General features: G+C 38.9%; 9 protein-coding genes across 10 annotated transcripts; 4 read left to right on the top strand and 5 right to left on the bottom strand.

The window, feature by feature from the left end:
* Positions 1-1,951: 1,951 nt before the first annotated feature.
* Positions 1,952-6,153, bottom strand: LOC306709095 (interferon-induced protein 44-like). The gene is made up of 8 exons (XM_079177125.1): positions 6,147-6,153; positions 4,806-4,850; positions 4,538-4,571; positions 4,256-4,454; positions 3,308-3,457; positions 2,970-3,141; positions 2,757-2,857; positions 1,952-2,642 (listed from the first exon to the last, which is right to left on the bottom strand). Exons 2-8 carry the CDS (start codon positions 4,846-4,848, stop codon positions 2,481-2,483), a joined length of 861 nt encoding a protein of 286 aa, XP_079033251.1. The 5' UTR covers positions 4,849-4,850; positions 6,147-6,153; the 3' UTR covers positions 1,952-2,480.
* A 7,344-nt stretch (positions 6,154-13,497) lies between these two features.
* Positions 13,498-17,700, bottom strand: LOC306709663 (interferon-induced protein 44-like). Its single transcript, XM_079177900.1, has 8 exons — positions 17,694-17,700; positions 16,353-16,397; positions 16,085-16,118; positions 15,803-16,001; positions 14,856-15,005; positions 14,518-14,689; positions 14,305-14,405; positions 13,498-14,190 (listed from the first exon to the last, which is right to left on the bottom strand). The coding sequence occupies exons 2-8, from the start codon at positions 16,393-16,395 to the stop codon at positions 14,029-14,031; spliced, it is 861 nt and encodes a 286-aa protein (XP_079034026.1). The 5' UTR covers positions 16,396-16,397; positions 17,694-17,700; the 3' UTR covers positions 13,498-14,028.
* A 7,235-nt stretch (positions 17,701-24,935) lies between these two features.
* On the bottom strand, positions 24,936-29,137 carry LOC306709092 (interferon-induced protein 44-like). The gene is made up of 8 exons (XM_079177122.1): positions 29,132-29,137; positions 27,791-27,835; positions 27,523-27,556; positions 27,241-27,439; positions 26,294-26,443; positions 25,956-26,127; positions 25,743-25,843; positions 24,936-25,628 (listed from the first exon to the last, which is right to left on the bottom strand). Exons 2-8 carry the CDS (start codon positions 27,831-27,833, stop codon positions 25,467-25,469), a joined length of 861 nt encoding a protein of 286 aa, XP_079033248.1. The 5' UTR covers positions 27,834-27,835; positions 29,132-29,137; the 3' UTR covers positions 24,936-25,466.
* Positions 29,138-37,213: 8,076 nt separating this feature from the next.
* LOC306709583 (interferon-induced protein 44-like) lies at positions 37,214-41,808 on the bottom strand. Its single transcript, XM_079177779.1, has 9 exons — positions 41,800-41,808; positions 40,381-40,404; positions 40,070-40,114; positions 39,802-39,835; positions 39,520-39,718; positions 38,573-38,776; positions 38,235-38,406; positions 38,022-38,122; positions 37,214-37,907 (listed from the first exon to the last, which is right to left on the bottom strand). The coding sequence occupies exons 3-9, from the start codon at positions 40,110-40,112 to the stop codon at positions 37,746-37,748; spliced, it is 915 nt and encodes a 304-aa protein (XP_079033905.1). The 5' UTR covers positions 40,113-40,114; positions 40,381-40,404; positions 41,800-41,808; the 3' UTR covers positions 37,214-37,745.
* Positions 41,809-49,957: 8,149 nt separating this feature from the next.
* Positions 49,958-55,132, bottom strand: LOC306709374 (LITAF domain-containing protein-like). Its single transcript, XM_079177476.1, has 5 exons — positions 55,031-55,132; positions 53,305-53,395; positions 52,941-52,982; positions 51,174-51,318; positions 49,958-51,069 (listed from the first exon to the last, which is right to left on the bottom strand). The coding sequence occupies exons 2-5, from the start codon at positions 53,378-53,380 to the stop codon at positions 50,964-50,966; spliced, it is 369 nt and encodes a 122-aa protein (XP_079033602.1). The 5' UTR covers positions 53,381-53,395; positions 55,031-55,132; the 3' UTR covers positions 49,958-50,963.
* Positions 55,133-60,913: 5,781 nt separating this feature from the next.
* Positions 60,914-63,079, top strand: LOC306709318 (myeloid-associated differentiation marker). 2 transcript variants are annotated; one of them, XM_079177399.1, is made up of 3 exons: positions 60,914-60,930; positions 61,032-61,318; positions 62,118-63,079. In XM_079177399.1, the coding sequence occupies exons 2-3, from the start codon at positions 61,067-61,069 to the stop codon at positions 62,706-62,708; spliced, it is 843 nt and encodes a 280-aa protein (XP_079033525.1). In that variant the 5' UTR covers positions 60,914-60,930; positions 61,032-61,066; the 3' UTR covers positions 62,709-63,079. The 2 variants fall into 2 exon arrangements, with proteins under 2 accessions (XP_079033525.1, XP_079033524.1); XM_079177398.1 differs by having other exon boundaries at positions 60,915-61,318.
* A 1,156-nt stretch (positions 63,080-64,235) lies between these two features.
* LOC306709317 (myeloid-associated differentiation marker-like) lies at positions 64,236-67,075 on the top strand. The gene has a single exon (XM_079177397.1). It carries the CDS (start codon positions 64,392-64,394, stop codon positions 65,244-65,246), a length of 855 nt encoding a protein of 284 aa, XP_079033523.1. The 5' UTR covers positions 64,236-64,391; the 3' UTR covers positions 65,247-67,075.
* An 11,379-nt stretch (positions 67,076-78,454) lies between these two features.
* LOC306709641 (somatostatin receptor type 5-like) lies at positions 78,455-80,461 on the top strand (the record flags this gene model as incomplete). The annotated part of the gene is made up of 3 exons (XM_079177873.1): positions 78,455-79,117; positions 79,233-79,637; positions 80,357-80,461. 3 exons carry the CDS (start codon positions 78,455-78,457, stop codon positions 80,405-80,407), a joined length of 1,119 nt encoding a protein of 372 aa, XP_079033999.1. The 3' UTR covers positions 80,408-80,461.
* An 8,311-nt stretch (positions 80,462-88,772) lies between these two features.
* LOC306709423 (Na(+)/H(+) exchange regulatory cofactor NHE-RF2) lies at positions 88,773-116,911 on the top strand. Its single transcript, XM_079177554.1, has 6 exons — positions 88,773-89,033; positions 90,175-90,474; positions 107,786-108,016; positions 114,432-114,585; positions 115,203-115,321; positions 115,438-116,911. The coding sequence occupies exons 1-6, from the start codon at positions 88,827-88,829 to the stop codon at positions 115,600-115,602; spliced, it is 1,176 nt and encodes a 391-aa protein (XP_079033680.1). The 5' UTR covers positions 88,773-88,826; the 3' UTR covers positions 115,603-116,911.
* The last annotated feature ends 1,205 nt before the right edge of the window (positions 116,912-118,116 follow it).

Raw genomic sequence — 118,116 nt, 5'->3', positions numbered from 1 at the left:
GTAACAGGCTTCCCTCCCACAATCAGCATAGTTTCATTTTCATATGACTTTGTGGCAGGAAGACAGCAGTGCTCTACATCTTCACAGAATACATTGCATTATTATAACCGTTCTAGACTAGACACACTGTACAAGACGGGCAGTGATGGTCACATGACTTTACCAGAGCATCAGTGTATGATAGCAACAAAATGAGAATCAACAAATAACGTAACTACTGTACATGTACAGTAGTTGTTGAACCACTTCATTCCATTGAAATGTAATACGCTAACTTAAGGGACTTTAGTGCTTGGCACATGAAGCAGTTATCGGGGTTTTTATCAGCTTTTACTTGGAGACTAGAGTTGTTTACAGATAGCCTGCATTGCAAACTGGGCATGCAACAAAAAGTCAGGATATCAGGTTTATAAGCCAGAGTTGCAGGACAATATATTATTAATAAAAAAGAACATAATCCTTCAGCTTTTCTAAAACAATTTGGAGATAAAAAGGTGAAAAGAAATTAGTCACTTCGTGGAACCTTTAAGTTTCTGAATCTGAGGTGGTGTACTGTCATTTTAAATTCAGATTGGTTTTAAGAAATGTCGTCTTTATTAATAAGTTTGACTAAGTATTCACACAATTGGAATTAAAATGTTGTCTAAAGTACAGTTTACAGGCAGTAAATATTATTGTTAATGAGTTATCAATCACTCAATTTATTGTTCATGCATTTAGTATTTATTTGTTTGTTTGTTTGTTTATTCGTTGAATTATTCATTAATTGTTTTATTTTTCACAGACTGACTGAATAAATGTGAAATGGCCTCCTCGTTTACCCAAACGATGCTCTTATTTTGAAGTCACCTCTTACACGCTCTTGCTGTAATGCCTAGCATACAAGGTTACCGCAAAACAACATGTGGCTGGTTTGACCTCATTTTTGAAGTGGAGGCTGGCTTTAAAGAACTGGTGATGGTGAACCGTAATCACTCTGCAGTTGAGAAATCAAGCTTTTTATACAGTATTCTAAGTTCCCTTTTATGACTTTGACAAATTATGTGATTATATAACTTAACCACAGTTTCCTATCGACAAATTCAAGCAGTTAATAATCATGACTTGACGTTCACAAACTAGTAAATGGCAAAGACATGGTTACTATATAAGCTAAGAGCGAAGTTGTTGATGCTTTTATGGTGTTATCTACATTGATGCGTATTGTGTTCTGCCACGCAGCTTTAAATGTTTTAGCATCCTTTCAGTTTCCTTTAGATCATGTGATTTGAAAGCTGACTCTCATGCCAGTCAGTTGTAGGCGTGTGGGAGGTTGTTTGTGTTACACATTGAATTCCAGCCTCTCAGGAACCAAGTTACATGGATGTTAAATTTTGAAAAGCTGATAGAAAGTTCCTCCAGAAGGCCCGGACCCCACACAAAGGTTTCAGCCATCTTGGTCACCAATGGGTCCAACAGTAAGCTATGGAGATGAAAGGTGGCAAAATCACATTAACCCACGTGCTGCAGTACCATGGAAGAATATCGCCTCCCTAATCTCTGTGACATTTAGATATTTTCTCCATCACCTGACAGCCCCACCCAGTGACTGAGCTTGATAAACAACCTGAGTATCCTGCAGGTAGACAAAGGCCAAAGGCAGCTGTGGTCTTCATGCCCATCAAACACTGCCTCAACCTGGTAGCAAGACCATAACCTGGTAGCACCAGGTTTTCTTAGAGACAAGTGAAGATGTTGCTTCCATGTGAATGAACAGTGAATCACAGACGTGCTCTGCCCGGTTGTCTGGATTAACAAACAGACACAAATTCAGAGATGAAAATGGTATAAGAAATTAAAACATTTAGTTGATAGTATTGACGTTGTGAAATAAAACAACAGTCTTTAGAGAAAAATGAAAAGAAATGCTTGAAATCAAATCTGGTGAAATATAATAAAAGAAAAAAACCTGCAATAAACTATTTTATTGGAATAAAAAGCAAGAGGAAAAAACATTTCACAACAGCAAAGTGCACATACAAAATTGCTTCACATTGACATGTTGATATAACATTATTGTGTTTTTCTCATATTATTATTTATTACACAATGTATTTCATGTAATGTTGCACTACACACAAGCATACTTATTTTATCCCACAAAGTAAAATAGGAGAAACATTTTCAAAATGTTTAACTAAATCAACTAAGACGCATGTAATGAAGCCTACAATATGTGCATAACATGCTTGAAAATTAAAATAAAAATCACAAAAATCATCCTGCACATAACTGTTATTATTATTATTGTTTTAAAGAAGCCATTTCTTTCACGTGAGTTGTTAGTAAGTTAAGTGAACGTCACCCACTCTCTTTTCCCAAACCTAACTTTCTGTAAAGAAGGAAGTTTATTTTGAAAGTAAACTATGCACGCAACAAGTGGAAACTGACACGTAGAGCTTTGTTTGATCATACAAGGTTTGCCTCAGCAGTGTGTAGGTCTACAGGTTGTTGAGAAAGTCTTCTCCGAAGCAAATCATCTGTTTCAGTGCGCTCAGGATCAGCACATTGATATCATCATTTGTGTTGGTTTCTGAGTGGTAGTTCTTCACAAGAAAGATGCAGTTCGATGAAATGCCGAGCAACATGCTGAATTGGTCGACCTAAGTAACAGGATTTCAGTTGATTAGTGAATGGCAAAAAAAATGAGATTCTCGTGCTCAAATTCTGAAAGTTGAGCTCTGACAACAAACACAAAATCACCAATAAAAACCTACCTGTTCCTTCAAGTACTTGATCCTGTATGTTTCGTTTATATCATTTTCCGCCTCAGGACACGCTTCATCAACTTTGGTGAGAATAGCCAGTTGGGGAATTCCTGTAAAGACAGAAACATAATCCGTATTTGCTTTGCTGGTATTTTGATTCATAAAACCAGATCTGGTTCCATTAGTGAACACAGTCATGACCGTTGTGATGTCTGCTCTTACCCATTTCAGCGGCTGCTTTTCTGACTTTTCTCAACTTCTTCACAACTTCTTTACTTATTAAAGATACTGAGCCAGCAGGAATGACACAGACCAGGACGTGAACTCTGTCTTCCAGAGTGGGAGATGATTTGTAGTCCCTATCAGTCTCCTGAAGCTGGGCTACAGGATTGAACTAGAAAAACGATTTAAAAAAAGATGATCGACTGTTAACTATTCAACAAAACAGTTAAACAATAGCATTTGGCACAATGTAATGCAAAAAAAAGTGTCAAATGCAAAACTGTATGAAAAAAGAAAGGTAGATAACTTAAATAATGTCAGAGTTCAAAGAGTTGTACCTTATAACCATCTGACACATGTCCCCTCATGGCCAGTTTCACCTCTTCCACATCAACTCCTGTCTTAGTATTTTGCTCAGAGCCCATGATGTCATTGAAAATGACAGAGTAAAAGCTATCAGGGTCTTTGCGGATTTTATAAGCCGTGTACTGTAAAGCAGAAGGTGGAATTATTTGCATCACTTTAGCAAATCCCTGATAAACTTGCAATTAAAAATGTCAAACAGACATCGTTTCTCCCAAGAAAACAACAGGTGAGGCATTCAATTAAAGCTATAAATCTAAGCTTGTCTGCACGGTAACAAAAAAAAGCACACAATCAAAAATTCAGAATCAAACTCTTGTTGCTGTATCTCTGCTGTCCTCTCTATTGCACTGCTGATTAGGCTACGTTAAGCACCATCTAAACTGTCAGAGATTCACAAGGCTGGGCTCAGAGTTTTTAGTTCTCTATTTCAATCTTTTATTTTAACGTCAATTCATTTGTACTTCTAGATTTACACAAATATCAAACACATTTCAAATTAAATTTGCGTCGTTTTAACTGAGATCATCATTTGTTACAGCTGTTGGTGATGGTGACATAAACAACACGAGCTCCAAACTCTTTTCCTAAGAGTCAGTGCTTGATGCATTACCTACAGTGTCATAATGACACGTTAATGTAGAAAGGCAATTGATTACATTGGCCTACAATACATCATAGATGTCCAATTAAACTGTTCGGTTACTAAATTTGAATCCCTCCAACCAATCACAATTCTGATTTGTTTGAGTGACCATGGTAGAAAGCTAAATATTGGATAGTGTACGGAAATTATCAGTGGAAATGCACAAATGTGATCAGTTATCTTTAATGCTTTCATAGCCATTTCAGTTATAAGGCTGTGATTGTTTCTGAAACATTTAAACAGTTCTTTAAAGTCACCACAATTAAGTTATTCATACCTTTTGGGTAAAGCTGCTTCCAGAGTTTGCATCTGTCGAAGCTCGACAAGTAACTCTGCCTTTTAAAACAGTTTCAACAGAGTTGATGAAACTGGACTTGCCAGACCCGACCGGTCCATGAAGCAGAATTCGGAGATGTTTGACATCTTTGTTTTGAGGTTGGTAAGATTTCACAAAATCGAGATCTCTCGGGTAGTTCCTTTAAATCAAAGAAAAGGAACATTTGAACAGTATACTTTATTATATTTAATATTAAATGTACAACATGTGACTCATACTCACTCCGTCACATTCCTCCATGACTTACTAAAATATGCTAAAGAGAAAGTTACATATGTTAACATAAAGCTGTAACACTTCAGCAACATCATGCATTCCTTTTGGTAAATGTTAGCGTTATACATTTCAATCACTTTTGCAATATGTTTGACTGTGTGCAGGGTTTTATTCACAACTTGGGATCTTATCCTCTCCTTCACACTCGTGAAATAAATGTGTGATGTAATCTTCTGAGTTTAAACAATGTTCTGAAATATTTTAAGTATCTTACGCTCAGGAGGATCAGGAGGCATGTCTGACGATCCTACCCCCATGGCTACAAAAAGATATAAGGTGTAAACAAGAAACATTATTATACAATTTATTACCAAAAACAAACCAAACGTTGACAGAATATTTGAGGCTTCATATTTCAGAATATTCAAATGTAAGTTATCACCGGTAAAACAGACTCAAGTATTTATTCTTTTTGAATATGTGTAATTAAATTTATCCAATTGAATTCACTGGAAACACAAAAGTTAGAGTATAGAGAAAGTGAAAGTACAAAGCTAAACTGTCAAGAAATTATTATTTTTTTACATTTTACTGGATCCAAAGAAGTATCTGGACAGAAAGAAAAATGTAATTGTACTTCTGCATGAATTTAGTGATACAGTTCATACAGTAAGTCATGCCACTATAAGAGCATTGGGATAAACATCCATCACGGTACTGTAGTTTAAGATGACGTTTATCAAAATTTATAACATTTTTTTTTAAATCGTCCATCGTACACAAGAACAGAGGAAAACTTCTATCCCTGCTTCATTCTATTCAAGTCGACGTCCACTGTTTTTCCCGCTGCCATACGAAGACCAGCGTGCCGCTTAACCCGCCGACAGAGCGCATTACGGTCCCCTGTCATCGGCTGGATAAAACTCCACCGATCGCTACGCAGTGATCTCAAGTAAGAGGCTATTGCCTGTGCAGAGATAGGTCACAGTGTGTTATTGTAACCTTGTTTGTTTGTTTAAGTTTATCTTTACTGGTACCGTGTTATTGTGAATTTTTCCCATTTAGTGCTTTAAAAGATATTTGTTGTGCTTGCTGCTGTAATATTGTTGTTCCACACTGCTGAGCTTTTTCTTATACACACGTAGTGTGTTAAGCGCGGCCTCCATTGTGTGTCTCATTCCCCCTTTTAAATAAGCGCCACCACACCCCCGTTGTGAAGTCTTAATGTTGCACACTACAAACACATTTTTTTCTCATCCAGGTTTTTAACAGTTTTTTTATTATTCACAAAGTATAAAGTAGTTTAAATATGTGGTTAACATTGCAAATTGAAGCAAAACTACTTGGTTAAGTTCAGTAAATAAATCACGGTTTGGGTTAAATTAAGTACGTTTGTTATGTAACTTAATGACGTAAGTATTAAACAACGTTTAATTTCTCCAAGGCTTACTAAAATATGCTAAAGAGAAAGTTACATAAGTTAACATAAAGTTGTATCGTAACACTTCAGCAACATCATGCCTTCCTTTTGGTAAATGTTAGCGTTATACATTTCAATCACTTTTGCAATATTTGGAACATTTACAAAGTGAAATAATGACAATTCAAGACTTACCTCCCCCGTTGCTGTAAAGGGAGACATTAACATGTAAATGTGTATGAATTTAAATATAATGTTCTGAAGAAGGAATGTTGCAAATGCCTAAATTGAAATGTTAACTTCAATTAAAGACTCTTAGTGGAAAAGATGCAAATGACATAGAACATGTTATGCACTAGTGCTAGCAGTTGCCAACAGCAAGAATATGATAACAGGAGACAACCATCAAGACAGTGGTCACAAATCTAACAAAAAAAAAAGATATAGTTATAGTAATATAGTTCAAGTATGTGAACGTTATGTCAACACGTACCAAATTGAAATGACAGTCAAGACAATTTTCACTTTCAAGTTTTGTGATTAATTACGTAAAGAGGTAAAAGTGAAGGCTTAACGCTGCAGTACATAAAGCATGTCTTTCATAAAAGTGTGTTTCTGTTTAAAATTCATAAAGAGACAAACATTTTATGAAACCATATGAATACAATCAGTTACACATTACCCGTTGTTACATAATAGAAAGTCCTTACCTTTATATCTGCAGAGTGCCACTTCAACTAATGTTGACAGCAAGAACGGTTCTTATTATATAAGTTATCAACTTACTTTCACTATCAGGATGAAGCCAATCATGTGACTGAAAAGAATAAAAAAAATGCACCATGGAAAGTACCAATGAAGGAAGTAGGTATATTTACTGATGTAGAGTACACTTTTGTTGTAATTGTTCTTAAGTATTTACATGTATTGCTACTTTATACTATAAAGTATGCAGTATAATGTAACCAGACAGTTTAAACTTACTGTAGTGGCCATTTGTCGTATAAATCAAAATAAAACAAACAATAATCAAACGCCACTGATGCACCGTGGTCGGTATTTTACGCAGGCAGAAGAGAGTAGATTGTCCATGCAGGATTCCGATTTTCTTATTTATTTAGTAAAGCAAACAAAACAAGCAAACAAACAAAAATAATAAAGAAAACTCCTGTCGTACCGTCTCTCCTGTACTGGTAAAAACTATAGGCCCACCCCGGTGCATGCTGGTCCGATCTGTCTACTCATATATATAGCCACAGGTGCCCACAGTAATTACCAAAACAACAACAAATTATAGAACTACACAAATTACTATTAAAGAGAAAAAGCAATCTTAATATATCAGATAACTAGAATAATTAAACTATACTACTTATTAATGAAATAACAAAATACTAATATAAAATAAATAGCTCCAACACTTACATTTGACAGTAGAAGGATAGTATGTGCATGCTATTAGGTGGCACAACCTTGCAGTGGTTGACACTGTTATTTTCTAACCCGGTCTTATTTGTGTTTTTGTGTTGAGGATGAATAGAGAGTGAAAAATAGATGCCATGCCTGAACCAAACCATTGTAACATGATTTTTGGTGATCACTGCCTGCTGGCAGTGGGGGCACACAGTTTGTCTCCTGGGACTTCATGTAGTGCCGGTGTTACTACCAAGTTAGTCACTGAGGATGAGAAATGCACAGCACAGTATCCTGCAGGTATACTATTGCACTAAACATATTTTTTTTTCTTCAGCTGGCAGTTTTACTTTCGTCTCTCATTCTCAAATGCCTGTTCATCTGCTTTTCAGTGACTACTAACCAACTGACATAGCTGCATGCCTAAAATATTATGATCAGAATAAAAGGAAGGGTGTGGAGCAACAAATGCTATAATAGGCTCCCTCCCACAGTCAGAATAGTTTCATTTTCACTTGAACGTAGAAAACATTGTGATAATACAGACTAGGACAGATATTAAATATATGATACTGCACCATAACATCATGTTGCCACAGCTATTTGAAATATCGATGATCAACAGTAAGCTATGGAGATGAAAGGTGGCAAAATCACTTAAAGCTACGTGCTGCAGTACCATGTAAGAATATCGCCTCCCTACTCTGTGACGATGTTGCATATTTTCTCCATCAGCTGACAGCCCCACCCAGTGACTGAGCTTGATAAACAACCTGAGTATCCTGCAGGTAGACAAAGGCCAAAGGCAGATGTGGTCTTCATGCCCATCAAACACTGCCTCGCTTGTGGTAGCACCAGGTTGTGGTCTTGTTCTTATTGTAGCTGCTGGTGGTTGTTGTGTTTGGGTGGTCTATGCTCAATGTTGGACCAAGGTCATCAAATATTACATCAAGTTTGTTGAGGTCTTATTTAGTTTTGAAGATATTGACCAATGAATATATAAATTACTTTTTCATACCGTATTTTTTTCAGCAATCAAAGTTGTTTTATGCTCTTTTGTGACGCTCTCAGGTGTTTACATTGTTTGGAAAAAGGGGCTTTTACATTACACTGACACTTAAACTGTTTAACCTGTTACAAGTCAGTGTGACACTAATGCACTAAACATCTTTTTTTTCTTCAGCTGGCAGTTTTACTTTCGTCTCTCATTCTCAAATGCCTGTTCATCTGCTTTTCAGTGACTACTAACCAACTGACATAGCTGCATGCCTAAAATATTATGATCAGAATCAAAGGAAGGGTGTGGAGCAACAAATGCTATAATAGGCTCCCTCCCACAGTCAGAATAGTTTCATTTTCACTTGAACGTAGAAAACATTGTGATAATACAGACTAGGACAGATATTAAATATATGATACTGCACCATAACATCATGTTGCCACAGCTATTTGAAATATCGATGATCAACAGTAAGCTATGGAGATGAAAGGTGGCAAAATCACTTAAAGCTATGTGCTGCAGTACCATGTAAGAATATCGCCTCCCTACTCTGTGACGATGTTGCATATTTTCTCCATCAGCTGACAGCCCCACCCAGTGACTGAGCTTGATAAACAACCTGAGTATCCTGCAGGTAGACAAAGGCCAAAGGCAGATGTGGTCTTCATGCCCATCAAACACTGCCTCGCTTGTGGCAGCACCAGGTTGTGGTCTTGTTCTTATTGTAGCTGCTGGTGGTTGTTGTGTTTGGGTGGTCTATGCTCAATGTTGGACCAAGGTCATCAAATATTACATCAAGTTTGTTGAGGTCTTATTTAGTTTTGAAGATATTGACCAATGAATATATAAATTACTTTTTCATACCGTATTTTTTTCAGCAATCAAAGTTGTTTTATGCTCTTTTGTGACGCTCTCAGGTGTTTACATTGTTTGGAAAAGGGGCTTTTACATTACACTGACACTTAAACTGTTTAACCTGTTACAAGTCAGTGTGACACTAATGCACTAAACATCTTTTTTTTCTTCAGCTGGCAGTTTTACTTTCGTCTCTCATTCTCAAATGCCTGTTCATCTGCTTTTCAGTGACTACTAACCAACTGACATCCTTCAGTGTCGTCATGGAAGCATAGCTGCATGCCTAAAATATTATGATCAGAATCAAAGGAAGGGTGTGGAGCAACAAATGCTATAATAGGCTCCCTCCCACAGTCAGAATAGTTTCATTTTCACTTGTACGTAGAAAGATTTGTGATAATACAGACTAGAACAGATATTAAATATATGATACTGCACCATAACATTATGTTGCCACAGCTATTTGAACTATCGATGAATAAATGGAAATGGTTCTGATTCTGATCAGATATAGCATAGCATGTTAGTGCTGTTGTTTATCATTTATATTTATATAAAATGCAGTGGCTGGATTTAAGAAGTAGTTTTCGTGACGTCACGTCACCAATCGTTGTGTTGACTGTCGTTTTGATCCCTCGCATTCTGCATTTTGGCCATCGCCACCTTGTTGTTTTGCAACCAATGAGTGGAAGTGACCATATTTCGACTGCAGAGAAGTGACAAGGAATACGGCTCTGGTATCAGTAGCGACCTGTCAATCTATTCTGCCTATTTTACTGTAACTGGGACCATAATTTACTAAATGAGCATCATTCTGTATTGAAGAAGACTTGAAACTAGTGCTGTAAACTAAAAACGTATGTTTACAATGTTTAAAATGTTTACTGAGGTAATATATCAGGTGAGAAGTAAGGTCATTTACAAAAAAGAGGTTTTAACAATCGTTAATTGAAGAAAAGCCATTAAACACAGAGGCAACATAAATTAAACAAACCACTCACCCCCATGGTATGCTCCTCCATTTTTACATCAAAGCTGACAAGTAGAGTGCACACATTGATGTAATATATCCATCAAATAAATTATTTCAACACAAATGAAGAATCTTTTACATTTCTCAAATGTATTTTTGCAAGTTTGACTGTGTGCAGGGTTTTATTCACAACTTGTGATCTACTTATCCTCTCCTTCACACTCGTGAAATGAATGTGTGATTCTGAAATATTTTGAGTATCTTACGCTGCTCTTTTGTCGATCTTCCACCCATGGCTACAAAAAGATATAAGGCAACATGTAAACAAGAAACATTAATAAACAATAATTTTTTTCCAAAAACAAACCAAATGTCGACAGAATATTTGAGGATTCATATTTCAGAATATTAATTAGTAAAAACAGACTCAGGTGCTGCACGAGCGAAGTATTTATTATTCTTGAATATGTGTAATTAAATGTATCCAATTGAATTCACAGAAAACACAAAAGTTAGCGTATAGAGAAAGTGAAAGTACAAAGCTAAACTGTCAACAAATTATTATTTTTTTACCTTTCACTGGATCCAAAGAAGTATCTGGACAGAAAGAAAAATTAAATTGTACGTCTGCATGAATTTAATGAAACATTTCATACAGTAAGTCATGCCATTATAAGAGCATTGGGATAAACATCCATCACAGTACTGTAGTTTAAGATGACGTTTATAAAAATTAATAATATAAAAAAAAGAAAATCTTACATCCGCTGTTATGCCCTTGAGAAGAAGTACTGCAGTCAACCCACCGTCTAGCTTGAAAAACACTGTCAAGCCAACACACAATGTTTTGTGGTACGTGTTATACACGAGGCGTTACTGCAAGAGCGTGCGCTGATTCAAAACCAACTCAGAGTGTCACTCAGATAATATCAGGACATCCTGATGCAGAGTTCCAAAATTGAAACCCTTTAAAATCTGATATATGAGCTGTCTTCCCTGTAAACTCTGATTTGGACTAAAAGGAAATTGCCTATTGTCACAAACTATTTTCACTTCAGATTAATAGCAAAAGACCTTATAGTCTCACTATTACAGTGTCAGAATATTCTAGTGTGGCCAATTGTCACTAACTAAGTTCACTTCAGAACATAGCAGACCACTTCAGAGTGTCACTCTGAGATTATCAGGACATTTTGGTATAGAATTTCAAAAAGGAAAGCCCTTTAAAATCCCTTATATGAGCTATTTTACCTCTAAATACACTGACTTAGTACACTTAATCTGACACAGGGACACACTCAAACTGAAATCTCCACATATTTTAGCGTGTTCAACTTTTTTTGTATTATAGCTATTAAAATGTTTAAACTGAATTTTTAGCAAAAGGATTTCGATCACAGCCTTACTGAAATGACTTCTGAAAGAGCCGCCAAGCAACAGGCTTCCCTCCCACAATCAGCATAGTTTCATTTTCACTTATATGAATTAGTGGCAGGAAGGACAGCAGTGCTCTACATCTTCACAGAATACATTGCATTATTATAACCGTTCTAGACTAGACACACTGTACAAGACGGGCAGTGATGGTCACATGACTTTACCAGAGCATCAGTGTATGATAGCAACAAAATGAGGATCAACAAATAACGTAACTATTGTACATGTGCAGTAGTTGTTGAACCACTTCATTCCATTGAAATGGAATACGGTACCTTCAGGGACTTTAGTGCTTGGCACATGAAGCAGTTATCGGGGTTTTTACCAGCTTTTACTTGGAGACTAGAGTTGTTTACAGATAGCCTGCATTGCAAACTGGGCATGCAAAAAAAAGTCAGGATATCGGGTTTATAAGCCAGAGTTGCAGGACAATATATTACTAATAAAAGAGAACATAATCCTTCAGCTTTTCTAAAACAATTTGGAGATAAAAAGGTGAAAAGAAATTAGTCACTAAATTCAGATTGATTTTAAGAAATGTAGTCTTTATTAATAAGTTTGACTAAGTATTCACACAATTGGAATTAAAATGTTGTCTAAAGTACAGTTTGCAGGCAGTAAATATTATTGTTAATGAGTTATCAATCACTCAATTTATTGTTCATGCATTTAGTATTTATTTGTTTGTTTGTTTGTTTATTCGTTGAATTATTCATTAATTGTTTTATTATTCACAGACTGACTGAATAAATGTGAAATGGCCTCCTCGTTTACCCAAACGATGCTCTTATTTTGAAGTCACCTCTTACACGCTCTTGCTGTAATGCCTAGCATACATGGTTACCGCAAAACAACGTGTGGCCGGTTTGACCTCATTTTTGAAGTGGAGGCTGGCTTTAAAGAACTGGTGATGGTGAACGTAATCACTCTGCAGTTGAGAAATCAATCTTTTTATATAGTATTCTAATTTCCTTTTTATCACTTATATAACTTAACCACAGTCTCCTATCGACAAATTCAAGCAATTAATAATCATGAATTGACGTTCACAAACTAGTAAATTGCAAAGACATGGTTACTATATAGAGCGAAGTTGTTGATGCCTTTTTGGTGTTATCTACATTGATGCGTATTGTGTTCTGCCACGCATCTTTAAATGTTTTCCTTTCAGTGTCCTTTAGATCATGTGATTTGAAAGCTGACTCTCACGCCAGTCAGTTGTAGGCGTGTGGGAGGTTGTTTGTGTTACACATTGAATTCCAGCCTCTCAGGAACCAAGTTACATGGATGTTCAATTTTGAAAAGCTGATAGAAAGATTCTCCAGAAGGCCCGGACCCCACACAAAGGTTTCAGCCATCTTGGTCACCAATGGGTCCAACAGTAAGCTATGGAGATGAAAGGTGGCAAAATCACATTAACCTACGTGCTGCAGTACCATGGCAGAATATCGCCTCCCTACTCTCTGTGACATTTAGATATTTTCTCCATCACCTGACAGCCCCACCCAGTGACTGAGCTTGATAAACAACCTGAGTATCCTGCAGGAAAGGCCAAAGGCAGATGTGATCTTCATGCCCATCAAACACTGTCACAACCTGGTAGCAAGACCACAACCTGGTAGCACCAGGTTTTCTTAGAGACAAGTGAAGATGTTGCTTCCATGTGAATGAACAGTGAATCACAGACGTGCTCTGCCCGGTTGTCTGGATTAACAAACAGACAAAAATTCAGTGATGAAAATGGTATAAGAAATTAAAACATTTACTTGATAGTATTGACGTTGTGAAATAAAACAACAGTCTTTAGAGAAAAATGAAAAAAAATGATTGAAATCAAATCTGGTGAAATATAATAAAAGAAAAAAACCTGCAATAAACTATTTTATTGGAATAAAAAGCAAGAGGAAAAAACATTTCACAACAGCAAAGTGCACATACAAAATTGCTTCACATTGACATGTTGATATAACATTATTGTGTTTTTTTCATATTATTATTTATTACACAATGTATTTCATGTAATGTTGCACTACACACAAGCATACTTATTTTATCCCACAAAGTAAAATAGGAGAAACATTTTCAAAATGTTTAACTAAATCAACTAAGACGCATGTAATGAAGCCTACAATATGTGCATAACATGCTTGAAAATTAAAATTAAAATCACAAAAAGCATCCTGCACATAACTGTTATTATTATTATTGTTTTAAAGAAGCCATTTTTTTCACGTGAGTTGTTAGTAAGTTAAGTGAACGTCACCCACTCTCTTTTCCCAAACCTAACTTTCTGTCAAGAAGGAAGTTTATTTTGAAAGTAAACTATGCACGCAACAAGTGGAAACTGACACGTAGAGCTTTGTTTGATTATACAAGGTTTGCCTCAGCAGTGTGTAGGTCTACAGGTTGTTGAGAAAGTCTTCTCCGAAGGTAATCATCTGTCTCAGTGCGCGCAGGATCAGCACATTGATATCATCATTTGTGTTGGTTTCTGAGTGGTAGTTCTTCACAAGAAAGATGCAGTTCGGTGGAATGCCGAGCAACATGCTGAATTTGTCGACCTAAGTAACAGGATTTCAGTTGATTAGTGAATGGCAAAAAAAATGAGATTCTCGTGCTCAAATTCTGAAAGTTGAGCTCTGACAACAAACACAAAATCACCAATAAAAACCTACCTGTTCCTTCAAGTACTTGATCCTGTATGTTTCGTTTATATCATTTTCCGCCTCAGGACACGCTTCATCAACTTTGGTGAGAATAGCCAGTTGGGGAATTCCTGTAAAGACAGAAACATAATCCGGATTTGCTTTGCTGGTATTTTGATTCATAAAACCAGATCTGGTTCCATTAGTGAACACAGTCATGACCGTTGTGATGTCTGCTCTTACCCATTTCAGCGGCTGCTCGTCTGACTTCTCTCAACTTCTCCACAACTTTATCACTTATTAAAGATACTGAGCCAGCAGGAATGACACAGACCAGGACGTGAACTCTGTCTTCCAGAGTGGGAGATGATTTGTAGTCCTTATCAGTCTCCTGAAGCTGGGCTACAGGATTGAACTAGAAAAACGATTTAAAAAAAGATGATCTACTGTTAACTATTCAATAAAACAGTTAAACAATAGCATTTGGCATAATATAATGCAAAAAAAAGTGTCAAATGCAAAACCGTATGAAAAAAGAAAAGTAGATAACTTAAATAATGTCAGAGTTCAAAGAGTTGTACCTTATAACCATCTGACACATGTCCCCTCATGGCCAGTTTCACGTCTTCCACAACAACTCCTGCCTCAGTATTTTGCTCAAAGCCCATGATGTCATTGAAAATGACAGAGTAAAAGCTATCAGGGTCTTTGTGGATTTTATAAGCCGTGTACTGTAAAGCAGAAGGTGGAATTATTTGCATCACTTTAGCAAATCCCTGATAAACTTGCAATTAAAGAAAACAACAGGTGAGGCATTCAATTAAAGCTATAAATCTAAGCTTGTCTGCACGGTAACAAAAAAAAGCACACAATCAAAAATTCAGAATCAAACTCTTGTTGCTGTATCTCTGCTGTCCTCTCTATTGCACTGCTGATTAGGCTACGTTAAGCACCATCTAAACTGTCAGAGGTTCACAAGGCTGGGCTCAGAGTTTTAAAATGTTTTGGTGAAAAAAAGTTTTTTAGTCCTCTATTTCAATCTTTTATTTTAACGTCAATTCATTTGTACTTCTAGATTTACACAAATATCAAACACATTTCAAATTAAATTTGCGTCGTTTTAACTGAGATCATCATTTGTTACAGCTGTTGGTGATGGTGACATAAACAACACGAGCTCCAAACTCTTTTGCTAAGAGTCAGTGCTTGATGCATTACCTACAGTGTCATAATGACACGTTAATGTAGAAAGGCAATTGAACACATTGGCCTACAATACATCATAGATGTCCAATTAAACTGTTCGGTTACTAAATTTGAATCCCTCCAACCAATCACAATCCTGATTTGTTTGAGTGACCATGGTATAAAGCTAAATATTGGATAGAGTAAGGAAATTATCAGTGGAAATGCACAAATGTGATCAGTTATCTTTAATGCTTTCATAGCCATTTCAGTTATAAGGCTGTGATTGTTTTTGAAACATTTAAACAGTTTTTTAAAGTCACCACAATTAAGTTATTCATACCTTTTGGGTAAAGCTGCTTCCAGAGTTTGCATCCGTCAAAGCTCGACCAGTAACTCTGCCTTTTAAAACAGTTTCAACAGAGTTGATGAAACTGGACTTGCCAGACCCGACCGGTCCATGAAGCAGAATTCGGAGATGTTTGACATCTTTGTTTCGAGGTTGGTAAGATTTCACAAACTCGAGATCTCTCTGGTAGTTCCTTGAAATCAAAGAAAAGGAACATTTGAACAGTATACTTTATTATATTTAATATTAAATTTACAACATGTGACTCATACTCACTCCGTCACATTCCTCCATGACTTACTAAAATATGCTAAAGAGAAAGTTACATATGTTAACATAAAGCTGTAACACTTCAGCAACATCATGCATTCCTTTTGGTAAATGTTAGCGTTATACATTTCAATCACTTTTGCAATATGTTTGACTGTGTGCAGGGTTTTATTCACAACTTGGGATCTTATCCTCTCCTTCACACTCGTGAAATAAATGTGTGATGTAATCTTCTGAGTTTAAACAATGTTCTGAAATATTTTAAGTATCTTACGCTCAGGAGGCTCAGGAACCTTTTCTGACGAAAATAGCCACATGGCTACAAAGAGATATAAGGTGTAAACAAGAAACATTATTAGACAATTAATTACCAAAAACAAACCAAACGTTGACAGAATATTTGAGGCTTCATATTTCAGAATATTCAATTGTAAGTTATCACCGGTAAAACAGACTCAAGTATTTATTCTTTTTGAATATGTGTAATTAAATTTATCCAATTGAATTCACTGGAAACACAAAAGTTAGAGTATAGAGAAAGTGAAAGTACAAAGCTAAACTGTCAAGAAATTATTATTTTTTTACATTTTACTGGATCCAAAGAAGTATCTGGACAGAAAGAAAAATGTAATTGTACTTCTGCATGAATTTAGTGATACAGTTCATACAGTAAGTCATGCCACTATAAGAGCATTGGGAGAAACATCCATCACCGTATTCTAGTTTAAGATGACGTTTATCAAAATTGATAACATTTTTTTTTAAATCGTACATCGTACACAAGAACAGAGGAAAACTTCTATCCCTGCTTCATTCTATTCAAGTCGACGTCCACTGTTTTTCCCGCTGCCATACGAAGACCAGCGTGCCGCTTAACCCGCCGACAGAGCGCATTACGGTCCCCTGTCATCGGCTGGATAAAACTCCACCGATCGCTACGCAGTGATCTCAAGTAAGAGGCTATTGCCTGTGCAGAGATAGGTCACAGTGTGTTATTGTAACCTTGTTTGTTTGTTTAAGTTTATCTTTACTGGTACCGTTTTATTGTGAATTTTTCCCATTTCGTGCTTTGAAAGATATTTGTTGTGCTTTCTGCTGTAATATTGTTGTTCCACACTGCTGAGCTTTTTCTTATACACACGTAGTGTGTTAAGCGCGGCCTCCATTGTGTGTCTCATTCCCCCTTTTAAATAAGCGCCACCACACCCCCGTTGTGAAGTCTTAATGTTGCACACTACAAACACATTTTTTTCTCATCCAGGTTTTTAACAGTTTTTTTATTATTCACAAAGTATAAAGTAGTTTAAATATGTGGTTAACATTGCAAATTCAAACAAAACTACTTGGTTAAGTTCAGTAAATAAATCACGGTTTGGGTTAAATTAAGTACGTTTGTTATGTAACTTAATGACGTAAGTATTAAACAACGTTTAATTCCTCCATGGCTTACTAAAATATGCTAAAGAGAAAGTTACATAAGTTAACATAAAGCTGTATCGTAACACTTCAGCAACATCATGCATTCCTTTTGGTAAATGTTAGCGTTATACATTTCAATCACTTTTGCAATATTTGGAACATTTACAAAGTGAAATAATGACAATTCAAGACGTACCTCCCCCGTTGCTGTAAAGGGAGACATTAACATGTAAATGTGTATGAATTTAAATATAATGTTCTGAAGAAGGAATGTTGCAAATGCCTAAATTGAAATGTTAACTTCAATTAAAGACTCTTAGTGGTAAAGATGCAAATGACATAGAATATGTTATGCATCAGTGCTAGCAGTTGCTAACAGCAAGAATATGACAATTTTCACTTTCAAGTTCTGTGATTAATTACATAAAGAGGTAAAAGTGAAGGCTTAACGCTGCAGTACATAAAGCATGTCTTTCATAAAAGTGTGTTTCTGTTTAAAATTCATAAAGAGACAAACATTTTATGAAACCATATGAATACAATCAGTTACACATTACCCGTTGTTACATGATATAAAGTCCTTACCTTTATATCTGCAGAGTGCCACTTCAACTAATGTTGACAGCAAGAACGGTTCTTATTATATAAGTTATCAACTTACTTTCACTATCAGGATGAAGCCAATCATGTGACTGAAAAGAATTTAAAAAATGCATCATGGAAAGTACCAATGAAGGAAGTAGGTATATTTACTGATGTAGAGTACACTTTTGTTGTAACTGTTCTTAAGTATTTACATGTATTGCTACTTTATACTATAAAGTATGCAGTATAATGTAACCAGACAGTTTAAACTTACTGTAGTGGCCATTTGTCGTATAAATCAAAATAAAACAAACAATAATCAAACGCCACTGATGCACCGTGGTCGGTATTTTACGCAGGCAGAAGAGAGTAGATTGTCCATGCAGGATTCCGATTTTCTTATTTATTTAGTAAAGCAAACAAAACAAGCAAACAAACAAAAATAATAAAGAAAACTCCTGTCGTACCGTCTCTCCTGTACTGGTAAAAACTATAGGCCCACCCCGGTGCATGCTGGTCCGATCTGTCTACTCATATATATAGCCACAGGTGCCCACAGTAATTACCAAAACAACAACAAATTATAGAACTAAACAAATTACTATTAAAGAGAAAAAGCAATCTTAATATATCAGATAACTAGAATAATTAAACTATACTACTTATTAATGAAATAACAAAATACTAATATAAAATAAATAGCTCCAACACTTACATTTGACAGTAGAAGGATAGTATGTGCATGCTATTAGGTGGCACAACCTTGCAGTGGTTGACACTGTTATTTTCTAACCCGGTCTTATTTGTGTTTTTGTGTTGAAGATGAATAGAGAGTGAAAAATAGATGCCATGCCTGAACCAAACCATTGTAACATGATTTTTGGTGATCACTGCCTGCTGGCAGTGGGGGCACACCGTTTGTCTCCTGGGACTTCATGTAGTGCCGGTGTTACTACCAAGTTAGTTACTGAGGATGCACAGCACAGTATCCTGCAGGTATACTATTGCACTAAACATATTTTTTTTTCTTCAGCTGGCAGTTTTACTTTCGTCTCTCATTCTCAAATGCCTGTTCATCTGCTTTTCAGTGACTACTAACCAACTGACATAGCTGCATGCCTAAAATATTATGATCAGAATAAAAGGAAGGGTGTGGAGCAACAAATGCTATAATAGGCTCCCTCCCACAGTCAGAATAGTTTCATTTTCACTTGAACGTAGAAAACATTGTGATAATACAGACTAGGACAGATATTAAATATATGATACTGCACCATAACATCATGTTGCCACAGCTATTTGAAATATCGATGATCAACAGTAAGCTATGGAGATGAAAGGTGGCAAAATCACTTAAAGCTACGTGCTGCAGTACCATGTAAGAATATCGCCTCCCTACTCTGTGACGATGTTGCATATTTTCTCCATCAGCTGACAGCCCCACCCAGTGACTGAGCTTGATAAACAACCTGAGTATCCTGCAGGTAGACAAAGGCCAAAGGCAGATGTGGTCTTCATGCCCATCAAACACTGCCTCGCTTGTGGTAGCACCAGGTTGTGGTCTTGTTCTTATTGTAGCTGCTGGTGGTTGTTGTGTTTGGGTGGTCTATGCTCAATGTTGGACCAAGGTCATCAAATATTACATCAAGTTTGTTGAGGTCTTATTTAGTTTTGAAGATATTGACCAATGAATATATAAATTACTTTTTCATACCGTATTTTTTTCAGCAATCAAAGTTGTTTTATGCTCTTTTGTGACGCTCTCAGGTGTTTACATTGTTTGGAAAAAGGGGCTTTTACATTACACTGACACTTAAACTGTTTAACCTGTTACAAGTCAGTGTGACACTAATGCACTAAACATCTTTTTTTTCTTCAGCTGGCAGTTTTACTTTCGTCTCTCATTCTCAAATGCCTGTTCATCTGCTTTTCAGTGGTCACTAACCAACTGACATCCTTCAGCGTCGTCATGGAAGCATAGCTGCATGCCTAAAATATTATGATCAGAATCAAAGGAAGGGTGTGGAGCAACAAATGCTATAATAGGCTCCCTCCCACAGTCAGAATAGTTTCATTTTCACTTGAACGTAGAAAACATTGTGATAATACAGACTAGGACAGATATTAAATATATGATACTGCACCATAACATCATGTTGCCACAGCTATTTGAAATATCGATGATCAACAGTAAGCTATGGAGATGAAAGGTGGCAAAATCACTTAAAGCTATGTGCTGCAGTACCATGTAAGAATATCGCCTCCCTACTCTGTGACGATGTTGCATATTTTCTCCATCAGCTGACAGCCCCACCCAGTGACTGAGCTTGATAAACAACCTGAGTATCCTGCAGGTAGACAAAGGCCAAAGGCAGATGTGGTCTTCATGCCCATCAAACACTGCCTCGCTTGTGGCCGCACCAGGTTGTGGTCTTGTTCTTATTGTAGCTGCTGGTGGTTGTTGTGTTTGGGTGGTCTATGCTCAATGTTGGACCAAGGTCATCAAATATTACATCAAGTTTGTTGAGGTCTTATTTAGTTTTGAAGATATTGACCAATGAATATATAAATTACTTTTTCATACCGTATTTTTTTCAGCAATCAAAGTTGTTTTATGCTCTTTTGTGACGCTCTCAGGTGTTTACATTGTTTGGAAAAAGGGGCTTTTACATTACACTGACACTTAAACTGTTTAACCTGTTACAAGTCAGTGTGACACTAATGCACTAAACATCTTTTTTTTCTTCAGCTGGCAGTTTTACTTTCGTCTCTCATTCTCAAATGCCTGTTCATCTGCTTTTCAGTGACTACTAACCAACTGACATCCTTCAGTGTCGTCATGGAAGCATAGCTGCATGCCTAAAATATTATGATCAGAATCAAAGGAAGGGTGTGGAGCAACAAATGCTATAATAGGCTCCCTCCCACAGTCAGAATAGTTTCATTTTCACTTGTACGTAGAAAGATTTGTGATAATACAGACTAGAACAGATATTAAATATATGATACTGCACCATAACATTATGTTGCCACAGCTATTTGAACTATCGATGAATAAATGGAAATGGTTCTGATTCTGATCAGATATAGCATAGCATGTTAGTGCTGTTGTTTATCATTTATATTTATATAAAATGCAGTGGCTGGATTTAAGAAGTAGTTTTCGTGACGTCACGTCACCAATCGTTGTGTTGACTGTCGTTTTGATCCCTCGCATTCTGCATTTTGGCCATCGCCACCTTGTTGTTTTGCAACCAATGAGTGGAAGTGACCATATTTCGACTGCAGAGAAGTGACAAGGAATACGGCTCTGGTATCAGTAGCGACCTGTCAATCTATTCTGCCTATTTTACTGTAACTGGGACCATAATTTACTAAATGAGCATCATTCTGTATTGAAGAAGACTTGAAACTAGTGCTGTAAACTAAAAACGTATGTTTACAATGTTTAAAATGTTTACTGAGGTAATATATCAGGTGAGAAGTAAGGTCATTTACAAAAAAGAGGTTTTAACAATCGTTAATTGAAGAAAAGCCATTAAACACAGAGGCAACATAAATTAAACAAACCACTCACCCCCATGGTATGCTCCTCCATTTTTACATCAAAGCTGACAAGTAGAGTGCACACATTGATGTAATATATCCATCAAATAAATTATTTCAACACAAATGAAGAATCTTTTACATTTCTCAAATGTATTTTTGCAAGTTTGACTGTGTGCAGGGTTTTATTCACAACTTGTGATCTACTTATCCTCTCCTTCACACTCGTGAAATGAATGTGTGATTCTGAAATATTTTGAGTATCTTACGCTGCTCTTTTGTCGATCTTCCACCCATGGCTACAAAAAGATATAAGGCAACATGTAAACAAGAAACATTAATAAACAATAACTTTTTCCAAAAACAAACCAAATGTCGACAGAATATTTGAGGATTCATATTTCAGAATATTAATTAGTAAAAACAGACTCAGGTGCTGCACGAGCGAAGTATTTATTATTCTTGAATATGTGTAATTAAATGTATCCAATTGAATTCACAGAAAACACAAAAGTTAGCGTATAGAGAAAGTGAAAGTACAAAGCTAAACTGTCAACAAATTATTATTTTTTTACCTTTCACTGGATCCAAAGAAGTATCTGGACAGAAAGAAAAATTAAATTGTACGTCTGCATGAATTTAATGAAACATTTCATACAGTAAGTCATGCCATTATAAGAGCATTGGGATAAACATCCATCACAGTACTGTAGTTTAAGATGACGTTTATAAAAATTAATAATATAAAAAAAAGAAAATCTTACATCCGCTGTTATGCCCTTGAGAAGAAGTACTGCAGTCAACCCACCGTCTAGCTTGAAAAACACTGTCAAGCCAACACACAATGTCTTGTGGTACGTGTTATACACGAGGCGTTACTGCAAGAGCGTGCGCTGATTCAAAACCAACTCAGAGTGTCACTCAGATAATATCAGGACATCCTGATGCAGAGTTCCAAAATTGAAACCCTTTAAAATCTGATATATGAGCTGTCTTCCCTGTAAACTCTGATTTGGACTAAAAGGAAATTGCCTATTGTCACAAACTATTTTCACTTCAGATTAATAGCAAAAGACCTTATAGTCTCACTATTACAGTGTCAGAATATTCTAGTGTGGCCAATTGTCACTAACTAAGTTCACTTCAGAACATAGCAGACCACTTCAGAGTGTCACTCTGAGATTATCAGGACATTTTGGTATAGAATTTCAAAAAGGAAAGCCCTTTAAAATCCCTTATATGAGCTATTTTACCTCTAAATACACTGACATAGTACACTTAATCTGACACAGGGACACACTCAAACTGAAATCTCCACATATTTTAGCGTGTTCAACTTTTTTTGTATTATAGCTATTAAAATGTTTAAACTGAATTTTTAGCAAAAGGATTTCGATCACAGCCTTACTGAAATGACTTCTGAAAGAGCCGCCAAGCAACAGGCTTCCCTCCCACAATCAGCATAGTTTCATTTTCACTTATATGAATTAGTGGCAGGAAGGACAGCAGTGCTCTACATCTTCACAGAATACATTGCATTATTATAACCGTTCTAGACTAGACACACTGTACAAGACGGGCAGTGATGGTCACATGACTTTACCAGAGCATCAGTGTATGATAGCAACAAAATGAGGATCAACAAATAACGTAACTATTGTACATGTGCAGTAGTTGTTGAACCACTTCATTCCATTGAAATGGAATACGGTACCTTCAGGGACTTTAGTGCTTGGCACATGAAGCAGTTATCGGGGTTTTTACCAGCTTTTACTTGGAGACTAGAGTTGTTTACAGATAGCCTGCATTGCAAACTGGGCATGCAAAAAAAAGTCAGGATATCGGGTTTATAAGCCAGAGTTGCAGGACAATATATTACTAATAAAAGAGAACATAATCCTTCAGCTTTTCTAAAACAATTTGGAGATAAAAAGGTGAAAAGAAATTAGTCACTAAATTCAGATTGATTTTAAGAAATGTAGTCTTTATTAATAAGTTTGACTAAGTATTCACACAATTGGAATTAAAATGTTGTCTAAAGTACAGTTTGCAGGCAGTAAATATTATTGTTAATGAGTTATCAATCACTCAATTTATTGTTCATGCATTTAGTATTTATTTGTTTGTTTGTTTGTTTATTCGTTGAATTATTCATTAATTGTTTTATTATTCACAGACTGACTGAATAAATGTGAAATGGCCTCCTCGTTTACCCAAACGATGCTCTTATTTTGAAGTCACCTCTTACACGCTCTTGCTGTAATGCCTAGCATACATGGTTACCGCAAAACAACGTGTGGCCGGTTTGACCTCATTTTTGAAGTGGAGGCTGGCTTTAAAGAACTGGTGATGGTGAACGTAATCACTCTGCAGTTGAGAAATCAATCTTTTTATATAGTATTCTAATTTCCTTTTTATCACTTATATAACTTAACCACAGTCTCCTATCGACAAATTCAAGCAATTAATAATCATGAATTGACGTTCACAAACTAGTAAATTGCAAAGACATGGTTACTATATAGAGCGAAGTTGTTGATGCCTTTTTGGTGTTATCTACATTGATGCGTATTGTGTTCTGCCACGCATCTTTAAATGTTTTCCTTTCAGTGTCCTTTAGATCATGTGATTTGAAAGCTGACTCTCACGCCAGTCAGTTGTAGGCGTGTGGGAGGTTGTTTGTGTTACACATTGAATTCCAGCCTCTCAGGAACCAAGTTACATGGATGTTCAATTTTGAAAAGCTGATAGAAAGATTCTCCAGAAGGCCCGGACCCCACACAAAGGTTTCAGCCATCTTGGTCACCAATGGGTCCAACAGTAAGCTATGGAGATGAAAGGTGGCAAAATCACATTAACCTACGTGCTGCAGTACCATGGCAGAATATCGCCTCCCTACTCTCTGTGACATTTAGATATTTTCTCCATCACCTGACAGCCCCACCCAGTGACTGAGCTTGATAAACAACCTGAGTATCCTGCAGGAAAGGCCAAAGGCAGATGTGATCTTCATGCCCATCAAACACTGCCTCAACCTGGTAGCAAGACCATAACCTGGTAGCACCAGGTTTTCTTAGAGACAAGTGAAGATGTTGCTTCCATGTGAATGAACAGTGAATCACAGACGTGCTCTGCCCGGTTGTCTGGATTAACAAACAGACAAAAATTCAGTGATGAAAATGGTATAAGAAATTAAAACATTTACTTGATAGTATTGACGTTGTGAAATAAAACAACAGTCTTTAGAGAAAAATGAAAAAAAATGATTGAAATCAAATCTGGTGAAATATAATAAAAGAAAAAAACCTGCAATAAACTATTTTATTGGAATAAAAAGCAAGAGGAAAAAACATTTCACAACAGCAAAGTGCACATACAAAATTGCTTCACATTGACATGTTGATATAACATTATTGTGTTTTTTTCATATTATTATTTATTACACAATGTATTTCATGTAATGTTGCACTACACACAAGCATACTTATTTTATCCCACAAAGTAAAATAGGAGAAACATTTTCAAAATGTTTAACTAAATCAACTAAGACGCATGTAATGAAGCCTACAATATGTGCATAACATGCTTGAAAATTAAAATTAAAATCACAAAAAGCATCCTGCACATAACTGTTATTATTATTATTGTTTTAAAGAAGCCATTTTTTTCACGTGAGTTGTTAGTAAGTTAAGTGAACGTCACCCACTCTCTTTTCCCAAACCTAACTTTCTGTAAAGAAGGAAGTTTATTTTGAAAGTAAACTATGCACGCAACAAGTGGAAACTGACACGTAGAGCTTTGTTTGATTATACAAGGTTTGCCTCAGCAGTGTGTAGGTCTACAGGTTGTTGAGAAAGTCTTCTCCGAAGGTAATCATCTGTCTCAGTGCGCGCAGGATCAGCACATTGATATCATCATTTGTGTTGGTTTCTGAGTGGTAGTTCTTCACAAGAAAGATGCAGTTCGGTGGAATGCCGAGCAACATGCTGAATTTGTCGACCTAAGTAACAGGATTTCAGTTGATTAGTGAATGGCAAAAAAAATGAGATTCTCGTGCTCAAATTCTGAAAGTTGAGCTCTGACAACAAACACAAAATCACCAATAAAAACCTACCTGTTCCTTCAAGTACTTGATCCTGTATGTTTCGTTTATATCATTTTCCGCCTCAGGACACGCTTCATCAACTTTGGTGAGAATAGCCAGTTGGGGAATTCCTGTAAAGACAGAAACATAATCCGGATTTGCTTTGCTGGTATTTTGATTCATAAAACCAGATCTGGTTCCATTAGTGAACACAGTCATGACCGTTGTGATGTCTGCTCTTACCCATTTCAGCGGCTGCTCGTCTGACTTCTCTCAACTTCTCCACAACTTTATCACTTATTAAAGATACTGAGCCAGCAGGAATGACACAGACCAGGACGTGAACTCTGTCTTCCAGAGTGGGAGATGATTTGTAGTCCTTATCAGTCTCCTGAAGCTGGGCTACAGGATTGAACTAGAAAAACGATTTAAAAAAAGATGATCTACTGTTAACTATTCAACAAAACAGTTAAACAATAGCATTTGGCATAATATAATGCAAAAAAAAGTGTCAAATGCAAAACCGTATGAAAAAAGAAAAGTAGATAACTTAAATAATGTCAGAGTTCAAAGAGTTGTACCTTATAACCATCTGACACATGTCCCCTCATGGCCAGTTTCACGTCTTCCACAACAACTCCTGCCTCAGTATTTTGCTCAAAGCCCATGATGTCATTGAAAATGACAGAGTAAAAGCTATCAGGGTCTTTGTGGATTTCATAAGCCGTGTACTGTAAAGCAGAAGGTGGAATTATTTGCATCACTTTAGCAAATCCCTGATAAACTTGCAATTAAAGAAAACAACAGGTGAGGCATTCAATTAAAGCTATAAATCTAAGCTTGTCTGCACGGTAACAAAAAAAAGCACACAATCAAAAATTCAGAATCAAACTCTTGTTGCTGTATCTTTGCTGTCCTCTCTATTGCACTGCTGATTAGGCTACGTTAAGCACCATCTAAACTGTCAGAGGTTCACAAGGCTGGGCTCAGAGTTTTAAAATGTTTTGGTGAAAAAAAGTTTTTTAGTCCTCTATTTCAATCTTTTATTTTAACGTCAATTCATTTGTACTTCTAGATTTACACAAATATCAAACACATTTCAAATTAAATTTGCGTCGTTTTAACTGAGATCATCATTTGTTACAGCTGTTGGTGATGGTGACATAAACAACACGAGCTCCAAACTCTTTTGCTAAGAGTCAGTGCTTGATGCATTACCTACAGTGTCATAATGACACGTTAATGTAGAAAGGCAATTGAACACATTGGCCTACAATATATCATAGATGTACAATTAAACTGTTCGGTTACTAAATTTGAATCCCTCCAACCAATCACAATCCTGATTTGTTTGAGTGACCATGGTATAAAGCTAAATATTGGATAGAGTAAGGAAATTATCAGTGGAAATGCACAAATGTGATCAGTTATCTTTAATGCTTTCATAGCCATTTCAGTTATAAGGCTGTGATTGTTTTTGAAACATTTAAACAGTTTTTTAAAGTCACCACAATTAAGTTATTCATACCTTTTGGGTAAAGCTGCTTCCAGAGTTTGCATCCGTCAAAGCTCGACCAGTAACTCTGCCTTTTAAAACAGTTTCAACAGAGTTGATGAAACTGGACTTGCCAGACCCGACCGGTCCATGAAGCAGAATTCGGAGATGTTTGACATCTTTGTTTTGAGGTTGGTAAGATTTCACAAAATCGAGATCTCTCGGGTAGTTCCTTTAAATCAAAGAAAAGGAACATTTGAACAGTATACTTTATTATATTTAATATTAAATGTACAACATGTGACTCATACTCACTCCGTCACATTCCTCCATGGCTTACTAAAATATGCTGAAGAGAAAGTTACATATGTTAACATAAAGCTGTAACACTTCAGCAACATCATGCATTCCTTTTGGTAAATGTTAGCGTTATACATTTCAATCAGTTTTGCAATATGTTTGACTGTGTGCAGGGTTTTATTCACAACTTGGGATCTTATCCTCTCCTTCACACTCGTGAAATAAATGTGTGATGTAATCTTCTGAGTTTAAACAATGTTCTGAAATATTTTAAGTATCTTACGCTCAGGAGGCTCAAGAACCTTTTTTGACGAAAATGGCCACATGGCTACAAAGAGATATAAGGTGTAAACAAGAAACATTATTAGACAATTAATTACCAAAAACAAACCAAACGTTGACAGAATATTTGAGGCTTCATATTTCAGAATATTCAATTGTAAGTTATCACCGGTAAAACAGACTCAAGTATTTATTCTTTTTGAATATGTGTAATTAAATTTATCCAATTGAATTCACTGGAAACACAAAAGTTAGAGTATAGAGAAAGTGAAAGTACAAAGCTAAACTGTCAAGAAATTATTATTTTTTTACATTTTACTGGATCCAAAGAAGTATCTGGACAGAAAGAAAAATGTAATTGTACTTCTGCATGAATTTAGTGATACAGTTCATACAGTAAGTCATGCCACTATAAGAGCATTGGGAGAAACATCCATCACCGTATTCTAGTTTAAGATGACGTTTATCAAAATTGATAACATTTTTTTTTAAATCGTACATCGTACACAAGAACAGAGGAAAACTTCTATCCCTGCTTCATTCTATTCAAGTCGACGTCCAATGTTTTTCCCGCTGCCATACGAAGACCAGCGTGCCGCTTAACCCGCCGACAGAGCGCATTACGGTCCCCTGTCATCGGCTGGATAAAACTCCACCGATCGCTACGCAGTGATCTCAAGTAAGAGGCTATTGCCTGTGCAGAGATAGGTCACAGTGTGTTATTGTAACCTTGTTTGTTTGTTTAAGTTTATCTTTACTGGTACCGTTTTATTGTGAATTTTTCCCATTTCGTGCTTTGAAAGATATTTGTTGTGCTTTCTGCTGTAATATTGTTGTTCCACACTGCTGAGCTTTTTCTTATACACACGTAGTGTGTTAAGCGCGGCCTCCATTGTGTGTCTCATTCCCCCTTTTAAATAAGCGCCACCACACCCCCGTTGTGAAGTCTTAATGTTGCACACTACAAACACATTTTTTTCTCATCCAGGTTTTTAACAGTTTTTTTATTATTCACAAAGTATAAAGTAGTTTAAATATGTGGTTAACATTGCAAATTCAAACAAAACTACTTGGTTAAGTTCAGTAAATAAATCACGGTTTGGGTTAAATTAAGTACGTTTGTTATGTAACTTAATGACGTAAGTATTAAACAACGTTTAATTCCTCCATGGCTTACTAAAATATGCTAAAGAGAAAGTTACATAAGTTAACATAAAGCTGTATCGTAACACTTCAGCAACATCATGCATTCCTTTTGGTAAATGTTAGCGTTATACATTTCAATCACTTTTGCAATATTTGGAACATTTACAAAGTGAAATAATGACAATTCAAGACTTACCTCCCCCGTTGCTGTAAAGGGAGACATTAACATGTAAATGTGTATGAATTTAAATATAATGTTCTGAAGAAGGAATGTTGCAAATGCCTAAATTGAAATGTTAACTTCAATTAAAGACTCTTAGTGGTAAAGATGCAAATGACATAGAATATGTTATGCATCAGTGCTAGCAGTTGCTAACAGCAAGAATATGACAATTTTCACTTTCAAGTTCTGTGATTAATTACATAAAGAGGTAAAAGTGAAGGCTTAACGCTGCAGTACATAAAGCATGTCTTTCATAAAAGTGTGTTTCTGTTTAAAATTCATAAAGAGACAAACATTTTATGAAACCATATGAATACAATCAGTTACACATTACCCGTTGTTACATGATATAAAGTCCTTACCTTTATATCTGCAGAGTGCCACTTCAACTAATGTTGACAGCAAGAACGGTTCTTATTATATAAGTTATCAACTTACTTTCACTATCAGGATGAAGCCAATCATGTGACTGAAAAGAATTTAAAAAATGCATCATGGAAAGTACCAATGAAGGAAGTAGGTATATTTACTGATGTAGAGTACACTTTTGTTGTAACTGTTCTTAAGTATTTACATGTATTGCTACTTTATACTATAAAGTATGCAGTATAATGTAACCAGACAGTTTAAACTTACTGTAGTGGCCATTTGTCGTATAAATCAAAATAAAACAAACAATAATCAAACGCCACTGATGCACCGTGGTCGGTATTTTACGCAGGCAGAAGAGAGTAGATTGTCCATGCAGGATTCCGATTTTCTTATTTATTTAGTAAAGCAAACAAAACAAGCAAACAAACAAAAATAATAAAGAAAACTCCTGTCGTACCGTCTCTCCTGTACTGGTAAAAACTATAGGCCCACCCCGGTGCATGCTGGTCCGATCTGTCTACTCATATATATAGCCACAGGTGCCCACAGTAATTACCAAAACAACAACAAATTATAGAACTAAACAAATTACTATTAAAGAGAAAAAGCAATCTTAATATATCAGATAACTAGAATAATTAAACTATACTACTTATTAATGAAATAACAAAATACTAATACAAAATAAATAGCTCCAACACTTACATTTGACAGTAGAAGGATAGTATGTGCATGCTATTAGGTGGCACAACCTTGCAGTGGTTGACACTGTTATTTTCTAACCCGGTCTTATTTGTGTTTTTGTGTTGAAGATGAATAGAGAGTGAAAAATAGATGCCATGCCTGAACCAAACCATTGTAACATGATTTTTGGTGATCACTGCCTGCTGGCAGTGGGGGCACACCGTTTGTCTCCTGGGACTTCATGTAGTGCCGGTGTTACTACCAAGTTAGTTACTGAGGATGCACAGCACAGTATCCTGCAGGTATACTATTGCACTAAACATATTTTTTTTTCTTCAGCTGGCAGTTTTACTTTCGTCTCTCATTCTCAAATGCCTGTTCATCTGCTTTTCAGTGACTACTAACCAACTGACATAGCTGCATGCCTAAAATATTATGATCAGAATAAAAGGAAGGGTGTGGAGCAACAAATGCTATAATAGGCTCCCTCCCACAGTCAGAATAGTTTCATTTTCACTTGAACGTAGAAAACATTGTGATAATACAGACTAGGACAGATATTAAATATATGATACTGCACCATAACATCATGTTGCCACAGCTATTTGAAATATCGATGATCAACAGTAAGCTATGGAGATGAAAGGTGGCAAAATCACTTAAAGCTACGTGCTGCAGTACCATGTAAGAATATCGCCTCCCTACTCTGTGACGATGTTGCATATTTTCTCCATCAGCTGACAGCCCCACCCAGTGACTGAGCTTGATAAACAACCTGAGTATCCTGCAGGTAGACAAAGGCCAAAGGCAGATGTGGTCTTCATGCCCATCAAACACTGCCTCGCTTGTGGTAGCACCAGGTTGTGGTCTTGTTCTTATTGTAGCTGCTGGTGGTTGTTGTGTTTGGGTGGTCTATGCTCAATGTTGGACCAAGGTCATCAAATATTACATCAAGTTTGTTGAGGTCTTATTTAGTTTTGAAGATATTGACCAATGAATATATAAATTACTTTTTCATACCGTATTTTTTTCAGCAATCAAAGTTGTTTTATGCTCTTTTGTGACGCTCTCAGGTGTTTACATTGTTTGGAAAAAGGGGCTTTTACATTACACTGACACTTAAACTGTTTAACCTGTTACAAGTCAGTGTGACACTAATGCACTAAACATCTTTTTTTTCTTCAGCTGGCAGTTTTACTTTCGTCTCTCATTCTCAAATGCCTGTTCATCTGCTTTTCAGTGATTACTAACCAACTGACATCCTTCAGCGTCGTCATGGAAGCATAGCTGCATGCCTAAAATATTATGATCAGAATCAAAGGAAGGGTGTGGAGCAACAAATGCTATAATAGGCTCCCTCCCACAGTCAGAATAGTTTCATTTTCACTTGAACGTAGAAAACATTGTGATAATACAGACTAGGACAGATATTAAATATATGATACTGCACCATAACATCATGTTGCCACAGCTATTTGAAATATCGATGATCAACAGTAAGCTATGGAGATGAAAGGTGGCAAAATCACTTAAAGCTATGTGCTGCAGTACCATGTAAGAATATCGCCTCCCTACTCTGTGACGATGTTGCATATTTTCTCCATCAGCTGACAGCCCCACCCAGTGACTGAGCTTGATAAACAACCTGAGTATCCTGCAGGTAGACAAAGGCCAAAGGCAGATGTGGTCTTCATGCCCATCAAACACTGCCTCGCTTGTGGTAGCACCAGGTTGTGGTCTTGTTCTTATTGTAGCTGCTGGTGGTTGTTGTGTTTGGGTGGTCTATGCTCAATGTTGGACCAAGGTCATCAAATATTACATCAAGTTTGTTGAGGTCTTATTTAGTTTTGAAGATATTGACCAATGAATATATAAATTACTTTTTCATACCGTATTTTTTTCAGCAATCAAAGTTGTTTTATGCTCTTTTGTGACGCTCTCAGGTGTTTACATTGTTTGGAAAAAGGGGCTTTTACATTACACTGACACTTAAACTGTTTAACCTGTTACAAGTCAGTGTGACACTAATGCACTAAACATCTTTTTTTTCTTCAGCTGGCAGTTTTACTTTCGTCTCTCATTCTCAAATGCCTGTTCATCTGCTTTTCAGTGATTACTAACCAACTGACATCCTTCAGCGTCGTCATGGAAGCATAGCTGCATGCCTAAAATATTATGATCAGAATCAAAGGAAGGGTGTGGAGCAACAAATGCTATAATAGGCTCCCTCCCACAGTCAGAATAGTTTCATTTTCACTTGAACGTAGAAAACATTGTGATAATACAGACTAGGACAGATATTAAATATATGATACTGCACCATAACATCATGTTGCCACAGCTATTTGAAATATCGATGATCAACAGTAAGCTATGGAGATGAAAGGTGGCAAAATCACTTAAAGCTATGTGCTGCAGTACCATGTAAGAATATCGCCTCCCTACTCTGTGACGATGTTGCATATTTTCTCCATCAGCTGACAGCCCCACCCAGTGACTGAGCTTGATAAACAACCTGAGTATCCTGCAGGTAGACAAAGGCCAAAGGCAGATGTGGTCTTCATGCCCATCAAACACTGCCTCGCTTGTGGCAGCACCAGGTTGTGGTCTTGTTCTTATTGTAGCTGCTGGTGGTTGTTGTGTTTGGGTGGTCTATGCTCAATGTTGGACCAAGGTCATCAAATATTACATCAAGTTTGTTGAGGTCTTATTTAGTTTTGAAGATATTGACCAATGAATATATAAATTACTTTTTCATACCGTATTTTTTTCAGCAATCAAAGTTGTTTTATGCTCTTTTGTGACGCTCTCAGGTGTTTACATTGTTTGGAAAAAGGGGCTTTTACATTACACTGACACTTAAACTGTTTAACCTGTTACAAGTCAGTGTGACACTAATGCACTAAACATCTTTTTTTTCTTCAGCTGGCAGTTTTACTTTCGTCTCTCATTCTCAAATGCCTGTTCATCTGCTTTTCAGTGACTACTAACCAACTGACATCCTTCAGTGTCGTCATGGAAGCATAGCTGCATGCCTAAAATATTATGATCAGAATCAAAGGAAGGGTGTGGAGCAACAAATGCTATAATAGGCTCCCTCCCACAGTCAGAATAGTTTCATTTTCACTTGTACGTAGAAAGATTTGTGATAATACAGACTAGAACAGATATTAAATATATGATACTGCACCATAACATTATGTTGCCACAGCTATTTGAACTATCGATGAATAAATGGAAATGGTTCTGATTCTGATCAGATATAGCATAGCATGTTAGTGCTGTTGTTTATCATTTATATTTATATAAAATGCAGTGGCTGGATTTAAGAAGTAGTTTTCGTGACGTCACGTCACCAATCGTTGTGTTGACTGTCGTTTTGATCCCTCGCATTCTGCATTTTGGCCATCGCCACCTTGTTGTTTTGCAACCAATGAGTGGAAGTGACCATATTTCGACTGCAGAGAAGTGACAAGGAATACGGCTCTGGTATCAGTAGCGACCTGTCAATCTATTCTGCCTATTTTACTGTAACTGGGACCATAATTTACTAAATGAGCATCATTCTGTATTGAAGAAGACTTGAAACTAGTGCTGTAAACTAAAAACGTATGTTTACAATGTTTAAAATGTTTACTGAGGTAATATATCAGGTGAGAAGTAAGGTCATTTACAAAAAAGAGGTTTTAACAATCGTTAATTGAAGAAAAGCCATTAAACACAGAGGCAACATAAATTAAACAAACCACTCACCCCCATGGTATGCTCCTCCATTTTTACATCAAAGCTGACAAGTAGAGTGCACACATTGATGTAATATATCCATCAAATAAATTATTTCAACACAAATGAAGAATCTTTTACATTTCTCAAATGTATTTTTGCAAGTTTGACTGTGTGCAGGGTTTTATTCACAACTTGTGATCTACTTATCCTCTCCTTCACACTCGTGAAATGAATGTGTGATTCTGAAATATTTTGAGTATCTTACGCTGCTCTTTTGTCGATCTTCCACCCATGGCTACAAAAAGATATAAGGCAACATGTAAACAAGAAACATTAATAAACAATAACTTTTTCCAAAAACAAACCAAATGTCGACAGAATATTTGAGGATTCATATTTCAGAATATTAATTAGTAAAAACAGACTCAGGTGCTGCACGAGCGAAGTATTTATTATTCTTGAATATGTGTAATTAAATGTATCCAATTGAATTCACAGAAAACACAAAAGTTAGCGTATAGAGAAAGTGAAAGTACAAAGCTAAACTGTCAACAAATTATTATTTTTTTACCTTTCACTGGATCCAAAGAAGTATCTGGACAGAAAGAAAAATTAAATTGTACGTCTGCATGAATTTAATGAAACATTTCATACAGTAAGTCATGCCATTATAAGAGCATTGGGATAAACATCCATCACAGTACTGTAGTTTAAGATGACGTTTATAAAAATTAATAATATAAAAAAAAGAAAATCTTACATCCGCTGTTATGCCCTTGAGAAGAAGTACTGCAGTCAACCCACCGTCTAGCTTGAAAAACACTGTCAAGCCAACACACAATGTTTTGTGGTACGTGTTATACACGAGGCGTTACTGCAAGAGCGTGCGCTGATTCAAAACCAACTCAGAGTGTCACTCAGATAATATCAGGACATCCTGATGCAGAGTTCCAAAATTGAAACCCTTTAAAATCTGATATATGAGCTGTCTTCCCTGTAAACTCTGATTTGGACTAAAAGGAAATTGCCTATTGTCACAAACTATTTTCACTTCAGATTAATAGCAAAAGACCTTATAGTCTCACTATTACAGTGTCAGAATATTCTAGTGTGGCCAATTGTCACTAACTAAGTTCACTTCAGAACATAGCAGACCACTTCAGAGTGTCACTCTGAGATTATCAGGACATTTTGGTATAGAATTTCAAAAAGGAAAGCCCTTTAAAATCCCTTATATGAGCTATTTTACCTCTAAATACACTGACTTAGTACACTTAATCTGACACAGGGACACACTCAAACTGAAATCTCCACATATTTTAGCGTGTTCAACTTTTTTTGTATTATAGCTATTAAAATGTTTAAACTGAATTTTTAGCAAAAGGATTTCGATCACAGCCTTACTGAAATGACTTCTGAAAGAGCCGCCAAGCAACAGGCTTCCCTCCCACAATCAGCATAGTTTCATTTTCACTTATATGAATTAGTGGCAGGAAGGACAGCAGTGCTCTACATCTTCACAGAATACATTGCATTATTATAACCGTTCTAGACTAGACACACTGTACAAGACGGGCAGTGATGGTCACATGACTTTACCAGAGCATCAGTGTATGATAGCAACAAAATGAGGATCAACAAATAACGTAACTATTGTACATGTGCAGTAGTTGTTGAACCACTTCATTCCATTGAAATGGAATACGGTACCTTCAGGGACTTTAGTGCTTGGCACATGAAGCAGTTATCGGGGTTTTTACCAGCTTTTACTTGGAGACTAGAGTTGTTTACAGATAGCCTGCATTGCAAACTGGGCATGCAAAAAAAAGTCAGGATATCGGGTTTATAAGCCAGAGTTGCAGGACAATATATTACTAATAAAAGAGAACATAATCCTTCAGCTTTTCTAAAACAATTTGGAGATAAAAAGGTGAAAAGAAATTAGTCACTAAATTCAGATTGATTTTAAGAAATGTAGTCTTTATTAATAAGTTTGACTAAGTATTCACACAATTGGAATTAAAATGTTGTCTAAAGTACAGTTTGCAGGCAGTAAATATTATTGTTAATGAGTTATCAATCACTCAATTTATTGTTCATGCATTTAGTATTTATTTGTTTGTTTGTTTGTTTATTCGTTGAATTATTCATTAATTGTTTTATTATTCACAGACTGACTGAATAAATGTGAAATGGCCTCCTCGTTTACCCAAACGATGCTCTTATTTTGAAGTCACCTCTTACACGCTCTTGCTGTAATGCCTAGCATACATGGTTACCGCAAAACAACGTGTGGCCGGTTTGACCTCATTTTTGAAGTGGAGGCTGGCTTTAAAGAACTGGTGATGGTGAACGTAATCACTCTGCAGTTGAGAAATCAATCTTTTTATATAGTATTCTAATTTCCTTTTTATCACTTATATAACTTAACCACAGTCTCCTATCGACAAATTCAAGCAATTAATAATCATGAATTGACGTTCACAAACTAGTAAATTGCAAAGACATGGTTACTATATAGAGCGAAGTTGTTGATGCCTTTTTGGTGTTATCTACATTGATGCGTATTGTGTTCTGCCACGCATCTTTAAATGTTTTCCTTTCAGTGTCCTTTAGATCATGTGATTTGAAAGCTGACTCTCATGCCAGTCAGTTGTAGGCGTGTGGGAGGTTGTTTGTGTTACACATTGAATTCCAGCCTCTCAGGAACCAAGTTACATGGATGTTCAATTTTGAAAAGCTGATAGAAAGATTCTCCAGAAGGCCCGGACCCCACACAAAGGTTTCAGCCATCTTGGTCACCAATGGGTCCAACAGTAAGCTATGGAGATGAAAGGTGGCAAAATCACATTAACCTACGTGCTGCAGTACCATGGCAGAATATCGCCTCCCTACTCTCTGTGACATTTAGATATTTTCTCCATCACCTGACAGCCCCACCCAGTGACTGAGCTTGATAAACAACCTGAGTATCCTGCAGGAAAGGCCAAAGGCAGATGTGATCTTCATGCCCATCAAACACTGTCACAACCTGGTAGCAAGACCACAACCTGGTAGCACCAGGTTTTCTTAGAGACAAGTGAAGATGTTGCTTCCATGTGAATGAACAGTGAATCACAGACGTGCTCTGCCCGGTTGTCTGGATTAACAAACAGACAAAAATTCAGTGATGAAAATGGTATAAGAAATTAAAACATTTACTTGATAGTATTGACGTTGTGAAATAAAACAACAGTCTTTAGAGAAAAATGAAAAAAAATGATTGAAATCAAATCTGGTGAAACTATTTTATTGGAATAAAAAGCAAGAGGAAAAAACATTTCACAACAGCAAAGTGCACATACAAAATTGCTTCACATTGACATGTTGATATAACATCATTGTGTTTTTTTCATATTATTATTTATTACACAATGTATTTCATGTAATGTTGCACTACACACAAGCATACTTATTTTATCCCACAAAGTAAAATAGGAGAAACATTTTCAAAATGTTTAACTAAATCAACTAAGACGCATGTAATGAAGCCTACAATATGTGCATAACATGCTTGAAAATTAAAATTAAAATCACAAAAAGCATCCTGCACATAACTGTTATTATTATTATTGTTTTAAAGAAGCCATTTTTTTCACGTGAGTTGTTAGTAAGTTAAGTGAACGTCACCCACTCTCTTTTCCCAAACCTAACTTTCTGTAAAGAAGGAAGTTTATTTTGAAAGTAAACTATGCACGCAACAAGTGGAAACTGACACGTAGAGCTTTGTTTGATTATACAAGGTTTGCCTCAGCAGTGTGTAGGTCTACAGGTTGTTGAGAAAGTCTTCTCCGAAGGTAATCATCTGTCTCAGTGCGCGCAGGATCAGCACATTGATATCATCATTTGTGTTGGTTTCTGAGTGGTAGTTCTTCACAAGAAAGATGCAGTTCGGTGGAATGCCGAGCAACATGCTGAATTTGTCGACCTAAGTAACAGGATTTCAGTTGATTAGTGAATGGCAAAAAAAATGAGATTCTCGTGCTCAAATTCTGAAAGTTGAGCTCTGACAACAAACACAAAATCACCAATAAAAACCTACCTGTTCCTTCAAGGACTTGATCCTGTATGTTTCGTTTATATCATTTTCCGCCTCAGGACACGCTTCATCAACTTTGGTGAGAATAGCCAGTTGGGGAATTCCTGTAAAGACAGAAACATAATCCGGATTTGCTTTGCTGGTATTTTGATTCATAAAACCAGATCTGGTTCCATTAGTGAACACAGTCATGACCGTTGTGATGTCTGCTCTTACCCATTTCAGCGGCTGCTCGTCTGACTTCTCTCAACTTCTTCACAACTTTATCACTTATTAAAGATACTGAGCCAGCAGGAATGACACAGACCAGGACGTGAACTCTGTCTTCCAGAGTGGGAGATGATTTGTAGTCCTTATCAGTCTCCTGAAGCTGGGCTACAGGATTGAACTAGAAAAACGATTTAAAAAAAGATGATCTACTGTTAACTATTCAATAAAACAGTTAAACAATAGCATTTGGCATAATATAATGCAAAAAAAAGTGTCAAATGCAAAACCGTATGAAAAAAGAAAAGTAGATAACTTAAATAATGTCAGAGTTCAAAGAGTTGTACCTTATAACCATCTGACACATGTCCCCTCATGGCCAGTTTCACGTCTTCCACATCAACTCCTGCCTCAGCATTTTGCTCAAAGCCCATGATGTCATTGAAAATGACAGAGTAAAAGCTATCAGGGTCTTTGTGGATTTTATAAGCCGTGTACTGTAAAGCAGAAGGTGGAATTATTTGCATCACTTTAGCAAATCCCTGATAAACCTGCAATTAAAGAAAACAACAGGTGAGGCATTCAATTAAAGCTATAAATCTAAGCTTGTCTGCACGGTAACAAAAAAAAGCACACAATCAAAAATTCAGAATCAAACTCTTGTTGCTGTATCTCTGCTGTCCTCTCTATTGCACTGCTGATTAGGCTACGTAAAGCACCATCTAAACTGTCAGAGGTTCACAAGGCTGGGCTCAGAGTTTTAAAATGTTTTGGTGAAAAAAAGTTTTTTAGTCCTCTATTTCAATCTTTTATTTTAACGTCAATTCATTTGTACTTCTAGATTTACACAAATATCAAACACATTTCAAATTAAATTTGCGTCGTTTTAACTGAGATCATCATTTGTTACAGCTGTTGGTGATGGTGACATAAACAACACGAGCTCCAAACTCTTTTGCTAAGAGTCAGTGCTTGATGCATTACCTACAGTGTCATAATGACACGTTAATGTAGAAAGGCAATTGAACACATTGGCCTACAATATATCATAGATGTACAATTAAACTGTTCGGTTACTAAATTTGAATCCCTCCAACCAATCACAATCCTGATTTGTTTGAGTGACCATGGTATAAAGCTAAATATTGGATAGAGTAAGGAAATTATCAGTGGAAATGCACAAATGTGATCAGTTATCTTTAATGCTTTCATAGCCATTTCAGTTATAAGGCTGTGATTGTTTTTGAAACATTTAAACAGTTTTTTAAAGTCACCACAATTAAGTTATTCATACCTTTTGGGTAAAGCTGCTTCCAGAGTTTGCATCCGTCAAAGCTCGACCAGTAACTCTGCCTATTAAAACAGTTTCAACAGAGTTGATGAAACTGGACTTGCCAGACCCGACCGGTCCATGAAGCAGAATTCGGAGATGTTTGACATCTTTGTTTTGAGGTTGGTAAGATTTCACAAACTCGAGATCTCTCTGGTAGTTCCTTGAAATCAAAGAAAAGGAACATTTGAACAGTATACTTTATTATATTTAATATTAAATGTACAACATGTGACTCATACTCACTCTGACACATTCCTCCATGGCTTACTAAAATATGCTAAAGAGAAAGTTACATATGTTAACATAAAGCTGTAACACTTCAGCAACATCATGCATTCCTTTTGGTAAATGTTAGCGTTATACATTTCAATCACTTTTGCAATATGTTTGACTGTGTGCAGGGTTTTATTCACAACTTGGGATCTTATCCTCTCCTTCACACTCGTGAAATAAATGTGTGATGTAATCTTCTGAGTTTAAACAATGTTCTGAAATATTTTAAGTATCTTACGCTCAGGAGGCTCAGGATCCTTTTTTGACAAAAATGGCCACATGGCTACAAAGAGATATAAGGTGTAAATAAGAAACATTATTAGACAATTAATTACCAAAAACAAACCAAACGTTGACAGAATATTTGAGGCTTCATATTTCAGAATATTCAATTGTAAGTTATCACCGGTAAAACAGACTCAAGTATTTATTCTTTTTGAATATGTGTAATTAAATTTATCCAATTGAATTCACTGGAAACACAAAAGTTAGAGTATAGAGAAAGTGAAAGTACAAAGCTAAACTGTCAAGAAATTATTATTTTTTTACATTTTACTGGATCCAAAGAAGTATCTGGACAGAAAGAAAAATGTAATTGTACTTCTGCATGAATTTAGTGATACAGTTCATACAGTAAGTCATGCCACTATAAGAGCATTGGGAGAAACATCCATCACCGTATTCTAGTTTAAGATGACGTTTATCAAAATTGATAACATTTTTTTTTTAATCGTACATCGTACACAAGAACAGAGGAAAACTTCTATCCCTGCTTCATTCTATTCAAGTCGACGTCCAATGTTTTTCCCGCTGCCATACGAAGACCAGCGTGCCGCTTAACCCGCCGACAGAGCGCATTACGGTCCCCTGTCATCGGCTGGATAAAACTCCACCGATCGCTACGCAGTGATCTCAAGTAAGAGGCTATTGCCTGTGCAGAGATAGGTCACAGTGTGTTATTGTAACCTTGTTTGTTTGTTTAAGTTTATCTTTACTGGTACCGTGTTATTGTGAATTTTTCCCATTTCGTGCTTTAAAAGATATTTGTTGTGCTTGCTGCTGTAATATTGTTGTTCCACACTGCTGAGCTTTTTCTTATACACACGTAGTGTGTTCAGCGCGGCCTCCATTGTGTGTCTCATTCCCCCTTTTAAATAAGCGCCACCACACCCCCGTTGTGAAGTCTTAATGTTGCACACTACAAACACATTTTTTTCTCATCCAGGTTTTTAACAGTTTTTTTATTATTCACAAAGTATAAAGTAGTTTAAATATGTGGTTAACATTGCAAATTCAAACAAAACTACTTGGTTAAGTTCAGTAAATAAATCACGGTTTGGGTTAAATTAAGTACGTTTGTTATGTAACTTAATGACGTAAGTATTAAACAACGTTTAATTCCTCCATGGCTTACTAAAATATGCTAAAGAGAAAGTTACATAAGTTAACATAAAGCTGTATCGTAACACTTCAGCAACATCATGCATTCCTTTTGGTAAATGTTAGCGTTATACATTTCAATCACTTTTGCAATATTTGGAACATTTACAAAGTGAAATAATGACAATTCAAGACGTACCTCCCCCGTTGCTGTAAAGGGAGACATTAACATGTAAATGTGTATGAATTTAAATATAATGTTCTGAAGAAGGAATGTTGCAAATGCCTAAATTGAAATGTTAACTTCAATTAAAGACTCTTAGTGGTAGAGATGCAAATGACATAGAATATGTTATGCATCAGTGCTAGCAGTTGCAAACAGCAAGAATATGACAATTTTCACTTTCAAGTTCTGTGATTAATTACGTAAAGAGGTAAAAGTGAAGGCTTAACGCTGCAGTACATAAAGCATGTCTTTCATAAAAGTGTGTTTCTGTTTAAAATTCATAAAGAGACAAACATTTTATGAAACCATATGAATACAATCAGTTACACATTACCCGTTGTTACATGATATAAAGTCCTTACCTTTATATCTGCAGAGTGCCACTTCAACTAATGTTGACAGCAAGAACGGTTCTTATTATATAAGTTATCAACTTACTTTCACTATCAGGATGAAGCCAATCATGTGACTGAAAAGAATTTAAAAAATGCATCATGGAAAGTACCAATGAAGGAAGTATGTACATTTACTGATGTAGAGTACACTTTTGTTGTAACTGTTCTTAAGTATTTACATGTATTGCTACTTTATACTATAAAGTATGCAGTATAATGTAACCAGACAGTTTAAACTTACTGTAGTGGCCATTTGTCGTATAAATCAAAATAAAACAAACAATAATCAAACGCCACTGATGCACCGTGGTCGGTATTTTACGCAGGCAGAAGAGAGTAGATTGTCCATGCAGGATTCCGATTTTCTTATTTATTTAGTAAAGCAAACAAAACAAGCAAACAAACAAAAATAATAAAGAAAACTCCTGTCGTACCGTCTCTCCTGTACTGGTAAAAACTATAGGCCCACCCCGGTGCATGCTGGTCCGATCTGTCTACTCATATATATAGCCACAGGTGCCCACAGTAATTACCAAAACAACAACAAATTATAGAACTAAACAAATTACTATTAAAGAGAAAAAGCAATCTTAATATATCAGATAACTAGAATAATTAAACTATACTACTTATTAATGAAATAACAAAATACTAATACAAAATAAATAGCTCCAACACTTACATTTGACAGTAGAAGGATAGTATGTGCATGCTATTAGGGGGCACAACCTTGCAGTGGTTGACACTGTTATTTTCTAACCCGGTCTTATTTGTGTTTTTGTGTTGAAGATGAATAGAGAGTGAAAAATAGATGCCATGCCTGAACCAAACCATTGTAACATGATTTTGGTGATCACTGCCTGCTGGCAGTGGGGGCACACCGTTTGTCTCCTGGGACTTCATGTAGTGCCGGTGTTACTACCAAGTTAGTCACTGAGGATGCACAGCACAGTATCCTGCAGGTATACTATTGCACTAAACATATTTTTTTTTCTTCAGCTGGCAGTTTTACTTTCGTCTCTCATTCTCAAATGCCTGTTCATCTGCTTTTCAGTGACTACTAACCAACTGACATAGCTGCATGCCTAAAATATTATGATCAGAATAAAAGGAAGGGTGTGGAGCAACAAATGCTATAATAGGCTCCCTCCCACAGTCAGAATAGTTTCATTTTCACTTGAACGTAGAAAACATTGTGATAATACAGACTAGGACAGATATTAAATATATGATACTGCACCATAACATCATGTTGCCACAGCTATTTGAAATATCGATGATCAACAGTAAGCTATGGAGATGAAAGGTGGCAAAATCACTTAAAGCTACGTGCTGCAGTACCATGTAAGAATATCGCCTCCCTACTCTCTGTGACGATGTTGCATATTTTCTCCATCACCTGACAGCCCCACCCAGTGACTGAGCTTGATAAACAACCTGAGTATCCTGCAGGTAGACAAAGGCCAAAGGCAGATGTGGTCTTCATGCCCATCAAACACTGCCTCGCTTGTGGTAGCACCAGGTTGTGGTCTTGTTCTTATTGTAGCTGCTGGTGGTTGTTGTGTTTGGGTGGTCTATGCTCAATGTTGGACCAAGGTCATCAAATATTACATCAAGTTTGTTGAGGTCTTATTTAGTTTTGAAGATATTGACCAATGAATATATAAATTACTTTTTCATACCGTATTTTTTTCAGCAATCAAAGTTGTTTTATGCTCTTTTGTGACGCTCTCAGGTGTTTACATTGTTTGGAAAAAGGGGCTTTTACATTACACTGACACTTAAACTGTTTAACCTGTTACAAGTCAGTGTGACACTAATGCACTAAACATCTTTTTTTTCTTCAGCTGGCAGTTTTACTTTCGTCTCTCATTCTCAAATGCCTGTTCATCTGCTTTTCAGTGACTACTAACCAACTGACATCCTTCAGCGTCGTCATGGAAGCATAGCTGCATGCCTAAAATATTATGATCAGAATCAAAGGAAGGGTGTGGAGCAACAAATGCTATAATAGGCTCCCTCCCACAGTCAGGATAGTTTCATTTTCACGTGTACATAGAAAACTTTGTGATAATACAGACGAGGACAGATACTAAATATATGATACTGCACCATAACATTATGTTGCCACAGCTATTTGAACTATCGATGAATAAATGGAAATGGTTCTGATTCTGATCAGATATAGCATAGCATGTTAGTGCTGTTGTTTATCATTTATATTTATATAAAATGCAGTGGCTGGATTTAAGAAGTAGTTTTCGTGACGTCACGTCACCAATCGTTGTGTTGACTGTCGTTTTGATCCCTCGCATTCTGCATTTTGGCCATCGCCACCTTGTTGTTTTGCAACCAATGAGTGGAAGTGACCATATTTCGACTGCAGAGAAGTGACAAGGAATACGGCTCTGGTATCAGTAGCGACCTGTCAATCTATTCTGCCTATTTTACTGTAAATGGGACCATAATTTACTAAATGAGCATCATTCTGTATTGAAGAAGACTTGAAACTAGCGCTGTAAACTAAAAACGTATGTTTACAATGTTTAAAATGTTTACTGAGGTAATATATCAGGTGAGAAGTAAGGTCATTTACAAAAAAGAGGTTTTAACAATCGTTAATTGAAGAAAAGCCATTAAACACAGAGGCAACATAAATTAAACAAACCACTCACCCCCATGGTATGCTCCTCCATTTTTACATCAAAGCTGACAAGTAGAGTGCACACATTGATGTAATATATCCATCAAATAAATTATTTCAACACAAATAAAGAATCTTTTACATTTCTCAAATGTATTTTTGCAAGTTTGACTGTGTGCAGGGTTTTATTCACAACTTGTGATCTACTTATCCTCTCCTTCACAATCGTGAAATGAATGTGTGATTCTGAAATATTTTGAGTATCTTATGCTGCTCTTTTGTCGATCTTCTACCCATGGCTACAAAAAGATATAAGGCAACATGTAAACAAGAAACATTAATAAACAATAACTTTTTCCAAAAACAAACCAAATGTCGACAGAATATTTGAGGATTCATATTTCAGAATATTAATTAGTAAAAACAGACTCAGGTGCTGCACGAGCGAAGTATTTATTCTTTTTGAATATGTGTAATTAAATGTATCCAATTGAATTCACAGAAAACACAAAAGTTAGCGTATAGAGAAAGTGAAAGTACAAAGCTAAACTGTCAAGAAATTATTATTTTTTTACCTTTCACTGGATCCAAAGAAGTATCTGGACAGAAAGAAAAATTAAATTGTACGTCTGCATGAATTTAATGAAACATTTCATACAGTAAGTCATGCCACTATAAGAGCATTGGGATAAACATCCATCACAGTACTGTAGTTTAAGATGACGTTTATCAAAATTAATAATATTAAAAAAATAAAATCTTACATCCGCTGTTATGCCCTTGAGAAGAAGTACTGCAGTCAACCCACCGTCTAGCTTGAAAAACACTGTCAAGCCAACACACGATGTTTTGTGGTACGTGTTATACACGAGGCGTTACTGCAAGAGCGTGCGCTGATTCAAAACCAACTCAGAGTGTCACTCAGATAATATCAGGACATCCTGATGCAGAGTTCCAAAATTGAAACCCTTTAAAATCTGATATATGAGCTGTCTTCCCTGTAAACTCTGATTTGGACTAAAAGGAAATTGCCTATTGTCACAAACTATTTTCACTTCAGAACATAGCAGACCACTTCAGAGTGTCACTCTGAGAATATCAGGACATTTTGGTATAGAATTTCAAAAAGGAAAGCCCTTTAAAATCTCTTATATGAGCTATTTTACCTCTAAATACACTGACTTAGTACACTTAATCTGACACAGGGACACACTCAAACTGAAATCTCCACATATTTTAGCGTGTTCAACTTTTTTAGTATTATAGCTATTAAAAAGTTTAAACTGAATTTTTAGCAAAAGGATTTCGATCACAGCCTTACTGAAATGACTTCTGAAAGAGCCGCCAAGCAACAGGCTTCCCTCCCACAATCAGCATAGTTTCATTTTCACTTATATGACTTAGTGGCAGGAAGACAGCAGTGCTCTACATCTTCACAGAATACATTGCATTATTATAACTGTTTTAGACTAGACACACTGTACAAGACGGGCAATGATGGTCACATGACTTTACCAGAGCATCAGTGTATGATAGCAACAAAATAAGGATCAACAAATAACGTAACTATTGTACATGTGCAGTAGTTGTTGAACCACTTCATTCCATTGAAATGGAATACGGTACCTTAAGGGACTTTAGTGCTTGGCACATGAAGCAGTTATCGGGGTTTTTACCAGCTTTTACTTGGAGACTAGAGTTGTTTACAGATAGCCTGCATTGCAAACTGGGCATGCAACAAAAAGTCAGGATATCAGGTTTATAAGCCAGAGTTGCAGGACAATATATTACTAATAAAAGAGAACATAATCCTTCAGCTTTTCTAAAACAATTTGGAGATAAAAAGGTGAAAAGAAATTAGTCACTAAATTCAGATTGATTTTAAGAAATGTAGTCTTTATTAATAAGTTTGACTAAGTATTCACACAATTGGAATTAAAATGTTCTCTGAAGTACAGTTTGCAGGCAGTAAATATTATTGTTAATGAGTTATCAATCACTCAATTTATTGTTCATGCATTTAGTATTTATTTGTTTGTTTGTTTGTTTATTCGTTGAATTATTCATTAATTGTTTTATTATTCACAGACTGACTGAATAAATGTGAAATGGCCTCCTTGTTTACCCAAACGATGCTCTTATTTTGAAGTCACCTCTTACACGCTCTTGCTGTAATGCCTAGCATACATGGTTACCGCAAAACAACGTGTGGCCGGTTTGACCTCATTTTTGAAGTGGAGGCTGGCTTTAAAGAACTGGTGATGGTGAACCGTAATCACTCTGCAGTTGAGAAATCAAGCTTTTTATACGGTATTCTAAGTTCCTTTTTATCACTTATATAACGTAACCACAATTTCCTATCGACAAATTCAAGCAGTTAATAATCATGAATTGACGTTCACAAACTAGTAAATTTCAAACACATGGTTACTAAATAACCAAAGAGCGAAGTTGTTGACGCCTTTTTGGTGTTATCTACATTGTTCCGTATTGTGTTCTGCCATGCAGCTTTAAATGTTTTCCTTTCAGTGACCTTTAGATCATGTGATTTGAAAGCTGACTCTCACGCCAGTCAGTTGTAGGCGTGTGGGAGGTTGTTGTGTTAGACATTGAATTCCAGCCTCTCAGGAACCAAGTTACATGGATGTTAAATTTTGAAAAGCTGATAGAAAGTTCCTCCAGAAGGCCCGGACCCCACACAAAGGTTTCAGCCATCTTGGTCACCAATGGGTCCAACAGTAAGCTATGGAGATGAAAGGTGGCAAAATCACATTAAGCTACGCGCTGCAGTACCATGGAAGAATGTCGCCTCCCTACTCTCTGTGACAATGCTGCATATTTTCTCCATCACCTGACAGCCCCACCCAGTAACTGAGCTTGATAAACAACCTGAGTATCCTGCAGGTAGACAAAGGCCAAAGGCAGATGTGGTCTTCATGCCCATCAAACACTGCCTCGCTTGTGGTAGCACCAGGTTGTGGTCTTGCTCTTATTGTAGCTGCTGGTGGTTGTTGTGTTTGGGTGGTCTATGCTCAATGTTGGACCAAGGTCATCAAATATTAGATCAAATGTCTTATTAATTTTGAAGATATTGACCAATGAATATATAAATTACTTTTTCATACCATATTTTTTTCTATAATCACAGTTGTTTTATGCTCTTTTGTGACGCTCTCAGGTGTTTACATTGTTTGGAAAAGGGGCTTTTACATTACACTGACACTTAAACTGTTTAACCTGTTACAAGTCAGTGTGACACTAATGCACTAAACATCTTTTTTTTTCTTCAGCTGGCAGTTTTACTTTCGTCTCTCATTCTCAAATGCCTGTTCATCTGCTTTTCAGTGATTACTAACCAACTGACATCCTTCAGCGTCGTCATGGAAGCATAGCTGCATGCCTAAAATATTATGATCAGAATAAAAGGAAGGGTGTGGAGCAACAAATGCTATAATAGGCTCCCTCCCACAGTCAGGATAGTTTCATTTTCAACTGTACGTAGAAAACTTTGTGATAATACAGACTAGGACAGATATTAAATGTATGATACTGCACCATAACATTAGTGTTGCCACAGCTCTCTGTAATATATATCCTGCATCCTATATGTCCTGCATATGACGACAACACTGACAGGGATTATTCTCCTGGCTGGTGACTACATATACTTAAAGTATAGTTTGTACTTAATTAGAAGTACAGAAAATACTTTAGGCTAAATTTTGTGTGATAGTTCTGATCTGAATGATTCCACTGTACGCTCCTTACACACAGTGTAGTAATAAAAACTTGCATACGAGGAAGTTAGTGGCACTGCGTAATTTAGCAATTATTATAATTCTGATGCATTAAAGCATAGCATGTTAGTGCTGTTGTTTATCATTTTACATTACACTGAAACTTAAACTGTTTAACCTGTTACAAGTCAGTGTGACACTATTGCACTAAACATCTTTTTTTTTCTTCAGCTGGCAGTTTTTCTTTCTTCTCTCATTCTCAAATACCTGTTCATCTGCTTTTCAGTGACTACTAACCAACTGACATCCTTCAGCGTCGTCATGGAAGCATAGCTGCATGCCTAAAATATTATGATCAGAATCAAAGGAAGGGTGTGGAGCAACAAATGCTATAATAGGCTCCCTCCCACAGTCAGGATAGTTTCATTTCCACTTGTACGTAGAAAACATTGTGATAATAAAGACTTGGACAGATATTAAATATATGATACTGCACCATAACATTATGTTGCCACAGCTATTTGAACTATTGATGAATAAATGTAAATGGTTCTGATTCTGATCAGATATAGCATAGCATGTTAGTGCTGTTGTTTATCATTTATATGTCACGTCACCAATCGTTGTGTTGACTGTCGTTTTGATGCCTCGCATTTGGCATTTTGGCCATCGCCATCTTGGTTTTTTGCAACCAATGAGTGGAAGTGACCATATTTCGACTGCAGAGAAGCGACAAGGAATACGGCTCTGGTAGCAGTAGCGACCGGTCAATCTATTCTGCCTATTTTACTGTAACTGGGACCATCATTTACTAAATGAACATCATTCTGTATTGAAGAAGACTTGAAACTAGCGATTTAAACCAAAAACTTGTGTTTATAATGTTTACAATGTTAACTGAGGTAATATATCAGGTGAGAAATAAGGTCATTTACTCAGAGACTTCTTTTTGCAAAAAGAGAAGTCGCCGCCTGCTGGTCAGTAGAGAGAATGCAAGTTTAAGGCACTTCCACAATGGCTCCACTTTTCCGCACTGTAGGTTGCCACCTGATAGGATGTGAGCTTAAATAATGGTGCAGTGATGTTCCACATAAAAAGTGTTTAATTTACTAAAATAATACGGATCACATATCTGGAAAGATAAGTTCAAGTTTCTGTTTAGTTTAGTCGTTAGCCGACTTAATGCTTTTCTGCTCTGATCTCTCTTTCCCTGTTTTTTGTCCCTCTCTTATTTTCTAACCCGGTCTTATTTGTGTTTTGGGAGGATGAAGAGAGAGTGAGAAAGAGATGCCATGCCTGAACCAAACCATTGTTAACAGGTATGATTTTTGAAGTAAGAACTAGTTTACCCACAAAATTTGGATTTAACTTATATATATCACATGCAAATAGTGTCTCGTTGCTCCTGTGGAATTTGCACATATTTGAATTAGGTAATACATTTGCAAAAAAATGGCACCCTTTCTATGCAAATGTTCCTAATTGCAAAAACAGTGCAATCCCCAAAGATCAGTCTAAATAGGTACATGCAGTTACAGTGAATGTATGGTAAATTATATGTATTTTGGGGAATAGTGGCAGGATGCAAGGACAATTGTGTCATGAAATATAATGAATAAAGCTATACCCTACATGTCATATATGAAAATACACGAGAAAAAACATGAATTAAATGTAAGGTTATTAGACTTAGCCTATACAAACAAATAAAAAAATGGTTTATTCTCTCTCTCTTTTCCCAAATCCTGCGCTTACAGTTTTCCCTCCCCCTCTTAATTGCCTTTGAGAGGTTTGGGTGGAAGTGGCCCTCTGGGCAGACCTCTGGTGCAGGCTGCCTCTCACCTCTCACAACCGACACATTGGCTTCAAGCACATTTATACTTTGCCACTTGGATAACTGCAATCAGATGCAAAAACAAGTTGTACAGACATTCATGGCTTCCAGAAGAATGGCTTTTGTGATCGGGACTTTCCTCTATCACCACAATCTTAGCAACTGATAGATAAGCCTTCAGTTTATGTTGAGTTTAGGACCACACACCTGCAAAACAAAGACATTTCATCAGACTCAACTGCACTTTGTGTTTAATGACAGGTAGCAACTGTTAGCATGTTAACATCCATAACTCAAACGTGAACATATTATTACGAAGCATTAGTATGTTTGCATTTTCGAGCATGTTAGCATGCTAATGTGAGCATTCAGCACCACTGTGTACAGCCTCACAGAGCAGCTAGCGTGGCTTTAATCTCTCAGTCGTATGTATCCTCTTGGTAGAAAGTACCAAACAGTGAATTAAACAAATGCCTTTTAACGAAAACTATTGAGTGATAACCTCTCCATTGTATAACGCCATGTCTGTCCAAAATGCCATCACTTCATTTCATCAGATATTTGTATGAAATCATCATACTTGGCAAATTAGTAGTGGTTTATGAGGTCACAGTGACCTTTGACCAACAAATAGAATTAGTGTGCTGCAGTAAAACCGGTGACCAACTGCACAAAATGGGCGACTAACGACTACAGCAGACAGCTGAAAAAAAGTTTTTTGTATATAACACAGTATGATGCATATATCATTAGCATTCAAATCATAGGGTGACAGAGTCACAACATGACAGACAAGATGTCAGTATAGGATGAAAGCCTTTTGGATTATAACTTTGATCTGTATAAAAAAGAACGTTGTAGAGGAAGAGAGACTGCAGATAAGCGTTGTGATATTCTCCCCCATTCACAGTCAATTTTAAAGTCGCTTGTACACGTAGATGACTTTTTGGCAGGAAGGACAGCGATGCTCCACATCTTGACAGGCCTCAACGCAGAACGGGATACAACAGCAGAGAAAACACCTGTTGGTGAAAACCAAGAGAATTTTGTAATTCCAGTTAATACCAGTTTGTGAAAAATGATTTTTTTGTACTTTTTACGAGATAGAAACTAGACAAGTTTTTACCCAAAGATGGCGAGGCCACCACAGACGGCCCAGGTCATCAGGCCGGCAGTGTGCTCTGTGTTGGTGATCACTGCCTGCTGGCAGTGGGGGCACACAGTTTGTCCTGGGACTTCATGTAGTGCCGGAGTTACAACCAAGTGAGTCACTGAGGATGAGAAATGCACAGCACATAAAATTCAGGTTTTATCTTCATATTCTTTAGTCTCCATATTCACTTGTACAAGCTAACTGGAAGTTAGTAGTTCCCCTTTTTTAGGTAATAACTAATGATTTATTTTCGTAATGCATTATGTAATAATAACCGTTGTGGCCAGCAAGTCAGACATTTCTGTTGTTATTTTAGACTTTTCAGTCTTAGATGTCATCACCAGATTTGAGGATGAAATGTACTGACTGCACTGACTCAGCAAGACCAGCAGAGGCTGCCAATAGCACAGCAACTGTAACTTGATAATGACTTTCTGTTTTGTTTCTGTTTGTTTCCAACTCCCCTTTCCTGTAATTTAAGTCATTGATGGAAAGACAGTAATATAAAAAGTACTTTAAAATGTATTTCAATGTAGATGTGAGAATTGCAACACATCCTTCACGTGAGAAGCCTAAACTTCATATGAGTTGCTCCTTACTCATCTTTTACAAGCAACACTCAAAATGTGAACGTGCATCAACAGAAGAAACAATGAACAATAGCTGTTTATTATGCACAGAGGCTATAAATGGGCTATTCTTTAGATCACTTTGGAGGGAAACTGCAGACTGTGTCCACTGCCTTTGTGGTTTTGTGTTTTCTCACTTCACAAACAGGAACGAAAACACTATCTGCTCTCAGATGTGTGTTCACAGTTGTGTTTACTGTGTGTGCAGGCTGTGAACATAATATTCATGAACATCTTCTGACAAATGGTGCATCTCAATTGTGTTTCACCATAGACTGTCTATAAGAAGTGTCCACAGTCATCTGGAAGTCACCCATTGGTTTGTGGACTGGTGTATTGAGGCTTTAAGTTTTACATTTTGGCCGCCGCCATCTTGGCATTTTGCAACCAAAGCGTGACCAAAAAGGTTATAATTAACTCTAATGCACTGACAACGTGTGAAAGGGTTAAAGTTGTAAGATGAAAACACACACAACTACCAGACTGGACAACAAGGTAGCCCCACCCTAAAGCATAGCCTGCTTTATCATCTAATTTACTCTAAATAGGAGCATCAGTTACTAAATGGACATCATGCTGTATTGAAGAAGACTTGACATTAGTGATTGAGACCATAAACTCATGTTTACAATGTTTACTGAGGTAATAATTCAAGTCAGAAGTGGAGTCAGGATAGGTAGGCACTTCTTTTTGCAACCAGAGGAGTTGCCCTCTGTTGAAAAGTTGAAGGCATTTCCACATTTGCTTCACTTTTCAGACCTGCAGTCTGATGTCTCCTACAGAATAAGGTTCCCATACATCTAAACTGCACTTTAAAATATACATTTGAGGGAAACAATTTTAAACATAAACCAACAATACATCAGAAAAAAACGCTAGAAAACTATGTTCACTGGCTCCATGGTTTGGCTTAAAATGACTACAAAAAACAAAAGTACTTTGTTAGCTTCAAAACTACTACTTGCTTATGTTTAGGTTCGCATGGGACACAAACAGCAATGTTCTGTGTGAAAGTGCAGCAATTCATCCACCACCCCGAACTTATCCCTATGCAAAAGCCCGTGGACTCATTTGAAACTTATTTGTGAAACATCAAAAGCAACAGTCTCACCTGTTGTGACAGGTGCACCCTGGGCCGGAGCATAAGCAACACCTGGTAGATAAATCACAGTTTACCAAAGCAGGAAAGGATGGTTGAGAACAGATATTTCCATAGATCATCTGTGGCTTTGCATAAAATACATGTAAGTGCGTATGTATGTATACGTTTGTTTTTTTTTGTCATACAGCCAAAGCTTAAAAACAAAGGTCCATTTGTTTTAAAGAAAAAGATGTGAAATAGTGTTGTTAGTCCGTAGATGGGTACAATTAACCAGGGGTAACAGTATCAGCTTTTGACTGGGTCAGGCACAGACCTCCCTGATAAACACCAGGTGGAGGCGCTCCAGGCGAGAGGCCCGGCTGAGGGTACATACCTGGCTGTGGCATTGCACCCCCATAGTTCATAGGTGGCCCAGGGTACGGTGGAGCTGATTCATGTGATTTTTCCATCTTCGGAAATCTCTACTGCATATGAGAAATTTAAAACTTAGTTATGAATGTAAGACATCGTATTCTATTGCTGCCACAAAAAATACAAACATGTGAACACTTTTCATTACATAGTGACATCGTGATAGCTGTGTGGGAAAGCTATCACGCAAAAGAGGGTTTAGAAGCAAACAGTAACACCTCACACACATTTGCAGTTATAAATATATCCTCAAAATGTTTTTAAGAAAGATTGAACTGGTTGATTGAGGTTAGATCAGATGTATTTATTTAACTCATGAACCGCAGCAAGAGGAAGTGACTTGACTTCTCTGTACTAACTGACATTTCAAGAGGATCTAGACTCTCTCACCATACATTTCACATCCTCTTTATAAGCCACACTGCCGTGAACATCCGCAACTGCAAATCCATTATTCAACCATCTCCTGAGACAAATATGTGGCTATTTAGCTGCTACAATAAATGCTTCAGTATGTTCACCAGCTGTTTGGTGCTGGGCGGGTTGTGTACCATGTTTCTTTTTTCTTTTCTTTTTTCACAAAAAGGACGCTATGAGAGCTGTGAGAGTAAACGATGACCTGTAACTCACAAAAACACTCCATAGCTTTCCAGATTCAAGTGAAAATAAGACTTAGTAAAAGTCTCTAAGTATTGTTTGCAGTATCTAAAGTAAAAAACATGTCCATGTGAGTGTTATATTATATTATATAAGTGGTACTTAGGCATAAATGAGTAAGCAGCATTTTACTGTTGTAGTTGGTCAAGATAGCTAATTTGATCTAATCTTTGATCTAATGTTAGTCGGAGTTTCATCTATAACAGTGCATCATATTTGATAAGATAACCAGATATTTTGTATATAATCCGTCAATACATTTAAATATCTGCCTCTGAAATGCAGAGAGGGCATAAAATGGAAATTCTCAAGTACATTACAAGTATTTCAAAATTACACTTAAGCACAGTACTTGAGCAAATTTACATTATTACTTTCCCCCACTGGGGAAAACTAAGTGTATTAAAGTATAAATATAAAAACATGTCAAACTGTAGTATTGCTGCAGTATGTCTTGGTGTGTGGCAAGCAGATGGAAGTCATTTGCTAAGTGGGGGAGGCGTGGGGCAGCAGAGCTTGCGTTTAAAAGCTTTTTGCACCAATAATGTTGTTTTGTGCTTGTCCAGATCCATTAGAGCCTTTTTCAGTGAAGGAAACCAACATGCATTATTGCTTTATTTTGAGAACAGAAAAAGGCTGCGACGTATGCGGATCAGTCCCACCAAGCCCAACCAGTCCCTGCAAGACTTCCTGGTTCTCATCATAAATCCATCATAAATCAATTAGAGCAACATGAGCCACGCACATTAATTCACCACAGCATTGTACTTGTGCCTCGCCCTGTTTTGTTTGGTCAGTGTGTCTGAATAAGCTTTACATGACAAATGTATTCACTACCTTCATGGTCTTTGCATCTGCTTTTTTTTTTTACAGTGGTTGAATAATAATATCAGCTAAATGCACATTCATACACACAGCCGATCACTTTTACACCATCGCAGCAGCAGCAGATAGTTACATAACTACATAAGTTTAAAATAAGATTTACCTACCTGTTACTTTACATCAAAATAAAAGAGAAAGTTACCCACCCTCTCTCTGTTGGAGCCTGGTACTGAGCGAGGTAGGAAGAATCACGGTGACGCCCAGGGAGATGGAAGAAGGATAGAGGAAAGTATTTCCTGTTATTCCTAGTGGAGGAACTATAGCCCCAGCTTCATGCCCCCTCCCTCTTTCCCCTCCCTTTAACTCCATGTGACTGGGAAGGTCCAAAGAGAATTAACAGAATAAATATGGGAAGTGTTTGCTATACTGTTCAAATAATGACCAGTACGGCAATAAGAGTTATGAATACAGAGCTCAGTGAAAAGAGGGGCAGAGAGACGGGTTGTTTGCTGAGAACAAAGCATTCTTTGTTGGCCGAACATAATGCGTCATATCATTAATCTATCAATGTTTCAGTGAGCAATCCTCGAATAATTTAAGAACACATACATTCAGTACATTAGTAATACTAAACACTGTGACTGAGCCTATTTAAGGTCAAGAGACTAAGACAGTATTTTTTTTAGATGAACAGAAAGAAATGTCTCTTTGTTTGTTTGTTTGTTTGTAAGACACAGACTATCAACCAAACTATTGCTGCCTACACCGATCATCATGTATCTTCCTGTCAACAAGCCCTCTAGCGTTCTGTGTTTGCTGCAATCTCAGTCTGACTCACTTAATGAGAAACATGTGTGTGAAAAAGAATTCGAAACCGACCCCCATTCTTCCCACAAAAAAAACTTTCCACTACTTTTTTTCCTTTTACAATCCTGTAAAACACCATGTATACAATCTATCTGCCTTGTTTTTTTGTTCATGATAGCGTAGGAAATGTCCTACATCTTAGCAATTAATCAACATTGGATCGTGGAAAAGATGACAAGAGCTCATCAGCAGTGTCTTAGCCGCATACATGCATGTGTGTTCCATCAGTTAGGGTGACCACCCCAACAGCTTCTTTCAGGTGGCACATCAGGCTGCTGCAACGCTCAATGAGGCTGATGCCTTCTCGAGGTGCAAAGCTGGGTGAAGATGGGTGATTATTCATGCCACTGCGCAAGAAGGTGAAAAGACACACATGACAGACCTGCTGTCTATCACCACTCTCCAGATACTTCTGCAACAGACGCTGGGGAGATAAATATTTATGTTGGATGCAGCACAGTATTTGCAAATGCAAGCAGTGAGAGTGTTTCCCTTCTTTACACCACATTCGACCCAACTGATGCAACAAGTTTGCCAGAACATGACACATTACATCATGTGGATGCTTCAGAGGATAGTGGTGTTTCCACACTGAAAGCATCTCTGGGATGGAGTACTCTAGTGTTGATGATACCGTGCCTCTCTCTCAGGACATGTCTTGTGAATCAGTCTTGCCTCCCTCCACGGAGGTGTTGCAGGAACAAGCAAGAATGTGAAATCGTAGGAAGAATAATACAATCAACATCACGAAAGGTCATGAGATCAATTACTTACCCCAGTAACCAGAATGCTGAGGACAAACTAATTGTCAAGTATGTAAGTGAGAGTCAGACACCCGGCAGCACCTGTCCCTTTTCCTTAGATTTTGCACTGGATCAGACTTGTTCACAGGATCACTGCCAGCTTCACACAACAACAACAGGGATTTCAGAGAAGACCTGTTGCTCACACTGTTCCTTGGAATTGCCAGTCAGTCATGACAACTACCCAGATTTTCGACATGAAATGAACAAAGTTTTAGAAAGCAACGTGTGGATAATGGACATTGTCTAAGCTACAAAGATTTTAGCCAACAGGAACTGGACTGCCATCAGAGGTTCATGTTTAGGCTTTCTAGGTTTCCAGATTGTTGGTTTATGAAGGACGTACTACAGCTACCTTGGTAACCTTACTGAGTGTCACAGGTTTTACATGCTGTCCACATTTTCAGCTGCTCTTTGCCACTGTGATTGTCAATACATGTGTGGACTTTGCATTTTACTCAGTTTTTACAAACAACAAAATAGTCTGTGCATATATTAGCGACACTTATATTTGCATCCATCACAGGCTATAACATATACTATAATTTTTACAATTGCAATCAATAGATACGTTTGCATTTTCGCCCTGGAATGAAACGGGAAACAGCCTGAATCTGTGAAATGTCCCATTCCAGAAAATGTTGTAGTTTCCAAACTAGTACTTATTGTATAGACTCACTTCCCTTGGCACATTCATGTTATTGCAAAAACAATATGAATCATGTAAAGCAAAAGTAGTGGAATAAAAGTTTATAGTAATTCAACATTTCGACGAATATAATATAATGACAAATAATGCAGAGGAGAGCAATATGTCTAAAGTTCAGTTCTGCCCGAGCAGGATTTTATGAGTTATGAGTTCCAAGGAAACATGACACACACTGTTTCACAATACTGGAAACCCATCAGTATCTGTTCAATCCTGTCATCATCTCACACTACGTGAGTACACATGAAAACACATATGACTTTGTCACATGGAGGCCTGATGAAAGTCAGGAGGTGGCTGAGGATACTGAGAGGTCACAGGACTATCACAAGGACACTACCCGTCACATCTGGAATGCACTACGCCTTCAACAACGCTGACATCATTACAGGCGGACGTGGGAAGGAAATCCAGAGAAAATAACTGTGTATGCTTCATATATGGCCACTGGAGGTCGGCAGAGTTGCAACATTATTATGTTTAACTCTAGGTTTTGTTTCTTCCTTCACAGAGAGCAGAATGTGGGGTCATTTTAAGGACACTTCAGCAGGAGGAATACCAGAACACACAGCGTCTCTCATGATGCCACATCCAAGAATACTGACAAGTTGCTCTTTATCAAATGTTCTTCTGGGATACTTGGTTACTGAAGTATCACAGGCAGATGTAATACTCTTTGTGACTGCTGAAGTTGTGTTTCAGTGTGCTTTACTACATCTTTCTGTTGTTGTTTCTGCTACGTATAAGTAGGGTATAAAATAGTATTAAATAGTGATATGATTAATGGTCTTCACAGTCCAGCAATCACTGTTTGCCTCCATTATATCACTATTTCATAGTTGTGAAGTAGCCCAGAAACACAACACTATGTCAAGACTGATGTTTTATCAATGGATGCAATAAAACAATAATAATAACAGGAAAACAGACTGGGCCGAGCTTTGACCATAAGACCAAGCAGGGAACATTATCAAATTCATGTCAATTCACTTTATTGCAGATCATGGGAGAAAAAGGTGAAACCTTAAAAAGATTGAAAGGGGAATCCTGAATGCAGCTTTTGGTAGGACTTATGCAGACAGCAAAACAGCTTTCAGTAATGTAGTTCATATGACACGTTTGTCAAAAGGGCCTTGCTGTCCACACACTTGTTGTTGGAACTCTCCTTCAAAGAAAATAGAAGAAGGATGATAAAACATGACTGTAAACTCTTTTAAACTGGTATTTCTTTTTCTAGTTCTATGAATCACGTTAAAAATACTTCGGAAATGTCAAAGAATTCCATTAAATGTGCAATTCATTACAAGCACACCCAAGACTTACTCCCATTCTTACTATTATCACCTACTGTGGTAATAAGTAGTACAATAGTAAAGGGAGATTCAGTGTTGTACAGTGTGGAATACATTAAGGTTTTGCGATCAGGAGTACTCTAAGAACAAGCCAGAGAAATATTGTGGCAGTTTTCATGGATCCTTGATGTGATACTGGGCACATTCAGGATATATATATATATATTACTGCACAATGCATTTGGACCCTGGAGGACACAAACCCAATAACCGACAGGTAGACGTCTTTAAGGACAGCCACACACAAAAATAGAGGTTTTCTTAGCTCTTTCCTCTCTGTCTTCTCAGTGAACTTTCTTATGGAAAACAGACAAATCTGTCTCTTTCCAGCTTGTCATCCGTTTCTTTGTGTCTTCAATTTGACATTCCAGTTTCCTTTCACCGTACCATCTCGTGTCTGCTAAATAAATGGTGTTCAGAGTGTGAAAGATTAGCGACTGTGAAGAAGGGACAAAGGAGGGACAGAAGAGAGGAGGGGGAATAACAGGACCATCAATCAAAAATACAGTCTGCGGTCCAACAGGAGGTGACAAAAAGTGTGTTTTTGTCAGTTTGACACTTGTCAGCGTCAGGGTTTCAAAGAAAGGATGGTGTTAACGGTTAATGTAAATTAATCCACTGTGATAGCAATTTACAAATCTGTGGAGTCTATTAATTCACATTATGTTGACTATGATATCCCAATCGTGGCTTCTATTTTATACATGAACAGTTTTCGGGTTTGTGGCTTAAACAGGTGCACTTGTGAGGGTAACAGCATGGCACAACAGCAAAAATATGAGCTGATGCAGCAACAACCGGAGTTTCTTGTTTTTACCAACCTCTGCACGGCTGACTTTCTATACTGTGATCCACAGGGGGAGCAAGAGAGTGGAGAAAATAGTGCCAGATGACTTCCAGCGGCTGCCAAACCCGAACCCCCTCGAGCCTTTTTGCTTTCCAACGTCATAATTGGATATTTGATGACTCTGTCCTTGAATAGCCCCAGCTCCACTTTTACAAAAACACTGAGATGTCCGAGGGGGAAGTTCGCGTAATGATGATGGGTCGAGTTTGGCTACTGCGTCGAGTTCAAATCTCAGTTTCATTACCCTGCATGCTTTTCAAGGACTACTGTGTGTGGAATGAAGCAATCTCTTAATAATGTGAATGGAAGCAACTTATCTTTCTCTTTATGCCTAGACAGCGTCCACTATCAGTATTTACACAATTATCATGAATACAGTGTTTGTTATTCTTTTCATTTAACAACTGGGGCTATTAGTGCAGAGCCCGTCTTGTGTTGACAAAAGCGCAACACCCAACGGTAAAATTTCTGGCAGTTGAGATTGTGGCATTGCAGAAGTAGTTTAATTGCTCTTATCTAGTTTGTATTATTACTTCTGTTCTTATACTAGTAGTTCTGTCCAAGGAGTCACGTCAGGTTTTTTTTCCATAATAGAGAAAGCATTAAACAGCCATACTCCCGTCACGACTGGGACATGCACACAAGCACACAAATAAATCAGGAATTACAAAAGTTCCTTCAAGTTTTGTCAACACTTCAATGATTTTTTTTGTCCGCAGGTAAATCGCTTTTGTAGGACTTGTTTAATTTACATGTCTCCATTGTATACCCTGACAAAAGCCCATTAATCCATTTGAGGTAAAGGCCTGATTCAGAACTCCCTTAATGGATTTATTTAATTTGTTAAAAGATGTGTGTGTGTGTGTGTGTGTGTGTGTGTGTGTGTGTGTGTGTGTGTGTGTGTGTGTGTGTGTGTGTGTGTGTGTGTGTGTGTGTGTGTGTGTGTGTGTGTGTGTGTGTGTGTGTGTTCACAGTTGGCAGTAAACTGGTTTTAATTTGGATCAGTATAGTTCATATAGTTGATTTGTCCATGTATTAAAAAGCAAAACATATATCCTAATCTTCATCTTCTTTCCTTTGCAGTATCTCACATACATTTCAAAATCAAGTGAAAGACTAACACCATCTCCTATACTGTATTTCTCACATTTTTCACTTAGGCCCAATTCCTCTTAAGCCTCCTGTAACACATTTACAGATTTGAACTATTGATGTGTGGGCAAGCCGCTAAGTTAGCAAACATGATGGATGAGAAATACTGTGAAGTGTGGCTGTGTCATAAGGTGCAGTTCCTCTTGATCACAACTGCTGTAAAATATCTGAATTATTTTATTGACCATACACACAACAGATGAGCACACACGGATACTGTCCTCCTACACAAACACCCCGTAGAGCTCATGCACTTGCGCATTAGATGTTTGATTAGCGGCCATTATAGGGAGGTCTCAACGGGCGTGAAGGGAGAGGCCAAATATTTCACATTCACCTTACTTTTGTCATGCAGGCAGCACTGACAGGATGAGAGGTAAGGACTGACGAAAACCAAGGAGCTATTAAAACAATATAAGGATCAAAGAGACAAGTCGGTGAAAAGAGATAATCTAATTGATATCTAGTTCTATCCAGAACCACAGTAAACTGACCACAGGATTACAGCCACCATGGTTACACTGGACATCAGGACGCTGGTGGTGCGGATACTGGAGGTGATCCTCACCTGTATCTCCTTCAGCCTGGTGGCATCAGTGGGCCACACCACCGCGTCCTTCTGGACGTGGTGCATGTTCACCTGGTGCTTCTGCTTCTGCGTCACCATCCTCATACTAGTCCTGGAACTCACCAGCCTCAGCGCCAAGCTGCCCATCTCCTGGGATGACTTCACGACCGCTTTTGCCATGTTGGCTACTCTAATGGTGTGTGCCCTTTTTTTTCCTCTCTTGTTATTTGTCTTTGTCTACAGATGCTTTTTTAAATTTACAAATTTGTCGCAGATTTTTGTGTAAATACATTAGTTATTCGCCACTGACATTGATCTCATTGGGAATATTAAAGTCAATTCTTTACAAAAGAAAATACATTTAAAAATTACTCAAGGCAACCAAATCCACATCAACACAAAATTAAATGATGTAGTGGTTGAGAAAATCAAACACTGGTTACAGGTCTGCATTCTTGAGCTTTCATTAGGGTCAGGTTGTTCCACTACAATGTTATGAAATAACAGAACGACTAGAATGGTGCACTCAGAGTGCGGATCTCTCTTAGGCGTGTCTGCAACAGTTAGAGTTACAGTTAGACTGCAAGTGTATCGCGTGTTTTTTACTCACACTCTGTGCACCGCTTCACGGGCGTGACCACCGCATGGAGCATTTATTTAGGCTTAAGATCTCTTATTTTCAACAATACGTGTGCAAACGTTGGGTTGATGCACAATAAAAAGGCATAATAATAACTGTGTCTGGCCTCAGCACTTATCTCGTGGCCGAGATGAAGATAATAAAAGAGAAGATGTGTTTTCCACCATAAACACTTGATGAAAATCATGTTTGACATTATGCTATTCTATATATGAGTGATTACTATTAACTGGTGCTAAAGGATTAATGTGGTTAGCAATTGTACTCATAATAACACAAATTCAAGCTAACTGCAAGAGAGTAACTTACAGATTGAATCATTTCACACTACATGTTTTACTTTTCTCTCATACAGGTGCTAGCAGCATCCATCATCTATCCCGTCTTCTACACTTGCCCTAACTGCGGCAGACAGATTGGTGCGACCGTTACTTCCTGTCTGGCTTTCATCCTGTATGCCGTTGAGGTCGGGCTGCTCCGGGCTAAACCTGGTGAGATAAGTGGATTTCTGTCCACAGTCCCAGGCCTCCTCAAGGTTCTGGAGGCCTTCGTGGCCTGCATCATCTTCATCTGCTTGGACTACAACCAGTTTTCTAGGTTTCCAGGGCTCCAGTGGTGCGTTGCCGTATACTCTACTTGCTTCATTTTTGCCCTGCTCGTCATCGTTTTTACCATCTGCCGCCTTCTGACTCTCTTCCCCGCACCGTTTGACAAAGTCCTGACAGTCTGCAACGTGTTGTCAGTGTTGATGTACATCACCGCTGTGGTCATCTGGCCGTTCTACAGCTTCAAGAACAATCCCAGGCCGAGCTACTGCAAGAATGGGATTATATGTACCTGGGATAATTTAGTGGTTATCACGTTCATGACCTGTTTTAACCTCTGTGCTTACATCGCTGATACCATTTACTCTTTTAGGCTGGTGTTCTTTGTCAGCAGAACCTAGGTTAGAAATATGTGTCATGTTTCAGCTGTTGGAAGTCCACTAGGACTCAAAGAATGAACACGAGAGCAGGAGAATGATACGTAGAGCAGCTCTTGTACAACTTCTGTTAAGCATTTCACCGTTGTCAGTTAAGATGATGCATTCTCTGAGAACATGAAACTGTGTCTAATTATTAATGTCGGGAAGATGTAATCCCAATATCTTTGCTTATTATTTTTGTCCCTCCCCGATTCTCATCTGATCCTTATTAATTATCTAATTTTGAGACAGCATTGATATGACCGCACCCATCTCAGTTGCAGTTGAGTGCATATTGTTGTTGATCTCTGAAATATGAATGAAATATAATAAAAGTTTGGATTTATACTGCTTACATGTGGTGTGTCGCTATTATTCGGTTGTTTCAGCACTCAAATAAATAAATAGATTACGATCATGAATGAATGACTCATAAATGAGCAATATGTTTAATGTGTACATACTCAGTTTAGTGGTTAAACAGTTACAGTGGGACCGCTCCTATCCTTCTCAAGGTATGTTTGCAAAGGTGTGTCAAAGTGTGCATACCGTGAAACACACAGCAGCTAGGTTTCAATCTCACAACTCCCCTCCCGCTATTCTGCTCTGAACAAACCTCTTACTGTCAAAAATGTATTCACCCCTCTGTGTTGCCATGTTTAACGAGGAAAGGAAAAAGAGTAGAGGCGGTTCTCATGTTCGTAAATGTAGCCTCCCTCTAACAACCTAACAAAAGCCAGTGAGTAATTGGTCAGGATTAAAGCCTGGTTTGCTAATCTTAGCGATAACGTGAGAGGTTACTCACATAACCTTTGACCAGTCCAGTCAAAATGGAGACTCAAGAGTAGATATTATAATGATATTGTAAACACACATAAAGGGAGCGAAAAAGAACCAGAGGATCAAGGGAAGACAGAGGAGATAATAAAATCTATTAAATGTTACTGTTGTCGTATACTGCAGGGGATTTTAATGTTTTTTTAAACTTTTTTCCTCTTTGGTGCAATGAATAAAAAGAGAGTTTTCATAGAACGTTTTGCTTTTTGTTAACACTGATGTAATGACTCACAATACATCACATTACAATACTAAAGTAAATGCACTAAAACATCATCGTGTAGTTTCATGTCAATTTGGTGTGAAAGTAGATTTTCCTCTTTTTTTGAGTCTATGAAAGAGTTAACTTTTTTTCAAACCAACCTGAAGTATAATCTTTGCACCATAAAATCCATAAAAATCCATTCTGTAAACTCTCCAATTTGTCCCACCCAAGAGCAATAAATCGAGTGAACTCAAGGTTAGGATCGGAGAGATTTTGCGTAGGATGTGACCTGCACACCTCGTCATTGTGCTGGAGAACATGCACTGGGGACCAGAGTCCAGCGTGTGTGTCTTGAGGGGAACATGATAACACTCAACCAGCATCCAATCCGTGGAGTGAAACAGAGCCATAAACTGCGCAGATAAGCCTGTGATGATCTGTTTGAATACACACAACCACACTTTGAGTTTCAGTTTCACAGAACACACCTGTTCGAGGCTCTACATGGATGTCTTCATCCGGATCTGGTTTGGAAAACATGGCCTTGCTGTACTGAGTAGAATCAACTGACTTTGGAAATAACATTTTTTCTTTTGCATCAAACGGACTCATCCTGTCCAGTCATGATTGGCGTGGACTTACGGGCGCTCACCCAGCCTGTGGGCATCATGCGAATAATGGCGACCATCCTCACCTGTATGTCTTTTAGTCTGGTGGCAACAGTGGGGCACGTCCCATCTCCCTACTGGGCGTGGTGCATGTTCACCTGGTGCTTCTGCTTCTTCTTCACCCTTCTTATCCTCATCCTGGAGTTCACAACTGTCAATACCAAACTACCTTTCGCCTGGGATGACTTCACCACTGCCCTCGCCATGCTGGCGAGCCTCCTGTGCCTCTCTGCCTCCATAATGTACCCCGTCTTTTTCACCTGCAGTACATGCCACCGCCAGATCGGTGCCTCCGTGGTGTCCTGGGTCTGCTTCGGGGTTTACGCAGGCGAGGTGGCTTTAACTCGCCTTCGTCCGAGTGGGCAGAACAGCGGGTTCCTCTCCTCGTTGCCCGGCATCATGAAGATGCTGGAGGCGTTCCTCGCCTGTCTCATCTTCACGTCCCTGGAGAATAGCCAGTTCTCCAACTCCCCAGAACTGCAGTGGTGCGTGGCCGTGTACTGCTTGTGCTTCATCTTCGCCATCCTCATAATCCTGCTCTCCACTGGACGGCTGACCTCTTTTTTTCCATTCCCCTTTGACAAGCTTGTGATCGTCTACAACATTTTGGCAGCAGTGATGTATATGACAGCCATGGTGATCTGGCCGCTGTATAGTTTCCGCGACAATAAGAGACCCGGTACCTGTGGCCACCTCTGTCCCTGGGATAAACTGGTGGTGGTCACCTTCATGACGATCCTCAACGTCATTGTTTACACCCTGGACACTGCCTACTCTATACGCCTTGTGTTCTGTGTTAGTAACCAGTGAGCTGCTGCTTATCAAAACTATCATGAACTGAGAACAATTTGAGTCCTGGGTTTGAATTATTGGGAACAGAAACAGATTTTTGCCCAGAGCCATTGCTTTATTTAGACAGATTCATTTTGTTGACGCTGAACTCAATATGTATCTTGTTCTAATGATGTTCACCAAGTGTTCACAAAGATGAGTGACTACAATAATAAAATGTTGGGAGCCCAGTACACTATTGAAAAAGAAGTAGAGTTAGTTAATGATTAAAACTGTAGTATCACTGTTGTAAAAATAAAAAATATCCTGGTAGAACTTTGGATCCTGATACACAAAGAGTATTCAAACAGTGGAGGTGATAATACTGAGCTCACACTTTATTATAGTGTCATAGTCAAATCATGTGTGTTTTCACTTTCATGCTTGTCATCTCATCATTTGGGGATGCAGCAACTTGCTGATTTAAGGAGTAGTTTGACATTTTGGGTAATATTCATATTAAATTGGATACCGCTCTCATATCTGTACAGTAAATAAGTCAGGAAGTTACTGCACCTGACCAAGAAATAGTCTGAGCTCAGCTTTGCTGGCGGATGATGTTACCTTCTTCAGAGCCAGGCTATAGCTGTTAGTCCTTGTTTCCAGTCTTTGCGCTTAACTAAGCAAACCGGCAGTGTGTGCTAGCTTTCTGTTTATCATAAAGACATAAGAGTGGTATTGATTTTCTCTTCTAAACACTGTCTTGTGGGGGGTTTTTTGCGATAAAGTAATTGCCAGCTGATACAGAACTGATCAATGTATGTGAATGTATGAACACTGACAGGCAAACAGAGCATCCAATGAAAGATAAGATGCGAAGAGAAGGAACAAGAGAGAGAAACACAAGGACAGAAGAATTTATAAGATAGAAGCTGAGACAGCGAGAGATTTCCAGACTTTGGAAGCATGTGTGGGAAAAGTGAAAAAGAAAATCCTTTAATCAACAGGCAGCTGCAGCATATGGAGTTGGATTTGTTGCAAGGTGTTATCTTTCTTTTTTTCTTATTTAGCTTCTTTTCTTCCTCAGTGATGTGGCAGGCAGGGATGGAGATCTAAAAAAAAGTGTGACGTTAATTCATTCTTTTCTTTTTTTTGAACCAATTGGAACCTTAAAGGGACGTCACCCAAATCTCACTTAATCCCGCAGCTATTGTGCTCCCTGGCACACCAATCTGTGTGAGTGAACTCAAGTCAAAAGGAGCAACTGAAGCGTGGAAATTCTGCTTTTCTTCTCATGTCAGTCTGTCAGAAAGACAGTGCACGTTTAGGTCAGTAGTCTATGTCTGTCAGACATGTTGGCAAAGTGCAGACAGCAGAGTCTGCTTTGAGTCTGACACCAGTGATTCTCAAAGTGGGGTATGTGGCACTAAATGGCCCGCTAAATAATTAGCTTTACATTTTTAAATTGCGCTGTATCTTTAAAAATGCAATTCACAGATGGGGACCATTTGCGCCAATAAAACAAGCCTATTGTGTCTATTACGTTAGCTTTGGGCCAATAGACATGTTGATAATTGTGACACGCAGCAATAAGTTAATTATTTTTAAGTTGAAGAAATTAGTGACAGTCAGCTTTAGACTGTTAAGTTTAAGGATCTGGATTTATTAGGACTGTTTCGCTACTGTTTATTTTCTGAAAGCTTTTAAGATTAAATATTGAAATGTTGGCTTTAAATGCTGTAAAGATGAGTCCAAATTAAAATCTTCCTCTGTTTAAAATGTATATAAGTGGTATTAGTATGCAATAAAATTACAAATTTACACGCTGTGAGACTAATAAAGGATTATCTCATTTTATCTTAACATGATTCATATTGAAATGTGTTTCTGTTTGTCACTATGAAAGAGGTCTGAAGTATTAAGGTTGAAAAGTTTCATAATACATATACTCTTAGCATCTAAGAGTATAAATGGTAGTAAGCTTAATCATTGTTATGATTATAGGGGGCCCTTGGAAAAGGTCCCTGGCATCAAAAACGTTTGAGATTAGACAGAGGGTGTACTTCACATTGTTTCACTTCAGGTGAAAAATACGACATAAAAACTTAACTGTGTCACCCATAGAGTGCCATGTCAAACTGGGCTGCAGCTACAGATAGAAGAGTGACATTTCTTCTAAAAGCGGATATCCACTTTAGAAATAATCTCCAAGACTCAACAATGGGAAGTAATGTCAATAGAAGGAGATGCCGTATGAATCAATGACATTCCTTCAACCTCCTCTCACTCCGTTATCTGAGGAGAGTTTAAAACACTGGTAAAAAAGGAAAATGATTGACTATTATCAGTAGAAACAAGACTTGTGGTTCTCTCATCAAGTGTATAAATAATGGTAATTACTGTAAAGCAGTTCTGCAAGAACTTAGAACTATATTTTAAGTCCCGCATTTAGCATTTATCAGCAGTATGTTAATAAACCTTTAATAAATGGTTAATAATTTACTATGATGTAGTTGTACGCAGCTATAAAGACATTTTCAAAGTGTCTTTTAATGTGAGCAACTTCTCTGAAAACATTTTGTATTATTACATGTGTTTTACTAAATTCTCATTTGTTATATATTTACCAGATTGTGGTAAATTATAGTTGTTGACAAATACATTAAATAAACACTTGTATTGGCTTACAACTACATTGTAGTGTGTTATAAACTATCTATTAAATGTTTACATACTGTTATTTAATGCAAAAACGGGGACCGAAAGTAAAAGGTTGCCCTTCATATATTTTATGTTTTAAGCCAAATCAAGGTCAATATATTCAAATAAACTCTAATCGTGTTTTACCTCTAACTTGTTATTGACTGGCAAAATTACAATTGTTTTACGCTACTCAGACTAGGACAAATACAAAGCCTCTTAAGTTCTCACTGAGCTACAACCAAGTACAGCTAGGATCCAGGATATTCCCATCCAAGCAACACACTTTCCTCAATTCATTTACATCAAGTTTCTAATTAAAGTGAATTTAAATGGCTGATTTTATGTAAAGAGGAAACCTGACTAAATTACTCAACTTACATTAGCAGGAACAAACATGATACATTGCTTTACGTCAGGTTTTTTTAATTATTGCTGCATATTAGCCAAATAGCCTCAGACTCTGAAGAAAATTAGCATTTCCTTCTCATGCTCCAAAAATAACATGGATGCCCTTTGGGACAATCATGCCTCTCCCCTCAGATTGCAGCTAAATTGGGCTTGTGCTGAAGTACTTGTGGTCTTTTAAAGTTACACAATTAGACCTTGAGTTGCAGCACTCCATCAGGCTAATCAATGTAGGTTTTTAGAAACCAGAGCACATTGCCAAAATGTATCACAAACGCAATGAAATTTTGTTAAAGTTGGCTGTGTCTTAGATATTGTAAAAGTAGCATAAGTGAGAATTAGCATTGGTTGAAGAGTGGTGTTGAAAGGTCTTTACAGATTTCCAATTTTGCTTTATACTGCAAGCTGAAACCAGCCTGTAAACAAGAGCTTTGCTTTTTCTCAACATGTTTTGAATTATACTGGAATCACTGTATGTATACTTTATACTAAATGTAATTATATAAGTATTACAGTATGTGGGCAATCAACAGATTATTAACACATGGCCCTGAAATCTGAGCGGACTTTCGACATCCTTGTCCAGCTGCGATCCACTAAGGTGAGCTCACCATATAACCACAGTTATAAGCGTAGGAGTCACTCAGTCATTTTTTATCTTTTAATAACCTTCAATTCAACTGAGCAGCAATCATAGGAGGAGACTGTGAAAATAAATCACCACCAATTAGTTGGCAGTACTTCAAGAGTGTCAAGGGATCAAATCAATACACCTTATATTTGAAAAAGCATTTGTGTGCGCGTGTGTGTGTGAGAGAATCTACCTGCATGTTTGCACTGTACACTATTCAATTATAATTATTTATTAATTACAAATAACAAATGGGTATTGTAAAGTTATGGACATTTTAGAAACATGTAAGTGAGACACAAGTAATGAGAAGACGTTTTTTTGTCGTTCTTTCAGTTCAAGCAGTGGTCAACAGTGATTGGCTGCAGCTCGGGTGAAAGTTCCACAAATGAAATATGTTGGTGCAGCCCCACTGCAGCGAGCTGTCACAGCACCCCACATAAACCATCATGGAGGAGGTGTGCGTAAAGGCTGTTTCTCCATAATGTGAATGAATGTGTTTTATTTGACTTCTCTGTTCACTAAACGTTTATTTGCCATCATTATTAAAAAAAAACATCATTCTTTATAACCTAAAAATTCACTTCTAAAACCATAGTTATAACTTCAAAAGGTTGCTTCATACACATTTCAGAGCATGTCTATTGCCTCTACACGGCTCTCACCACGGCGACGGCTAAGCCAGTAGCTTGCAGCTAACAGTGGTAACGGTGTTTACTGTGCAAACAAGATCAAACAGTGGCGACAGTGTTGAGAGAAGGATGTTTTAGCCCCACATAAATCTTATGCCATAATTGAATCCAGGCCCAGGTCAAATAATCAACAATCAAATCAAGCTAACCCAGTTATCCTCGTTCAATGACCATGGCCCAGCTGGTTGATCTAATAATAGTAGTGTGTGTGTGTGTGTGTGTGTGTGTGTGTGTGTGTGTGTGTGTGTGTGTGTGCGTGTGTGTATATATATATATATATAGGTGACATAGGTGTGTGTTATGCATGTGAGCACCTGTTCAACATATTCCTTTCCTCATTGTCAGTGGGAAATGATTGGATCTTTTACTGCTTCTGCACAGAGAATGACACAAGATCTATAGGCCTAGTTTAGGACAACGTGTTGCTGTACCTTTTAAAGATTGATTACGTAGTCTTTTTCCAATATATTATGTTCTTTCAGCTAATAGCCTCAGAGATTGTTCATGATGACTGTAAAGATCATGAATCCATTTAGATTTGCACAACACTGTGGACCAAATGGTCAACCCCTTGCTGTATAAAGTGTTAATGTTATGGGACAACCTTGATACGTGTCTTATACTCAAAAAACACATTTACAAAATATAACCATAATTATATGTATGATATTCACTCATGTTTTAATTGATTTACTTTTAATAATGGTACCTGACCAGTGTTAGAACCTCAATTATTCACTGCCTCTTTAACTGAGCGGCTTCATTCTCTGTTAAGATCTTTAAGACGTTTTCCACAAAGTTATCCTTCATTTGTGTCTCTCCACAGAAACATTTTCAACCAATTTCACAGTGTATCAAACAAGAAAAAACAATTCAGACATTCCCGTTCCCTGGTTTGGTGCCAATAATCATAATGTAATAACATTATGACACGATCTCTGTTGGGGAGTTTATCAAACGGTAAATGACTTCTGCTGTGTTACAATCCTACAAGCTATACCCACCTGGTAACCCAGATATTAACCAGACAAACCTTTTAGGGCCAGAAATTCTGAAGATTTGATGACAGTCAGCTTTTTATCCTCGAGACAATTACTTTAAAATGTTTCTCTAACACACACACACACACACACCTTACGTCTGGAGTGGTTATTTTGAGCTTCCACTTTGTGCAGATCCTCCTTTTCTACAGACAGGGGTTAAATGCAGGCTGACACTGTCACTTCCACAAAAGCCTAATGGTGCCTAAATGCTTAATGATATGTCTTTTTTCGGAAAATCCCTCCCTCATCAATCCAGTCCCGGCAAGTTATAATAATAATTGTCAAATCGGTTTAATTTAGAAATAAAATATAGCCTTTCGGTCTTCCCTATTTAACTACTCTGATTTGTCCCTCAGGTGGAAGTACACAGGGCTTTGTCGTCAGGAATATTAAGTACTGCAAACTATTAGCATAATGAAAAAAGAAACATGAATGTACAACCAAATGCCTTCAAACTATAGCCTCTAAAAGAATGGCTTTGAATGATGTTTGAGTGATTTTCCGTTTGGATTTTTTTTTTTTATATAGTCTTCAAATTAGGGGAAATGTTTCCGGAAAAATATTCATTCCATATTGTCTTCAGGTTTTAAGATAGTGCTTCAAACTTTTTCATCAACTCAATTTTCCTTTAAAATGTTTGAATTTAATGAATAAACTCAGAGGAAAACAGCAGTATTGCTTTGCTTTAACAGTTAATAATGGAAATTCGGGTCTCTTTTGTATAGTAAACTAGCATCAGATGGAACAAAATACAGGTTCGATAAATCTTTTATCCCAGAATATTTTAGTGTTTACCTTCAATCTGCAGTCGATGGAAAAAAAACAATCTTTCTATGCAAATCAATAGAGATTTCATTAAGATCATGAGTTTACAGAGACAGCTTCGCTCAATTAAAGCTGAGGTGTGTATTTTTGAATAGAAACTATCCCGCTGGTTTCATCCTTTTTGTTGTATTCTATAGCATGTATAGGCAGGCTATCTAAGAAAATAATATTGCTCTAACACTCTCTTTTGCACATTTGAGCTTAAGGGCGTTTTCCTCTTTGAACAGCCCAGATATATTTTAGCTTATTTTCAAGAAATGAAAAATTATTTCAAATCATCAACAATCAAATCACTCAAGACTTTTACATGTGATTAGCAGAGTCAATCTCCATAGAACAGCATGTTAAAATGTTTTACAGAATAAATAAAAATGTTTTGGTCTCTACAGCTAATATCCTCGTTCATGACATCTGTTCGAGAGGCTGCATTTTTATAATATTCACCCATTTATATTGTATTGAGGATTAAAATTAGCCATAATTGAGGGCGTTGCCACTTTAAGAGAAAGGTAGGTGCCCTCTCAAGTCGCTGTATCTTCTGCTGCATCACCCGGTGCCGCCCTTTGCTCCACCGATGATTCACCTCTTAGCCCATTTTCTGATAAGCCAGGAATTAGGTTATCGCTGCCAAGATGGCCAGGGTCGGAGTCACCAGCTTCACAACAGCTCCTCAGAAACCTACTACGTCCATATTTTATACAGTCTACGCTCCCTGCATGGCAAGTCCAGTTAACAGCTCCATCTAGAGTCTGTGTGCAGATGAACAGCTCCATTAACGGCCGATACCTCTTTTCTGATGATTGATGCAGAAAATAAACAACAATAAGCAAATAAGTAACCTTGTTGGTTGGCCCCATGAAAACAGCTATTTTCAGACAGCCCAGGGCCAACATTACAAAATGCAATTAAAACTGCATTAAAAGGATATTAATTGAATGTACCATGTTACAAAAAGACCACATGGAGACGTAAAACTCATAAAGGCTTTAAAAACTTGCAGACGGACGCTGTGTATCAACAAGGTTTTCCAAAAGGTCGGCTCATTATGAACTAATTGAACATACAACATACAAGCAGCACAGAGACGGATTGATTGTTCGTATATTCTGCCTATGAATACTTTTAAGACTAGTTCATCTTCTGACCTAAACACACAGCGTCAGCCACAGAGTCGCCACTCTGGACATAATCTCATTTATGCCCCCACACACACACACACTCACACACTCACACACACACACATACACACACACACACACACACACACACAGGTTCTGTCTCATCTTGGTCATCAGAGGTGAAGTATTGATTCAGCTTGGTTGAGAGCTCCTGTGGGCCACAAACACTACACACAGATGTCGCACTCCTGTTACCTTGAGAGAGTTCTCCGATCGATCCACCAGCTTTTTGTCATCAGACGGACTCCAATCTGATATGATCTCGGTGCACAAGCCAATAGACTACAAGCTTGATATAGAAAGGCAGGCGGTGCATGCAAACGGCTTGAAGCCCGAGTGACTCATCTGAGCAAGAGGGAAAAAAAGAGCTTGAAGACAAAACAAGACTCAAAAAATCAACTCATGTATTTTCAATGTAATCCTGTATTCAAATGCAAGTGATTGTCTTAAAAATATTTTAACAACTGGCAGACACAGGCCAGAAGGGAAATGAAAACAATAATGCACATCATGCCAAATCAAGGCGAAGTAAAATATATTTTCCAAATTTCACAAAAAAGTATAAAACAAGTGCTCTGATTACTAGACTGAACATTCGTAATATATTCTCCATGTACTACTTACTGGTAGTACATGGAACTGAAGTATTACGCAAAATAGCACAGTAGTTCATAAGGAAACAATTCACTGCACCTCAGATTTACATGTAAATATAACAGAATGATTTTTACGGTACTTTGATCTTTTAAAACTTACAAAAATCTCCTGCTTTATACTTGCACAGCCATCATGTGGTGAACATGTTCGCTTTTCCTTTCAATTAGTTTAGACAAAACAAACTTAAGCGAGGAAATTGGATCACTGCAGCAAATGTAATGTAATGTAAACACTCTAACAGAATAGAAAATAAGCAATAAAGGACAAGGGCCATTTAAGGACAACTTGGGGACACAAACAATTGGAAAAATACCATCAACTGCTGCAACCGGCATTTCGAAAAAGGAAGAAAAGTGTACCATCTGTGGCGGGTCCATGGTTTATCAAATATCCATAGTCTGCAGTTTATTCTGTAAATCATTTAATGCTGAGATACTGAGTAATACAATGCTGTTAATGCTGTGTCTCTAGTATTGCGTCCTTTCCATACATATGAATGAGAGTGAACTGAAATAGATGTATTGCTGTTGTATTATGACTGCACCAACTGTAAATATAGGTGCATTTAAAAAATCACTCATCACTGTACTCCTATTTATTGTAGGAGTAGAATCGACGCAACAGAACCAGAGATATCGTCTTTCTTATTCCACAAATTATTCTTCATTGTCAAAACCTGGTGCTTACATTACCCACAATGCTACTCAACCGCCGGCAGTTTTCGGTCAGCGGTTCAAGTGTGTTACGCTAAAAGCAGCTAATGTAGCCTCAAGCTGCTAGCCTCCTGCAGAGATGAGGAACAGGCTACAAAGGTCTGGTAAGCTTTCTTCTCTCTCTGGAGCCATAAATGTCCAAATGCAACTTTTTCCTCTTAAAACCTGTAAAGAGACTTTGATGTGTAAACTTGGTGGAGCTCCCCTTAAATTGACTAATTGTCACGGGTGGAATGAGAGGACTGGGTCAGCAGGACTAAAACCCAAATGCAGATAACGGCGGCAGAGATAGTGCACTTCAGGGATTTATTTAACCAAATACACCAAAATACACACCTGGGCCGGTGTGTGTTTATATAGCAAGTGGCTGATGACACAATGAGGTGCAGCTGGGGAGATTGGAAGAGAAGCTCAGGTGAGAGCAAAGAGGTGATTGCAGGGCAGTGGCGGGATCTGCAATGAAAGGACAAAAAGTCTGAAGGCATCTGGTGGACAGGTGAAGTATAACGTCGGAGAGGCCTGGGATGGAGGGCATGGCTGAAAAGACAGCCGGGGAGACAGAAGGAGCAGGAATATGCACAAGTGAGGTAAACACTGTGACACTGGGAGCTCAGTGTTATTCATTAGCTTCTGCTTTGTTACTGTCCCCTTTAGTCTGGTTTAACACGTTTATGTTTGGTGCTTCTTTTGTAATGCCAACAGCTTTTGTTGACATCTACAGTTACAAAAATAAACCGTTGGAAACACTTGGAAATTTGGTGGGCACGGTCGAAATAGTTTTTGTTGACGTCGTCGTTAACCTTGAAAATGAGAGCAAGTGTGTGTGTAAATGAGCCATATCGTTATCCTGGAAGTGTCACTACACACCGCTGTCCCTGCAGGGCAAGCCTCTATACACAGCTGTGTGACTGTTTATTTATACACTCACAAATCTCATACATCTACCCATTTGTTCTGGTTAGGACCGGTCCAACAGGGCCAATAAAGAATAGGTCATCAACTCCCTACTGTCCCTTTTCCATTCCTCTCTCTGTCTCTCACACCCAGTGGGAACAAATAAGTTAGTATAACTTTATGATTCACTGGAAGCTCTATACATGGAGAAAATAAAAAAGGGGTTACAATGTGTGCTTTTTCACCAAAATCTGGTGTTGTGCTGTGATGTGATTACAACCACATGGGTGGGACTTTCCCATCCAAAGGCGGGGTGATGCTGTCCATATAAATACTCGCAGTGCGTCGAGGCGCTTCAATGAATCTGTGAGAGACACCTCGTCAGCTGAGCGACTCATTTCTTCGTGCGCAGGATTTCCGTCAAACTCAAGCTGTGCGTAAAATTCTGGAAGATGTTGCTTTTTGCGCCTCTGTCAATGGAAATCTGAGCGTGCCGACATCAAGAAAATGCCTCAAGATGAAAAGTCAAGTGTGAGGTGGTTTCTCTTTCAAGCGGCCAGGGAAAAGAGCGAGAGAGTTGATTTTGACCTCAGAGAAAACCTCATGATTACCGCGGGAGACGCGCATCACGCCATCCGATAGTGGAGAGGATAAGGTGCACAGGAGCGCACAGGTAAGTTGAATCCAATCTACGAATGTCACGGCATTTAAAATAAAACAACGTGTTTATGAAATTAAATGAATTTGAATTCGCAGTTTAAATAGTATTAATTGTTTCCTAACAGTATTACACGTGTGTTTGGAAAACTGTTATGAGCCTCAAAACGTTTATTTTTCAAACTAAGATGATTTGATAAGCCGAGCATCTCATGACTGGGGGCTACAGCTATTGTAGTTTGGTGGACAATAATGTCAAGCCCCATGCAGCCTAAAGGGGACAGGGGCTTGAAGTGTTTGTTTTCTCAACAACATGCTGCGGGCTGCGCGTCACTCCCGTGTTTTGAAGCGCGGTTCAGTGAATCTTTACGTCACACCATTTATTTGTGCAACACATTTCCACAGCCTCGGGTTTCAACGTCTGACAACTGTTATAGGGTAATTATTATTTTAGGTCACCCGCAAGGCACCAGGTAAGGACATATAGATGCAGTTTCACAAAGACATGATGAAATTAATTATTATATTGGCCATTGTTCTAATTTCAGACTATATGCATTATACTACATTAATATATCAACACCCTTGAGACCCAATACAAAATATGATACGGGGTTCAGTTTGGTGATCTTATCTTCAATCAATAGACAATTCTTACAGTTGAAATAAAATGAAATGAAAAAGTTAAGATTTCATTAAATTAATCAACATCCAGTACAATTTTGAGGTACTTGTACTTTACTCGGGTATAGTTTAATTATACTTCTACTCCACTACATTTCAGAGTTGGTGTTACTTGTTACTTTGCAGACAATACAAAATATAAATCTACTAATAAATATATTGTTATAGATGAAGTAATTGAAATGAGCTCCCCCATTATCAGCTTCAACATTAAAGTGATAATGCATCTTTAATTATGAACAGTTTTACTTTTGGTACTCAAGTATATTATACTACTTTTACCTACATAAGATGTGAAATGCAGGACTTCCGTCCTACATGATTACGAGGCAAAATGACTGTGTTCAGCTCAACATGCATATCATCACACTTTGTTTTAAGTCCCTAGTTAATACACATTCATACCATACACCAGGATTTCACAAAACTAGTGCACTATTTGCCAAAATCAATAACTTGCTGAACATGTTTGGCCCCAAAATCCACTTAATGTAACATTATCACTGTGGTGCTCTTGCTTAGATAGAGAGGGTTATCCTCATGTGTCCCATGGAATAATTTGCCGTAGCCTATTATTTACTATACAGCCTATATTAAACTTTATTTATAGCACTGTTCAAAATACTGTTACAAAGCACTTTACAATGGAAAAAAAGACATTTAAAATACAAAGACAATAAGACAGATAGAGTAACACAGAGTAAAACAAACCAAAATATCAGAAAATATACCGAAAATCACAGAAAAGCAATTAAAAAAATGTGTTTGGTTTGCAAAAGTGATTTTAAAAAGATGAGACAGAGTGTGCAATCCTGATCTCCTCAGGTCATTTCACAAATTAGGAGCCCTGGGAGCAAAGGCTCTATCACCTTCATGCATGAATTATCCAAGGATCTCAGGTGCCTAAAGGGACACAGGGCAATAAGAGATCTGATAGATAACTTGGGGCGAGGACTCTCAGGGTAATCGGTAATATCTTAAAATCTATTTTGAAAGCAACAAGTAGCCAGTGTAAGGAAGCCAGGATTGGTGAGATGTGTTTGTGTTTCCTTGTCGGAGTCTAAATCTTAGCAGCAGAGTCTTGGATGAGCTGGAGACTGTGTGATATTTGGGTGATCTTGACCTATGTTACCTCTATCTTAACAGCATTGAGCTACAGGACATTTTGTGACATCCACGAGCAGAGGTCATTAAGGCAGTTTCGCAGGTTGACAGTGTCGATGGTCGTTTCCAGGGTCACAGTTTAAATAGTTGGAAAATGGAAACTGATATCATGACCATGCTGTGGCCAAGAGGGAGCATGGCAAAGAGAACTGGACCCAGCACAGATCCCACAGTGAAGACCTGTTGCAGCTGACCTATTAGAGATACCAAAGCAGAAACACCTGCCTTGTAATCATTGCAGAGCCACTGATACTGACCCAGATCTCAAGACGGTCCAAGAGGATATCATGGTCAATAGTATCTAATGCTGAGCTTAAATCCAAGAAAACAAGAATAGCGTTATGGCCAGCATCAGCTGACAGCAATAAGTCATTTACGACCCCTAAGAAGAGCGGTTAAAAATATTCTGTTAGAATAAAATCCCTTTCTAAATCCAAAGAATCAAGATATAGCCTTTTTAAAAGTGGTTGAACAAGAGCAATTTTTACATCACGATAATTTAAAAACTTTTCACGGATCCCCTGGCAGAGTGCCACAGACACCACTTTGAGAAAAATGCTTGAGCTCCTTAATGTTGTGGGCTACTCGCCACTTGGCTGAAGGCATTCGTTTCTACCGCATGATGGACATCTGATCTAACTGCAGTGACAGTATCCATGTCATCTTCTCCTAAAGTGCGACTTCCCATTAAGAGAAATGGCAAGTTGGCCACTGGCCCAGACAATTCAGTGGAAAGTTTCTCTTGTCTCCTGGTAAACATTGGCATATAGCCCAGAACGCCTCCTGCCCAAGTATTGGGGCAAAAAGGTAGACGAAACACAAATACTCCAAAGAAGAAGTTGACAAGCCTTAGAACACCCACAATAATAAACTAACGGTATGTTTTTGTTTTCGCATAGATTGTTAAGTATCCCATATGATTGTACATTTGTCTGTTTCTCATGAAATATTTCCTACTGTAATCCAAACAGACACTAGACACCAGCACTCCCTCCTTCAACATGGATGGCTACTACAATTCAACGTTGATATCCGAGAATGGCAACTTGTCTACCTCCCAGCCCGACCCCAACTCCACGGCTGCGCTAATGCCCTTCAATGTTTTCACCGCAGTTATCTACATCATCGTCTTCATTGTGGGCCTTCTGGGTAACACGCTGGTCATCTATGTGGTGATCCGCTACACCAAGATGAAGACTGTAACCAACCTGTACATCCTCAATTTAGCCTTGGCGGATGAACTTTACGTCCTGGGAATTCCCTTCCTCGGTACCAATAGTGTGCTTTCCTACTGGCCGTATGGGGATTTCTTCTGTAAGCTGTGCATGACTGCTGATGCCATGAGCCAGTTCGCCTCCACCTTTTGCCTCACGGTGATGAGCATCGATCGCTACCTGGCTGTGGTTCATCCTATTCGCAGTGCCAAATGGAGGAAGCCACAGGTGGCCAAGATTTTGAATGCCGTGGTGTGGGTTGTGTCCTTTCTGATTGTGCTGCCGGTCACAATCTACTCAAATGTACAGGAGGAGTTCAACGCCTGCAACATAACATGGCCTGAGCCGCATGAATTGCAGTCCATTGTCTTCATCCTCTACACATCCATACTGGGCTTCTTTGCTCCTGTGGTCGTCATCAGCCTCTGCTACCTGCTCATCGTCATCAAGGTAACGCAACAGATAAAATTGGCCCCTGGCTTTTATCGGTGCCTAAATAAAACGATTTTAAGTTTCTGCTCTCAGAATCTCATATAACCTTTTCAAATGACCATCTCTATTTCAGGTGAGGTCAGCAGGTGTGCGTGCAGGCCTGACTAAGCGACGCAGGTCGGAGCGAAAGGTGACGCGCATGGTGGTGATCATCGTGTTGGTGTTTGTACTTTGTTGGCTGCCCTTCTTCACTACCAACCTTGTCAACCTAGTTTATATCATCCCTGAGAACAACGCTGCAGTCTACTTCTTCCTGGTCATCCTCACCTACGTCAACTCCTGCGCCAACCCAATCCTCTATGGCTTCCTCTCTGACAACTTCAAGCAGAGCTTCCAGAAGGTGCTCTGCATCCACAAACCAAATGGTGTTGGCGCCACAGGTCAGAGTGGAGGTAGACAGACTGCATCCACGGGAAACCACATTTCTGTTCTCCCACCCAGAAATCACACCCAGAATGGAAAAATGCAGAGCATTCAGGTATTGTGCAAACAATTTTCATGTGATCCGTGTAATTTCTGAATAAGCAACCCAAACTCACGGAAAGGCTTATAAATGACACGACATTTCAGAAATTTCCGTCATATATATGCTACAGGGTTAATGTTGAGAAACGGCTTATAGTGTGTCACTTAACGCCACGTAGTTACCATGAAACCATTGTGGGTAAACAACGACCAGTTAGGTTTAAGCAACAAAACCACTTAGGTTTAAGAAAAACATAATTGTTGAGCTTAATATAACTATGTGACCTAAGTAAAATTCCTACGTATACGACATCACATAAGTACAGAAAACACGCCACAAAGGGGAGAAGTAATTATTGTGCTTTAAATAAATGTAACATTTTAATTGTCTTATTGAAAGGCTTATTTAACAGCAATATGTCTCAGTTATATTTATACTTTGGGACCATACTATACCCAAACCAAATCTGCAGTACATGTGCACAAGTGCCATTGGCAGCCCTACTGTCAAGTGCTCTGTGTCCCTAATGACTGAAAATGTAAAAATGTGACTTTCAGAGATGAAGCCCACTTTATGTAACAGACAGAAAAGAACGGAGCCCCAAGTTATAACTCTTAACAAAAACATTGCCTCTAATTCCTTCATTGACAACAGGAGCAATAACTTATGTCAAAGTCTGTCATTCAGTCTTTATTGTACCCCTCATCTCTGCATCGGTGTTCTTGTTTCAGGAGCCTGTCCAGATGGAAGTTAATGGAGACCTTGAGCTTCAAAAAAAATAGTTGATTGGCCAGCCCTGAGTTTTCAAGCTGACCCTCCATGTATTAGAGCGCTGCAACATGGGACTTGGATGATTTATTCCTTTTATGGATTGGTATTTCCTGTCTTTATTGCGGATCTTCCCTCATTGACTGGCACATTGGTGGAGTGGACCGGAGGAGCAAATTAGGAGAGAAAAGACAGCATTCAATCACAGATCTCAGCATTTGTGTTTGTTCTTCACGTCTTTGTACTGTAACTGGGTTGACTGCATTTTACAAAGCATCGCTTTATGTAAAGATGTAAGATATCAGTACAATACAAAATACAGTCATGAGACTGTAAAATGCTGTAAATTCTCCAATAGACATATTTACCTTAACTGCAGACAAAAGAAACAACCAAACTTTTATTTTCAAAGAGGGTTTTTTTCAGTTTTATATTTTAGCATATTTTAGCAAGAAACCCTTGTTTTCTCATGTGCTTTTCTTTTATTGGCTGTTGATGCTTTTTACTATTATTCTTCTCTGTTAACCTGTTATCTTGATAAGTTGATCAGTATAATGTACATTTCCCAGCACTAAGACACATCTGTTCAGGAAGTGTTGAGTTGTCCTTCTCAATGAATGACTGGAATAAACAATGAGTGAGAACAGGGTTTCTGTTATCGCAATAGATTGACAATTTTGGAAATATGCTTATTTACGTTTGCCTGAGAATTACATGACAAGAAAGATACCACTCTCATATCTGCCCATTTAACGGGATGTAAAGCTACAGTCAGCAATAGGTTAGCTTAGCTTAGCACAAAGACAGGAAACAGGAGGAAACAACTAGCCTCCAGCCACCAGCACCTCCAAGCAAAGCAAAGAAATATGTCTCATAATCCCCCATGAAACAGCAGATTGTTGTTTTTTTTGCACACGTTACCCAAAAAGATAATGTTTATAACTCCGCCCGTCATATAAAACCGCTCTAACTTCTGCTTCACTGTGACTTTAACGGTCAGACTATATGGAGAGTGGTATTGATCTACTCATCTAACTCTGAGCAAGAGTGTATTACCCAAAAAACTGTCCCTTTAAGAAGTCAAACTATGAACTTAGTGCTGTGGAAATGAATGTTATGCTGAATTTATCATGTGAGCCATGATAATACAGGTAATTTCCCCCCGATCAGTGATTTCTTTTCACCAGGCCCTTTTGTACGGCGTCAGGCTATTATTTGAAAGTCAACCATTGTTCTCTCTTTGATTTGAAATTGAAGTATTTAAGTTAGAGTAATCTGTCGGTTAATTGTAAACGTGGGAAGTGTTTTTGATGGTCATGATGAATATATTTATTGTGGCCTGTTAGGTTTTGATAGGCCTTTTGTGACATTATGACTTCAATGTTACAAAGCTGTGAAAAAATGCCTTGAGGTAGCTCAGCCAAGTATTTATCTCCTCTCTCTCACACGTCGAAAACAACATCTGCTGGAGTGGATGCCACAGTGAAGTAAAGCCACCGTTTAGCTGCTGGACTATGAGCTTTAACATGCGGTGCCAACATTTTTGGGAAGTTGCTGGACAACACTGTAGCATCTTCATATTGTTAAGCCAAGCAAGACCACGTCAACGGTGTTTATGGCGAGTGTTTTAAAAACTACTCGCTAAAATGGAACTTTACATGGATACCTTACAGGAAACCTTTTGTGTGTGTTGGAAACAGTGGGAATTTTAACATAATTGGTCAACAATATAAATATGGAATCTTAAATTCCATGACCTCCTTATAACAAAAATACCAACTTAGACATTCTGTTAAAAGAGCCATCATGGATATGAATACAAAATCAAGTTTATTTTGCATGTTCACCCTGCATTAATCTATCCCATGAAAAGACAGTTGATGTTTATTATCACTATGATTTCTCAATATCATGGCAGGTTTATGTTTCCGACTGAAGCACTTTATTGCTATTTCCAGTTGAAACAGAACAGTAGCAGGCTTAAACCACTTGAGTTTCATTTTTTTGTAAATTAAGTTAAAGTAGTTTTAATGCAAAAGCAGTAAACGAAGGAGAAGACATATCAGGTCATTGGACCAGATTTCCATAAAAAATACATTTACATAGAAAGTTGATGTCAGCTAAATGACGGGAGGCGGTTCAAAGTTTCCCTGTGAGCTGACTTGTTGTTTGTTATTAATGGTGGTGGGGGTTTGTTTCACTGTTTCTTTATTAAATGCAACCATGTAAAACACAGTGTGGGGTGCAAATTGTTTAAATGATAGATTACACACACACACACACATTTTATTTTATTTTTTATCTTAAGACACTGCTATAAGCACGTTGGAAGAGTTACTGGTCACTGTTATCTTGTACCATTACCTCCATTACCGTCACATGGAGTTGTTCCATATTAGACCATATGTCACTGACAGGATTTGAGTCAGTGAAGCTTATAATACAGTCTAGGAAATTAATTATTGACCATGTACCACATGTCTTCTATTTCCTCTCTTTTTTGCTGCCTCCTCTATATACTGTACTCCTGTAACATTTACTCTGCTGTCTTAGCCGTTATTTTTTGTCTGTTTACTGACAACCTGTTTTCGTGGCTGTGTGTGGGGGTAGAAACACTCTGTGCCTTCTGCAGCCGGTGGTTACCTTGGTGTTTGCGGTCATTCTGCTTTGTTTCCATCAACCTCAATGTCAAGTGAAAGAGCCAGTATTATTATTTAGCGGGGAAAAGAGCACATTACACTAGGACAGATTTTTGTTTTGCCTCTCTGAGAAAAATCATCCACTCACATTTTTCAAAGAACTTGATCAAATGTTTTTTTGATACCGAGTAAAATAACGACTGCAGTACAAACAAACATACTCTCACTTATTCTGCATTTTCCTCAAATTGTGACAGAAATTAGTGTAATTAACAAACAAACTTCAGGGGTGTTTTAATGGCATTGATTTGTCACTCTGAAAAGCCTGATGCTACGCTATGATTAGCCGCTCTGTATTCTAGGGCAGGACTAAGCTAAGGGTCAATTACACTGCGACACAGTCCTATATAATGTCACTCATGCTCTGGGCAGATTTCGAGACAAAACAGTGGGCATATTTAATCTCACATAGAAACAAATTTAACACTTGTACCAATCTAACTCCTTCCAAAATATGACATTTTTTTTATTATGCATATATATATATATATATATATATATATATATATATATATATATATATATGCATAATAAATAATTACTTTTCAATTTATTTTAAATTTTCTCTCAAATTCTAGCAAGGACACAGTCAGAATTAGGGACATTCATGGTCCCGAGAGGATGACTTTGACTTTGGTGATCACTTTACTTCAGATATAGTGCCAAAGAAGAGGTAAAACTTTTCCACTTGTCCAGCAGGTCAGGAAAGGACACCGCTATAACTAATGACTACTAGCCCCACTAGAATGAATGCAAACATAGCATGCTAACATGCTAACGCCACAATTCTTCAAAGTTACGGTGCCGTTTTCTTGAGATAACGAGCAATTTATTTCTGGGAAGTAATTATTTTAAAACCACTGGAAAAATTCTGCCCAACTTAAAACTGTTCAAAGATGACACAAACGTCATTAATTTACAACTACAAAGACAGCAAAGAGACACAAACCCACAGAGGAGCAAACGGAGGCTGTATAACTGTCTTACTCATACGTAGGATAGGTGGTGGGGCCTTTGCATTGACTCATAATCTGCCCATGTGTATATTGCAACACGAATGAGGTTTATTCTCATGAAAAGATAGTTCTGGTAGTTGATGCAGCTAAGGTAAATATGGTCTTATTTTAAGAGGAAAAGCAACATTTATTATATCTCTTTTTTATCTTTCTCTAGTGCGAAACTATAAAATATGTCTAGAGAGTTCAAGTAGTGATAAACAATAGCTGTCAAAGAAAGGAAAGTAGTATGGAAAAATAAAAGCAACATGAGGTTTGAAAAATATTCTCAACACCTCATGAAGTTGCTTCACTTTAGTTATATCACATTCACAAATACTGAATTATGTTTGAGTAGCTTTTACAAGGTGTTTGAGTTTATTCAACGCCATGTTAGTGCTCTGAGCTCAGCACCACTTTCAGGACATTCATCTATCATTAAAGGGCTTTCTGGGAAGACATTAAGTCAGAAACCAGGAAACTGACCACACGTGGCTTTATGGACACACAAGATGGGTTTGTTGACGAGTCATTGAGAGGAGGAGGAGGAGTATTTTACCTCACAAAACAAACTACATGTCAGTTTGTGTCGTGACGGAGAAGAAAGGAATTTAAACATACATTTTTTTAACATTGACATTTCAGTGAATTGTGAACGTTTCAGTATTCAAACGATCGTACACATATGGGGCACATTTTGGAATGAGTGATTACAAAAACAATCGACCCTGTATTTACAAAACTATCTAGAGTATGATTTATTTTTCCTTTCCTCTAGGAGAACCTATAACCTTTAAGTATTTGATTAACACCTGATTTATACAATGTGTTTGTTTTGGGATTTTCTGTTGTTTTTTTACAAAAGAAGTTGTTAGAAATGTAAACAATGGGGGAAAAAATAAGTATATGAAAAAAAACACACAAACTTAAAATTCTCAGGTGCATTCCTCCAGTGTCAAAAGACTGTAAAAGCTATAGAGGGTACACCTGAATGAAGACCACTGACACTGAAACACATTGCAAAACACAAGTGAAGTCAATAATCACTACTTTTAAGATATCCTGCATGGTGCCAAGCTTAGACTAGCGACGTTCAACCCGTTTCAGCAGCATCTTGGCTTTATTTTTCATCTGTTTTGCATTGCAGCAAAACAACAACAAGCCAATCTATTCTCCTAGTTTGTGGAGGCTTTTAGCTGCGAATGTCGGCACGTAGAGGAGCGAGGAGCATTAAGGGAATCAGAAGGAAGAGAAGGAGCGTGTTGCCATGTGAGGTTAATTAAAGCTGAGAGCTGTGCCCTTCTCCACCCCACAGTGTTTCTGTGTGGGGGGGCAGGATGCCTCGATCCATTTTAATAATGTATAACAGATAACTGCTTCAGTAAACCAAACCCAGATACAATCTTAATGTCTATGCTGTCTTTGCCATTCATTATCGCTTGACCTCCCTCCCGGTTTCCTTTTCCGATTTTGAAGGAATTCGACATCATTTGGAAAGTGTCAAGGTTTTTTAAGATATCATCTCAAGAAAACAGCATGCAGCGCTGGCAAGCCTGATATAATTAACAGGAATATACGGTCACAGAGACCTAGAGACTTTCAACTGTGTCACCAAACTGTCATTTTCCTCACTCAGGTTTCTTTCTCACCTACACCCATGATATTTAGGTGACTCTCTGTAAAACTGAATACGCTAAAGTCGGAGAGGTGGCAGGGAGTGCAACAGCGTGTCAGTAGCAATGAAATCGGGACAAAACTATGTAGCAGAGAGCGCGTTTGTGCTTTTTCCACACTTTTACCAAATGATGCTCATATAAAAACAGGCAGATCTAAAGATTTCAAACTATTTTGTTGATGATACATTGGACAATTTGACTTCAACACAGATCCAACAAACTGAAACGAGAGCGGTACGCGCCGTGGCACGCAAAGTGAACGAATCCTCTACAGGTGAATTGAGAACACAGCTCTTTGAGTAGGTAATACATTTATAAGTTGTTTACAATCATTAAAAAAAGAATCAGCAGACATGTGTTGTGCCATATGCATGGTGACGTTTGAGTGCTAGACCTCAATCTGGCCAATGATTTGCAACAATGAGAAGCCATCTTAAATAGTGTGCAGTTCTGCAACCAATCACATGTTTCATACCTCACATGCAATAGGAAGGAATAAATACCAAAACTTCAATTTACTCTATGGCAATCACCAATATCATATTTGAAGCTAGAACACACTCTGTATAATAGCAATCACAAAAGTGCCCAAAAACTCTTAGCCTACATTCAATGAGTAGATTCCTATACGACTGCACAAAGGCTGAAATGCATTCTCAAAAAGACACATTCCCAAATATGTCAGATTACATTTGTAGATTAATCTGAAGGGATACATGTACATGGCAAATGGGGGAAAAAAATATTTATAAATAAATAGAAACACAGCAAGACCGCATCGATGCCAATCGATGCTACAAGCCCCAAGAGGTGATGTAGTCAACAAATGGACATATGTAGCCGGCTACATTTGTGGATGAACCTAACACATACAAAATTATGAATAGTTATTAATAAAAAGGTAATTAGAAAGCTTCACAATACTAAATACGACATATAAATATAATAGGCATCAGAGCGTCACAAATGCCAAACATATTTATGTATAAAAGACACGGAGCTTGTACATAACATGGTCTGTTGTGGAGGTTGTCCGTGTCCTGTGTGTAATTATATTGATTATATAAATTTCGTCATCAACCAATAGCACAACATGCTATGCATCCCAAGACCGAAACTGCTTCTGTAAAAGTGATCCTCATTTACTTCCGTTTGACACAATACGTTTTAGGTTAGAGTGGGAAGTGTCAGCATGGTGTTCTACCTTGATGTTGGAGGTTAACCAAAGAAAAAATACATGCTGTATAATCCTGAGTGTTCACTGCCCTCCAGTGATCACATTTAGAAAGTACATCTCCATTTTGTCCAGTGTAAATAAAACAGAACGTCTCATAGGTTGTTGAGCTGGAATGAGTACTAATATACTGTACTCAAGTAAAATTATTATTACTTTAAATAAATTGTCAAGGAAGAGTGGTCAGTGAACATTGCAAAGTGCCATCTATAGAAAGCGAATTTACTGTTGGTTTATTTGATTTATTTTGTAGTCTAAATGTTCTTTTGTACAACAATAGTACCCCACCCCTCTTTCACTTTTTAAAAATGTTACATAGTAACATTGAGTAGCCTGTTAACTGACATAGGCTTAACTTATATTTAGGTACATTTTTAAACAAGTATCTTAACTTTCCCCAGAGTAAAATGTATTTAAAGTAATAATAATTTACTTTAGTGCAGTAGTAACCTACTCATTCCAGCTCTGCATATAACGACCATTGAGGCTTTCTGTTTGATGTAGTTTATAAATGTGAACACTCGGTTACGGTTCACTCCTCAAGGTAAACACTTCCAGTCAAACCTTTCAAAATAAAACTTATTGTGTCAAACTCGTAACTACAGACAATCACAGACGCATTCGGCTGAAAGTTAAAGGTCGCTTATTAAACCGAAACACCTGATTATAAATCATAAATATACAACCGGCTTCCTTTGTAATAGGTTTTACTAGAATCAACCAGGAAGGAGCAACACAAATGACCGATAATAAACAACACTATTAATGCCACGTGTATTATTAAAGTGCACAAAAAGTTATAGTAGCCTATGGTATTCTGCCCTGATGCTAGTGGAGTGGATGGTTGCTTTAAACTTTGCATCCTGAGTGTTCACTGCCCTCTAGTGGTCACCATGAGATACTGCGACGCTACATAAATTAAAGGCTACATTTGTATATTTGTATTAATATAAATAGTTTAATTGTTTGTTTTTTAGTTTTTACATACAGCAGTAATATCGCAATTATCACTGATCCATGAATAGTTTAACTGTAGGCAATCATGTGTTATATTATCAAACAACAGCACTATGTAGGCCTAATGCATGTTTTAATTATGACATGTCACACCGTATAGGCCTAATGATTTTACTAATCAAGTTGTTTCAACTTAACCGTTTCCTGGCGTCACTTTATGGTGAGAAGAACTCAAAATAATGCCTGGCCTCCGGACCAGGACTGAGGACTTGCCACCCGGGGGCAGTATTGTATAACTTTGAAGCCTCTGTCTCTGCGCTGAATATTTCACTTTCCTCTTAGAAACAAATAGGTTGCCGGGCCAGAGGGAGGTGGTGCTATAGCGCACAAGGCGCTAACCCTGCGCAATCTACACTATAACTGCATGCATATTCTCCGACCGATTGTTATGGATAAATGTGGAGGAAGAGGTGAGCGCGCGGTGATCTTTTCGACTGAAGTAGATCAGTGATGCTCCGCTGGAGGTTCTGAAGTCTGTGCGCGCTGCGAAGGATCAGTTTTGGAGTCACCAGCAGTGCGCTTCAGCTGGACACACGATCTGGAGGACCGGTCGCATCGTTTTCTTAAAGTTTGCTGCTTTTTGCATGTATTTTTAACAGTGGAATCTCCTCTTTTTGAGTGCATTTGGAGTTGTTTGCATTGTGCTTTCGTCTTTCTTTAATATGGGGGAAAGCGTGCGCATCGGACACATATGTTTTCGCTCCGTGGAAGTTTAGCCGCGCGCCCGCTCTCCTAAACGCTCGATCTTTTTTGCATTTTAATCATTACACTTCAACTGAACTCTGCAGGAGGCTTAAAAACACCAGTGAGAGATGGCCACCGAGCGGAAACCACGGCTTTGTGTCATGGCAAAAGCGCAGAACGGGTATGGATTTCACTTGCATGGCGAGAAAGGGAAGAGCGGACAATTCATCCGTAAGGTGGAGACCGGCTCCCCTGCAGAAGCGGTGGGGCTGCGCGCCGGGGACCGTGTGGTTGCAGTGAATGGGGTCAACGTGGAGAAAGAGACACACCACCAGGCAAGTTGACGTGCATTTATATTTGGGGTTTTACGTCATGCTACATAATGCACGAGCATTAGTTGACTTTACAGTGGTGGGCTAGGTCCATACAGGTCACACAGGCTGGTGCGTGCATCCTGGCACATTTTCAGCCAAGCACACACCCCTCCTCCTGGCATGATGGGGGGGGGGGGGGGGGGGGACATTGAAACTTTTTGGTTTCAGGGTTTCTGTTTAGCAGTTAGAGTTTACCCACATGAAAGTACACGTTGCTTTGAAGAAAAACCTGACTTTGCCATAGTTGCACTGTGACATAACCTAACCACTGAGACTAACCTGCACAGTCCCTTTGTTTGGATATAGCAGGTATGACCAAAAGAGGCTGAGACAACTGTTCATGTTTGTATCTTGGCTGGTGGTCAGATAGACAGCAGATAATAATGTTGCCATGCTCACAGAAGCAGAGGAACATCAACGCCAACAACCTCTGAGTATATAAGGTTTCTCATTGTTGATCATTGTTTTTTGAAGAACAATTCTGCTGCGCAGAGTTGTTTAATTTAACACAAAGGCTGACACAAGAATCAGCTGCTTGTGTTGTCAGATAATGATGTTTGCTGACACCTTAATTGTTGGAGAGCCCAGCATGTTGAGGGATGTTTCTACAAAATGACTTCTATGTAAAGGAATCATATGACGGATTGATTCAGAGCATGTTTTGGTCTCATAAGTGATTCACAGAGCCCATCCTTTTTTGTCGGACAGTCAAAGAGATGCAGTTTTCTTGGTAAGACAAGAACAAGCAACAAATCTCCACATTTAAGAGACTGAAACCATCAAACGCTGGGCTTTTTGCTTGGAAAATGAATCTCCATCTTACAGTCTAATATTTTGGGCTATGCTTGTATTTCTATCACCAGGCTTTACACCCACACGTCTAAGACAAGTGTGAATGTGTTAAATACTTTGGAAAGATGTTCGAGCGCTGACTGGATGCTTTTAGAGAGACTGGATCATGAAATGATGTTCTCTTTGATGAGATTGGACTATTCTTCTATAGCTGCAGTCTATTGGTTCTCAGCAGCATTGACTCTTATGTTCTTTTATTGCTTCTTCAAACAAAATGACCAGTGTGTTGCCGTCCTCTGCCGTCCCTCAGGTGGTACAGCGGATCAAAGCCGTGGACAACGAGACCAGGTTGCTGGTGGTGGATCATGAGACACACGAAAGTCTGCGCAGCCTCCGCCTCACAGCCACAGAGGAGATGGCCGTCCTTGTGGCCTGGCATCCTTCCTCCTCCTCCTCCTCCCCCCCAGCCTCCCCCTCACCACCCCCGTCGTCGGTCCCGTCCTCCCCCAGCAAGAAGCGGGAGAACGGCTCGGTGTCCAAGCAGCCGGTCACACTGAGCAGCCAGGTGCAGAAGCCCACCAGGAGGTCACCGTCGAAGGCTGCGAAGAAGGTGAGCTGGTCCTCCTCCACCACGGCGGAGACACGAGTGAACAGTCTCTACTTTGGTTCTCTGTAATGCTTCTGTTGGGAAAAAGCGGTGTGTGATTTTCAAGGGAGGATCTGTAGGTGGATCTATAATTATAAATCATTAAAGATGTGAGGTTCTCCTAATGTACTAAAATTAATCTCATTATTCCGTCAAGCTGCCAGCCTCCTGGACGGTATAAAGAAGCGGAGGCCCGCTTTCAGGCTCATGGAAGCTCTCTAAATATGAAGCCATGATCAGCAGCTGGTTAGCTGAGCTTAGCATAACAACTGGAAACAGCTAGCTTGGCTCTGTCCAAAGATAACATAAACCAGCCTATTAACGCTAATTAATACGTTTTATCTTGTTTGTTTAACTAATACGTAAACAGAATATTTCTTAGTCACATCCTGGAGTCCAGTACATAACCCTCTTGTTAAATCACAACATGTCGTTTTATACACTTTGGTGTTTGTACAGAAATAAACAAACAAGATATAATATGTTAGAGGTGCTGGAGGGCAGAATGTGTTTCCCTTTTGGACAGAGCCAGGCTAGCTGTTTCCCCCTGTCTTTGTGCTAAGCTAAGCTAACCAGCTGCTGACTGTAGCTTCATATTTAGTGTACAAACATGAGACTGAAATCAATCTTCTGATCTTAACTCTCAGCAAGAAAGAACAGAGCCCGTGTGTTTCCCACCTTCTCCAACTATTCTCTTAATATGTGAAGTTCTTGTGTTGTTAAGATCGAAGTCAGTGAGATTCTTTTTGATCAGCGTAAAGAAGATAACAGGGCCTCACCAACACTCTTCCTCTTTAGTACAGCAACAAATAACTAGCTTTACTCTAAGTTTCCTCAGACCCTTAAAAAAAGCACTCTTAGAGATTTGTCAACTTCCAAACACAAGAATTAAAAATACTGAACGCATTAGCAAACAGATTGCAGACACTGAGTCATTCCTTTGAACAGATTCTCCTCAGCTCAGACATGCTTTCACCTCAGACCTGTTCTCTTGATGCTTTGCCAGTTTCACATTGGATTAGAGGATGTCATGCAAGTTTTCATCCTGTTCTGCAGCCTTCTATGCATGCGGCGTCATCTATGTCTGTCCATTAATGTGTGTGTGTGTCCTGAGGGAAGAACATGGCTAGCTGAAAGCGCTCCAGATGTTGTGTTTGAGGTCAAAGAGGGCACGAGCGGTCAGAGGTCAGGATCCCTCAGATGTTAGGAATCTGGCAACGGACAACGCAGTGACTCTGCAGAACAGGAAATCCACAGAAATCGTAAAAGATATGTATGAATGAAGACGGCTGGCTGGGGGATTCTCTGAATGCCTTTGTGTGATAGATATTGCATTCATTGTGAAATGATATTCCAGAGGGAATGTTGTTTTACAGGCCACTCGCATCTCATCTTCCTGTGTTTATTTACACATACTCGTTGTCACAGTTGGTTTGCATAATGCTCAATAGTCATTTGATACATTTTAGTTTTGGGTTTTTATAAGTCACTGTTTTGTTATTCCATGTCGACATGGAAAACAGGATGTGTTTCCGTCCGCTCGTGTCTCTCCTGGAACGCAAAGATCTGATGGACTTTGGTTTCATGTGGTCCGTATCAGAGAGACGGGGCAGCTCAACTTCTGCTTTCTGCATTTACACAAACATGTGTTTTCACTTAGGTTGGCCCTGCCCATATGTGAGCGGCACTCAGGCACCATTTCTACAAGAGCAGCGACGGGGCCAATCAGTTAAATCTTAAATGTGTGTGTGTGTTTGTCTTTGTTCAGCTCTGGCTTTGTGACCTGTGGAGAGAAACCCCAGTGGTTGGTGGGGTCGGATTGGCCCAGCTAAGGTTCAGGAAATGCTTATAAGTCTCCTGTTTCTCTCACTCTCTCTTTAGTGATTGTAATGAAAGGATGGAAAGAAAGTTTAGCAGGACGAGCCAAAAGGCATCAGCGGTGCGAATAAAAAAAGCACAAAAATTGGAAGACAGACTGCTGAGCTGCTGTTGGAACATTGATTTGAAACAACATTATTTACACTTTGGCTGACCATAAACCACCTTTTGTTAAAGCCGGAGCACTGGAACCTGCCTCTGTCACTCGTTTGGTACCTTGAGAGTCTGCAAAGAGCTGGATGTCTCTGTGTCCTGTCCCATCGCAAAGGAAGCTGTTCCACCACAGATTTGCAGACTCAGTATTGACACTGCACGCTGATACAGCAAATTACGTCTTGTGTGTTGCAGTCATTCATCCATGTGGCTGGCAAGGAGCTTTGGCAACCAGTGCAATCTAATTACCACCACAAAAGCAGAGGGGAAAACAGGCTGATCAGCAATGAAACCACTCATCACCAAGTGAATAATCTGAGCTAAAAAGAATATATGTCTGTAAAAGTCAACTCAGTTTGCAGTGAGAAGTTTCAGCGAGACTTGCTGAGCGCAGCACATTTCTTCCCATATTTTTATGGTCATGAAAAGGCAGGAGAGAAAGAATGAGGGAGCGATGGAGAGCAGACAGCTTTTGAACTGAGGGAACTCAAGAGTGGAAGCAGCCAATAACAACCTTGAAGATTTGTTGGAAGGAGTTTCAGGAAGTGGGCCCCCCTCAGTGGGGCAGGGGAGTGGGGAAAGCAAAGGTTTGCAGGGTAGCGGAGTCCCTCGGAGAGTTGTTGAAGAGGTCTGATAGTACTTGGCACTGGGCCTACCGTATGTGAGCATGTCAGTGATGATGGGTGTCTTTGTGCCTTCGTGAGCAGCACCTTGTCTCCTGCTGAAGATTGTAAAATAGTCTGTAAACATTCAACGACCGATCAGACAGAGAAGCAGATTAACTGGGCTGTGCTACACGGTTCACATTGTTTTATGATCTTTTTTGCAGTATCAAAGTAATGCAGTGATATCTGACTGTACAGCCATGTGTACATTGCAAACAGGAACTGCTAATAGCTAATTCTGCATTATTTGAATGGTGGCAATTAACCAAAATGTTAACAAATAAAGGCTAAAACTACAGACCATCTTGCGATGGGATCACACCAGCCGTAACGCCAAAACAGGTCAGGGGCGTAAAGTGCCCCACTTGCCCCACTTCCTACCCCCGCCCCCACCCCCCTTACTTAAGGCGCCCTAGCTCAGACCACACCCATCTTCCAATTTAATCTCAACTGCACACCTGTAAAGTTTGTGACTGCATCGGTCGTGGCGCTATCGCTGTGACAAAATCTGTTCACAGACATATAATAAGGCAGTGGACTCACATTGTGTCACCAAAACTTGAGAATTTATTACAGTTTGTTTTCTTTGTCCGCTCCCTTCCTCTCTGTCAAAGCCATAGGGTTTTTGTTTGCTGCTGCAAATTTCAGTCTAAGTTCCTAAAGGACACACAGCATAGACTACACATTTACAGGCACATATACACAAGGTCACAGCAGAAACATGGGAAGACGTGTAGCCTTTTCTGCAACTGTAATCACTTGCACATTTCTCTATTAAATGTTCCCACTAGTGGTTTTGTGTGTGTGTGTGTGTGTGTGTGTGTGTGTGTGTGTGTGTGTGTGTGTGTGTGTGTGTGTGTGTGTGTGTGTGTGTGTGTGTGTGTGTGTGTGTTCATCCACCGGGTCTCTTTCTTTTTCTGCATTTCTAACTCAATTTCACAAACTATAAATCCTGACCAGTCAGCAATTTTCTCTATTTTTCTCATTTCTTCACCAAAGCTCAAATACAGTTGAGCCATGTTGGGCTGTTAGAAATCCAATGTTCAGGTCTTAATAGGCCATTACTGTTGACCATGACCTACTGTGAATTACACGGCGTTATATAAGCCTGTTCAGTGTACGGCTTGTAATAGCCCAGAGCTGTTTTGTTGTTGTATTTGTGTCTGAAGAAGGGCCGATGTTGGAGAGAAATGCTGCTGTCACTGACAACATCACACATTTTGTACTACTTTTGACTCTAACTCAACAATAAGTCTGCTCACCCAACCCCTGAGTTTAAAGTTACATAAAATATTGCCCTGGCTGCCGTCCTTGTCCAACCAAATGTATTATCCATTATTCAACGTCCCTCTTATTCATTTTGTGCAATATGTGGAGTTAATATAAGTGAATTGCTGGAAAAGCAGCATGTAAATCAGTGCACTTTCTCCTTGAATATAATTCTGTGTATGAAGAAAAGCACAGGTTGTGTGCCTTTGACATGACTTTAGAGTATCACGGTTAAGTATTAATGGTATATTTGAATTAAAAGCCAAGTAAAATGAAATGGGCTCTATAAAACAGACCTGAACTAAACCTCAGAAGGGAAAAAACAATTGAAAGACATATTATCTCAGTCCATCTCTCTGTGGCAAGATCAGAGGAAATTGTATTAAACTGAAAGCTCTGTTCAGTCACTTTCTTAGCTGTCGTCTCTCAAGCAATTTTCTGTCCACATTTTTGCTCAATCATTTGCTGTCCAGCAGACAATCGAACACATTTAACACAATCGAGGACAGAGTCTGCCTGAGCCTGTTTCAGAGAGAAAGGAAGAGACGTTTCAAGGACAAGAACAGGACTCGGCTTTGAGACGTATTATCTTACTTAACACACACCTGAGGTGTCAGTGCTCTGGTCTTTCCCCCCTGTGCACACACACACACACACACACATATGCGCAGGCGTGTCGTGTGGGTGTGTCATTAAAGCTCAAGGTAAAGTGTCAGGTGTCACTTTCTCACCAGCATCTTTTTAACTCGCAAGCACACACACATGCAAAGAAAATGTATTTCCTAACTAGTGATGAGCATTTCTTTCCCTTAATATTATGCCGTGCAGACAGACGGATAGGCAGAGATATACACTATCAGGTAGTTTTTCTACAGCCATTGGAAACATGTCCCTGGCTTGGTTACGGAAGTAGCTGCAATTGTGTCCCTGTCCTGAATTTTCCCTCTCTGTTGGTTGAGAGGCCTCCACCACACGTACAAACACACTGTGGTCTTTTGCTGTTGTTCTTTCCAGTTCTGCTGCACTTCTGGTTTGCTCGTATAACATCGTCCTTGTTAGGAAGGTGTGTGCTAGAAAGATAGCAAAATAAAGGATGGATATGAAGTGTGTGACAAAGAGAAACTGAGGCAAAGAGAAAACATGCATACACGTCTTGGGGCAGTATCTTTGTTTCTCTTTGTTATGTCCATTATGAGTTTGACCTTTTAATATGGTTATTTCCAGGAGCTTTGAAACATAATATAATGGCTCGGCTCAGTCAGACACAAAGCAGTATGAAACAGTTACAGTAGTCCAGATGACTGGTCCAGCTGCAAGCACACAGGCTAACATGTGAACAGCATTTTAAGTTGTAATAAACTTCACTACATCATGTGCAGGATTTGCAGAGGCCTGCTAGTGATCATCAGCTCCCCATAGAGCACACACAGACACACACACTGAAACACACACACACATCTGTTAAAACAGTTAGAGTGAGAGGAGGGGTGTGTGTTTGTGGAGGTGGTCTTTGTGAGTGCACATGTGTCTTTGCACCATCAAGACTGTTATACGGCTTTGTGTGATTCGCATCATATTATGTTTTTACTCAGTGTGTAGGTGTGTTTGTGCTCACACGAGCTTTACAAGTATTCTGTGCATATTTGCTCATCAGCTGTGGGAGGACACATGTGTGTCACAGGTGGTCAAGCCTTAACAAACACCAGCAGAGACTAAACAAGTCAAACATGGAGACGGAGGACACACGAGAGGCCCAACAGTTGTTGTTTTTTTTACAAAATCCTCCTACAGAGAACTTGTAGATACTTAAACCTGTGCATATTTGTAGAATTGGAGTGAAAGAGATCTGTGTGGGAAAACCCCCGGACATGGAGCACCGTTTTTAAGGGTCAGGGCTTGAGGTCATGGGGTCAGAATTCAATAAACACAAATAGTAGGACTTGTGGTTCTGTGAGAAAGAGAGAGAGAGAGAGAGAGAGAGAGAGAGAGAGAGAGAGAGAGAGAGAGAGAGAGAGAAAGAGAGAGAGCAACAGAAGAGATGTCTTCGGGGACAAGACAAGAAACACCAATCATTGCGCTCCATGATGAAGTTCAGCCATAAATAGACCCACAACTGCAGGAAACATGTTTTGTATCTCTTTGCAGATGTTGTAAAGATGTGGATTGTCATGACAAGACAAACTGTTCTCATTTCTTTTTGGGCACATTATTCTTTAAATATCTTTGTGGCCCTGGTATCAGAACACAATCATGTCTTTGTAACAACACACAATGAGATGAAGGCTCAGGTCAGGCTGCCTGACATCTCTTCCTTGTCCTGTTCCCTGACTCAGTCTCTCATGTTTCCCGGGATAATAGGGAAAAGATGTTGCCTGTCGGCTCTAATGTGACAGCACATAGCTCAGGAGTTGTCTGGATAGTCAGCACTTCAGCCTGTGTGATCATCTGTGCACGATTTCTGCCTGCCACCCAGACGTGAACTGTGATGGACAAGATAAATGTGAGGTTGTTTCTTGGTGAATAAACAAAACGTTTGCGGATGTGTACAGTGGGGTACTTTGACGGCCGTCAAGTATAGAGTTGAAGTTGATGTGGGAGCATAGACACAATGTCAAAATTCTTCTTTTTTGTCAAAGAGGAGGCATTTTATTTGTTTCACCTTTATTTAATTTGGCATGTCTACTAAGAAAACCTTTCCTGTTTACTTGAATTTTAAGGATTTTTCTTATGATATCAGATGGAATATGGAGTTACATACATTTTGATTTTTAAGTGACTGTACAGTTGTTAGAGTAACGTGTAATGCTTTTTACTAACATCTGGAGCTGGTGTTAGACCTCCACCCCCCTCGTTTGAATACCAACTGTGTTACATCAAGATGCAGGGGTCCGGATTCAGTGTGTGTGTGTGTGTGTGTGTGTGGGTGGGGGGGGGTGGGGGGGGGGGGGGGGGGGGAGTAAACCAAATTCCTGGAGTGAAAACATCGTCTGAAGGATGTGGAAGGGTCATGAGTGGGGGAACTATATGTGAGTGTGTGTCTGGGGATTTAAGAAACAGAAAGGGGGGAATTAGTAAGGTGGGTAATGCAGGAGAGACACAGACAACTGAGTGTATTGTATAAAATGTGTGTGTGGGTGGGTGTATGAGTGAACACAGCTGTGTGTCTCCATGTATCATCTCCCCATGTACTGATTATATATTCAAATGTTGCCCTTGTTAACCCAGAAGACATTGACCTGAATGTCTCTCTGCAGACTCTCAGACTCTCTTTTTTTTTTACTTCAACAGGAAACGTCTTTCTCACTGTGTTATGGATTAAGATAATGATAATAATCTCCTCTTTGGTAGTGATGCTGGTCCAGATTTGATTTGAATTAAGCTCTGTATTTGAGACGGTAGTAGATCATCATATCTCAAGTTTGTCTTCTCTGAGTTTAGTGCCGGAATTGCAGACACTGCTCTCTAGTGTCCTGCCCCTCTGAACTGTGGAGTATCTTAAGGCTGTGTCTTAGGTCCCCTTCTATTTTAATTTGTATCTACACGCTTCGACTTGGCTATTTTCACTGCTATGCCGATGACACACAACGTTATGTAGCTATGAAAGTCAGGAACAATCTGCAGTCTGACGTCCTTAAAAAAACTGTCCATTAAATTCCTCAAATACAATGGAAAGAATCTGACGTAATCATGTTTGAATCATGAAATACATACATTATAGAACCTGGCTCTATCTGTTGGGCTTAGAAATGTATGAGTTATCTTTGAATACAACTTTTGATTATCAACTTGTCTTGAAAATTGCATTGCTTACATCACCTTCTCACATGGAGATGTCTTATTCATGCTTTCATCTGTTCCAGAAGGGGTTAATATAAATTGCTGTTTATCTGCCTGGGCGGCAAAGCCCACTCACGCTTCAAGTTATAAAAAAACACTACATTTAGACTGTTAGCAGCAAGAAATAGAGATGACATAACTAACATTTTAGCATCTTTGCATTTGATTAGAATTGGTTTTAAGTACTGAGTACTCCAACGTCTGGCTCAACCATAAACTCACCCTCACATCCTGCAACAAAACTGCTGCTATAGCAGTGACCTGATACAGTCTTTAAATGTTGAAATCTGTCTTGTTACATCAGTGACTTCCTATAAAATGCATTTCTTCATCATACAAATGAAGTTTATTATCATTGTTATCATCTAAATTATGATTATCAAGCTGTTACATCTCCTCTGAACTCCTCCTATCCACAAATTGTAACTGTAGCACTTGAGACCCTTGACCCAAATCTTCAGCATTATTTATAGACTGCACTACATTTGTGTAGCCCTCACTGGGTCAGAATATGTGAAAACAGGCCCGTCTTCTCTTGCCATCTTTGAATCATCTGGGACCGATCTCTAAAATCTCTTTTTGAAATCATCAACACTTGTATTTGGTCAGTTTCTAGAACTTTCGGAACAAATAATGTCCGTTTTGGAAACATCCACTCACGCTGCTTCTCTATCTACATTTCTTATCTTTTAACTATCAGTCGTTGGATGCGGGAATATCAGTGGAGAGTAGGTCGACTATAGCGGGGCCGAGGATCGATCGCTGTGCTGCCCACACAACAACACTGCCAACAAATACGAGAGCGAGAGAGAAACAAACACCGTAGATACAGAGGATCCTTTACTGCTATACCTCATTATTGCTGATAGAGACGTTCTTGCGTGCACCTTATGTGTTGCTATATGTGTGTATGATTTAGCGAGCACACGTATACTTCAGTAGGTGTCACAACTGTGCCGTCTTACAGGTTTAACCATATCGGTGCTGGGCTGTTATTGTCACTCCTCACCACTCGTTCGTGTTCAGCCTCTTCACATGTTCACAGCTGTGAGCCAGCACACATTCCCACACATCCATCTACGCAGTGTTCACACGCACACTCGTTGTGGGAGTCAAGCAGATGTGATGGGAGAGAGGCTTTGTGTCCGTGTGGATCAACTGGGAATTCTATCGATGCTTGAGAAACAGTTGACAGGTTTAGTTTTACATTTTTTTACATTTACAGGTTTCGGTTTAGTTTACGTGTGTGAGGTGAAGTTAGCGTGCGTTAAAGTATGAGAGAGGCAGCGGACAGGAATCCCCTCTAATCCAGTCATTATGCTTTGGAAAGTAGGCGAGAGGAATTTATGTCGGCTGTCACTTGCAGACACACACACACACAGCTACGTAAATCTTTGTCCTGATGTTGTCTATGAGGCCTCTCCCACAGAGCATGTTTGTGTCTCTATAATGTCAAGTGTACAGTTCCTCTTCACTGCTATGGTATCCATAGGTTTATAAACACACACATATAGAGCTACAGCCAATGATTATTTTAATTATCAATTCATCTGCTTACTATTTTCACAATTAATAATTTTTTTGTTATATAAAGTGTTTAAAAAAAAAGTGTTACAGTTTCCCAGAGTTGCCAACCAAGTGACGAGGGATATCTGCCACACACTGATAACAGGGGTGTGGACAAACACACACACACACACACACACACACGCTGCATCGCCAAAATTAACTGCTGTCCTGTCAGGCGTGAAAACAGAGGTGGATGGAAAAAGTTATCTAATGATGGACTGAAATAAACAGAGAATAGGAGCAGAGGATGAAATAGCCACATTCACCTTCAAAATCTCACTCCCTCATCTACACACACACACGCACAGAACAGAAACACACACACACACACACAACAGCACATAACTGCTGAATATATCAGCCTCGCCAGCAGCCCACACATTTTAGATTGACATTTAAATGCAAATAGGCAGAAATGTTGTATTCTGCATCCACTTGACATGAATATATTGTAACATGCGGCACTTAAAGATAATAGGGGGACAGAAAGTAAAAGTGAAAGGGTTTGAAGAATTTGTCGCGTACTGAAAGTACGTGAGAAATTCCATGACATGGAGGGCGAACGTCAATATGAGATTAAGGAAGAATGGAGAGTTGAAAGATAGTGAGAGACAGATGGAGAGAATGTATGAGAAGGTTTTAAACCACTTGTTGGTTTGACTTCTTTCCCCTCTCTCTCTCTCTCTCTCTCTCTCTCTCTCTCTCTCTCTCGCTCTCTCTCACTTCTGCCGTGTCCACACGCTTTTGTAGCATGAAACAGGTCCATGACAATCCAATCAACTTCTTACAGCAGGTTCTCATGAAAAGTAAAGCTGCATGCTCTCACAGAGCGTGACATGTACAAACACTTGTGTTGCCAGAGCACTCATGGCATCAGGTCACAAAAGTCTTGTGATGAAAACTAGCTTATTTATGGTCGCGTTTACTCTTAAATATATTCTCAAAGGACAAAAACATGTTTGGTGAATGAAATATATATTATTTATGGCATCGCCAAGGCTCATTGTTTTTATATCACGCATGTTGGACAGTTGGGAGAAAAGTAATTATATACTTCTTTGCAGCATGAAGTGACACTTTGGTGAGAGTTCAGCCTCCAGCTACGATACCTTTTACAATATGTTTGCACTCACGGGACTCTTGCAGCTTCAGCAGTGCAGCTTTTCAGTCGGCCCGACAGTTGAGCTGCAGACATAAATTATATCAGATGTTTAGTGCCGTGTGAGAAAAGTTGGAAGAGTATGACAAGCAGGTCGTTAGTGAGTTTCAACATTAAAATGCAATTGCAGGGTAATAAATTATTTTTTTGCGCTGTTGTTAGCTGTGTTCACAGTTTGCGCAGTGAATGCAAGGAAGTGGAAACGTTTATATGGTTCAATCTCATTCAGAAGAAGGAAGAGATGGTGCCGGTTGACGGGTTCATTTAACTATACTTCAATTGATCAAGACACCGTATTCACAGTAGTGTTTGTTTAACAAGACATAACATGCTAATACAGTGAGCTAACCATTATTAGAATGGGTAATCTTTTTTTTCCAAAATGTTAAACTTGTGTTAAATAGCAGGTGTTGAACTTTGCATCACAAACGTAGAATCCATCAACCCAGAATTCTGCTTTGAGTCCAACACAAGTCGCAATGATAGATCGGACTATTGTCAACAGACAGTATGACAACTTGATCCATGACTAATGCAGTGTACCACTTTTCCAATCTGTTATGTTGCTCCCTGGCTACTTCATCTTGTTCAGGAGAAGCATTCGTTTATTTTTCCCACATTTCACCTCAATGCTCGTCTGTCTCTCTTTCAGTTATGAGTTATGATCTCAGGAAACACTTAAACAGCAGGTACCACACATTACACACACATTACACACACACACACACACACACACACACACACACACACTGCAGCAGAGCAGGAGACTTTGTAAACAGATCTCAGCAGGTCGGTCCTGGTAGAGCACGATGGACACACAGCTATAGCCTTCGTATCACGGAGCTGTTACGCAATACTCCACAACACCAGTGGGGCAAACTGTTGGTTATTGAGATCTCTGGCCAGTCCTCATGTTCTATCTGCTGCTGCCTTTTCTTCCTCCACATCCATCATCTCCCTCTCTGATTGCCGTTTTTCTCTTTATCTTCTCTCTTTCGTTCCTCACTGTTGTCGCTTCCCCCCCCCCCCTATCCCCCTATCCCCCTGTCCTTCATTTCATTTTTACAAGCTCCAAATCCCTCTCTGGTTTTGTCCAGCTGCCTGTCATTTCCTTTCTCTCTTGTTGCTTTCCCACTCTTCTCTCTTTCTCGCCCACTGAGAGAACTGGCCAGATCTGCTCTCTTCCTCTCTGATTGAGCAACACGTGAAGCAGCTGCAGACGCGCACACACACACATACACACACGATTTGAGGGTAGTGCTGTCATGGCCAAAATATCTGAGACACAGCAATTTTCTTAATTTGGTAAATCCTTTTTAAATGATCCTCACATTTGCTTACACTTTTGAAAAGCCGGGAAATCGTGCTGTCACACAGACACTGAGCAATGTATAAAACTCTTCAAACTATTTAAATCTCCATTTAATCTACATCTAAAATATGTATGTATTCTCTCACCTAAATTAAAAACTTCTCTGTAAACACACCTCAGAGGGAACTGGCTCTACTGGTTCCACTGCTGTCTCCATGAAAACGGGTCGTCAACCGTGACTTCAGCATAAGTCCTGCGTGCTGGTGTTGTTTGTACTCCACTGGCATCATTCTACATCAGCAGAGTTTCCATTCAGCGCTCCGTTTTTTAATTAGATTTTGTAGGTATCATAGATAAACTCTCTGTTGCTTCCTGGCAAATGTCCCTTTGTGGGCATTTCAACCGTCATGTCAAAATAATGCCTTTTGTGTGATCAACTGCTGCGTGTAACTCTAAATAAATACTGATGTGTTTGAATGTCGTCAAAACTTAAAAAACGTGGAGATCTCAATATTTACATATATTATCAGCAGGCATGTAACGGACTAAAACAAGCACGTTTTGGTGTCAGACGGGTATTAAAGTTGGGACCACGCCATTGCTCATATATCAGCAAATTGACTGTTCAGTAAGGTCCCCCCCCCCCCCCCGAGTTACTGTTGCCACGCCTGTCAACAGTAACTAAGGAAAGCAGGGCTAACTGACATAAACAAAATCAGGCCTCTCGTCCCATAATGAATGTAGATTTGATCAGCTGTTAGCTACTTTGTGTCGCCTTTAGTTTTTTGTTTTGTGGGTACAGCGCTTGGATTGTTTGGATGCTTATCATAGAGAAACATTGTCGGACCGGTAGATTGTTAAAAGTGGAGCAAACAGAGGAATACGCTGGCAAAAGTCTATGTTTTCAGCTGTTTTGAACTTATGGTAATTTCTACATTGCAAGCCCAACTGGAAAATAGACTATTTTTTAATAGTCGGCACCAGTGGATTTTTCTCCAAGCTGAGAAATAACATTAACAAACTGGGCTACAGTTTTTAGGTCATGGAAGAACTCTGGTCGAGTTATGGAAAGTCATTAAAAAAAATTACATTAAGGCCATGGAACAAAAACAATTTACTTTTTAGTTTAACTGCAGATTGGATTTCCATTTAAAATGGTTTGACCCAATGTTTGTTGAATCTGCCATCTATTGATTGATCAGTTTACGTATACTGTATATGCTTGTTAAAAGGTTGTTGTTTTTTTTGCTTTAGTACTTGCATTCAATCGATGATGTGCACATTGTTGTAGTGTAGGTAAATTAATAGGTCACACCCTTCTTAAACCAAACTAAACTCAGTAGGAAAAACTGCATGCATTTGACTCGGGGCTCAAAGGAAACTTGACCTGCTGATTTATTAGAATGGGGATATTAAGTTTACGTTAATCCCTTTTGGGAAGCATGCAAGTGAGAGCATTGTTGACAAAATGCTTCACATGCTTGCATACACACACACACACACACACACACACACACACACACACACACACCGGATTTAAAGTTTCTTTGTAGCAACTCAAAGACACGTACAACAGCACACATGCAAATACAAACACGCGCACACACACACACGCATGCATGCCCATGCACACTTCATTGTGTTGTTGGACAACAGTGAGCAAATGATCCTTGGCTGTGAAAGGGTTAACAGTGGTCATGATCCATCCATCGCAGTCGGCCACCGCTCAATTATTCAACAAGGTGCGATCTAGTTTCATCAACTGCCAACGCCACTGCCAGCAGTCGGATGCAGAGGGAAATACACAGATAGACACACAAATGACCATTGGTGCTGAAGATTCTTGATAAAGAATCGTCAGTAATGTGGATGTAAAGACTGAGTGGATAAAGGCAAATAATAGAGCAGCCTGTTATGTTCAGAAAATGACATGACTTTACTGTAATGCAGCCTTTAAAACCAGGAAAAGACAACAGTTATGCCATATACCGATATTACAATATCCACAATCAGTAGACAATATCCGGTCTCATGTCACAATTTGGTATAATATCGATATATAGACAGCGTTTTCAACCAACAAACAAAGCTAACATTAGTTTAGCTAGCTAGCTACAATTAATAAAATGTGGCGGTGACAGCAAAAATGTCCCGTCTAAAAAGCTTCTAATCCTGTGTATAAATAAATTGTGCCCCCCAAAAAAAGTTGTCAAAATTGCATAAGCCAACCACACAGTCAAACACAGATCTTGTGTGTACACTGTACTCTCCCCCACATGCACTCACAGAGACTGAAACAAAGGCTGACTGTGACAGCAAACTAAAGGAATCCATGGGATGGCACTTGTCCCGTTGACAGCACATCCTCTCAGTGTGCCACAGTCACACAGAGGTCAGTGCGTGTGTGCGTGTGTGTGTGTGCGTGTCAGTGTGTGTGTGTTGTGTTGGGGCATCAAACTCCATAATGTTCTGCTGTGGGTGTGAAATATTCCATGTTGTTTTACATTATGGAAAAGCCACGCTGATTTATTGGATCATTTTCCATGTGAACATTCACGAGCCTGGAACAAAACATGGATACTTCAGTGTTTTCCCGATAGTTCCTACAGCGGGTCCTCCCATCGGGACTCAGTGCTGATAACCGGCCGCTTTCCTGATGTCAAGCTTGTTTGCTGACAAAGGGGGGAAAAACATCTAATTTTTCTCCCTCTCCAATGAAAACATTTTTCACAAAAAACATGAAAGTTTCAACACCCTTAGTTCAAACAAACATGGTGACTGTATTTAATTCGATTGGCCTCTCGGTTTGGAGAGGTTGTCCGGCAACTTCAGGCCCTCTAAGCCTCTTTGTTTGACACTCTTAACATCTTTCAAACCGGGAGTCTCTGTCCTTTTCACGTTGACACACAAGTCAGACATCTGCATCCATCAGTACAGAGCAGAGGACACACACAGTGGTGTTGTCACCCTCCATCACCGACACAATTAAGCTTGTTCAGATCAAAATGCACACAAACGTCAAAGACTGAGGCTTTAATAGATGGCACCGGCCCCAGGGGGTGATTAGTGTGGTGCGGACAGGCATCGAGAAGCAGTCCGAGGTTAGATTGGAAGACACTTGCGTCTCCCCCACATAATGACTCCCAGCTGTGCTACTCTCACTGTTTATGTTAGAGGAGTTCCACTGCAAACTCTTTTCCACCCCGTGGTCGCTGACTGGAAACTTCTGTCATTGATTTCTCTGTACTGCTCTGTATTTCTCCGGGCTCTGCATACTCTTAACTCCACTGTTTCTTTTCTTGAACTCTCTTTTTCAATCCTCTCACTGCATCTAATTTTCTATCCCTCCCACGCTCTCTCTCCCTCCTTGCTTGTGCCTTTCCTCCTCTCCCTCCTTCTGCCATTTTTCTCCTTTGCCTCGATGCTAATGCATTTGATTTTAAATACTTTTATTCCTCCCCCCTTGGAAGTTCTAACCCAGCTGCCCAACCCAGGCACCCCATCTCCAGCCAGGAAAAGGGGGATCTTGAGGGATTCATGAGAGTTGCTTTTACTGTCTCTCTCTCCCTCCTTCTCAAGGCAACCTGCCCAGATCCCCGCTAAGAATTCCCAAAGAATTCAGTGCCTGAAATGAAAGGATATGTTGCCATCTGTGTTGTTTTTTAAACAGTCGAGGGGTAGATTTGCAGGCAGTGTTGTGGTGATCGAGGGTCAGCCACGATTCCTAACATGAATTTGCATTAATCACACAGGAATGTCAAAGGTGAGATAGAGTTCAAATAAATGAATAAGTTCAAACTGTTTTTTCTGTCAGAATACATCATAAACAATATTCTCCTCTCTCCACACTACAGAACCTTTGTCTCTCTCTCTCTCTCTCTCTCTCTCTCTCTCTCTCTCTCTCTCTCTCTCTCTCTCTCTCTCTCTCTCTCTCACCCTGCCCACATACTTCATATGTATTTTTAGCCGGCACAAGCTGGACCATGATGGCAGCCTCACATACAGTGAAAAAAAATGAACTTCTCATGTTGCGTAATATGATTGCAGATCTCTCCTATGCACACAATATGTGCACCGTATGTAGACCCATATTTGGTCACCCAACACCCACTCTACCTGTCTGTTGCCTCACAGCTAATATCAGCTGAGGTTACAGAGCTGGCAACCGGCTATCATCTCTCTCACTGCACATTTCTTTCCCAGGGTGTAGGTGGTAAATCAGTGTGATTGCATTGTGGAGCTCGAGGTAGAATTATACAAGTTCTATCAATGTCTTCACCCAGGCTGTTGGAGCTCTCAGTGATCTGCTGCAAATGGACAAATTCACTCCAGAACAAGCTCTATAATAAAATCTATTCTAATACTGAATGGCAGCACAACATGAAAACATGATGAGGAAAATAGCTCTGCAATCCACAAAGAATGATGTACATTAGTGAACAAACATTGTATCTCATTCACAATATACATTGCGATTTGGTAGAATTGCATTGCCTTATAATCTTAGGCTGTATATAAGACATGGAGGTAAAGCCACCGTGACCTCATCCATTGATTTGTGGACTACAGTTTTACAGCCTCTAATTCGTCAAGATGGTTCCAAAGAACCATCTTGGTTCTTTGGAACCAGAAGTGACACGTAGGGTGCAGCTGAGTACAACCGAAACTTGAATAAGACATTTTTATAGGTTACAAATAACGTTCATGGACTGAAAAGTCACTGTGAAACCATCTTGGTTCTTTGGAACCAGAAGTGACACGTAGGGTGCAGCTGAGTACAACCGAAACTTGAATAAGACATTTTTATAGGTTACAAATAACGTTCATGGACTGAAAAGTCACTGTGAAAGGGTTCAAGTTCTAAGACGAAAACACCCAGATCCAACAACACTGTGGTTGTGTCCTGTTTACAATGTTTACTGAGGTAATAAAACAAGTGAGAAGTAGGATCATTTTCTCATAGACTTCTATACAATCAGACTTCTTTTTGCATCCTCCTGATCAGAAAGAATGCATGTTTTAAGCATTTCCACATTGGCTTCAAGTTTCAGAACCGAGGATACCACCTTTGTACTTTACAGTATTCATTAGTACCTTGAAGTGACACATATTATTTATATAAAACAGTCCCCCTACAGGCTTGAAAGGTGGTTGTTATAAATGGGTAAAGTGACTCGGCTGTGTGTTTAAGTCCCCTGCTGTGTTAAAATGCCCTGCAGACAGCAGAATGTCTCGCCCAATTTTCCTACAAATGCTGCACCATTTAGATCTCTTTTATAGTTTTTAACATAGATCACATCTCTACATGGAGCTCTTCTGCTATCTTCTTCACATGTTTTGTCATCGTGAACTAACGGATGAACCTTTGCATTTATATTTGTTTTTTCTTACCTGTATAAAAGACAAGTACACACCTTTCTCATTCTCTTCCAGGAGGCTCTTGCCCAGGCTGAAGCCCAAGCGCAGCAGGCCCAACCCCAGTCACGGCCCCCACTCGACCCGTCCGAGCTCACTCCACGTCTGTGCCACCTGATGCGCTCTGACACGGGCTACGGCTTCAACCTCCACAGTGACCGATCCAGGCCCGGACAGTACATCCGCTCCCTGGACCGAGGATCCCCTGCAGACCACGCCGGGCTCCGACCACAAGACAGGCTGATAGAGGTAGGACGGAGGAGCGTGGATGGAGTGAAATGACAGCGTAATGCAATCCAATACAGTAGTCCTGCAGCAAATCTAACAGGTTCAGTTTTGGTTGACACTGTCAGATTCAACAATCTCATAGTCTTAGCTTGTGGTGCTGTATCGGTCTGCATTATATTATCATTGTTGTGTATGAATGTGGAATGTTAACAAAGACAGATTCACTATTCAGATATGAACAGATTATGCCCTTTGAACAGATACAAACAGTTAAATTCATTCAGATCAGCTTTATTTTCATGGACCTCCTGACACTGATTTTAAATATTCATTTCCATACGGATTCTTAACAGTTGTACAGCTTTTATTGAGTTAGTTAGATTTACTTCTTCTTTGTTCTTTTATATGGGGTCCGATTATAAATCATGTTTTATTATTTGGCTAGTATAACTGGTTATAGTATAGATGGCAATAGAAAACAATCTAATAGAAAATGATGCAGTCGAGATGATTTCTAACAACTTTTGGTGCAGGTCTGAATACAGATACAAATGCAGATGTTTATGTGACACAAACAGATTCAACGTTACACCCCTCGTGCGTCTGTGTTGTGGGGCGGTTTGAGGGGTTGCATGTGTGTGCTTACTAAGAAGTTAACAGGTGAGGGGAAACCTCCACAGTAGAAGTGATAAGCTGGAAGAATATTGAGCATTATGTGAGCGCTTTCATGCACACATGCTCTTGCAGACCGGGGCCCAGGAATGAGGAGATCATGAAATATGTGCACACACTAATGAGGTGATTATTGATAAATGATTCTGGTTTAGTCTGGTACGTGTCAGAGAATAATATGATTTACTGTGTGCGATGAAAATCCCTTGAGGGGCCTCTTGTAGCGCTTCATCTTGTCACTTTGGAACGTGTTTTTTCTGTCTACTGTGTGTGCCAACGCTCCTGATTTTGCACATGTGTTCACCTTTCCACACAACCATCCTATCCATTACCTCCAAATAAATTGACAAGTATGCTTAGATGACCTTCTCTCGTGCATATTACTCCGTGACACACCAACACACACCGCTGCCTACCAGTGCTTTTCCAGGGAAAGTCCAGTAGCTCTCGGCTGCTCAGAACATCGCTAGAAGTCAACAGATTATTTAAAGACAAAACAAGTATGTAAGATAGAGGGAGAGCACCTGAAATATTGGAGACTTGCTAAATACGACAATACAAATAAAAGTCAGTCATCTGTGGACAATTCTTAAAAATGTCCTTCAACTATACAGAGTGCTTTATCTCTCAAATGTTGGCAGCAACATCATTTTCATCATAAGCAGTTTTTCATCTGAGTGTAAACACACAACATTCATTCTTCATTCCCATGACCTTTGGCCTCACTGGCTGTACATCAGGGTCCAGACCACGCTGCAGCACAAGCCAAACAGCACCCTAGTAGGGTCTGATAGTGAGGTGAAACAGAGTTCATTTAGGATCTCCCAAAATTATTTGCACATTTTAGACCATTTCTGGTTTATTTTCTTACGTTCCAGGCAGCTATTGTTTCCATTTAAGAGGTAGTTCATGACAACATTTTAAAAAATCAGCTTGTAGGGACTTGAAAGTTGCTTGACAAAAACAAAAAGATGAATTTTGTGTTGCATGATAAGTTGAGATGAGTTGATACAGTTGAGAGCAGGGCCTGTTTTTAAAATGCTTCCTGTATGTAGCTGGAGGCAGCAGCCTTAGCTTCGCACAAAGACTGGAAACAGGGGAAACAGCTTGCCTGGCTCTGCCCGAAAGTAATGAAAAACTCACTAAGTAACACATTATATCTGTTTTGTTTAATCCGTTCAAAAACCAAAGTATAAAACAACAATTTTACAGTTTTTTACGAGGTGGTTATGTGCCAAGAAATGGAATGACTTCTTGGTTGCAAGGAGACACGGTCTAGAGCCATGCTAATCGTTTCCAGTCGCAATGCTAAGCTAAGCTAACTGGCTGCTACATATTTACCACACAGATATGAGAGGGATATCAATCTTTTAACCTAACTCTTGAGTCTTGTTTTGCAGTTTCTAGAGACGGGGACAAATTACAACGTTTTTTTTTTACATTTTTAGGTCATCGCATTTGATTCTCATATTGTAGTGAACTCACTGAATGGAAGACAATTTCTAGGTAGGAAAATAGTCAAAAACTGCGAAATGGTGAACTGTAGTATAAACTGTATGGACTAAAAAACGGATAATCATGGTCTGATAGCTATGATCAGGACCACCAAGCAGAGCTGCAGCCGTCTGTAAAAGGCATAATGTTGCCGATCACTTTTCAGTGAAAATACTGATGTTCTGGAACAATAGACGGCTGATGAGAGTGTGTGGGAACATCCTGTAGCACGTCCCTGATGACAGTCACTGACCTCCCTACATCTCTCCATGGACACATAAATTGAAGATGACATTTAGGCCAAATTAAGTTCAATTGAAGGAGTTTTATTGGCATGATGCACATGTACATTTCCAAAGCAAATATTTGAATATAAATGACATGAAATAGAAGAAGATGTCTGATAAAATGCCCATAGTTAAAGCTAAAACTTAATCAGCAACTATTTTGGTAATCAATGAATCGTTTAGTTTTTTTAAGCATTACAAAATGAATATTTCTTAAACGTGGCTTTTCCACTGTTAAGATTTACTGCTTTTATCTTCTGATTTTGGACAGTTGGACTAAAAGGACGAAAGTGTGACTAAAGACTAAACGGTTAATCGAGAGCAATTGATTGGTTGGTTGCAGCCCAAGTTTAATTGTTCCAAACAAACAAAATGTCTAAAGATATTTAAACTCTATTCAACTTTTTGTTATTTTATATGAATATTTACTGTTTGCAAAAAATGTTGAAGTGTTTTTGCAATTATCTTAGATTTCCTGTGGGACAAAGTCAACCTCATGAGACTTTAAGTATACTGGCAAATATGTGATTTCCGCCCTCTAAAAAACTTGATCCCGGCATATTAGTTTTGTTTGGATCTGAGGTCATAGAGTTGGCTGCTATTTGTGTGTGTGTGTGCGTGTGTGCGTGTGTTTGCAACCGTCTCTGACCATGCGTCAAGAGAGCGTTTGTGTTATCTGTCAGCAGCCTGTTAGAGAGGTGAACAACCATGACACGGATCTCTGTCTCTCGCCGTCTTCTTCTCTCACCACGCCCCATTACACTGGAGGTGTATCAGCAGCAGCGAGCGTTGTAAAGGCTATGATGAGAGCTCAGCTTTCTGCCGATGTTTGGCAGAAGCAGTGACACCACTGAATGGCTCATCAGCCTCTCTGCTCTGCCTGCGCTCAACAGTGCATACTCTGGACCTCTCACACACTTGAGGGTGACATCTATGAACATACAAGCGGGCGCCACACTCGCTGACAGCAGTACCCACAAACACATTTGGAGTTCATTTCATGATCGGCCACAGATCAGCTCACAGTGATTTCACACCTGGGTGGTGATCAATTCATGCTCTCTCAACCACATCACATCACAAAACAACACTGAGTTTGACTTTTTAGGCAACCTTACAAAGCCAGACGAACTGAAATGTCTCAATAACTACTGGGGGGGATTGTTATTAAATGTTGTACATACATGCATAGTCCCCAGAGGATGAATCCTGATGGATTAACACAACATTTTGTGCAGATGTTTTATTGGGGAGGCGGTCCCCTGACCTTTCCTTCAGCGCCATTGTGAGGTTCGTATTTGTGGTTTAAGACAAACACCCACACAACTAATAAATTCCCATCATCCTCTGCTGTACTTGGCCATGAATTCTAATTAGCAGAGGTTAGCATGCTAACATGAGGGTGACCATGGCAAACCTTTTACCTGCTTAGCATCAGCATGTTAGCATTGTTATTGTCACTCTTTAGCATTTTGACGTTAGCATTTAGCTCAAAGCACCGCTGTGCCTCAGTACAGCCTCACAGAGCTTCTGGTAAGACTAGTTTTGTTCGAACTGTGGACAGGTAGGGATCAACAGGCATTTAATTTAGGGGCATGGACAATGAATAATGACAGTGTCCTTGGTGCTGAGACATCATGAACTCCTTCTGCACATAATGAAAAGTAATTTTCCACTGGAAATAAACATGAAAGCTCTTGTGGGAACATTAAATTCCCTCTAATTTATTACCAAAATCAGCTGCTGAATTAATTTAAAGCCACAAATAGGCTGTGCGGTTGCTGAGTCATTCATTACCTATAACAGCTTATGTCCAGGTCCTGAAGTTTCAACAGGCTTCAATTACTGTCAACATCTAAATCACCTCTCATAGTTGGCTGCTTGGTCTCTGTGAAAACAGACCTTATGAGATTTTGACTCTCTTTGCGACACTAAACTGGATACCAAAGATTTTGAATCTGTGCCTGTGTGTGTGTGTGTGTGTGTGTGTGTGTGTGTGTGTGTGTGTGTGTGTGTGTGTGTGTGTGTGTGTGTGTGTGTGTGTGTGTGTGTGTGTGTGTGTGTGTGTGTGTGTGTGTGTGTGTGTGTGTGTGAATTAGGATTTATGGTGCAAGAAATAAAATCTAAAACCAAGTGAAAGTACAAATCCCCCTTGGCAGAAAGAGAGAAATGTATTACTATACCCTTTATTTCTTGGAGTTGAATGAGTGAAGGTGCAGGTGTTGTGATCCAAGGTTAGTCTCGCTGCTCTTACAAACACGAACACACACACACACCACATCAAAAATGTGCCAGTGAACGTCAGGTGGCTGGACTCTCCTTGGCTTTGATGAGACACTCACACACACACACACACACACACACACACACACACTAGTATTAAAAGGTTCCCAGAGGAATAGTCCCATGACAAATAAGCGTCTGTACTGTTCCTACAGCGTGTATTAATTAGCCCTGTGGGCAGAGAGCAGAGTGAATTGTCTTGTGTGGGATGGACTGTTAATGAAGGGCTGTGAAACATGACACAACACCTGCTGTTTGGCTGAATACAAAGATGCTTGTTCTCTCTGTATTAAACTGTCTGTGTCCCTGCCTGTCTGTCTGCCTTATCTGTCTGTCATGAGTCCTGGGAAAAGGGATAGATTCTTTATATGAAAGAGAGAAAGCTGAGGAGCTGTTCACATTTTCCATCTGTTGATTCCACTCTTTGTGTTGTCTTCTTTCCACTCTCTCTCTCTCTCTCTCTCTCTCTCTCTCTCTCTCGCTCTCTCTCTCGCTCTCTCTCTCTCTCTCTCTCCTTTCCCATAAAGTCTCTCATCGCACCTATTTTGCCTACAGACCTATTTCCCACCTATTTTCCTCACCTACAAATGAGAGCAAAAAGTTTAGGAGTTTCTTTTTCTCTCTTCTTCACTACGTCCCATCTTGTCAGGACTCGGACACCTGAAACCCGCACTATAGCCAGGAGCCCAGGAGAGCCGTCAATAATTGATTGTGTATCAACACGAACTTGGCGTGATGCGAAGCTGCCTGCCTCAGAGAGGCCAAGGTCTAGACAAAGCAGGTCTCCAAATGCACGCATCATCTTGATAAGAGCAAGCAATAACAGGCTATTGTGTTTTTCTAGGGCAATATTGTCACATAGATGGTCAGTCACATGCACACAGGGTCATTGTGTCCCTCCGTTGGACTGTTTCTGGCCCCTAATATTGCCTGATAGGTGAAATCCCTTTCACAAAGTATGGACAGTGAGTTTTCTGTTATTGTGGTAAATCCTAACTTTACTGCTGGATGTACAGCTGTCCACTGTTGCATTGTGTAAAGAGGTGCAGCCTTCTGAGAGTCATGTTGAACAGCGTATCCTCAGTATGTTGTACCACGGCTCCACTTAGTGGACAAATGAGGTAGTGACAATGTCAACAATGAAAAGAAAAGAGTGACGGGAAGGTTCATTCAGATGCTATTATTCAAAATAAAGCTGAATGTAACTTAACCAACCCACTGACCTGGAGAGATTTGTGTTGGAGAGATCTGATTTGGTTGTTAATGTCTCTTAAGCACAAATCACAATTAACTGGGAACCTTACGGTTCTGGTCGGCCATGCCAACATGTTTTGGTCTTGTACATTTGCTGGAAGTAACACTATAATTTTCATCAAAAGCAGTTTTTCCTCTCAGTGTACGCACATAACATTCACCCTTCATTTGCAGCAAAAGTTTCCTCTTGGATGCCCCTTTGCAATAGATAAAACGTGATAAAGTGTTGTCTAGGCTGCGTCTATAGTGGAGAAAAAGAGATGCAGTTCCATACAGACTTCCCTAAATACTTCTGCACAGCTGGTGCTGTTTTTTTTCTTAGCCTGCCACTGGTGTAGTGTGCTGATGGAGAACCAAGGGCTATAACAACCAACCTACAAAACCATTTAAAAGTATCCTTCCTTCCTACAAAAACAACCCTTTATATTTGTCTCTGTGTTCCCCAGGTAAATGGTGTGAACATCGAGGGTATGCGGCATGCAGAGGTGGTGGCCTTCATAAAGAAAGGGGGAGATGAGGCCTGGCTGTTGGTGGTGGACTCAGAAACCGACGAACACTTCAAGAGGAGAGGGACTGTCCCCGCGGTCAGCCATCTCAGAGGTACGACTGCACTAACAAAAGGCTGTGTGGGTACGTATAAACTTTTATGAGGCAATTAGAAAGTCAAAGCAGGTATTTTACTGCAAATAATGAGGTTGTCAACAAATCTGTGTAACATTTTATTTTAGAGTTTCATCATTTTTTAAAGAAAACGTCCTGGAAAATGGCTACATCAAAACCCATCATACATTTTTCTTTTTAAACGTTCTGTGCAGCCGTTGTTTAGGCATCACTGCCGTGGATTGTGCGTGACCCGCAGTGTTTTAAATGCTTTGACTTATTTGATAGGCGTGATTCAATAGTTTCGAAATTAGTTCGGCCCATAACAACTCCATGGCTGGAAGAAATATCATGGAAGCGTTTCTGTGCCTGGAATTAATAAAGGTTGTTGTTGTTGTTGTAACAGGATGTGAGATACTTGTCTGGATAGACGTTAAACAATTTAGTGGAAGTAAGCTAATTCATCACTGTCTTGATTTTCCCTATAAATATATCTAATTACATAGTCCTTTCTGGTAAACGTGGACATTCTTAATAATCTATGAAATGAAGCATGAGTTCTTGACTCATGCAACACTCTCAGACCTTACATCTGGCTTGTTTGTTTGTTTTCACAGACTATGACGGTCCGTCCATATCCAACGGCTCCCCTAACGCTCAGATCAACGGCAGCTCCACCACGCAGTCCATCAGGTCCACTCACTCCGACCTCAGCAGCCAGGGCAACAGCACGCAGGTGGGTGTGAGCGTTCATGCGTGGTGCTGTATTTGGTCTTTGGTGTCTCACATGAAAGACGGTTACCCTCAACGCTTCTGTCTGTCTCTCCGTCTCCAATGATATCTCCCGTCTAGCTGGCGGATGATGATGGCGGCCTGCTGATGGACCCGTTCGCTGAGATGGGCCTGAGTTTGAGCGCTACGGCAGCAGAAGAAAAGTTGAAGGTCCATTCCAAAGAAAAGAAGAAGGCGCCGCAGATGGACTGGATGAAGAAATATGAGCTGTTCAGCAACTTCTGAGACTTCCCGTCCCCAAGGACACTACGAACACCAGAGATGTGAGCTCTCTGCAGCCCTCTGCGAGGACGAGGAAGAACCAATATCCCCCATACAACAGAAGATATTTTGTTCCTGGAATTAAATGTGACAAAAGGAATAAGTTGTACTATGGATTTAACATTTGACAGCTTGAAGTACAACATGAAGAAAGTGCAAAAACTGTGAATAATTTGCTGAAATCACACTGTTCAGAAGGAAGAGCATCTTTAAAAGCATCGTGTACTTGTGTCGGGTCGGAGCGTTACAAACACAAATTTACCTAAATCCCTTTTTCCTCTACTTTAACCCTCTTATTCTCCCTACTTAAGAGACTTGTTTCAAACAAATGAGGGAGACAGTTATTTTTATATTTCAGAAGTATAAACAACTATAAAATAAAAACAGTATCCCATCATCATGGACTGCATTGAAAGAGTTTTATGGACACTGTGACAATAATGATTGTGGACATTGTGGGAGTTTTGACCCATCAGTCAGAGGAATCCCAAAGTTGGCAGAAGATCACTGTGAATGAGTTGAGACCCTCCACCTCCAGCCCACGCAGATGTTGGATAATAATCACCCACAAAGAAAAGGACGGCTGTGCGCACTGGTTGTGTGTGATGTCTCCTACATGTGTTTGTACTTTTACATAGAGTTCATTAACTGATCATCAGATCAGCCCTGCTTTATTCAAAGAATAATTCATGTTGCTTGTTATTTAGCACTCCGTCTTAGTAATGTATCACCACTAACCTCTTTTCCGAAAGTACTCCAGTGTACATGTGCATAACAAAGCGCATCACTAAGAATACATGTATTGATAAAGTGAACAATGGAAACTGGAATGTAGAAGAAAGGAATGTTTTCTCAGGACGCGATGAAAGAGTTTATCGTTGGAGGAGGCTTGATGTGAACAGCAGAGGGCAAACTTGCACCACAAATAGAGGATCCATTTGACACTTAAACTAAGTTTATCCTGGCTATTTGTTCGGGTTGTGTCTGACAACTTCTTAGTTAGGAGCAGTAACCAAGAAACAGTCCGCCACAAAATAGCAAAGTCATTTTTACACTTTGTTTCTTGTACGGATTAAACAAACGAGATACAGCATGTTAGTTAGTGAGCTTTAGAGGTGCCAGGCTAGTTTCCCCTTGTGTCTAGTCTTTATGCTAAGCTAAGCTAACCAGCTGCTACTTATTTACATTAACTGGCTACTTGCGGTCGCTTCATATGTACCACACAGACACAAGAATGGCATCAATCTTCTCATCTATAACTTACCACCAAAATAAGAGTATTTCCCAAAAGTCTCGTACCGTTCCTTTAATTAAATACGGGCCAGGAAAGAAAGCAGCAGATAGTATGTTGGAGTGAAAAGATGTGATCAACATGAGTGAGAGCAGGTTGTTGGGCGGAGGGAGTGTAGGAGAGGCTACACAGTGAGGTCAGAGATGCTCTGGAGGACCTACCGAAAGAGACTGTGGGAGCCAGGGAGCTTACTGAGGATTACTACACACACAGGGACAGCTGTCACACACACATTTGGAGCACAATGTGTGTGTTTGTGGAGAAGGTATAAATGCCGTAATCCAGTGTTGATAAAATACATTACAACAAGAGGGCCTGCAAGTTGGAGAGTCATACATGTGGACGTCTTGTCTTTGTTTTGTTCCCGTACATTCGCCCAGCCGGTGTCTTGATTCATCTCTGTACATCACTCTGTTTGTTCTGACAGTCACAACCAAAAATACTCTGTGTTACCATGGCTGATGTATATACAGTATAAGTATACAGTATATATGGCAGGTTGCATTTTTTCAATAAAGTGTGACAATGGCCTTTTTGAATAGCCCAAGCTCGTACTTTGTTTTGAAGCTCTTTGTGCGTCTGTAACTATCTCATTCTCTCACATTCCTCAGTTTTATTGGTCTCTTTTATTGGTTGGGCTTCTACAATATCTCCCATTTGCTCCCGTTTCCTCTCTTTCTCTCCCTCTCAACCACCGCTCCCTCTGTCTCTCTTGCTGAGGATTATGCCAGCGTACAATTTCAGTTTCAGCCTGTTCTCAGACAATCCACCACCAACCAGCTGCTGAGAGCTTTCAGGCCACACAAAGGTTAAACAGAAGTCAAAAGTGTATTGAACGAGTGTGTGTGTGTGTGTGTGTCTGTATTTTCTTCTTTATCCGGTCTGTGTGTATTTAGTCTTAGAAAGAAATTGGTGGAAGACAAATACTCTATTAAAAGTAAAAGTCCTTCATTTAAAATGCAAAACAGTTTGAACATTTTGTCAGCAACATGTACTTAAAATTGGGCAACAAATGTGAATTGTAGATGGAGCTAGTTTTACTGTATGTAAGTGTGAGTGTAAAAATCTCCACTTTTGGGTCAGTTAAATTTTACTGAGAAACAATACTACATTTCATTATGTTGATCAAAATCAGCAAAATGAGCCCTGATGCTAAAATCAAAATCCATTTCTACAGACGACAGCCT

Source organism: Pholis gunnellus (assembly GCF_910591455.1).
Source record: "Pholis gunnellus genome assembly, chromosome: 17".
Lineage (NCBI taxonomy): Eukaryota > Metazoa > Chordata > Actinopteri > Perciformes > Pholidae > Pholis > Pholis gunnellus.
Note: the sequence above shows the minus strand (reverse complement) of the source record. Positions and strands in the feature narration are given on the sequence as shown.

What these genes read in the sequence shown, in the direction of transcription:
- LOC306709317 (XM_079177397.1), top strand. Translation starts at nt 64,392, where the DNA reads ATGATTGGCGTGGACTTACGGGCGCTCACCCAGCCTGTGGGCATCATG.
- LOC306709583 (XM_079177779.1), bottom strand. Translation starts at nt 40,112, where the DNA reads ATGTGGCCATTTTTGTCAAAAAAGGATCCTGAGCCTCCTGAGC. An exon ending in CCATGGAGGAATGTGTCAGA is followed by an intron (nt 39,719 to 39,801) that starts GTGAGTATGAGT and finishes TTTGATTTCAAG; the next exon opens with GAACTACCAGAGAGATCTCG. An exon ending in GAAGCAGCTTTACCCAAAAG is followed by an intron (nt 38,777 to 39,519) that starts GTATGAATAACT and finishes CTTTAATTGCAG; the next exon opens with GTTTATCAGGGATTTGCTAA.
- LOC306709374 (XM_079177476.1), bottom strand. Translation starts at nt 53,380, where the DNA reads ATGGAAAAATCACATGAATCAGCTCCACCGTACCCTGGGCCACCTATG. An exon ending in GGGTGCAATGCCACAGCCAG is followed by an intron (nt 52,983 to 53,304) that starts GTATGTACCCTC and finishes TTTATCTACCAG; the next exon opens with GTGTTGCTTATGCTCCGGCC. An exon ending in GGGTGCACCTGTCACAACAG is followed by an intron (nt 51,319 to 52,940) that starts GTGAGACTGTTG and finishes TCTCATCCTCAG; the next exon opens with TGACTCACTTGGTTGTAACT.
- LOC306709318 (XM_079177399.1), top strand. Translation starts at nt 61,067, where the DNA reads ATGGTTACACTGGACATCAGGACGCTGGTGGTGCGGATACTGGAGGTG. An exon ending in CCATGTTGGCTACTCTAATG is followed by an intron (nt 61,319 to 62,117) that starts GTGTGTGCCCTT and finishes TCTCTCATACAG; the next exon opens with GTGCTAGCAGCATCCATCAT.
- LOC306709092 (XM_079177122.1), bottom strand. Translation starts at nt 27,833, where the DNA reads ATGTGGCCATTTTCGTCAAAAAAGGTTCTTGAGCCTCCTGAGC. An exon ending in GGTTCTTGAGCCTCCTGAGC is followed by an intron (nt 27,557 to 27,790) that starts GTAAGATACTTA and finishes CTTTCTCTTCAG; the next exon opens with CATATTTTAGTAAGCCATGG. An exon ending in ATGTGTCAGATGGTTATAAG is followed by an intron (nt 26,128 to 26,293) that starts GTACAACTCTTT and finishes TCGTTTTTCTAG; the next exon opens with TTCAATCCTGTAGCCCAGCT.
- LOC306709663 (XM_079177900.1), bottom strand. Translation starts at nt 16,395, where the DNA reads ATGTGGCTATTTTCGTCAGAAAAGGTTCCTGAGCCTCCTGAGC. An exon ending in GGTTCCTGAGCCTCCTGAGC is followed by an intron (nt 16,119 to 16,352) that starts GTAAGATACTTA and finishes CTTTCTCTTTAG; the next exon opens with CATATTTTAGTAAGTCATGG. An exon ending in ATGTGTCAGATGGTTATAAG is followed by an intron (nt 14,690 to 14,855) that starts GTACAACTCTTT and finishes TCGTTTTTCTAG; the next exon opens with TTCAATCCTGTAGCCCAGCT.
- LOC306709095 (XM_079177125.1), bottom strand. Translation starts at nt 4,848, where the DNA reads ATGGGGGTAGGATCGTCAGACATGCCTCCTGATCCTCCTGAGC. An exon ending in TCATGGAGGAATGTGACGGA is followed by an intron (nt 4,455 to 4,537) that starts GTGAGTATGAGT and finishes TTTGATTTAAAG; the next exon opens with GAACTACCCGAGAGATCTCG. An exon ending in ATGTGTCAGATGGTTATAAG is followed by an intron (nt 3,142 to 3,307) that starts GTACAACTCTTT and finishes TCGTTTTTCTAG; the next exon opens with TTCAATCCTGTAGCCCAGCT.
- LOC306709423 (XM_079177554.1), top strand. Translation starts at nt 88,827, where the DNA reads ATGGCCACCGAGCGGAAACCACGGCTTTGTGTCATGGCAAAAGCGCAG. An exon ending in CGTCGAAGGCTGCGAAGAAG is followed by an intron (nt 90,475 to 107,785) that starts GTGAGCTGGTCC and finishes ATTCTCTTCCAG; the next exon opens with GAGGCTCTTGCCCAGGCTGA. An exon ending in CACAAGACAGGCTGATAGAG is followed by an intron (nt 108,017 to 114,431) that starts GTAGGACGGAGG and finishes TGTGTTCCCCAG; the next exon opens with GTAAATGGTGTGAACATCGA.